Below are 144,179 nucleotides of genomic sequence, written 5' to 3' on the forward strand. Positions count from 1 at the left end.
ACATTAGTTTATTGGAGGCACATTAACTATTAGTGTGTTGTGAAAAATAAGTAATTTCATATTCTGAAATTGCAATTTGATATTTTTATGAGTAATAATGGGATTTCATGTTTAAATTTCAATTTTGACACCATGTAATTAAAATATTTTCATATAATTAATCAAAAGTACCTTTTGTAGAGCACTATATTCTTCATGTGTTGTCAATCTTAGATGTATAAAATGACAAGAATGGAGATTTTATCTTAAGTCTGTACTTCCATTTCTACATCCTATTGATTTATGGAGCTTTGGTTACTGCTTCTTCAGGTTTGTTATTAAAGACAATAATAAACATAAAAATAAAATTGACTGTGCCTGGCAGCAAGTGATAGGCCTTTCAAATATTGAGATACAAGAATGGAATCTAATTTTAGGTTTTATCCTTATAAGCTTTTCTTTAATAGCAAATAAGTACTCTGGTAGCAGTTGCTTCTGACATAGCACCTGCAAGTTTCATTGTACTGAAGCTGAGAATAAAACTATATGCTTCATGTATTAAATTCACCAGAGAAGGGAAACCATTTACATCCCACATACAAAAAGCTAGATTATTTTTTACTGGACTGTTCACATTTCCTTTTCCTTTCACCATGTATTGCCTAGACAAGAAGTGTCTGGTAGTCATTTATGTATACCCAAAGCATTGTGTAAGTACTATATATACCTGGACTTGTGCAAGGCATTTGACACTGTCCCACACAACATCCTTCTCTCTAAACTGGAGAGACATGGCTTTGATGGCCGGACCACTCGGTGGATATAAAATTGGCTGGATGGCCGCACTCAGAGAGTGGTGGTCAGTCAACGGCTCAATGTCCAAGTGGAGACCGGTCATGAGTGGCGTCCCTCAGGGGTCCGTGCTGGGCCCGGCCCTGGTCAACATCTTTGTCGGTGACATGGACAGTGGGATAGAGTGCACCCTCAGCAAGTTCGTTGATGACACCAAGTTGTGTGGTGTCGTCGACACGCTGGAGGGGAGGGATGCCATCCAGAGGGACCTTGCTAGGCTGGAGAGGTGGGCCCGTGCCAACCTCATGAAGTTCAACCAGGCCAAGTGCAAGGTCCTGCACGTGGGTTGTGGCAATCCCAGGCACAAATACAGGCTGGACAGAGAATGTATTGAGAGCAGCCCTGAGGAGAAGGACTTGAGAGTGATGGTAGATGAGAAGCTCAACATGAGCAGGCAATGTGCCCTTGTGGCCCAGAAGGCCAACCGCATCCTGGGCTACATCAAAAGCATGGCCAGCAGGTCGAGGGAGGTGATTCTGCCCCTCTACTCTGCCCTGGTGAGACCCCACCTGGAGTACTGTGTCCAGCTCTGGAGCCCCCAACATAAGAAGGACATGGACCAGTTGGAGAAGGTCCAGAGGAGGGCCATAAGGATTATCAGAGGGCTGGAGCACCTCTCCTATGAGGACAGGCTGAGAGAGTTGGGGCTGTTCAGCCTGGAGAAGAGGAGGCTCTGGGGAGACCTTCTAGCAGTCTTCCAGTACCTCAAGGGGGCCTACAGGAAAGAAGGGGAGAGGCTGTTCAGTAGGGCCTGTTGTGATAGGATGAGGAGTAATGGTTTTAAAACAGAGGGAGGTAGATTTAGATTAGATATTAGGAAGAAATTTTTTACACTGAGGGTTGTAGAACACTGGAACAGGTTGCCCAGAGAGGTGGTGGAGGCCCCATCCCTGGAAACATTCAAGGCCAGGTTGGATGAGGCTCTGAGCAACCTGATCTAGTCAGGGATGTCCCTGCTCCTTGCAGGGGGGTTGGACTAGATGACCTTTGAAGGTCCCTTCCAACCCTAACCATTCTTTGATTCTATATAATATATTTCTTCACTTTTTCAAGTGAAGGCAGGCAGTAATCTTTAAATTTAAAGTAAAAATATTTTCTGAATTGGCCATGGTCTCTTTCACCTTAGCTAGCTTTATGGTCTGAAAATATTAGAGGAAACTTTATGTGTGACTTTTGTCCTGGTTTCAGCTGGGATGGAGCTAATTTTCTTCTCAGTAGCAGCTGTGTTTTGGATTTAGTATGGGAACTGGTATGTGAAGTATGTTGATAATACACTGATGTTGTGTCTTGTTGCTAAAGAGACCAAGGGCACTTTCCAGCTTCTCAGGTTTCACTAATGTGCAGATGCAGGAAGCTGGGAGGAATATAGCCAGTACAGTTGATCCAAACTGGTCAAAGAGACTATTTCATGCCATAAACATCACACTCAGTATTTAAGTGGGGGTTGGCTGGTGTCATAATTTAGCCTCAGTTGGGGCCAGACTACGCCGTCTCTCTCTCACTCCCCCCACCCTCTGAGAGAATAGGGAGAGATAATATAAGAAAAAAGGCTCTAGGTTTGAGATAAGGACAGGGAGAAAATCCTTAATGTTACCGTCACGGGCAAAAAAGACTCGACTTAGGGTAAACTATTCATTTATTGCTAAAAACAAAGCAAGATAATGAGACAGGGAACAAGATAACCTCCCCCCACCCCTCCCTCTTCTCGAGCTTAACATTATCTCTACTATCTTCCCCACACCAAGCAGCACAGAGGGGAAGAGGGAATGGGGGTTTATGGTCAGTTCATCACACGTTGTTTTATACCACTGCTTCATCGTTGGGGGAAGAACTCCTCACATTCCTCCCCTGCTCCAGCATGGGGTCCCTCCCATGGGCTACAGTCCTTCATGAAACTGCTCCGGCATGGGTCATTTCTTCCACGGAGTGCAGTCCCTCCAGAACAGCTGCCCCAGCGGACCCTCCATGGGCCACAGCCTCCTTCAGGCATCCGCCTGCCCCGGTGTGGGGTCCTCCATGGGCTACAGGTGGATCTCTGCTCCTCTGTGGACCTCCATGGGCTGCAGGGGCACAGCCTGCTTCACCATGGTCATCACCACAGGCTGCAGAGGAATTCTGGCCAGGAGCGACATTACTCCTCCCCCTCCTTCTTCACTGACCTTGTCGTCTGCAGCTGTTCCTCTCACCAGAAAAATTCTTCACAACAGGCTGGCAGATGCCTCTCAGGATCTCTTCACAGCATCCATCTCATCTCCTCTCCACTTCTTGCAGTTGGGCTTGGCTGAGTTGGGTCTAGTTGGCTGCCTGGAGGGAAGCCAGAGGGTGAGACCTGCAAGGCCCACAAGGCTCGCGCCTTCCCCTCTCTGCCCCCGCTCAACTTCTTCACATAATCTCTTCTTTCTTTTTTTTTTTTTTGTTTTTTCCCTTCTTAAATATGTTATTGCAGAGGCGTTATCAGGGAACATTCTGCTACCAATTGGCTCAGACTTGGCCAGCAGTGGATCCGCCCTAGGCCCGGCCTAGTCCACTGAACAAAGGGGAGCAACTTCCAGCAGCTTCTTACAGAAGCTACCACCGTAGCCCCCCCTCACTAAATAAAACCAGAACAGCTGGTGAGCTGACTGGCTTTGCTCTTGCTGTTTGAAATCATTCTGGGATCGTTTTCAGGGGTTTTTTTTCCGTGATTACTGCTTGGGACGGGCTGTATCGTTCATCAGGTCGTCGAGTGGTGAGAAATTGTGCATCATTCATTTTGTATTTCTAAATTATTTCTATTGTTATTCCAATTATTATTATTAATAATATTATATAAAAATATATTTTTTTGCTATCCTAGTAAACTGCCTTTATCTCAACCCACGAGTTTTGTTTTTTTCCCAATTCTCTCCCCCACCTCCTGAGAAGGGGGAGAGTAAGTGAGTTGCTGTGTGGTACTTGATTACTTACTGCAATTAAACTATGACACTTTTTAACTAGGGATGAAATTAGCCCATTATGCTTTCAGACACAATTAGACTTTCTTGGATGCAGATAATATCTTACCAGAGGATAAATTTCTTATTTGACCTTCTGTTTCCCATATGCACTGCATGGTAGACTTATGAAGTGGCTTGCATGACTTTCACTGAGAAAGTAGTACAAAGACAGCAACAAACTTGTGTAGAGATAGACGCTTCTGATGCTTCTGAATATTTGGGTTGATTGTCCATATGTGCAGTCACTTATTTGGAGTAGCGATAAAGCATGCTCATTAAGTGGGAGCTCCAGGAGATGATGACTCAGGGGAGGCCAAAATACCTCCTGGGATTTTGATGTCAAGGAAAATAAGATTAATCTATTACTGTGTTTTGTGCTGAGGGAGTGGGAAAGGACTTTAGTCCTGCTGCTTCTGTCACTCTCACTAGATGGCAGAGCTGATAGCTCTGGCTCCTGTTCCTGTCCTTGCATGTACCTGCAAGTCTGAGATTCTGAGATCTCAGGAGTGATGCCTGTGGTGAGAAAAGTTCACCTTTCTGCAAGTTAAACCGTAAGCACTGTCAGACCTTCCTTATTGTGTTCAGCTACTTAATTTATTTGAACTGTTGCTGGGATATATGTGCATTTTTAGAAACTGAGTCAAAACAGACTATGCTTTTCTACATTTAAATTAGGTATACAATCTTAATTTTTTACTAATGCCTTCACTCCTACTACACAGCTTGCTGTTTTATATCCTGTCCTATGTTATATCCTGTCCTGTGTTATATCCTATCCTATGTTATATCCACATATCCTAAGCGGAAGCTGCTGGGAGAAAACAATTTCCATACGCTAACAGTCTGACCTAGCATCTTCCCTATATTTATAGTAACAAACAGGACCTCTTATATTGCAAATGTTATTTAAAATCTGGCTTTGATATGCAGACTAACATGTTTTGATCTAACTGAGCATTCCAAATGCAAAATGTTTCACATTCAGTGTACCACACAGATGTGCCTTTTTCTGCAGTCATAATTAAAGGTTGTTAAAACATTAATTGAATTGTGCCAGTCTATAAATAGTTATGTCATCTGTGACAGGTACTTTATTCAAATGATGAAGAAAATTAAGTCAGCTTACTAGCAACATTTAAAAATATTTTATTGTTAGCTGTTTCAGAATGCTATTTAGAACACAGCATAACAGAAAGATATGAAGCTGCATGCTGCATTTGTAGCACTCTTCCTGCAAGAGTGAGACAAGTCCTCCTTCTGTCTTGTTTTGTGTTTTTATTGAGTCACACTGGAGATGAGGTGACATATCAGAGCCAAAGAAATCAGCTTGAGACATGATTTTCATTTCACTGAGTGACTTTCCACAAAGCACTGTGATGCTGACTACAGTATACAGCAGTTCATATTAGAAGTATATAATATTGCTGGACTGTAAGTAACTTGTGGTTATAGCAATTACAAATAGGTTACGTGAAATTAGGGCATTGTATTATTTATACCTGTGCATTGTCTATTGCAGTGTAAAAGTAGCAGCACAGACATCCCTACAGTAAATGTTTTGTTTCTCAGAGATATTCAAAGAAGAGATTCATTATTAGACATGCAGATTTGCACTGTGGCTTTTTAAAGGTACGCAAATGCTCTGCCATAGCATTTTAATACAACTGAGGTGAATAAGGTTGTACATGTGTAACAGTGGGTACTATTTTTGTCAAGTGCCTTGTTTACTTTTGGAAAGCTAAAATGAATACCTTGGATCCAAAGAGAGGTCTTGTGATTTGATGGAGCACTGTAAAAGATTCTCTGACCTCTGGGTTTCAGTGATTTGATATTTTCACATATTATATTTCTCCCATCTGGCCTCTATGGTGTTAATACATAATCTCCATTCACTACTGCATATTCCTGGAGTCTACTTGCACCAAAGCATGAATCAGGTCAGAGCTCAAAACCTTACCTTGTCATCTCTCTCTGTCCAAAACGGCACTGCAGACCTGTCATTCAAAGAGAAGGTGCATAGTAAAATCTGGGACAGATATCAACAAAGTAACCTGCAAGAATCTGCTTATTGCTGAGCGTTTTTTCCCATTTGCAAGCTCAACTAAGTTAAAGTTGCACCTTCATTCTCATTTACCCATCAGGAAGTATAGAACTTAAAATGATACAGAAACATTTTTTAATTGCTCCAACAAGCATTTGACAACTTTGTGAAGTGGGAACCAAATTCAGGTGACTTTCTATTACCTTGGGATATATGAGAATTGCAATGTCAAAGAGGGGAAAACTTCAGAAGAAGTCTATATAGTAGTCATGAGGATATTTCAGGTAGTCTTACTTATTAGAAAGACAGTCACATCATTTGTGAACTTGGGGAAGACTCATCTATCCTGCTGCTCCAGATGAGTTGCTAGGTTTGTTAAACATGTGGAAAGGAGGAAAATTAGGGCTCATGTGATCTTAACTTGCAATATAAATGAGTCTTGAATACCCTTAAAGCGCTGGTCAAGACTACAAGGGGAATTTTACAGACTTTCAATAGTATAAAGTGAGTTGGCTTCAGAGGAAGGCTGGCATCTAGCAACAACTCCAGCTCCCTGCAGTCACAGCTTGCATTTCCTTTTACAAAGGAAAGAATTGCAGTAACATACTACTTTCCAGACATCAACAGGTAAACCTGAAAGCTGAGTTCAAATCTGCATGCAGGCCAAAAACTCCTCTCCTTGGGGAAATCTGCATTAGATAGCCCCAGATATATATGCAGGATAGAGCCTGAAAAAAAATGTATTGATCAGTGCTGATGCCTAGATACAGGTACCACACAGAGATCTACCACAAAAACGTATTACAGTGAAGTCACATCACCCTAGAAGAGCACAGAACCAGCTTTTATGAGGATTCAGTTTAAATGATGTGGAAATCAAATTCTAAGTTACTATTTTACATTGCCCCACAGTTCACATAGTTGTAAGTAATAAAATGCCTGTCACCCAAAATATTAACTCATTTCTATTACATGCTAAGAAAATTATTTACTTTTCCTCTGGTCACAACAATATTCGTAATGATATAAAGTATAAAAAGTTAATTGCTCTGCTTTTTGAATCTGGTAAAGTTATAGACTGTCAGATAGCTATGCAGCTTGGAAGTTGGTATACACATACATAGTGAATAAACTGATGCTAATTTGGCAATAAGCTGGATTTACTGCCTGTCTTTCTTGAAAATTTATGTATTTCAAGCCATTATTTAAAACTGAGTTGGACTTAGAAGTAAAAATACTTACTGAGTGGGAGTGAATCAGGAACATAGCACTATTTGTCTCTCTGTGATGGGTCATTTATCTAGAGTGAGTCATGGTGCTGTTTTTTCATTTCAAAACTATCGCTAGTAAATGCTACCAAACACTCCAATTCCTCCTACCTTAAAATTTGTTCTTTTTTATATTCTCTGGCACATATTTTCAATCAAGTGAATTAATTTACATTAAGTAATACAATTTACGTATTTTCAAATATATGAATATGATAGAGTCTTGGGTGATACATATTACAGCGTTCTCAGCCAGGACTAACCAAAAGATAAAAAGCAATTCCTGGAGCAAGGTGTTCCTGCCTGCTCATAAATATGGAGAATAGGATATCACCTTCTTCATTATATTTGCTGTAACTCTACCTCCCTCCTTTGCAAATTACTGTTAAACACAAATTTTGACACTGAATTAAACCATCTAGTTCAGTATCCTGCCTTGTAGCTCCACTCAGGTGAGTAAAATATGCAATAAAACCTCTTTGCAGAAGTTACAGTCAAAATAGTCAGCCTCCTTTGGAAAAAAAGTTTTTCCTTGTAGGTGTTTATGAGTGTCCAGATCTGTTTTCTATTAGGATTCTCCCACTTTGTTTGGAGACAAATCATCTGTTTATACAGGACTCCCTGCTGGATCAGTGCTCTGCAGAAGGACTGCATCTCTAAGTTCTCAGAAAGGGTGTTGGGAAGTTAAATGACTCTATTCTTCTACAGAAGTGAAAACTGGAATATAATAGTTATTACCAGTGGTTAATTCATGGACCAATGATATGTAGCAGACTGCTTATGTGGGACATTCTGTACTGGCTAGCACTTTTAGCCTCAAATTAGATGAAATTCAATTTTAATATTTACTCCGAAAGCTGTGATACCAAATACAGATAACTTTAGTAAACATCTCTTGAAACAACATCTATCTGTTCTGTACAGATCTGCTCAGCTGTGTAGAGCTTCTGCTCCTAACAGAGGAAAGTAACATAATCACAGAACGCAGCAATCACTTCTTATTTGGCAATAAACTATTGACTGCAGGTATTTCAGGTCAAACTGAGACACGCAGAAGCTATCAACATATTAACTGTATTTTTCTTTGGTATCTGAAGCATGGGCTGCTACTTATCCTGTCTGCTAAAACTTCCAAATTCAGTGAGATTCCTTGTATTTGGAGAAAGTAAAAAATCTGTTCTTCATCAGTTACTTTTTCTATGGAATTTTTTAGTAATAGTACTTCTAATTTTCATGCAAAACAACAACAACAACAACAAAGATTGTGACTCTATATGTATTCTTAAATCTCTGAACCATAACAATAGTAATAAAAATTTAGTTGATCTTACTTTAATACTTTGATATGACATACCTGTTGCTGATTTGTCAATTGATGGCATATTTAATGCAATAGCTAGACTATGTAACTTATGCAAAACTCTGAACTTGCCTCTAACTATCAGTACTGGGTCAGTAAAATATTTCTATATTGATCTTTCTTCCTAATTTCACGAGTAGCTCTTGGCATAGCTTTATGCTGAACCTCAGCTGTTTTAGAAGACTATGAATTTCCAAATACAAGTTACTCTCAATGGAAACCTGACTAGTACTCATATTTAACTTTCATGGGTTCCAAAATAAGCCAAATCAAACTCTTAAACCTCATACTGTCTAAATCCAGAAAGTTGGCTCTTATGATAACACTTTATGGTACCAAGACCTTGTTGCACCTTTTAGTAGTTGAAAACTACAGCAATCTTATGATATAATATTATAGCTATTAAATAAGCACATTACAGCACAGGAAAACAAAAAGAATTTGTTCAACTCTTCTTATTCAGTAGCATCTGCCTTTTCCCTGGAAGAACGGAGTTTCTGCCCTTGGTACATCTCAGTTTCAGATAAGCTCACCAAATTCTACTGGCAGGTTACATCTTTTGAGTGATTCTTCCCATTAAAAGAGATCTTATAGCTGTTTAATGAATCCTGGCATGAATCACCTAATTTTATATAAGGACATCAGAAATGTAGAATTCACTGTTCAGCTCAGTACCAGATAGGTGGATTTGACTAAAAATAGAAAAATTCAGGCTTTTATGATTTAAGACTAATGAATGGTGAGTATAATATATGCATACAAATGTATTATATTTTCTTATATGTTTTACTGCTGTAATAAATCTAAATATTTATTTTCAACACTCCTAAGTATTACATCTTTAGCAAGATGTCTAATGCACTTGACACTGTCAATATGGCTTGATAAATTGTCTATAGTCTGGTTAAGTAGAAGTCATGTGCTAAGGCACATGGAGAGCAAGGAGGTGGTTGGTGACAGCCAACATGGCTTCACCAAGGGCAGATCGTGCCTGACCAATTTGGTGGCCTTCTATGACGGGGTGACAGCATCAGTGGACAAGGGATGAGCAACGGATATCATCTACCTGGACTTGTGCAAAGCTTTTGACACTGTCCCGCACGACATCCTTCTCTCTAAACTAGAGAGGCATACCTTTGGCGAACAGACCACTCAGTGGATAAGGAGTTGGCTGGATGGCCGCACTCAGAGAGTGGTGGTCAGTCAACGGCTCGATGTCCAAGTGGAGACCGGTCACGAGTGGCGTCCCTCAGGGGTCTGTGTTGGGCCCAGCCCTGTTCAACATCTTTGTCGGTGACATGGACAGTGGGATAGAGTGCACCCTCAGCAAGTTTGCTGATGACACCAAGCTGTGTGGTGCCATCGACACGCTGGAAGGGAGGGATGCCATCCAGAGGGACCTTGACAGGCTGGAGAGGTGGGCCTGTGCCAACCTCATGAAGTTCAACCAGGCCAAGTGCACCTGGGTCGTGGCAATCCCAGGCACAAATACAGGCTGGGCAGAGAATGGATCGAGATCAGCCCTGTGGAGAAGGACTTGGGAGTGATGGTGGATGAGAAGCTCAACATGAGCAGGCAATGTGCCCATGTGGCCTAGAAGGCCAACCACATCCTGGGCTGCATCAAGAGGAGTGTGGCCAGCAGGTCGAGGGAGGTGATTCTCCCCCTCTACTCTGCCCTGGTGAGACCCCACCTGGAGTACTGTGTCCAGCTCTGGAGCCCCCAGCATAAGATGGACATGGACCAGTTGGAGAGGGTCCAGAGGAGGGCCACAAAGATGATCAGAGGGCTGGAACACCTCTCCTATGAGGACAGGCTGAGAGAGTTGGGGCTGTTCAGCCTGGAGAAGAGGAGGCTCCGGGGAGACCTGATAGCGGTCTTCCAGTACCTCAAGGGGGCCTACAAGAAAGATGGGGAGAGGCTGTTCAGTAGGGCCTGTTGTGATAGGACGAGGAGTAATGGTTTTAAAACAGAGGGAGGCAGATTCAGACTGGATATAAGGAAGAAATTTTTTACAATGCGAGTTGTAGAACACTGGAACAGGTTGCCCAGAGAGGTGGTGGATGCCTCGTCCCTGGAAACGTTCAAGGCCAGGCTGGATGAGGCTCTGAGCAACCTGACCTAGTCAGGGATGTCCCTGCTCCATGCAGGGGGGTTGGACTAGATGACCTTTGAAGGTCCCTTCCAACTCTAACCATTCTATGATTCTATGATTCGATGAAATCTCCTGCTTTTCAAAAAGTCATATTTGTTGCATATAAGATGAACAAAAATGTATTTAAAATAAGATAATGAGCATGTAATATGTGAAGGGTTCTTGTTTCATACCGTAGACAAAGTATTTCTTAGCATTCATAATATATGGGACAGTTTTTGTTTTTGTGAAATCACAGCAAGAGAGGAACTGGAGTTGTGAATGAGTTTCTTAAGTTAACTGTAGAAGAATATTTGCATCTTCATACATCTATTAATGCTGTATCTTGTTCTCACCAACAAGGAGGGCCTGGCGGGGAATGTGGAGCTCAAGGGAAGCCTTGGCTACAGTGACCATGAAATGATGGAGTTCAAGATCCTTCAGGTAGAAAGGAGGGCGCACAGCAAGCTCACTACTTTGGACTTCAGGAGAACAGACTTGGACCTGCTGGGCAAAGTACCATGGGATAAAACCCTGGAGGGAAGAGGGGCCCAGGAAAGCTGGTTAATATTCCAGGATCACCTCCTCCAAGCTCAGGAGCGATGCATCCCAATGAAGAGGAAGTTGGGCAAAAATGCCAGGAGGCCTGCATGGATGAACAAGAAGCTCCTGGAAAAACTGAAAAACAAAAAGGAAGCTTACAGAGGGTGGAAACAAGGACAGATAGCCTGGGAGGAATACAGAGGGATTGTCCAAGCAGCCAGGGATCAGGTAAGTCAGGCTAAAGCCCTGACAGAATTAAATCTGTCCAGGGTCATCAAGGGCAACAAGAAAAGCTTCTATAGGTATGCTGGGGATAAAAGGAAGACCAGGGAGAATGTGGGCCCTCGCCAGAAGGAAATAAGAGACCTGGTTACCTGGGACATGGAGAAGGCTGAGGTACTCAAGGACTTTTTTGCCTCAGTCTTCACCGATAAGGGCTCTAGCCACATCACCCAAGTCGCGGAAGGCAAAGGCAGTGACTGGGAGAATGAAGAACTACCCACTGTAGGAGAAGATCAGGTTAGAGACCATCTAAGGAACCTGAAGATGCACAAGCCCACGGGGCTTGATGAGATGCATCCGCAGGTCCTGAGGGAACTGGCAGAGGAAGTTGCCAAGCCACTATCCATCATATTTGAGAAGTTGTGGCAGTCTGGTGAAGTTCCCACTGGCTGGAAAAGGGGAAACATAACCCCCATTTTTAAAAAGGGGAACAAGGAAGACCCAGGGAACTGCAGGCCAGTCAGACTCACCTCTGTGCCTGGCAAGGTCATGGAGTAGATTCTCCTGGAAAGCATGCTAAGGCATATGGAAAATAAGGAGGTGATTGGTGACAGGCAACACGGCTTCACTAAGGGAAGACCGTGCCTGACCAATTTGGTGACCTTCTATGGTGGGGTGACAGCTTCAGTGGACAAGGGATGAGCAACAGACGTCATCTACCTGGACATGTGTAAGGCATTTGACACTGTCCTGAACAACATCCTTCTCTCTAAACTGGAGAGACGTGGATTTAACAGATGGACCACTCAGTGGATAAGGGATTGGCTGGATGGCCGTACTCGGAGAGTGGTGGTCAACGGCTCAATGTCCAGGTGGAGACCAGTGACAAGTGGCCTTCCTCCAGGGTCGGTGTTGGGCCTGGCCCTGTTCAACATCTTTGTCAGCAACATGGACAGTGGGAAAGAGTGCACCCTCAGCAAGTTTGCCAACAACAACAAGCTGAGTAAGTGGTGCAGTCGACATGCTGGAGGGAAGGGATGCCATCCAGAGGGACCTTGACAGACTGGAGAGGTGGGCCTGTGCCAACCTCATGCAGTTCAACCAGGCCAAGTGCAAGGTCCTGCATGCGGGTCGTGGCAATCCCAGGCACAAATACAGGCTGGGCGGGGAATGGATCAAGACCAGCCCTGAGGAGAAGGACTTGAGAGTGATGGTGGATGAGAAGCTCAACATGAACCGGCAATGAACCCTTGTGGTCCAGAAGGCCAACCGCATCCTGGGCTGCATCAAAAGATGCGTGGTGAGCAGGTCGAGGGAGGGGGGCTATGATGGTAGCTTCTGTAAGAAGCTTCTAGAAGTAAGTACTTTACTCTTTGTCCAGTGGACTTTGCTGGGCCTAGGGTGGACCCGCTGCTGGCCAGAGCCGAGTCAATTGGTGACAGAATGTTCCCTGATAGTGATAATGCCTCTGCGATAAGGTATTTAAGAAGGGGAAAAAGAAGAAAGTAAAAAAAAAGGAGATGTGAAGACACTGAGCGAGGGCAGAGACGGGGAGGCACAAGCCTTGTGGGCCTTGTAGCCCTCACCCTCTGACCTCCCTCCAGGTGGCCGTCTGGGCCCGACTCAGCCCAGCCCGACTGCAAGAACATGGAGAGGAGATGTGAAGAGAACCTGAGAGGAGTCTGTCTGCCTCTTGTGAAGAATTTTCTTGTGAGAGGAATGGCTGCAGACACCAAGGTCAGTGAAGAAGGAGGGGGAGGAGCAATGCAGCTCCTGGCCAAGATTCCCCTGCAGCCTGTGGTGACGACCATGGTGGAGCAGGTTGTGCCCCTGCAGCCCATGGAGGCCCACGGAGGAGCAGAGATCCACTTGGAGCCCGTGAAGGACCCCGTACTGGGGGAGGCGGATGCCTGAAGGAGGCTGTGGCCCATGGAGGGCCCGCTGGGGCAGCTGTTCTAGAGGGACTGCACCCTGTGGAAGAGATGACCCACGCCGGAGCAGTTTCACGAAGGACTGTGGCCCGTGGGAGGGACCCCATGCTGGAGTAGAGGAGGAATGTGAGGAGTTCTTCCCCTGACCATGAAGCAGTGGCATAAAACAACGTGTGATGAACTGACCGTAAGCCCCATTCCCTCTTCCCCTCTGTGCTGCTCGGAGGGGGAAGGTAGTAGAGATAATGTTAAGCCCAGGAGTTTTTTTTTCTTATATTATCTCTCCCTATTCTCTTGGAGGGTGGGGGGAATGAGAGAGAAACTGCCCCGATTTGGGCTGAACTACAATATGCGTCCATGTCTGGAGCCTCCAACATAAGAAGGACATGGAGCTGTTGAGTCCAGAGTGAGTTCAGGTCAGAGGGCTGGAGCACCTCTCCTATGAGGACAGACTGAGAGTTGGGGCTGTTCAGCCTGGAGAAGAGAAGGCTCCAGGGAGACTTATAGCAGCCTTCCAGTACCTCAAGGGGGCTTATAAGAAAGATGGGGACAAACTTTTTAGCTGGGCCTGTTGTGATAGGACAGGGGGTAATGGTTTTAAAATAGAAGGAGGTAGATTTAGATTAGATGTAAGGAAGAAATTGAGGATGATGGAACACTGGAACAGGTTGCCCAGAGAGGTGGTAGATGCCTCACCCCTATAAACATTCAAGGTCAAGTTGGACAGGGCTCTGAGCAACCTTATCTAGTTGAAGATGTCCCTGCTCACTGCAGAGGGAGTTGGACTAGATGACCTTTAAAGGTCCCTTCCAACCCAAACTATTCTATGATTCTACATCTATTAATGCTCTTTTGATTAAAACATATTTAGATTTCTCCTCTTGAACTGGTTGTTTTCACTTGCAGTTTCAAAAGGAACATTTCAAGTCAAAAAATCATCAAAATAAAGCTCAAAATTATCTGAAATAGTAAGAAACACTTAGTTTGACATAAGATGGGTCACTTGGATTTTTGTTCATGTTCAAGTACATTTGAAGGGGAAAAAAATCTTGCCTCAAGTTAGAAAAATGAACTGCTTCATTTGGAAAATGTTAATACTTTTCAGATTTCAGAATTTTTGTTCCTTACAGTGCTACTTTTTTCCCAAAACAATTCAAAGAATAATAATGAATTTTCAAAGGATTCTACTGCTGCCAAACTCTCATTTTTAATGAAAACATTGTTTTACCACAGAACAGATTCAGCACAAAGGATTCAAATACCAAATACTCCACAAAATTAAGTTTCACCTGATTTATTCATATAGAGAAGGTAATAAAGGATTAGTAGTGATTATCAACAGATTAACAGCAATAGCATTTAAAGGTAATGCATCTAATCATTACTACATGAAAATAAGTATAGTGCTTAAGAAAGATACATCACCAATTGCCCTATTAATACGTTGCCATCATCCGGATCCACAATCGCTGAGGAGCCCCAGTTGCAGCAAGGATTTGGAGAGCCTGTCCCAGCAATTGGGAGGTCCTATGCAGTGTGTCCACTCATAGTCGCTGCAAGAGGGTCCAGCCTTTTATAGTGCTAAATAAACAACTTGCTTTCATTATTCTAAAATATGGAACCACCTGGTTTCAGTTACCCCATTGGCCCTCTCTCTAGAGCTTGGCCAGAGCTCAAAAGAGGAAACAAGGGAGTTGCTGTGATGTAACACTTCTCTCTTGCATATCTCCTGTTTTTTCATACACAAGGCCAAGGAGTTGTTATCCATTCTTATGATGTACTTTCTCACACTCTGTGTATACTGAAGAAGTTACAATTAAAACAACACAATCCTGCTGAACATAGCAATGCGATATGGGTCATCCATGGCTCAACTCTGGCTCAGGCCCGTTAATCAGGCCTGGTCACTTCATTCAGTCCTTTGACCCACGGAGGACCCGTATCCTGAATAATTCTTATTAATGACTGGTATTACTGTATTAATTATGATCCACTTATTTATACAATTTAAATGTGATATTAAAATCATCTTATGGATTTTAAATGAGGCATACAGGCAGTACTCTCCACCCCTCTATCAATTTTTGCTCATCAATCATAGCTACTATTTGTATTCTCTTTAAAACACGCTTAATCAATTGTGTAAAGTAAGGAATTAAACATGGAATAAAAATCAACCTAACAGTTGTGCAAAGGAGAAAGAAAAGTATGTGTTTAACCCATGGTCCCCCCCCCTCGGATTTTTGAAAGTAAATTCGAGTTCCATTTTGATGTTGCCATGCCCACTGGGAACTGCTATGACTGGTTCTCTGCGGTCCAGAATTCCGTTCCATCATGAACTGTGCTCAAGTTGCCCACCCACCATTTGGGTTGTACCGGTAGGGCTAGCCAAGGCCAGTCTTCAAATCCTCCTGGACTTCCATACTCCCAACAGTTGCTGAGATTGAATGAGTTTCCTATTTCTGCTCCTAAAAGTAAAAACCTGTTTTCCCAACCTATGTTCTGGTTACAATGATAACATAAAATTAGTAATGTCAACAAGAGTTTCATTGTCAATAGGTTCTCTTCTGTTCATGAAAATTAATTGGTGTCCACATCAGTCTTCATATCCATATCAAGTTACATGGGTAATATCCTCTCCTAAATGGACCGTTGCAGTAGACAGGTAAATGCAGTCGTGCAGAATCTGTACGGCAAAATTCTATACCATCTAGCTATTCTCGCATATAACAGTTGCGGGGATATATTCCCACTTTTCTTGTCCAGGTTTCATAATCAAGACAGTGTTATCTTTTCCTGTTACTATGACTTCCATTTGTTCAGGTGGTCTGTGTGGTCTTTGAACCCATACTTTAGCACCACTATTTATATGGGTGGACCCAAATCCTCCATCTCCATGAATGGTGGTGATTGGAGGTGAATCTCCTTTTTTCATAAGTGTTTTCAAAACTGGTAATATCAATAACTCTGCTGCTCTGTCATGGGGTTGAATAACCAAATCCTGTTCACCACTGTTTAGCAGAATTACTTTAATTTTCCCTTGATAATCAGCATCAATCACTCCTCCCATGACATGGACACTCTTCAAGGCTAAGCTTGAATGAGCAGTTATCAAACCAAAGTGTCCTGGGGGAATCTGAATCCCTGTTCCGCTATTGATAATTCTCATCTGTTTTTTATTTATTCTGATCAATTCTAATGCATAGAGATCCAACCCTGCAGCCTCAGGAGTGGCCCTATAAGGAGCCATTGCACCCGGGACAATTTCCCAATAGATCAAGGTCTCATTCACCGTTAAAGATTTAATTTGCAAATTGGGTGTAGTCATGCGCATCAAGGGGGTTTCCATTTCCCCAATGGATCTATTGTTTAAAATATGGAGTGCATCCATGAGGTGGGTTCTCCACCTGGATAAATCCCAGCTTGGGAAATATTCACCCAGTTGTCTGCAACAGAATTATAAAATCATTCCAAAGTGTCCGTATTACTATAAGCATCAACATGAAACACAGTTACTTTAGACCTTTTGTACTATTTCCCAAATATCATTCCACAATTACTTTCCCCAGACCTCCTTAGACTATATTTTACAATCTTGGCCTACCCATGTTGGCAGCCAGGTGGCTAACACATTAGCCACAGACCAAGAATCCGTATATAAATGGCATTCTCCTAGATCTTCTTGCTTTAAGGCTGTATAAACTGCATATAATTCAGCATACTGGCTACTTTTTCCTTCCTCAGTTGTTTCTAAAAATTTTCCTGAATGAGGATGGTAAGCTACCGCTTTCCAAAACCTCTTCCTCCCTATATACTTAGCTGATCCATCCGTAAACCAAGGCTTTTCCCCACCGCACAGGGGATTCCCACTTGACCGTGAAATCAGAGTTTATTTCTTGATTACTCATGGGGACAGTAGCTACTCATTCATGGAGGGTAGCTATTCCACCAACTCCCACCTTGGCTCTATCTTGAATATACCACTTCCACTTTATGATACTAGATTCCTGAGCATGTCCAATTCAATGAGTTTTTGGAGAGCTTTTAACCCACTGCATGATAGGAATTTCAGGACGAAGAGCCACTTCATGACCTACTATAAGTTGTCCTGTTTCTACTAAAGCCCAATAACATGCTAATAACTGTTTCTCAAAAGGTGTATAATTGTTTCCTGCCATTGGTAGTTTTCTTCCCTGTAGCTGGTTCGTAGGATTCCTATGCACAAAGTTCACCCAGCATATGATATTTAAAAGCACAACAGTATTTATTGCTCTGTTATAGCCTTGCATAAGCAGTTACCAGCATAAGCAGTTACAGTTCCTAGCATAAGCAGTTACTAGCGCATTGTTTCCCCTTTATGAGAGTCTTACCACCCCGACTATGCTGGAAACACCACCAAGCAGGAGGAGGATGATCAGCGGGGTCAGAGCAGAGAAGGGAGGTAGGCACAGCACCTTCAGGGCGTCCCCTGTTGTTCATAGAGTGTGCTCTGGGTCCTTTCTCTCTCCCTCTGCTCTGAGCCACCTCTGTTTATACCCTCAGCAGATTCAGTGGAAGAGTACTGACTAGGCGTTGATGCACACGTGGCCAGCGCATGCAGCAAGGCCTGCCAAGTATGTGCCCTGCTGGCTAACAGTGGTTCCTGGATAGCAACAACATCCTGCTCAATAACCCTCCTAGCTCCCCTCTCCAAGGTCACGTTCTCACAGTTGTGTGCAGCTTGTAATTTCCCACAGTGGCCCTACATGGACCATCACTGATATCCCTCACACATTCCCCAAAAACCCAAGGGAACCTTTTTCTTTCCCTGTTTCTGTCAGAGACTCCAATTGGCATATGACCCATTTATGGATACATTCAGCTCTACTTCTCCTTTTTGCATGGGCTAAAGCCCTTTGAATGGCTTCTTTTGCTAATTCTAAGGTAGCTTGCTGTTCATCTCCCCATTCAAATTCATGCTTTTTCCTTGTTACTTTATGTAACAGGGTTAAGATTTGTCCTAAATGCGGAATGTGCTGTCTCCAAAAACCAAACAATCCAATAAATCTTTGTGACTCATTCTTATTACATGGTACTGCAATGTCTAAAATTTTCTGTCGAGCTTTGGGCAATATTTCCCAATGCCCACAGTGCTACTGAATTCCTAAAAAATTTACTGTCTGGGATGGTCCTTGAATTTTGGTAAGATTAACTTCCCATCCTTTGTTTCTCATATGCTGAATTAACAACTCCAATTGATCCAACACCTCTTGTTCAGTTTTTCCTTGAATCATAATATCAATATAGTGTACTATCTGCATGGTGGCTGGTAAAGTCAGCAAATCCAAATGCTCAGCCACCGTCTGGTGAGAAACAGTAGGGCTATGTATCCACCCTTGAGACAGATGAGTAAAGGTGTACTGTCTGCCTTGCCAGGTAAAGGCAAATTGATCCCAGTGCTCCTCGGCAATGGGTACTGTAAAGAAAGCATTAGCAAAATCAATTACTGCATACCAGGTTTCTGGATGCCATTGTATCTTCTCAATTAGAATGACAGTATCTGGCACTGCAGTTGTCAGCGGTGGAGTGCATTTATTTAACTCTCTATAGTCAACAGTCATTTGCCAGGTCCCATCACTTTTCTTTACCAGCCACACTGGATTATTCCAGGCAATAGATGTAGGTTTTGAAACTCCTGTTTCCAACAAATCTTTAATTGTCTGTAATATCTCCTCATGTCCCCCTGGAATTCTATATTGTTTCATAGTCACTAGTTTAGTGGCAGCAGGAATCTGCACAGGAGGCATTTTCACTTTTCCTACCAGGATTGTCCTAATACTGATATGATTTTTCACTCCAAACTGGTACCGACCATCTGGGAGATTCAAAGTCAGTCCCTGCAAAATATCTGTCCCTATTATGTATTAATGAGCAAGGGCAATCATGACTGAGTACAGTTGTTTCTGGAGGTTACCTATTTTCATTTCTATTTGTGTTTGTACAGCTTGAATTTGTTTGCCTCCTAGGCCTGTAATATTTACAGGTCGTCCTTTAAATTTCTTGTGATTTCCATATATTAAAAAGGCCTCTGCTCCCGTGTCAATTAAGACTCTTACTATTTGTGAGGATCGGTTTTTCCAAAATATTTGAAGCTCTACATGGGGTCACCAGTCCTCCACGGGAGCTTGGCTGTTGTTTCATTCTTGTTTATTATGCTGAACTCTTTCCCTAGTCTCTTTCCATGGATACAAGTCAGAGTACGGTTCCCAATCCTCCTTCTCCTGGAGGAATGTGAGGAGTTCTTCCCCTGAGGAGGAAGGAGCGATGTAAAGCGACAAGTGGTGGACTGACCATAACCCCAATTCCCTCTTCCCCCCTGAACCGCTCAGGGTGGGGAAGGAGGTAGAGTGGGAAGAGGGAAGAAGTCATGTTAAGCGCGGGAAGAGGGAGGAGTGGGGGGAAGTTATCTTGTTCTCTGTGTCATTATCCTGCTTTGGTTTTAATAATAAACAAATAGTTTTCCCCAAGTCAAGTCTGTTTTGCCTGTAAAGGTAACTTTAAGGATCTCTCCCTGTCCTTATCTCAAACCTCAAGCCTTTTTTTCTTGTATTATCTCTCCCTATTCCCTCAGAGTGTGGAGGCAATGAGAGAGAGACTGCGTAGGCTGGTCCCGAGTGGGGCTAAACTATGACAAGCACGAAGCTGGTACATCTGGCGTGGCTGATGTATCATGTTCACAGTCTGTGAGTTGAAGATGTTGATCTCAAGGGAATTGTTGGGTTCCAGTTCTGGTTCCATCACTGATGCACTTTGCTCGGTTTCATCAAAGTTCATTCTTCACTGATCTGAGTGATTTTTGCTGCCATGCCTTTGATATGACATATAATAACTACAGAAATGATGATATATGGATCAAATTATTGGCTATTTTCACCTAAAATCAAATCTCCTTGAGGTACACATCAGACTTGCCCATCCTCCTGCATCACCCACCAAGTACATCCAGGTCCTTGAAAAAAGCAATCCCATGGGTGGGTTTGCCTTTACCCAGGGGAGGAATAACCCAGACTGTCTTCCCGAGTATATTCTTTAGATGCAGCACAGGGACTTTATCCCCTTCTACAGTACGTAGAAGTTCAGATTGGGCAGGGCCAGCTAGATTGGTGGATCCTTGAGTGTTGACTAACCAGGTGGCTTTTGCTAAATGTTTATCCCAATGTTTGAAGGTCCCACCATCCATTGCTTTTGGTATAGCTTTCAGCAGTCCATTGTACCATTCAATCTTTCCAGAGGCTGGTGCATGATAGGGGATGTGATATAACCACTCAATGCCATGCTCTTTGGCCCAGGTGTCTATGAGGTTGTTTCAGAAATGAGTCCCATTGTCTGATTCAATTCTTTCTGGAGTACCATGTTGCCAGAGAACTTGCTTCTCAAGGCCAAGGATAATGTTTCGGGCAGTGTCATGGGGTACAGAATATGTCTCTGGCCACTCAGTGGTTGCTCCACCATTGTAAGAACATGGCGCTTGCCTTGGCAAGTTAGTGGGAGTGTGATGTAATCAATCTGCCAGGCCTCTCCATATTTATACTTCAGCCATTGTCCTTCATACCAAAGTGGCTTTAGTAGCTTGATATGCTTGATTGCAGCGCATGTTCCACAGTCATGGATAAGCTGTGCGATAGTGTCCATGGTCAAGTCCACCCCTCGATCACGAGCCCATCTATATGTTGCATCTCTTCCCTGATGGCCTGAGGTATCATGGGCCCACCAACCTAAAAATAGTTCACCCCTGTGTTGCCAGTCTAGGTCCACTTGGGAAACTTTAATCTTAGCAGCTTGATCCACTTGCTGGTTGTTCTGATGTTCTTCCGTGGCCCGACTCTTGGGTACGTGGGCATCTACATAAAGTACTTTTACAACCAGATGCTCTAACTGGGCAGCAATATCTTGCCACAATGCGGCAACCCAGATGGGCTTGCCTCTGTGCTGCCAGTTGCTTCGCTTCCATTGCTTTAACCACCTCCACAGAGCATTTGCCACCATCCATGAGTGTCGTAGGTCAGCCCCAACGGGGACCAGACTACGCAGTCTCTCTCTCACTCCCCCCACTCTCCGAGAGAATAGGAGGAGATTTGACAAACAAAAGAAAACCAGGAAAAAAAAAAAAACCAAACACGCGGGTTGAGATTGAACAAAAAGTAAATTTAACAGTAATGACAGAAGAAAACAAGAGAGTGATGGAACACAAATACAGTATAATAGCTCACAACAAATCTCTACATCCAGTCTCTTCCAACTAGGAGAGCCTCCCTTCAGCACCCTCCTCACTTATATACTGAGCATGATGTCAGATGGGATGGAATAGCCCTTTGGCTAATTTGGGTAAATTAACCCCAGCTGTTAGCTAATTAGTTAACTATCCCAGCCATAGGGGCTACCAGCTTCAGTTCTCCACCCAGCTCAGGTAAATATTAACTCTATCCTGGCCAGAACCAGGACAATGAGTCAGTGTAGAGATAACGTACTGGCCATTTTTCCCTTTCAGCGATGTCTAAAGCCAGCTGGATGGCTTTCACCTCTGCAAACTGACTTGATTCACCTTGACCTTCAACTGCTTCTGCAACTCATCATGCAGGACTCCACACAGCAGCTTTCCACCTCTGATATTTTCCTGCAACACGACAAGACCCATCAGTGAATAGGGAATATCGCTTCTCATTTTCTGGTAGACAAGAGACAGCAGGGACAAGAGTGATGGCAGCCAAACCCCCTCGCACACAAGAGCAACTGCCTGGGAGTGCGAGTGACACAGACCGTGGCAAATAGTGTGAACAAACAGGGCGTGGCATGTCAGAAGGGCGTGGTGTGGCAGTTGTCATGGCAGTTTTTGTGGGCAGGGCACAGTCCCCTCTCTTGGCTCCAGAGGGTACTCAACTGGTGATCACTGCCCTCTCAGGAGAGGACCCAGCTCTCACAGGGTCTGTTTCCACTCACCCAAAAGCTATCACTGGAGATGAGTGTGGCAGCCCAGATGGAGCTCCCACACAAACATAGAGCTTTCCAGGTCTCTGGCTGCAGGGAGTGCCTGAGACTGTCACTGGTACTGGAGGGCAGCAGAGACAACAGCTGTTTTCAGTGTGACCAGGTGGATGATCTGCTCAGCCTGGTGGCAGAGCTGAAAGAGGAAGTGGAAAGGCTAAGGAGTATAAGGGAGTGGGAGATAGATTAGTGGAGCCACACCCTATCATCCCTGAGGCCAAGGCAGCAGATGGAGGCTCCACAAGAAGCAGAGGATCCCCTGTCCTCGTGCCACCAAGCTGAAGAAGGGCACCTAAGAGACAGGTTGGGGGTGAAATCAATAGCCCAGCTCAAGTGCATCTACACCAATGCACACAGCATGGGCATCAAACAGGAGCAGCTGGAAGCCCTTGTGCAGTGGGATAACTATGACTTAGTCACCATCACAGAAACATGGTGGGACGACTCTCATGACAGGAGTGCTGCAATGGATGGCTACAAGCTCTTCAGAAGGGATAGGCAAGGGAGGAGAGGCGGTGGGGTGGCTCTATATGTCAGGGAGTGTTTTGATTGCATGGAGCTCAACGATGGTGATGATAAGGTTGAATGCTTATGGGTAAGGATGAGGGGGAAGGCCAACGAGGCAGATATCCTGCTGGAAGTCTGTTATAGACCACCCAACCAGGATGAAGAGGCAGATGAAGCATTCTACAAGCGGCTGGCAGAAGTCTCACAATCGCTAGTCCTTGTTCTCGTGGGGAACTTCAACTTACCAGACGTCTGCTGGAAATACAAAACAGCAGAGAGAAAACAGTCTAGGAGGTTCCTAGAGTGTGTGGAAGATAACTTCCTGACACAGCTGGTAAGTGAGTCTGCTAGGGGAGGTGCCTCACTTGAGCTGCTGTTTACAAACAGAGAAGGGCTGGTGGGAGCTGTGGTGGTCAGAGGCCATCTTGGGCTTAGCAACCATGAAATTATAGAGTTCTAGATTCTTGGTGAAGTAAGGAGAGGGGTCAGCAAAACTTCTACCATGGACTTCCGGAGGGCAGACTTTGGCCTGTTCAGGACACTGGTTGACAGAGTCCCTTGGGAGGCAGTCCTGAAGGGCAAAGGGGTCCAGGAAGACTGGACATTCTTCAAGAAGGAAATCTTAAAGGCACAGGAGCAGGCTGTTCCCATGTGCCATAAGATGAACTGGCAGGGGAGACAACCAGCCTGGCTGAACAGGGAGCTTTTGATGGGACTCAGGGAAAAAAGGAGAGTCTACCACTCCCAGAAGAAGGGGCAGGCAACTCAAGAAGAGTACAAGGAGCTTGTTAGGTCATGCAGAGAGAAAAAATCAGAAAGGCAAAAGCCCAGCTAGAACTCAATCTGGCCACTGTTGTTAAGGATAATAAGAAATGTTTTTACAAATATATTAACAACACAAAGAGAGTCAAGGAGAATCTACATCCGTTATTGGATGCAGGGAAGGGGGAACATTGTCACCAAGGATGAGGAAAAGGCTGAGGTACTTAATGCCTCCTTTGCCTCAGTCTTTAATAGGCAGACCAGTTATCCCCATTGCTGTTCAGCCCCTGTAGCTGGAAGATGGGGACAGAGAGCTGAATGAATCCCCCACAATCCAGGAGGAAGCAGTTAATGACCTGCTACGCCACCTGGACACTCACAGGTCTACCGGGCCAGATGGGATCCACCCAAGAGGACTGAAGGAGCTGGCGGAGGAGTTTGCCAAGCCACTCTCCATCATCTATCACCAGTCCTGGTTGACAGGGGAGGTCCCAGACGACTGGAGGCTTGCCAATGTGACGCCCATCTACAGGAAGGGCCAGGAGGAGGATCCAGGGAAATACAGGACTGTCAGCCTGACCTCAGTGCCCGGAAAGATCATGGAGTAGTTCATCTTGAGTGTGCTCACCTGGCACATGCAGGACAACCAGGGGATCAGGCCCAGCCAGCTTGGGCTCATGAAGGGCCTGCTTGACCAACTGTGGGGGATGACGAGTATCAGAAGCCATGGGAACAAGAAACAAGGGACTTTCCGAAAAAAGAAAAACAAGACAAAGGACATCTGGTGGTGGTTGGATGATCGGAGGGTATATAAACACAGAAGCTATAACAATAAACCATTTCGCTTGCTGCACATAGTGGAGTCCATGTTTATGATTCCCACAAATGGTGCCTGAACAGGGACTGTGGGAAACGGTGAAGATTAGAAGATTGTAATTCCGGTGGGAAGCCTGGCCAAATGAGAGGAAGACTGCACAGCTAACTAATTATCTCAACTAAGGAAAGTAAGCAGCTGGGAACAATGGGAAGCACAGCTGAAAAGGAACATAAATAAATTTTTACAATTCTAACAAAAGTGTTAGAGGAACAGAACTGTGCTATTAACAGCACTGACCTGAAGAGCTTACTGGTCTGGGTGCCTGCTCACATATCAGATGCTAACACCTTGTCGTAGTTCAGCCCCAATCAGGACCAGACTACACAGTCTCTCTCTCACTCCCCCTCCACTGGGACAGAAGGGAGAACTGGTAAACAAAAGGCAGCAAAAACACCTGGGTTGAGATTGAACAAAAAGTAAATTTAACAGCAATAACAGAAGAAAACAAAACAGTGATGGAATACAAATACAGTATAATGGCTCACAACAAATCTCCACACACAGTTTCTTCCCATATAGCAGGAGACACCCCTCCCCACCCTCCTCACTTATATACTGAGCATGATGTCACATGGGATGGAATAGCCCTTTGGCTAATTTGGGTAAATTAACCCCAGCTGTTAGCTAATTAATTAACTATCCCAGCCATAGGGGCCACCAGCTCCAGTTCTCCACCCAGCTCAAGTGAATATTAATTCTATCCTAGCCAGAACCAGGACATTATCCACCCCTTATTCCATACCATCTACATCATGCCCAGATCCTACACTTTCCGATTAATCATCAACTTGTCCTTTCTTTGATCAACTTGTATGCATACACATAGATGTCACTCCCTTAGTCTGTGGCCCATCCCTCCAAAATGGCTGTTGAGTTTATCCAGTCCATAACTTTGGGCTCCATCTGTCAGAACAATCTCTCAGCACAGGACAGACAACACAGTGTTTCCTCAGGAAGCGTATCTGGTGCGAGTGATTTAGCAAGTTCATAGTCTGCAGAGTGAAGATCTGTTGGTAGGTGCTAGTAGCAAGAGCCAGTTCTGGTTGCATCACTGCTGCAATTTTTCCTGTTTTATTAAAGTTCATTCTTTGTTGGTCTAGGTGATTTTACTATAATACTTTTGACACAACATAAGTCTCTCAGGGCGTGGAGCAGGAGGAAGCAAGGAGGGACATATAATAGCTAGATAATGACATACAGTACTATATAGTAACCAACATCAAGCACTTCAAATTATTGGCTCTTTTCACCTAAAATAAGAGCTCCTTGAGGTACACATCGGACTTCCCCATCCTCCTGCATTACCCACCAAGTACATCCAGGTCCTTGAGCAAAAGCAATCCCATGCATGGGTTTGCCTTTCCCAAGGGAGAAATAACCCAGGCTGTCTTCCCCAGTATATTCCTTACGTGCACCACAGGGACTTGATCCCCTTCTACAGTATGTAGAAGTTCAGATTGGGCAGGGCCAGCTAGATTGGTGGACCCCCAAGTGTTGACTAACCAAGTGGCTTTTGCTAAATGCTTATCCCAATTTTTGAAGGTTCCACCACCCATTGTTTTCAGTGTCGTTTTGAGCAGTCCATTATACCTTTCAATTTTTCCAGAGGCTGGTGCGTGATAGGGGATGTGGTATACCCACTCGATGCCATGCTCTTTGGCCCAGGTGTCTATGAGGTTGTTTTGGAAGTGGGTACCATTTTCTGACTCAATTCTTTCTGGAGAGCCATGTCACCATAAGACTTGTTTCTCAAGGCCCAGGATGGTGTTTCGGGCAGTGGCATGGGGTACAGGATATGTTTCCAGCCATCCAGTGGTTGCTTCCACCATTGTAAGCACATAGCGCTTGCCTTGGGGGGTTTGTGGGAGTGTAATGTAATCAATTTGCCAGGCCTCTACATATTTATACTTCAGCCATCATCCTCCATACCAAAGAGGCTTTAACCGCTTGATTTGCTTAATTGCAGCACATATTTCACATTTATGGATAACCTGTGTAATAGTGTCCATGGTTAAATCCACCCCTCGATCACGAGCCCATTTGTATGTTGCATCTCTTCCTTGATGGCCTGAGGTATCATGGGCCCACCGAGCTAAAAAAAAGTTCACCCTCATGCTGCCAGTCCAGATTCACCTGAGCCACTTCAATTTTAGCAGCTTGATCCACTTGCTGCTTGTTTTGATGGTCTTCAGTGGCCCAATTCTTGGGTACGTGGGCATCTACGTGACGTACTTTTACAACCAGATGCTCTAACCAGGCAGCAATATCTTGCCACAATGTGGCAGCCCAGATGGGTTTGCCTCTGTGCTGCCAGTTGCTCTGTTTCCATTGCTTTAACCACCTCCACAGAGCATTTGCCACCATCCATGAGTCAGTGTACAGATAGAGCACAGGCCATTTTTCCCGTTCAGCAATGCCTAAAGCCAGCTGGATGGCCTTCACCTCCACAAACTGACTCGATTCATCTTGGCCGTCAGTAGCTTCTGCAACTCGTCGTGTAGGACTCCACACAGCAGCTTTCCACTTTCGATGTTTTCCTACAACACGACAGGATCCATCAGTAAATAGAGCATACTGCTTCTCATTTTCTGGGAGGATGTTATATGGTGGGGCCTCTTCAGCACGCGTCACCTCTTCCTCTGGTGACCTTCCAAAATCTTTGCCTTCTGGCCAGTCTGTAATTACTTCTGATATGCCTGGGCAATTGGGGTTTCCTATTCGAGCCTGCTGTGTGAGCAGTGCAACCCACTTGCTCCATGTAGCATCCGTTGCATGGTGCGCAGAAGGGACCCTTCCTTTGAACATCCAGCCCAGCACTGGCAGTCGGGGTGCCAGGAGGAGCTGTGCTTCAGTACCAACTACCTCTGAAGCAACTCAAACTCCTTCATATGCTGCCAGTATTTCTTTTTCAATTGGAGTATAGCAGGCCTCAGATCCTCTATATCCCTGGCTCTAAAACCCAAGGGGTCGACCACGGGTTTCCCCTGGTGCTTTCTGCCAGAGACACCAGGTAGGGCCATTCTCCCCAGCTGCGGTGTAGAGCATATTTCTTACCTCTTGCCCTGTCGAGACTGGCCCAAAAGCCACCGCATGAACAATTTCTTGTTTAATTTGTTCAAAAGCCTGCTGTTGTTCAGGGCCCCATTTAAAATCATTCCTCTTTCAGGTGACTTTATACAGAGGGCTTACAATCATACTATAATTTGGAATATGCATCCTCCAGAAACCCACAACTCCCAGGAAAGCTTGCGTTTCCTTTTTGTCAATCGGTGCAGCCATAGCTGTTATTGTGTTGACCACATGCATTGGAATCTGACGATGCCCATCTTGCCATTTTATCCCCAAAAACTGTATCTCTCTTGCAGGTCCTTTCACCTTACTCCGTTTTATGGCAAACCCAGCTTTCAGGAGGATTTCAATTATTTTCTCCCCTTTTCCAAAAGCTTCTGCTGCTGTGTTGCCCCGTACAACGATGTCATCCATGTACTGCAGGTGTTCTGGAGCTCCACCCTTTTCCAGTGCAGCCTGGATCAGCCCATGGCAAATGGTGGGGCTGTGTTTCCACCCCTGGGGCAGTCGATTCCAAGTGTACTGGACCCCCCTCCAAGTGAAAGCAAACTGTGGCCTGCATTCTGCTGCCAATGGGATTGAGAAAAAAATATTGGCAATATCAATGGTGGCATACTGTTTGGCTGCCTTGGATTCCAGTTCATAGGGAAGTTCTAGCATGTGTGGCACGGCAGCACTCAGTGGTGGTGTTACCTCATTCAGGCCACGATAGTCCACTGTTAACCTCCACTCTCCACTTGATTCTCTCACTGGCCATATGGGACTGTTAAAAGGTGAGCGGGACTTGCTGATCACTCCCTGGCTCTCTAGCCAACGAATCAGCTTATGGATGGGGATCAGGGAGTCTCGGTTGCTGCAATACTGCCACCAGTGCACAGTGGTGGTAGCAATTGGCACCTGTTGTTCTTCAACCTTCAGCAACCCCACAACAGAAGGATCCTCTGACAGACCAGGCAAGTTGGACAACTGCACAATTTCCTCCATCTCCAAAGCACCTACACCAAAAGCCCACCGATACCCTTTTGGGTCCTTGAAATATCCCCTTCTGAGGTAATCTATACCAAGAATGCATGGAGCATCTGGGCCAGTCACTATGGGGTGCTTTTGCCACTCATTCCCTGTCAGGCTCACTTCAGCCTCCAATACAGACAGCTGTTGGGATCCTCCTGTCACTCCAGAAATACAAATGGGTTCTGCCCCATCGTATTTTGATGGCATCAAGGTACATTGTGCACCAGCATCCACTAGAGCTTTATACTCTTGTGGGTCTGACGTGCCAGGCCGGATCCACACAGTCCAATAAACTCTGTTGTCCCTCTCCTCCACCTGGCGGGAGGCAGGGCCTCTCTAATCCTGGCCACAGTATTCATTGTTCATTTCTTTTAAATATGCACGAGAGGTCCCTTCGAGAGGGTCAGAACTAAAGCTATTCCTTCTACTCTGCCTATTGGAGACCGGTGCAGCAATTTTCCAGGGAGAACTTCTATTTGCAATGGTTTTTCCACGCAGCTCACGTACCCGAGCCTCTAGGGCAGAGGTAGGCTTCCCATCCCACTCCCTCATGTCCTCTCCTTGGTCACACAAGGTAAACCACAGGGTACCCCGCCATCTGTACTGTCTCTCTTGAGCAGGGAAACGTTTACTCCTAATAGCTGAAATATTGGCCCTTACCAGTGGGGAATGGGACATATCTGCTTTGAATTGCTGGAACTCCTGGGACAGTTTCTCCACAGCCGAGACACAGGCCCTTAGGGAGGAAGACAGGCTTTCCTCGTACTGCCAGAGTCAGCCAGCCAGTTCATCCACTGTTTCTTCCTCTGCATCTTTCCAGGTCATAACTGCCAATAAGCTGGCATATGATGACGGTGCACTTCGAACAAACTTCCACCACATTTGTTGTGTGCACCTGACTTCATTTGGATCCTTAGGTAACTGATCATTGTCCAGGTCATCATAAATGACCTCCACCACAGCCAGTTCCCTCAGGTACTGGATACCCCTCTCCATGGTGGCCCACTTGCCTGGGTGACACATTACATCCTCCTTGAAAGGATACCTCTCCTTCACACCTGACAGGAGTCACCTCCAGAGGCTGAGGGCTTGTGTCCCTTTTCCAACTGCTTTGTCAATGCTCCCTTCTCTAGAAATGGATCCCAGCTGCCTAGCTTCTCTGCCCTCTAATTCCAAGCTATTGGCCCCATTATCCCAGCACCGCAGCAGCCAGCTGATAATGTGCTCCCCAAGATGACAGCTAAAAATCTTTTCACGTGTCTCGCAGCTCGCTCAGGGATAGAAATTGGGTGCTTACTGTCTTATTTAGGAGTCCTTCCTCTGAGGAAGAGCCTGCCTGCCGAGTTCTTCCTTGGCATGAAGCAAATAAACCTTCCTCTTCTTCCTCCTGCTCCCTCCTAGAAGGGGCTTCTTCATCCCTCACTAAACAAGCCGACTTCCGCTTCCAAGTCTTCTTGTACACAGGGGCAACTGATACTAGCACAGGTTCACCCTCTGATTCAGCTGCAATGCCTGTTGCTGGGGTTTGAGTCCCTACATTGCAGGTCAGTTTGCTCTCCCTCATACCATGCCACATATTACTATCTTGCCTCAGGGTAAATCTCGGGAGGAGATTCCCTAAAAGTGGTTTTGGAATCATACAATGGTTAGAGTTGGAAGGGACCTTCTAAGGTCATTTAGTCCAACCCTCCTGCAAGGAGCGGGGACATCCCTAACTAGATCAGGTTGCTCAGAGCCTCATCCAGCCTGGCCTTGAACGTTTCCAGGGATGGGGCTTCCACCACCTCTCTGGGCAACCTGTGCTAGTGTTCTACAACCCTCAGTGTAAAAAATTTCTTCCTAATATCCAATCTAAATCTACCTCCCTCTGTTTTAAAACCATTACTCCTTGTCCTATCACAACAGGCCCTACTGAACAGCCTCTCCCCTTCTTTCCTGTAGGCCCCCTTGAGGTACTGGAAAACTGCTAGAAGGTCTCCCCAGAGCCTTCTCTTCTCCAGGCTGAACAGCCCCAACTCCCTCAGCCTGTCCTCATAGGAGAGGTGTTCCAGCCCTCTGATCATCTTTGTGGCCCTCCTCTGGACCCTCTCCAACTGGTCCATGTCCTTCTTATGTTGGGGGCTCCAGAGCTGGACACAGTACTCCAGGTGGGGTCTCACCAGGGCAGAGTAGAGGGGCAGAATCACCTCCCTCGACCTGCTGGCCACACTCCTCTTGATGCAGCTCAGGATGCGGTTGGCCTTCTGGACCGCAACGGTGCATTGCCTGCTCATGTTGACCTTCTCATCCACCAGCACTCCCAAGTCCTTCTCCTCAGGGCTGCTCTCAATCCATTCTCCGCCCAGCCTGTATTTGTGCCTGGGATTGCCACAACCCAGGTGCAGCCCTAGACAAGACTTGGCACACATTCAGAATACATAACAACAGCATCATAGTGGCTTGAATATCCCCCAGATCTTCCAAGTTCTCAAAAACTGGTTTAACTACCCTGGAAGTGAAAAAATTTGGGAAGCTGTCCACATAGAAATACCAATTTATCTCTAAGGCCATTTATCTGTAAGGCCATTGATGTCACCATGTCATAGATGGATATGGCGTAGTATAGCAGAAGAATAATTCTCATCATTTTCCCTGAGGTGATAAACACCACCACTGGGAACACATAGTACATATAGGACCGTAGACAATACAACAACATAACCAACCACTGCAACATCATGACCAATAACTAACCACCAATACAATAAGTGTGTATAAACAAATTTGTTTCAAGCAAAAAAAAAAAAAGTCAGATCTGTTGTTATCTCAACCCTTCGAGCCCTATGTTATGCGCCAAAATAAGCGTTGCAGTTCAGCCCCAATCGGGACCAGACTACACAGTCTTGTCTCTCTCTCACTCCCCCCACCCTCTAGTGGGGGAGAAGGGAGACTAGTAAACAAAAAAAAAAACAAAACCAAAAAAAACAAAAAAAAAAACCCACACACACACCCAGAAAAAAACCACATGGGTTGAGATGGAACAAAAAGTAAATTTAACAGCAACAACAAAAAAAACCCCACCAAAATGGAGATGGAAAACAAATACAGTAAAATGATTCACAACAGATCTCCACACCTAGTTTCTTCCAAGTAGCAGGAGGCTCCCTTCATCACCCTCCTCACTTATATACTGAGCATGATGTCAGATGGGATGGAATAGCCCTTGTGGAGACCGGTCATGAGTGGCATCCCTCAGGGGTCTGTGTTGGGCCCAGCCCTGTTCAACATCTTTGTCGGCGACATGGACAGTGGGATAGAGTGCACCCTCAGCAAGTTTGCCGAAGACACCAAGCTGTGTGGTGCCGTCGACACACTGGAGGAAAGGGATGCCATCCAGAGGGACCTTGACAGGCTGGAGAGGTGGGCCCGTGCCAACCTCATGAAGTTCAACCAGGCCAAGTGCAAGGTCCTGCACATGGGTTGTGGCAATCCCAGGCACAAATACAGGCTGGGCGGAGAATGGATTGAGAGCAGCCCTGAGGAGAAGGACTTGGGAGTGCTGGTGGATGAGAAGCTCAACATGAGCTTGCAGTGCGCCCTTGCGGCCCAGAAGGCCAACCACATCCTGGGCTGCATCAAGAGGAGCATGGCCAGGAGGTCGAGGGAGGTGATTCTGCCCCTCTGCTCTGCCCTGGTGAGACCCCACCTGGAGTACTGTGTCCAGTTCTGGAGCCCCCAACATAAGAAGGACGTGGACCAGTTGGAGAAGGTCCAGAGGAGGGCCATGAAGATGATCAGAGGGCTGGAGCACCTCTCCTATGAGGACAGGCTGAGAGAGTTGGGGCTGTTCAGCCTGGAGAAGAGGAGGCTCTGGGGAGACCTTCTAGCAGTCTTCCAGTACCTCAAGGGGGCCTACAAGAAAGATGGGGAGAGGCTGTTCAGTAGGGCCTGTTGTGATAGGATGAGGGGTAATGGTTTTAAAACAGAGGGAGGTAGGTTTAGATTGGATATTAGGAAAAAATTTTTTACAATGAGGTTTGTAGAACATTGGCACAGGTTGCCCAGAGAGGTGGTGGATGCCCCATCCCTGGAAACGTTCAAGGCCAGGCTGGATGAGGCTCTGAGCAACCTGATCTAGTTGGGGATGTCCCTACTCCTTGCAGGAGGGTTGGACTAGATGACCTTAGAAGGTCCCTTCCAACCCTAACCATTCTATGATTCTATGATTCTATGATTCTATGTCCACTAAACCATGACCTAAAGCGCCACATCTACACGATCTTTGAACACCTCCAGGGATGGTGATTCCACCACTTCCCTGGGCAGCCCTGTTCCAGTGCCTGACCACTCCTTCAGTCAAGAAGTGTTTCCTAATATCCAACCTAAACCTCCCCTGCCACAACTTGAGGTCATTTCCTCTCATCCTGTCACTAGTTACTTGGGAGAAGAGACCAACACTCACCTCCCTACAAGCTCCTTTCAGGTATTTGTAGAGAGCAATGAGGTCTCCTCTCAGCCTCCTCTTCTCCAGACTAAACAATCCTAGTTCCCTCAGCCACTCCTCATAAGACTTGTGCTCCAGACCCTTCACCAGCTTCATTGCCCTTCTCTGGCCGCACTCCAGCAGCTCTATGTCCTTCTTGTAGTGAGGGTCCCAAAACTGCACACAGTATTTGAGGTGCAGCCTCACCAGTGCCGAGTACAGGGGCACAATCACTTCCCTACTCCTGCTGGCCACACTGTTCCTGATACAAGCCAGGATGCTGTTGGCCTTCTTGGCCACCTGGGCACACTGCTGGCATGTTCAGCCAGTTGTTTACCAGCATCCCCTAGGTCCCTTTCCCACCAGGCAACTTTCCAGCCACTCTTTCCCAAGCCTGTAGTGTTGAATGGGGTTGTTGTGACCCAAATGCAGGACTCAGCACTTGGCCTTGTTGAAGCTCATACAGTTTACCTCAGCCCATCGGTCCTGATGTTTCTCTGGTAGAGACTTCAGAAAGTGCTTTTGAAGTTTACAAACTAACTCAATAATGAGCAGTTTTCTTAATTTCCAAACTATGTAGAAAGATCACTATGGACTTCTATACTCAGAAGCTACTGCAGGTCATTCTAGCATTAGCTTTTTTTTTTTCCTTTGCCAGAAAGGTAAAAAGGTGGGGTGAGGCAAACACTAACAAAAGACAATGTAAATTGCACACAAATCTCCTTTCCATCCCAAATAAAAATCCTTCTTGTGACTATGTTTTGTCTCATAAAATCCCTGTTTGGGCGACAAATAATATGTTTTTTGAAGCTGGAAAGACTATTTATGGTATGAAACATTCCAAGAAGTCCTCAAGTATGTGATGTAGGCACGAGTTCAGACAGAAGAGCATTGAGGTATCTCAGAGCTTAGCTGCTGTGGAGCAATTAACTAAGTTACGTACTTTGAGAGACTTTCTCTTTGAAATATATCCTTACAATTCCACCACTAAACAATGAAAACTCAGGAAATCATTTTATCATATTCTGAAAGACTGCTTTGAACTTGTAAACTTATGGTATATAATGCCTGTCAACCATCATAAAGTTTTTCTTAACTGTCCACACAATTTCCTAAGTTTGGTAATGATATAAGGCCTCAGAGAGTGCAGCGCACTGTGGAGAATTGGTTAGTCACTTGTGGTTTAGTTTATAATTTTTTTTTACTACAGTCTGGTTTTTTTGCTACTTGACTTTAAATGTGTTGTAGTTTAGCCCCACTCGGGACCAAATTACACAGTCTCTCTCTCACTCCCCCCACCCTCCAAGAGAATAGGGAGAGATAATATAAGGAAAAGGCTTGAGATTTGAGATAAGGACAGGGAGAGATCATTCAAGTTACCATTACGGGCAAAACAGACACGACTTGGGGAAAACTGTTTGTTACTAAAATCAAAGCAAGACAATGAGAAAGAGAACAAGATAACCTCCCCCCACCCCTCCCTCTTCCTGGGCTTAACATTATCTCTACCACCTTCCCCCCTCCTTCAGCAGCACAGGGGGGAATAGTGAATGGGGCTTATGGTCAGTTCATCACACGTTGCTTTACGCTGCTGCTTCCTCATCAGGGGAACAGGGGAAGAATTCCTCACATTCCTCCCCTGCTTCATTGTGGGATCCCTCCCATGGCATACAGTCCTTTGTGAACTGCTCCGGCATGGGTCATTTCTTTTACGGGGTGCAGTCCCTCAGGAATAGCTGCCCCAGCGTGGGCCCTCCATAGGCCACAGCCTCCTTCAGGCATCCGCCTGCCCTGACGTGGGGTCCTCCATGGGCTGCAGGTGGATCTCTGCACCTCCATGGGCTTCCATGGGCTGCAGGGGGACAGCCTGCTTCACCACGGTCTTCACCACAGACTGCAGGGGAATCTTGGCCAGGAGCCGCATTACTCCTCCCCCTCCTTCTTCACTGACCTTGGCATCTGCAGTCATTCCTCTCACAAAAGATTCTTCACAACAGGCAGGCAGATGCCTCTCAGGTTCTCTTCTCCTCTCCTCTCCACTTCTTGCAGCCAGGCTGGGCCAAGTTGGGCCCAGACGGCAGCCTGGTGGGAAGCCAGAGGATGAGGGCTGCAAGGCCCACAAGGCCCGTGCCTCCCCCTCTCTGCCCCCGCTCCAGCTTCTTCACGTCTTCACTTCTTTTTTTCCTGTTTTTCCCTTTCTTAAATATGTTATCGCAGAAACATTATCAGGGGACATTCTGCCACCAATTGGCTCGGCCCTGGCCGGCAGCAGATCCACCCTAGGCCTGGTCGAGTCCACTGGACAAAGGGGACACTACTTCTAGAAGCTTCTTACAGAAGCTGCCACCGTAGCCCCCCCCCCACTAAATAAAACCAGGGCAAAATGGAAGTCTGAAACACAATTTTTCTGGGTTTACTTAGAAGTTGACTGCTATCTTTTACATTAAGCATGTGCAGATGTGCAAGTGTCATGGTTTAGCCCCACTTGGGACAAAACTACAATGAACAATGCACGATTTCTCACCACCCGATGTTCCAATGACCGATACAGCCTGTCCTGAGCAGAGATCGCTGAAACGACACCGAGCAGCAAGCAAAGGAGCGAAAGCAAGCCAGCAAGGTAGAGGGAACGACGCCAGCAAGCAAGAGAAAAGTGGAAGATGGGCACATGCTCCCTGCCCATAAGCAACCCCCACTTATATACTGAGCATGACATTTATGGCATGGAATAAACTCTTTGGCCAGTTTGGGTCAATTATTCTGTCTGTCTTTCTCCCAGCTTCCTGCATATGGACAGTGGCAAGACTTGGAAAGCTGTCCTTGGTCTTATCAGCAACAACTCATATAACTTGTGTGTTTATCAACATTCTTCACATCTGAAATCCAAAACACACTGGCTACTGAGAGGACAAGTGTTCTGGTTTTGTTAGTGAGGGGGGGCCTAAGGTGGTAGCTTCTGTAGGAAACTGCTAGAAGTTGCTCCCCTTTTCTCAGTGGACACGGCCGGGCCTAGGGCGGACCTGCTGCTGGCCAAGGCCGAGCCAATTGGTAGCAGAATGTCCCGTGATAACGCCTCTGCGATAACGTATTTAAGTAGGGGAAAACAGGAAAAAGAGGAGGAGAAGATGTGAAGCAGCTGAGCGGGGGCAGAGAGGGGGAGGCGCGAGCCTCATGGGCCTTGCAGGCCTCACCCTCTGGCCTCCCACCGGGCAGCCGACTGGGCCCAACTCGGCCCGGCCCGGCTGCAAGAAGTGGAGAGGAGATGAGAAGTGAATAAGATGTAAAAAGGATCCTGAGAGACGTCTGCCAGCCTGTTGTGAGGAACGGCTGCAGACGCCAAGGTCAGTGAAGAAGGAGGGGGAGGAGTAATATGGCTCCTGGCCAAGATTCCTCTGCAACTCGTGGTGAAGACCATGGTGGAGCAGGTTGTCCCCCTGCAGCCCATGGAGGTCCACGGAGGGGCAGAGATCCACCTGCAGCCCGTGGAGGACCCCACGCCGGAGCAGGTGGAGGCCTGAAGGAGGCTGTGGCCTGTGGAGGGCCCGCTGGGGCAGCTGTTCTAGAGGGACTGCACCTGTGGAAGAGATGACCCACGCCGGAGCAGTTTCACAAAGGACTGTGGCCCGTGGGAGGGACCCCACGCTGGAGCAGAGGAGGAATGCGAGGAGTTCTTCCCCCGACGATCATACAGCGGCGTAAAACAACGCGTGATGAACTGACCGCGACCCCCATTCCCTTTTCCCCCCCCGTGCCGCTCGGGAGGGGAAGGTAGTAGAGATAATGTTAAGCCCGGGAAGAGGGAGGGGTGGGGGGAGGTTATCTTGTTCCCTGTCTCATTCTCCTGCTAATTTTAGAAATAAATGAATAGTTTTCCCCAAGTCGAGTCTGTTTTGCTCGTGACGGTACCTTTAAGGATTTCTCCCCGTCCTTATCTCAAACCTTGAGCCATTTTCCTTATATCATCTCCCCCTGTTCTCTCGGAGGGTGGGGGGAGCGAGAGAGAGACTGCGTAGTCTGGTCCCGATCGGGGCTGAACTACGACAACAAGTTACTCCATCCCTGCTGAAACCAGGACATAAGGTAAAATCTGGTAGCTTCCAGTTAAGTAACTGACTCTGTTGCAATTTTCTTGGCAAGAAGCAAGAACCTGTCCTTATCTCAAACCTCGAGCCTTTTTTCTTATATCATCTCCCCCTATTCCCTTGGAGGGTGGGGGGAGTGAGAGAGAGACTGCGTAGTCTGGTCCGATCGGGGCTGAACTACGATGATAACTTATAAGGAAAATGGCAGAATTCGGTTCGGTGGAGATCTGGGAAGTAAAAAAGTCTGTATTGTTTTATTCCTTTTTATTTTCAGCAAAGCATAGCTCAGCCAAGCATGGCTCAAAGTACGCAGACTATCAAAACGTCTTCCTTCCTGCTGAAACCAGTAGCTAAAGAAGATTAGCAGACAATTTGAACAGAGTTTCCAAATATCTGCACAGGTGTCCATCTTTAGAGAACTTTATCAACTGACAGATAAATATGTCCCAGGAATTCACAAATAAAAATCAATTTTGAAATAAAAATAAATTGCAAATATAATCCAACTCCGTAATAGTGACTGTAATGAATCATTGAAACACAAGGGAAATAGTTAGTCATCAGCTTTAAATTGGATGTCCTTCTGAAAGATATGCTATAACTCAGCCACAAATTATTGAAGTTGATAGTTTTCAATTACATAGCAAGGAAAAACTGATGACTTACATTATGCAAGCATTCAGAAGAGTCTGATCATAGTCTTTTCCGAATTTGTGTTTTAGGACTGTATTTTCTGACTATATAATCAGGTTGAGATTTGAACCATAGGGAGCTGAACTGCTGAATCAGATTTTACTACCCTTTTAACATCATATTATTATAGTCACACTTACATGCTTAGTTAGATTGCTCAGAGTAGATTTTTCATTCCCAAAAGTTTACACGCTCAACTTTTACATGTTTAGTCTTCTTTTACAAAAGATATCCTTAAAATCTAGTATTAATCTAATAGTACTGCAATAATATATTGTCTTTAAGAAGGGAAAAAAACAATAACTGAAGTATTATAGATTACATTCAATCATACACCTTACAAAGCAACTTGTCTCATTTTATTTGTGTTAAACATCTTTTTTAATGTCAAATGATATACATTTACTTTTATGCTTGCATAAAGCTAGCAATTCATGCAAACTTTGCAATTTTAATCCCTATCTTCCCTTAACATTATTCATAAATGCTGGTTTTATCTTCTACAGTTTTAGGATTTTCTACAAAAAGTTCCCACTGACTGTATCCAACATTTTGTCATATCTGGACTATGTCTTCAAGCTTGTTTGGCTATATAAAATTTTGTTTCCGTCTACTGGCACAAGTTCCTAAGTATAAATCTCTGACAGTTTATATACAGTATTCAGAATAACTTAGTACGTCCTCACATTTAGATCAACTATCAGTCTTTGATATATTAGCTTGATCTCCTAAGAAAATGAGACTTACACAATCACTCTGCTTGCCAGTCCTTCCCAATAGCTTTATAATTCATCGGCCAATTTAATTCAAATTTGTTACAGAAAGGTAGGTCTCCATGATATTATCTCCACTGCAGTTTTGTGAAAATTGGTAATTTGGGTGAAGGAAAGGGACCCTTTGATGTACTGAAGAAGAAATGAAATTGGAGATGCATAGAGAACAAAGAAGAGCTGCAACAGAGAAGCTGGAGATGATGTGGGGAGAGCTACTGTTATTGCAAAGGGAAAATCAGGGAGCAAAAATCAACAAGCTATGGAAAAATTGACAATTTAGTTCATTGCTAAACTCTATGATTTCCAGTACATTCCTTTACTTATTACCACAATATTACTAACGAGAGAAGCCTCTAAGTCATCCTGCCGTGGTTTAGTCCCACTCCGCAGCTAAAATACCACACAGTTGCTCACTTCCCCATCACCGCCCCCCACCGCAGTGGGACAGGGAGGAGAATTAGTAAAGAAATGAAGGTAAAACTCATGGGTTGAGATAAAAACAGCTGAAGAGAACAACAGAGGAAAAGAAAACAGATGGAAAACAAACAAACAAAAGAATAACAGAAAATATTGAGGCACATAATTTACAGTGCGATAGCTCACAGTAGATCCTGATGTTGATGTCCTCCCGAGGAGCAGAACCCTCCCTCACAGAATCACAGAAACTTTAAGGTTGGAAAAGAACTCCAAGATCATCAAGCCCAACTGTCAACCTAAAACCATCATGCCTACTAAACCATGTCCTGAAGTGCCACGTCTACATATTCTTTGAACACCTCCAGGGATGGTGATTCCACCACTTCCCTGGGCAGCCCTGTTCCAGTGCCTGACCACTCCTTCAGTCAAGAAGTGTTTCCTAATATCCAACCTAAACCTCCCCTGCTGCAACTTGAGGCCATTTCCTCTTGTCCTATCACTGGTTATTTGGAAAAAGAGACCAACACTCACCTCCCTACAAGCTCCTTTCAGGTATTTGTAGAGAGCAATGAGGTCTCCCCTCAGCCTCCTCTTCTCTAGAATAAACAATCCCAGTTCCCTCAGCTGCTCCTCATAAGACTTGTGCTCCAGACCCTTCACCAGCTTCATTCCCCTTCTCTGGCCGCACTCCAGCAGCTCTATGTCCTTCTTGTACTGAGGGTCCCAAAACTGCACACAGTATTTGAGGTGCAGCCTCACCAGTGCTGAGTACAGGGGCACAATCACTTCCCTACTCCTGCTAGCCACACTGTTCCTGATACAAGCCAGGATGCTGTTGACCTTCTTGGCCACCTGGGCACACTGCTAGCTCATGTTCAGCCACTCTTTCCCAAACCTGTAGAGTTGCATGGGGTTGTTGTGACCAAAGTGCAGGACCTGGCAATTGGCCTTATGGAATCATAGAATCATAGAATGGTTAGGGTTGGAAGGGACCTTCTAAGGTCATCTAGTCCAACCCCCCTGCAAGGAGCAGGGACATCCCCAACTAGATCAGGTTGCTCAGAGCCTCATCCAGCCTGGCCTTGAACGTTTCCAGGGATGGGGCATCCACCACCTCTCTGGGCAACCTGTGCCAGTGTTCTACAAATCTCATTGTAAAAAATTTTTTCCTAATATCTAATCTAAATCTACCGCCCTCTATTTTGAAACCATTACTCCTCATCCTATCACAACAGGCCCTACTGAAGAGTTTCTCCCCATCTTTCTTGTAGGCCCCCTTGAGTTACTGGAGGACTGCTATAAGGTCTCCCCGGAGCCTCCTCTTCTCCAGGCTGAACAGCCCCAACTCTCTCAGCCTGTCCTCATAGGAGAGGTGGTCCAGCCCTCTGATCATCTTCGTGGCCCTCCTCTGGACCCTCTCCAACTGGTCCACGTCCTTCTTATGCTGGGGGCTCCAGAGCTGGACACAGTACTCCAGGTGGGGTCTCACCAGGGCAGAGTAGAGGGGCAGAATCACCTCCCTCGACCTCCTGGCCACGCTCCTCTTGATGCAGCCCAGGATGTGGTTGGCCTTCTGGGCCGCAAGGGCGCATTGCCGGCTCATGTTGAGCTTCTCATCCACCATCACTCCCAAGTCCTTCCCCTCAGGGCTAATCTCAATCTATTCTCCATCCAGCCTGTATTTGTGCCTGGGATTGCCACGACCCAGGTGCAGGACCTTGCACTTGGCCTGGTTGAACTTCATGAGGTTGGCACGGGCCCACCTCTCCAGCCTGTCAAGGTCCCTCTGGATGGCATCCCTCCCCTCCAGTGTGTCAACAGCCCCACGCAGCTTGGTGTCATCGGCAAACTTGCTGAGGGAGCACTGTGTCCCACTGTCCATGTCGCCGACAAAGATGTTGAACAGGGCTGGGCCCAGCACGGACCCCTGAGGGACGCCACTCATGACCGGTCTCCACTTGGACATTGAGCTGTTGACCACCACTCTCTGAGTGCGGCCATCCAGCCAATTCCTTATCCACCGAGTGGTCCGTTCACCAAACCCATGTCTCTCTGTTCTGGTTTTGTTTAGTGAGGGGGGGCCTAAGGTGGTAGCTTCTGTAGGAAACTGTTAGAAGTCGCTCCCCTTTGTTCAGTGGACTCGGCGTGGCCTAGGGCGGACTTGCTGCTGGCCCAGGCTGAGCCGACTGGTAGCAGAATGTTCTGTGATAATGCCTCTGCGATAACGTATTTAAGAAGGGGAAAACAGAAAAAAAAAAAAAGAGGAGAAGAAGATGTGAAGCAGCTGAGTGGGGGCAGAGAGGGGTAGGCGTGAGCCCTGTGGGCCTTGCAGGCCTCACCCTATGGCCTCCTGATGTGCAGCCAACTGGGCCCAACTCGGCCCGGCCTGGCTGCAAGAAGTGGAGAGGAGATGAGAAGTGAATAAGATGTAAAAAGGATCCTGAGAGGCGTCTGCCAGCCTGTTGTGAGGAATGGCTGCAGATGCCAAGGTCAGTGAAGAAGGAGGGGGAGGAGTAATGCTGCTCCTGGCCAGAATTCCCCTGCAGCCTGTGGTGATGACCATGGTGGAGCAGGTTGTCCCCCTGCAGCCCATGGAGGTCCACGGAGGAGCAGAGATCCACCTGCAGCCCGTGGAGGACCCCACGCCAGAGCAGGTGGAGGCCTGAAGGAGGCTGTGGCCTGTGGAGGGCCTGCTGGGGCAGCTATTCTGGACGGACTGCACCCTGTGGAAGAGATGACCCACGCCGGAGCAGTTTCACGAAGGACTGTGGCCCGTGGGAGGGACCCCACGATGGAGCAGAGGAGGAATGTGAGGAGTTCTTCCCCCGACCATGAAGCAGCGGCGTAAAACAACGCGTGATGAACTGACCGTGACCCCCATTCCCTCTTCCTCCCTGTGCCGCTCGGGGTGGGGGAAGGTAGTAGAGATAATGTTAAGCCCAGGAAGAGGGAGGGGTGGGGGAAGGTTATCTTGTTCTCTGTCTCATTCTCCTGCTAGTTTTAGAAATAAATGAATACTTTTCCCCAAGTCGAGTCTGTTTTGCCCGTAACAGTAACTTTAAGGATTTCTCCCCGTCCTTATCTCACACCTCGAGCCGTTTTCCTTATACCATCTCCCTCTATTCTCTTGGAGGGTGGGGGGAGCGAGTGAGAGAGACTGCGTAGTCTGGTCCCAATCATGTCTGAACTACGACACTCTCCAGTTTAGTGAGAAGGATGTCATGTGGGTGTAAAAGACTGTGTCGAATATTTGTCTCAACATTGTCGAAACATCAAACCATAGGACTAGAGTCTTCCCGTTATCTTGCAAGAACCTGAATGCAGAGCTAATTCTGAGAAATTTAACCCTAGCCCCCAGCATGCTCCCAGAGACCGTGATGGGCATACATATCACCGCCAGGTGAGGGGTGCGGCCAGGAAAACCAACTCTTGGAATACAATGAGTATGCAATGAAACAAACATAAAAGGGGAACAAACATCAAGGAAAAAAACATTGACGGAATCAACATCCACAGAACCAACATCCACGGAACCAACATCGAAATGACCAACATCGGACAGATCATTCCCCCATCAAGTGAACTGGACTGTCGGTACGCCGCAGCTCCGTGGTGGCAGCTATTGCAACTGAAACTCTTTTCCCTCTTTCCTTTCTTTCTCTCTTTTCTCTTGCATTTACAAACTTCTTGTCGGGTTAATAAAGTCACCTGGCTCTTGACTCGTTTTGAATCTTAATTCTGTTCCCAAGAATACGAGCAAAACCACGCTCCAGTGTGTGAGAGGTTGGTCTAGCTGCCCCTAGCCTCCCAAACTTGTCTGAGGTCAGCTAGAACGTAAGGGGGCCTTCCTCTCATCCGAAATCGGAGCATGACAGTGGGACAGTGACAAATGCCTTGCACAAGTCCAGGTAGATGATATCCATTGCTCGTGCCTTGTCCACCGATGCTGTCACCCCGTCATAGAAGGCCACCAAATTGGTCAGGCACGATCTGCCCTTGGTGAAGCCATGTTGGCTGTCACCAACCACCTCCTTGCTCTCCATGTGCCTTAGCATGGTTTCCAGGAGAATCTGCTCCATGACCTTGCCAGGCACAGAGGTGAGGCTGACCGGCCTGTAGTTCCCTGGGTCTTCCTTGTTCCTCTTTTTAAAAATGGGGGTTATGTTCCCCCTCTTCCAGTCATCGGGGACCTCACCAGACCGCCACGACTTCTCAAATATGATGGCCAGTGGCTTGGCAACTTCATCCGCCAGTTCCCTCAGGACCCGCAGATGGATCTCATCAGGTCCCATGGACTTGTGCACCTTCAGGCTCCTCAGATGTTCCCGAACCTGCTCCTCCAGTACAGTGGGCGGTTCTTCATTCTCCCAGTCCCTGTTTGTGCCTTCCACAGCTTGGGTGGCGAGACAAGAGCCCTTACTGGTGAAGACTGAGGCAAATAAGTCATTGAGAACCGCAGCCTTCTCCATGTCCTGGGTAACCAGGACACCGGTTTCCTTCCGGAGGGGGCCTACATTCTCCTTGGACTTTCTTTTGTCCCCTACATACCTATAGAAGCCTTTCTTGTTGTTTTTGACATCCCTGGCCAGATTCAATTCCGTCAGGGCTTTAGCCTTCCTCACCCGATCCCTGGCCACTCACACAGCCTCTTTGTAGTCCTCCCAGGCTACCTGTCTCTGCTTCCAACCTCTATAGGATTCCTTCTTCACTTTCAGTTGGTCCAGGAGCTCCTTGCTCGTCCACACAGGCCTCCTGGCCTTTTTGCCCGACTTGTTCTTCATCGGGATGCACCTCTGCTGAGCTTGGAGGAGGTGCTCCTTGAATGTGGACCAACTTTCCTGGGCCCCTCTTTCCTCCAGGGCTGCCTCCCATGGCACTTTGTTGAAGTTGAACCTCATACAGTTCACCTCGGCCCATCGGTCCAGCCTGTCCAGATTCCTCTGCAGCACCTTCCTACCCTCGAGCAGATCAACACTCCTGCCCAGTTTGGTGTCATCTGCAAACTTACTGAGGGAGCACTCAATCCCCTCATGCAGATCATTGAGAAAGATATTAAACAGAACTGGCCCCAAAACTGAGCCCTGGAGAACACTGATTGTGACCGGCTGCCAACTGGATTTAACTCCATTCACCACAACTCTCTGGGCTCAGCCATCCAGCCAGTTTTTAACCCATCACAGGGTACACTTGTCCAAGCCATGAGATGCTAGCTTCTCTAGGAGAATTCTGTGGGAGACAGAGTGAAAGGCTTTGCTGAAGTCCAGGTAGATAACATCCACAGCCATTCCATCATCCACTAGGTGGGTCACCTGGTTGTAGAAAGAGATCAGGTTGGTCAAGCAGGACCTGCCCTTCATGAGCCGAAGCTGGCTGGGCCTGATCCCCTGGTTGTCCTGCATGTGCTAGGTGAGCACACTCAAGATGAACTACTCCATGATCTTCCCGGGCACTGAGGTCAGGCTGACAGTCCTGTATTTCCCCGAATCCTCCTCCCGGCCCTTCCTGTAGATGGGCGTCACATTGGCAACCCTCCAGTCATCTGGGACCTCCCCTGTCAACCAGGACTGGTGATAGATGATGGAGAGTGGCTTGGCAAGCTCCTCCACCACCTCCCTCAGTCCTCTTGGGTGGATCTCATCCGGCCTCATAGACTTGTGTGTGTCCAGGTGGCATAGGAGGTTGTTAACTGCTTCCTCCTGGATTGTGGGGGTTTCATTCCTTTGTCCCCATCTTCCAGCTCAGGGGGCTGAACACCCTGGGGATAACTGGTCTGCCTATTAAAGACTGAGGCAAAGAAGTCATTAAGTACCTCAACCTTTTCCTCATCCTTGGTGACACTGTTTCCCCCCACCTGGCATGCAATAAAGGATGGAGATTCTCCTTGACTGTCTTTTTGTTCTTAATGTATTTATAAAAACATTTTTTGTCTCTTACAACAGTGGCCAGATTGAGTTCTAGCTGGGCTTTTGCCTTTCTGATTTTCTCTCTGCATGACCTAATGAGTTCCCCATACTCTTCTTGAGTTACCTTCCCCTTCTTCCAGCAGCGTGTCGTAGTTCAGCCCCGATCGGGACCAGACTACGCAGTCTCTCTCTCACTCCCTCCACCCTCCGAGAGAATAGGGAGAGATAATATAAGAAAAAAAGGCTCGAGGTTTGAGATAAGGACAGGGAGAGATCCTTAATGTTACCATTATGGGCAAAAGAGACTGGACTTGGGGAAAACTATTAATTTATTACTAAAAATAGCAGGATAATGACACAGAGAACAAGATAACTTCCCACCACCCCTCCCTCTTCCCAAGCTTAACATTACCTCTACTACCTTCCCCCCACTGAGCGGCACAGGGGGGAAGAGGGAATGGAGGTCACGGTCAGTTCATCATGCGTTGTTTTACGCCACTGCTTCCTCATCGGGGGAACAGGGGAAGAAGTCCTCACATTCCTCCCCTGATCCATTGTGGGGTCCCACCCACGGGCCACAGTCCTTCATGAAACTGCTCCGGCGTGGATCATTTCTTCCATGGGGGTGCAGCCTCCTTCAGGCATCTGCCTGCCCTGACGTGGGGTCCTCCATGGGCTGCAGGTGGATCTCTGCTCCTCCGTGGGCCTCCATGGGCTGCAGGGGGACAACCTGCTTCACCATGGTCATCATCGCAGGCTACAGGGGAATCTTGGCTGGGAGTGGCATTACTCCTCCCCCTCCTTCTTCACTGACCTTGGTGCCTGCAGCTGTTTCTCTCACCAGAAAAATTCTTCACAACAGGCAGGCAGATGCCTCCCAGGATCTCTTCGCATCTCATCTCTTCTCCACTTCTTGCAGCTGGGCTGGGCCAAGTCGGACCCAGACGGCCGCCCAGCGGGAGACCAGAGTGTCTAAATGTTCACTTAGCTTCCAGTTAAGTAACTGACTGTTGCAATTTTCTTGGCAAGAAGCAAAGGGCTGCAAGATATATTCTTCTGCATGTTTTCATGGCACTCTTACTGCTCACATCTATTAGAGCTCAGGGGAATGAACTACACAAAATCCTTCATAGATTCATAATTCCCCAGCTCACTTTTTACAGTAAACTTACTTCAAAATAATCTTTAAATCAAAACTTATTTTATATTATTAATGAAAAAAATGGCTGAAGAAGGAAAACACTTACGAGGTCTGTTGAGTCTGTGTGGCTGCTGGTCTACAGGAATTCACTGCGATCCACAGTGCCCTGTCCTGAAAAGAAGCCTCACAGGGCTCCTCAAATTTAAGGAGCCTTTGACATTTCAGAAATTGGCACTTCCCTTTCACAGCTTTTCCCCCCTTCCCTAACTGTCTATGCCTTTGAAATCTTTTATTTTGTTTTATGCACAATATATTGACACCTTTCAGATGATAAAAGAAATGCACTATACATGACAGAGAATTCCTGCCTTCAGTGGTAAGTTCACCTCAAAATTTAGAAATGAAATAAAAAATTGAGATGTAGAGGAGCAAATCTGCGAGCGACGGAGGAATGTACGACAAAGACTCAATATGAGTAATAAGCGTAGTTCGTTTTATTAGTCCCGGGTGCGCATATTTATATTGCTAAGATAAAATACGCCTACTAGTCATTGCGTGATTGGCTTAAGCTCTAATGGTTACATTTACATATCCCTCCTACTTGCAGTTAGCTAATCTGGAAAGTCCCGTTAACCTGGAAAGTCCCATACTTTTCATGTTTTCACTTTCTCAAAGTTGTTTACGATCTTCTTCAAGGTTGCTTCGTTTACTTTCTCACAGGAAGCTTCATTACTTTCTCACAGGCGGCCTCATTATTTTCTCACAGGTGGCTTCAGTACTTTCTTACAGGCAGCTTCAGTACTTTCTCACAAGCGGCTTCAGTGATGTCCTTGAGGCCTGCTGCTCACAAACATAACAATTCCATTCGGTCTGGATTGTTCACTAAGTGCCCCTGGTACTCCAGGTATCCAACAAATCCCCCTTTTTGTTTTGAACAATCCAGACCCACTTATGCGCTAATAACAAAAAATCAATGGCTGCTAGATTCTGCAAAAATATCATGACGCATACTATCCATGTCTTCTAATAATCCTGATAACATGCTAGAGGTTAAATTCATTTGCTTTTGTGCCCAACAAGCTAATTTATTTAAGTTAGCTAAAGTTTTTGCAGTTGCTGCCCAAGGAACAAATAAAGATAATGCTATCCGCTCAGCTGTACCCAACAGGGTTAAATTGCTGTCACAACGGGGAGTCAATATTTTTAGCAATCTTCTTGCTCGAGTATGATTCCGTAATGTTCTCATAGATGGAGCAAACATTATCAATTTTCAAAAATAACATGGTCCTCCTATGGCCCTTTTTGGTACTCCTGACCTTATTTTACTACAATATCAACTCCCTCTTTTTTTTTTTTTTTTTTTTTTTTTATGAGCCAGATTGTCTGTATTGAGTTGTCAATCATTTTTTGCAAGCATGGTATGTTATGCCTAGTATGATGCCTAGTATCACAATTACAATTTTAACCAAGGACAGCAACCACCCAGTTATGCTACACACAAACTTAGTTAATAAAATTACTGATCACACGTTATACATATTCATGATTACGAAACAAAGCTAAGTTTCACTACCTTCTAGTAATTTTCTACTATAACATTCTTCTACTATTATAGATATAACAACTCCAGTAACTTATCTATAAGAGCAATGACTAGTTTTCTGCAGGCCTCTGTTGAAACAAGCCATAAATTCTGCTAACAATGTTTTGTATCTTAAAGCTTCCCTTCTCATTCCATGGCTTTCTTCCTGAGAGCATGATTGCATTCCTCCCCCAAGGTCGGTGTGCTTTCACTGATACCATACTGGCTCAGCGAAATACCACATCTCCCCCTTCTTTGTTTATGAGAAGAGGCTTGTTTCAACACTTTATCTGTTAAAGTCTGCACACATTTTAAGACACAGAATATAGATCAAAATACATATATAAAAGGAATGAATAAGCATCCTACAGCTATTAGTAACAAGCTTATATCAAGTCACCAAAAGATTTCTGAATATATCAAAAATATCACTTTGTTGCAGTTTTTGTACTCCTTTTTGCAAGTTTTGAATACTTTTGTGAATAGATTCCGAATGATCAGACAGATTCATGCAGCAAAGCCCATCAAAATCCTGACAATCATGATTTTGTGCTAATAATAAAAAAATCTATTGCTGATCTATTCTGTTACTAACCCAACTACGGCAAAGACACCGCTGAGCAAGAGGATGATGATCAGCCGGGTCAGAGCAGAGAAGGGAGGCAGGCGCAGCACCTTCAGGGCGTCCCCTGTTGTAAATAAAGTGTGCTCTGGGTCCGTCCTCTCCCCTTCACTCCGAGCCACCTCTGTTTATCCCCTCGGCAGATTCAGTGAAAGAGTACTGACTAGGTGTTGCTGTATGCGTGGCCAGCGCATGCAACAAGGCCTGACCAGATGTTGCTGCATGCATGGCCAGCACATGCAACAAGGCCTGTCAAATATGTGCTCTGCAGGCTAACAGCGGTTCTGTTTTGTAAAGTAGCATAGTATATAGAATCTACATCAGTTAACAGCGTTAATAGTGCCGATGCAGTTGTATTTATTTGTTTAGCAAGCCAACAGCCCAATTTATTTAGCATAGTTAACGCCTAGGCACTTGCCACACCAGGTGTAAAGACTGAAGCAGCAATAATCTTACTTAGTTTCCAAAACTCTGTATTATCTTGGCAATCAGATTCAATGCTATGTATGCTTTCTTTACGTCTTTTATGCTGTCTGGATTTTGATATGTGCTCGCATGATTACGTCACGCTGTGTCGTTGCAATGTATAGATCTTAAAGCATTTACAATCATTACCCCTCTACAAACATTAGCTCTTGAATAGTTAAAAAAAAATAGACAGAAGTCCATCTTTACTGATCCAAAAAAGTTCCATCTTTTGTAGTTTTAGCACTCAGCACTCGTGGCTGCTGCTGTTTTACACAGAGTTGCCGTCCTACCGGTATCTGGCAGGTCAACCAAACATGTTCTGAAAGGCTTACCCGCAGATGATAAAGACAGGGATCCACTTGTTTACTGCTCCTGTAAAGACATGAGCGTATCCCTTCCCCCATGTTATAAGAGGGAACGGTCCTTCCACTTATACAAAGCTCGACTCAGACAGGAGTATCTGTTAACCATGTCAGGGGCAGGGGGGTGGGGGCGCCTGGCGGCGGCCGTGGCCCCAGGCATATAAGAGAAAAGAAAGAAAAAACCCGAGGTTTAAGACAAGAATAGGGAGGGATCCTTAAAGCCACTGCTACAAGCAAAACAGACCATCACTAAAACCAAAGCAGGATAAGGAAAAAGGGAACAAGACAACCTCCCCCCACCCCTCCCTCTTCCCAGGCTTAACACCATCTCCACCTCCCTCCCCTGCCCCATGAGCGGGACAGGGATGGGGGGCGGGAAGAGGGAATGGGGGTTACAGACAGTTAATCACACGCCGCTTCATTGATATCAACGGTTTAACTGCTGCTGCACCTAGAGCAGCAGCCATGACTGGAGCCTTTTCTTGTTCTAACATTCGCTCGGCAGCTTCCAGCAGTTGCCCTGTACTAGATCCTTTTGGCAGCACACTAAGGGCTCTCTTAGTTTTTTCATTAGCATTATTAAAGGCAAGCATATCTAAGAACATTGCTTTCATGTCATCATCCAGATCAGGGTGAGCCATAATTGCAGTGTGCAACCGATCAATAAATTTCCCATATGGTTCTGTGGGACCTTGCCTTACTGACGTAAAGGCAGGTCCGGACTTTTCATCGTACACCCTAGCAAGCGCTCTATAAGCCAAATCTTGGCCCAGTTGTAACACTTCGGTAGCAAATTGCGCTTGCCAATCAGATCGTGTGTAGGGTCCCGCTCCCATCAGCATTTGAGTTTGCACCCCGAATAATGGATCACCCTGTTGTCGAGGAGTTGCAGTTGCCTTATCACAAGCAGCCTGCCAGTGCTGAAAGAACTGCAGCTGCTGTGACGGTAGCAAAAGCATCTGGACAATCATTCTAATATCATAAGGAGCTGTCCTGGTTTTGGCAGGGATGGAGTTAATTTTTCCTCTCAGTAGCTGGTATGTTTTGGATTTTGTGTGTGAAGAATGTTCATAAACACCCTGATGATACCAGTTGTTGTGAATGAGACCAAGGACACCGTCCTGCTTTCCAAGTCTCGCTAATTTGCAGATGCAGGAAGCTGGGAGAAAGACAGACAGCATAATTGATCCAAACTGGCCAAAGAGAGTATTCCATGCCATAAACGTCATGCTCAGTATATAAGTGGGGGCAGGCGAGGGTGGGTATCTGCCTTCCTGGCATCCATCCTTCCTGCTTGTTTTTGCTGGCATCGTGCCCCCTACCTTGCTGGCTCCCTTTTGCTCCTTTGCTTGCTGCTTGGTTTTGTTTCCGTGATCGCTGCTCGGGACGGGCTCTATCGGTCATTGGGACATCGGGTGGTGAGAAAACACATATTGTTCACTTTGTATATTTTTAATATCCTTATATTCTGTTATTATTGTAGTTTTCCCTTTTATTTTAGTAAATTGTCTTCATCTCGACCCACGAGTTCTCCTTCCTTCCCAATTCTCTCCCCCATCCCCCTGGGGAGGGGGAGAGTGAGTGAGAAACTGTGTGGTGATTTGGGCTAAACCATCACAGGAGTTAACAACTGTGACAAAAAAATATGCTGCAACACAGATTGAGTATATGATGATTTTAGCCCATACTGAGTAACTGCATTTTTAGCTTCCTTCAATATTTTCCAGTCTAATGCTTGCCACACACCTCTCCCAGTATTATCAGTCACAAGTGGAAATGCCATGGGAAAAGGCTGTCCTTCTATCACGGCATCTCGAATCACCCCTTTCCACCACGCTGTTGGATTCGGATCCCCGGCCCCTCCCGCCGGCGTCCCTTGCAAAGGTGCAAAAAGACTGATCTCACCCGATGCTCCATTCGGAACGAATAGGTTGGACGCTGGCAGGTCTCGATGTGGCACAGGCGAAGGAATTGACAAGTTTCCCAGTGACGCTTCGAGGCAAACCTCTAGGGCTTCCAGCCTTTTTAGCGTCTCTTGCAGCTGTGCATCCTTCAAGCCGGATGAATGTTCATCCCCCTCTTCCTCACGCCGTGGTGGCAGGGAAGAAGGTGGTAACGGGGGATAAACCGGAGCTGTTGGCGCCGGCGAAAAGGCTCGTGACTGAGCCTGCACTGGCGCAGTGTGGCGGGGTGCCTGGCGGTGGTACATCTGATGGTGGTGAAAAGCCTTTGGCAGTTTTTCCCTCTGGTGCCCACATATCTATAGTTATAGGGGCTGTGGCTGCATTTCCTGGAGTCCTTGCTGGGGCTCGAACCCCCCCACCCTCAGCACCAGCCGGGGTGGCGGCAGGGCTCGTTAAACCCAAGAACAGCATGCTGGTAGCGGAGGTGGACCCGCCAGCTGGAGTTAAGGCTGCAAAAGCAGATGCGGCAACTGAACGCTCGGCTTTCATGCTTATCAATGTTTCGTTAATTAGCTTCCACATGGTGGAGAGTTTGCTCGCCTCCTTTGATCCTTTACTTTTTTCATCCCACAGCTTTTTTCCTATCTTTTCCCATGTCGGGAGTTCAAAAGGATCATCAACTGTGGGGATTAATTCCCTTTTCTTTGCCCACTGCAGCAAAGCTTCTAGGATGGCCAAGTCATAACTCAGTCCTCTCATAAAGAGCATAATAATTCTAGGGCTACCTCCTTTTCCATTACTGCTGGCAGTTTCACAATTGGCGCTCCCTGATTAAGGCGCCCCTTTTACTCCCTGATTAAGTACTCACAATTGGTGCTCCCTGATTAAGGCACCCCTTTTTTGCAGCTTGTCCTGTAGCCCTGGCAGACGGCGAACCCCTGTTTCAACGGTTCAGGCTCCGGATCGTCGCATCTGAAGGACAAATGCGTAGTCTATCTTGCCCCCCGGTCACTGCTCCCGGTGCTTCTCTGCCTCCGCCGCTCCAATATCAGTGTCTTCTAGTAAGTTCCTGTTCGGGCGCCATTTGCGAGCGATGGAGGAACGTACGACAAAGACTCAATATGAGTAATAAGCGTTGTTCGTTTTATTAGTCCCGGGTGCGCATATTTATATTGCTAAGATAAAATATGCCTACTAGTCATTGCGTGATTGGCTTAAGCTCTAATGGTTACATTTACATATCCCTCCTACTTGCAGTTAGCTAACCTGGAAAGTCCCGTACTTTTCATGTTTTCACTTTCTCAAAGTTGTTTGCGATCTTCTTCAAGGTTGCTTCGTTTACTTTCTCACAGGAAGCTTCATTACTTTCTCACAGGCGGCCTCATTATTTTCTCACAGGTGGCTTCAGTACTTTCTTACAGGTGGCTTTAGCGATGTCCTTGAGGCCTGCTGCTCACACACATAACAATTCCATTCGGTCTGGATTGTTCACTAAGTGTCCCTGATACTCCAGGTATCCAACACAAATCAGGGAGGTGATAAAAAATTCAAGAATGATTTTTCAGAAGACAACAATATGAATAGTTTATCTTCATTTGAGCTTGGGATTTAGAATTTATTTCAAAAATAAGACATCTCATTTGGTGTTGTGACAGATTCTATCCTCATTAATGTACACAGTCAACATCTTTATTATTATTTAATCTCTATAAAGTCACTGTGGAGTCTGATCTCCTCACCATGTACAGGAGGTCTATTGGAGAAATTCCAGTATGAATGGGACTTTTCTAGACACCAGAAGTAATCTCTAAACATAAGCATAAACAGAAGAAATTGAAAGAAGGAGAATACCCTTCAGTGATCCCAGTCAGTGTCCCTGTCCTCCTCTTCTGTCCTTCCCCATCCCCATCACACAGCCCTGTGTAAAATTCATAGAGGAGCTAGCCAGTGAGTCCAAGAAGTATGAATTTTGGCAGTGACATTTGGAATGTCAAGTGCAAAAGTGAAATGGAAGACAGAAATGGTTGCAAAATATATCCCTTCTGTTTTCTTGGAAAGCAATAAGTTTGCAGCCAACACATTTTTCATATTTAACTTTGGTTTTCAGTTGCATATTCTGATCAGGTATGTCTTAAACTGGAAATTAATTAGTCAGTGTTTACAAAATATCTAAACAGAACCAGTGAAGTACATCTGCATACTGATGAGACAGTATCTTAAGTCTTTGTAGTCAGAGACGGGATTTAAAAAAACAATGTCAAGAAATTCCAGATGAGAGTCTGCCAGGCAGTTGGCCTGAGAGAAGAAGAGTCCAGAGGGAATGTTGTAATCTTGCATTTGACAGAGCAAGCACCTGATTCAAAAGCCAGGAGGGAACATTACCACTGTAGCTTTGCAAAAGACAGAACAGCAGTCTGGCAGTGGTGATTATTTTCTGTATCTCTAGGTATGGAACATACGGAAAAGCTACAATTAGGAAAAAAGCTCCTAAATTATATTGATCAGAACAGGAATGTATGAAAGCCTGTGATGATACTGGGGAAAATATCAAATAATATGAAAAGTGTATTGTGTTCATCTTAGGGGATTTTTCAGACTTTGTCAAAGGCATCATGGCTTGCTCTACACCCGCCATTGTTCAAAGAGGGCTGAACTCTGCTTCCTCATTAATGTCAGAATGTGAGTTCCCTACAGAAATCACTGAAAATGCATCAAAACAATTCCTGCTCTCTACTGGCCTAAGTGCAAAGGAAATTTGAGCACAAATATTTCACATAGCAGACAATGTATTGGTTTCTGGTCAGAACACATGTTCAGTCATCTTTAAAGAGCATTAAAGAAATATTAATGTTGTTTTGAATTTTTAAACTAAATATTCTAGGGATTTAGTGCTGAAAACTTGAAATTTAAGCAAGTAGTGTTAGTGCTGCATGCTAATTTGAACTGGCTGGAGAAAAGACAACAGGTAGAAATTTAAATTATATTCACAAAATCAGACCAAAATAGTCTTAGAAAACTGAATCTGGATGAAGTCCATGGATTTCTATGAGCATTACTCTTAAAATCTGTGCATAACTTGTGAAGAATAATATTAGTTCTGTAAAATTCTTTAATTTGTGCTGCCTAATTCTAGAAATGGCATAGTGGTCTATCCAACACAAGCATAGCTCACAAACCTAAGGGAAAGCTTTTTTTCTTTTTTTATGTACATACAAATCATAGATTCACTTAGCAGTGCCATATACATCACTAGGTTTTGGAGTGAGAATTACTGTGGATAAGGGACAAATCTGCCCCTCTACAGGCTCCACTTATCTCTGTAGCTTTTCAAACACTACCCTATCTTCTAAGCTTTGCTCATGTGAGCATAATGAAAAAATCCAGGCATAACACACACTACTGGAAAATCAACATATTTGAAAAGTGGTGCATTCCCTAGAAAATCGTATCCACACACCCATCATTGTTTATACAGAGCCTTTCCCAACAGCTTATCACTCTGGTCAATAATCTGCAACTTCAGCCTATTCCCGGAGCTCTTTGTCACCATCAGGCAGAATCATATGATGCAATTTGAAGCCTTGGAGCTTGATTGCAAATCAGTGTCAGATATTAAGATTTATTTTACTTAATTTTGCTTCTTAGGGCACTACAGTAGGCAAAGAGAATTATTTACATTACCAACTTTAAATATTTATGAAAAATAGATCAAAGTTACAGAAGACTGACTAGATAGACACAAATAAGACTAACAGCACTCTGTATCTAATCCCAGACTCCATTCTGCCACAGCAACTAGTTCATTAAAAAATTTCTGTATCCCTGGTGCACTTTTCATGACAACATAAGTTTTTATTCAAGTGAGTGAGCACAGATGGGAGCATTTGCAGAACTTTTTTTGTTCTGATTACTTTGTTAATAAAAAAAAGATTTTGTTAAATTGATGCCTACTGAAAAGATGGAAATAGAGCTAATGCAAGCCTGGTAGAAGTGCTCACAGACTGGGACTGTCTTATGCTCTGTACTCAAGCAAAACTCCAACTGGCTTTATTACTTTAATCTTTCCTTATGTTCAGCATCTGGCCAGAATGTATTGCATTTCACTGAAAAACAGACAATCTGTTGGGTTTTTTTCTATTTACTTCTCCATCTAACTGACTTGAAATGGAAGAGAAAACACCAAGGCACAGCTAATGCCCAACTATGGATAACGGAATAAGACGTAACATACAGTGAAAAATACAGAGCTGTGGAAGTAAAGAACTCAGCTTTATTGCTACTTCATATACTAGTTCCTTCTATGATCTTAATTTGCTTTATCTCACTTTGGACCCTATTTTGTGTAGCAGAGACAAACTTACCTATGCTTAAAAAGGGCTTTGAGAACTATAATGAAAATCTCTATAGAATTGCTAACTGTTCTGGTTTAATTTAATAAGTTTTGGTGACTCACTATCTATTCAAAAGCTCCGTGTATCTGGCAGAACATCACAGGAGACACTTGCAATAGGGAAAAGTCACCATCTTACAGTGTCTTATCTTTTTTCCACTGAAGTCAGTGGGCATTTTGCCAGTAATTTCAGATGAAGTATGTCTATTCCCATAATCTCCTTTGAAAATTACACCCAGAGGAGAAGACAAGTAAAACTTAAGTGCTCTGAACTGCACTGAATTTTGTGCCAGCATCAATGCTGGAAACTTGCTTTGTTCTTTCACTGCTAAAAAATATAATCCCTTAGGCTTTACATTGCAGTCACTCTCATTTATAAGTGCACTAACATGGTCTTATCACATATTTCTAACAGGACTCGTCGAAGCACAGCACCAAGTAACTTGAGCTGGCTTTGCAAAAGGAACTCACACTCAACACAGACAACCCTGTGCAAAGAAATAAATCCTACTGGATTTTAGCAGGCTCTATAGGCATCTGCATCACAGTAGTTGCCATAAGAAGGAACAGATCCCAAGATATCCTATAATTTTCTGATTTTTCTATTTTCCAAAGCATATTTGCTCCACATTTCCTAGGTAGTGGAAAACTGAACTAATTAATTCTTAATTGATAAATATGCAAGTTTGTCTTGAAAAGCTTGATATTAAAGGGGAACAGAGTGGAATTTAGCCATCAAGGTACCCAGAGGTGGGTGACTGCCACCACCTGGCCCAGTGCCAAGGACACAGAAGGAGCAGCCTGAAGCCAACAGGATAAAAGTAAGTGTTAACTTTTTACTTTTCCCATATCTTTGTACACTGGATAAAGAAAGCAAGCTGATTGCAACATCCAAAAAGAGAAGACAGTCTAAACGTTCCATTTTAAGTCATCATTTTGTGACCGCCAGTTTGAATCCTCAAACTGAAATATGCTCATTTACCTTTGGATAGTATTTCAGCAGCTGTGTATCCAGTTGCAAGCATGAATTTTAAATGAGCAAACTTCCCCCCTCCTCCCTTTGATTTAAAGAAAGAAACTGAGAAAGTGGGTGCACCCTGGGCTGCATCAAGAGGAGCATGGCCAGCAGGTCGAGGGAGGTGATTCTGCCCCTCTACTCTGCCCTGGTGAGACCCCACCTGGAGTACTGTGTCCAGTTCTGGAGCCCCCAGCATAAAGAGGACATGGACCAGTTGGAGAGGGTCCAGAGGAGGGCCACGAAGATGATCAGAGGGCTGGAGCACCTCTCCTATGAGGACAGGCTGAGAGAGTTGGGGCTGTTCAGCCTGGAGAAGAGGAGGCTCCGGGGAGACCTGATAGCGGTCTTCCAGTACCTCAAAGGGGCCTACAAGAAAGATGGGGAGAGGCTGTTCAGTAGGGCCTGTTGTGACAGGACTAGGGGTAATGGTTTTAAAATAGAGGGAGGTAGATGAGGGCAGTGAAACACTGGAACAGGTTGCCCAGAGAGGTGGTGGATGCCCCATCCCCGGAAACATTCAAGGCGAGGTTGGATGAGGCTCTGAGCAACCTGATCTAGTCAGGGATGTCCCTGCTCCTTGCACGGGGGTTGGACTAGGTGACCTTTGAAGGTCCCTTCCAACCCTAACCTTTCTATGATTCTATTATTCTACAAAATTAGGCAGAGATTGTTCGTACGGTAGCCCTTGGGGCGGTCTGAACTAGAGAAGATATTAAAAACATACTCTACACTGCAGCCAGGGAGAATGGCCCTACCTGGAGTCTTTGGCAGAGAACATCAGGGGAGACTCGAGGTTGAACAATTGCTCATGAATCCAAGAGTGAGGTCACAGAAGAACATCAAAACAACCAGCAAGTGGATCGGGCTGCTAAGATTCAAGTTTCCCAAGTGGACCTAGAATGGCAACACAGAGGTGAACTATTTTTAGCTTGGTGGGCCCATGACACCTCAGGCCATCAAGGAAGAGATGCAACATATAGATGGGCTCGTGATCGAGGGGTGGACTTGACCATGGACACTACTGCACAGTTTATCCATGAATGTGAAACATTGACGTAGTTTAGCCCTGATCAGGACCAAACTATGCAGTATCTCTCTCACTCCCCCCACCCTCCGAGAGAATAGGGAGAGATAATATAAGGAAAAAGGCTCGAGGTTTGAGATAAGGACAGGGAGAAATCCTTAAAGTTACCGTCACGGGCAAAACAGACTCGACTTGGGGAAAACTATTCATTTATTACTACAAACAGCAGGAGAATGAGACAGAGAACAAGATAACCTCCCCCCACCCCTCCCTCTTCCGGGGCTTAACATTATCTCTACTACCTTCCCCCACCCCGAGTGGCACAGTGGGGAGGAGGGAATGGGGGTTACAGTCAGTCCATCACGCGTTGTTTTACGCCGCTGCTTCATTGTTGGGGGAAGAACTCCTCACATTCCTCCCCTGCTCCAGCATGGGGTCCCTCCCACGGACTACAGTCTTTTGTGAAACTGCTCTGGCATGGGTCATCTCTTCCATTGGGTGCAATCCCTCTAGAACAGCCGCCCCAGTAGGCCCTCCATGGGCCACAGCCTCCTTCAGGCATCTGCCTGCCCCAACATGGGGTCCTCCACAGGCTGCAGGTGGATCTCTGCTCCTCCATGGACCTCCATGGGCTGCAGGGGGACAACCTGCTCCACCATGGTCATCACCACAGGCTGCAAGGGAATTCTGGCCAGGAGCCGCATTACTCCTCCCCCTCCTTCTTCACTGACCTTGGTGTCTGCAGCCGTTCCTCTCTGCGGGATACAGGGACAGGCGGGTGGGAGGTGCCTGCGAGCACCAGGGGGCGGACCTAGGGATCACGGGATCAGCGGGCGGTCGGGTGTATGATTAGCGCGCGGTATATAAGGCTTTGTGACGCAGCAATAAATTGGCATTCAGAGCTAGACACCATGTGTCCGTCTCTTGTGTCCCTGCGTAGGGAGATGCGCAGACGGACAGGCGCCTAAGCCGTGTTGCCGATCGAGAGGTGACAATTGGTGACCCTGACGTGATAAGGCAGGCCTGCGTTGGTGAGGGAGGCGCGCGGTAAGGCGTCTCTGTTTCAGCTGCTCGATATGACTTCGATGGAGCAAGTGGTGAGTATGCTGAAAGGCATGGGGCAGCAGGTGGAGAGCCCTGTGCATAAGAAGGACCTGGACTCGCTCTTCCGTTGGATGGTGCGGACAGGTATAGCGGCCGCTCCTTCTCACTGTGTGAGTAAGGGGGCCCTCAAACAAACAGCAGAGGAACTATTCCAGAGAGCCTGTGCTGGGAACAAAGAGGCTCTCGGTCTTCTGCCGGCATTAGGCTCCCCGGCATTAGGCTCCCTCCGGGCCATGCTGGAGAAAGCAAAAGACTGCAGGGGTGCGTGGCAGGCGGCATATGCTTTGCTGCGGCCTGAGGCAAGAGAACAGGAACCACCCAGGAATGTCCCTTCCCAACCCTCTAACAAAGGACCAGCAGGGGCCGTGCCCGAAGGGGTTAGTGGGGCCAGGCGCCAGGCACCGCTCCCAAGCACCTGCTCGGTTGCAGGACGACCGAGCAAGGAGGCGGGCAACGGACAAGGGTGGAGGGAGGGACAGGGTGGGGGAACGAATTGTGAGAAGGTTTGCGTCCCAGCTAAAGTCGTGGAGGGAAAAGAAAATGGCGGCGGGGAAGAAGATGGCGGGAGGGGGGGCGGAGAGCCGTTACTGGAGCCGTTTACAGCGCCGCTCGTCTGAGTGTCAGATGTGGGGAAGAGAGGGTGGTGGTGCATACTGGGGTTTGGGAAAAGGGGGATTGGTCCGGATTCCCGAGGCGCCTCCAGAGGGCACCGGCTCTGGAGCCAAGGGGATGAGTCCCCTCTTCAGTGCGCCCCCGCCATACGGGGTACCCATAGCAGGGCGAGAGGGTAAGGCGCTGCTCCTAGAGCGAGCAAGGGAAGAAATACAGGAGAAAGAGGGAAGAGAGAAAAGGCTTGAGGAAAAGGTAGAGGAGTTACAAGAAGAAATGAAGTGCTTGGTGTGCAAAGAGGGGACACCAAATAAGGACAGGAAGAGAGCTGCAGCAGAACGCTGGACAATCACTGCACGGGAGCGCGTGCTTGCTGATTGCACGCTGCAGCCTGAGGAGGGGCCAGCGCGAACGGCATATCCAGTGCTGATCCAACCAGGGGGGAACCGTGCTTGGAATCCACTTGATTACAAGCTTTTAATGCAATTGCAGAAAGCTGTGACAGAAGGGGTATCATGGGACCCTCTGCACAACTGCTGTTGGACACCATCACCATGGGCGGCCCGTTAATATTTGATTGGCGACAATGCGCTCGCACTTGCCTTACTCCTGCTCAAGTCCCCATCTGGGAGCAGATGCTGCGAGAGGAAGGGGAAAAGCTGCTATTGCAGGCGAGAGATGAGCCAGACCATCCCATTTATGGGGCCCACATAGATATGTTGCTAGGCACGGGACCCTGGCTCGCTCCGCAAGATCAAGTTGATTTACCACTTCCTGTGTTAATTGCTGCAGCTGGGCTCGGGCGACAAGCCTTTGAGCGTATGAATCCTGTACTCTCAGGGACACCAAGTTATCTCCATATAAGACAAGGCTCAAATGAGACTTTCGGCCACTTCGCAGACAGAGTGCAAACTGCAATAGCAGGGTCCTCTCTCCCAGCAGCTGCACAGGAAGTGCTAATGCGAGACTGCTTGCGTACAAACTGCTTAGCGGCGTATAAGCAAACTCTTGCAGCGCTCCCGGCTACGGCTAGTGTGGGGGATATCATCCAGCGAGGGTGCGAATTTGGTCGCACACAGGAAACAGCACCGCTAGCTGAGGCCTTGCAAGCTTTTGCAGTGCAGTTGACTGGCTCCAGCGGGGGAGGTACTTGTTTTAATTGTGGAAAAGCAGGTCACCGAGTAAAGGAGTGCCCAAAGAAGAAAGGACGAGGAAACATCATTTGCTGGGTGTGTGGAGGCCCTCATCGAGCACGAGAGTGTCTGCAGAGATTCCGAGGTGATCAGGGAAATGGGGGGGCCGGATGGAACAAGGGGTCGCCCGCCTGGCAAAACGCCTGGACCCCACAAGCAGCCGCATGGACGGGCCCGTGGGCGGGGCCCGAACCCGAGCAAGAATAGAGACAAAGGCAGCCCAGGTGGGGGGTGGCTCCTCTACACTAGTGCCCCTCGCCAATCAAGTTGAGGCCGGGGCACGGGTGGCGGGACATACGGCTCTTGAACAGGGGTATGAAATACCACCACAAAAAAAAACGATGGACAGAGGGTGGCAGTTACATCCCTGCATACAGAGACTCAAGAGAAAAAACCCTTACCCTTGATTGCACTGACATTTGACGTGACTACTCGACCCAAGGTACAGGTTCAGGTTTCTCTGGTAGGTTCACGACACCACAAACCTGCTCAAGTTACGATCACCTTCTTGGTAGACACTGGGGCTGACGTGACTACCATCTCAACTACTGACTGGCCCCGAGATTGGCCTTTGGACACGGGATCAGTAACGGTGGGGGGCGTGGGAGGAAAATCCGGGGGTCATCATAGTACTCTGCCCCTCACCCTGCGGTGGGAGGATGGCGGGATGTCGCGCACCTCCAGCCCATTGCGCCCTTATGTTCTGAGCATTCAGATCACCCTTTTGGGCAGGGACGCCATGGTCGGTGCTGGCACTGTCATACATTTTGGTCTTCCGCAGGGTTTTTAGTGGGGGCCGCTGGGGACATCCCTTGTTGGTGTCTGCAATGGTGATCGGATGACCCTCTATGGATTCCTCAGTGGCCCCTACCCCAAGAAAAATTGACTGCCCTATGGGACCTTGTACAAAGAGAAGTGCAGCAGGGGCATTTAATACCATCAACTAGCCCCTGGAACAGCCCGGTATTCATCATAAAAAAGAAATCTGGTAAGTGGCGACTTCTCCATGACTTGAGAGGGGTCAACGCCACCATGGAGGCAATGGGGGCGTTGCAACCAGGCTTACCTCTTCCATCAATGTTACCCCAAGATTGGCAATGTCTTGTGATTGACCTGAAAGACTGTTTTTTCAGCATTCCTCTACATCCGGAAGACACGAAGCAGTTTGCCATGACCATTCCTGCCGTGAACAACCAGACACCGGCTCAGCGTTTCGAATGGGTGGTGCTGCCACAAGGCATGAAAAATTCCCCAACTATTTGTCAAATGTTTGTACATGCTGCTTTGCATCCGGTGAGAGAGCGTTATCCCGATGTAGTTATCATCCATTATATGGATGACCTCCTCTTCGCAAGTGCCTGTCTGCCTCCGGCCCTGTTGACCACAGTCAGACAGGCTTTGGCCTGTTTTGGCCTTGCAATAGGAAAAGAAAAGACGCAGACAGTGCCACCGTTTAAATATTTGGGTACTGAGCTCTCTCCCCGCATAGTAAAACCACAAAAGCTCTTAGTACCTACAACGACTGTGACCTCCCTCCATCAGCTACAAACACTGGTGGGCGGTATACAGTGGTTGCGGCAGTTTGCTCCCTTAAGTCCACAGGAAATGCCTCAATTGACAGATCTCCTAAAAGGTGACACGGATCTGGCAGCTCCACGAAGACTGGCAGCAAAACACCGACAGTTGTTAGCTGTTTTCTTTGAACGCCTACAACGCAGTGCCTTACGGCGGCGGGATGCAACACGGGGCATCCAAGCGCATCTCCTACTACAGGCGGCGGGAGCTGTCATTGTGCTGCATCAGGGGGAGGTTCAAGCCGCATTGTTTGGCTATGTCACTGCACCTAAAGTTGCTTTGCCTCAGTGGGATACACTAATTGCCTTAGCGCTTCGCTGGGCTAGGGATCGGGTGCTTGCTGTTGCAGGGTTAGAGCCTCAACGAATCACCATAGAGGTAGACCTGATCTCCTTAGACAACATGCTGCGGTACTCCTTGCCTGTGCAAACCGCTCTTGCGGGATATCAGGGCTGCTTCGCTGCCTCACCATGCACACCTTATGCAGACCTGTTCTCCCTGGCGACGGTGATGCCCATACTGCCTGTCTTAGACCAACCGGTGGCAGGCCGCACGGCGTTCACTGACGCTGCAGGGAAAACAGCACGCTATGCTGTTGCCTGGCTCGACCGCGGCAAGTGGAGATCTGTGGTACAAGAAGACCCTTCCTGTTCATTGCAGCAGCTTGAGCTAAAAGCAGTATGCTTAGCTTTGGAGGTTTTTCAGGATGAACCCCTTAACCTTGTTACCGATAGCCAGTACTGTTTTCGTTCTGCTCGTCTCTGTCGTTCCTGCACTGAACCCCAAACACAGACGGCAGTATTGCTATACAATGCCTTGTCGCGCCGGCGACATCCTGTCTTTATTATGCATGTCAACAGCCACACCGAACTCCCAGGTTACATTACAGCAGGGAATGCTCAGGCTGATGCAGCCTGTTATGTGGCCCTTTGTGACTTGCATGCTCAGTTCCACCAGTCGGCCCTTGCTTTACACCGCATGTTTGGCCTCCCCCTGCCTGCTGCCCGGGAAATAGTACAGGCATGCCCAGGATGCCGTACGGCACCGGCATTTGCCCTGGGAGTTAACCCAAGAGGACTACACCCCAATGAGATCTGGCAGATGGATGTCACAGATTACCCAGAATTTGGCCGCTTTCGCCATCTGCATGTAGCAGTAGACACTTGCAGTGGAGTGATATGGGCGTCCACCTTGACAGGGCAAACAGCGCATCTTTGTGTAAAGGCTCTTCGTATGGCCATCGCGGTTCTGGGAGCACCACAAGAACTGAAAACGGATAATGGGCCCGGGTACCGCAGTGCCACCTTTGAGAACTGGTGCACTGCATGGGGAATCCGGCATGTGTTAGGTATTCCCGGAAACAGCACGGGTCAGGCCATTGTTGAGCGGGCACATCAGACCCTGAAGACACGGCTATGGGCTCTTAAAGAGGGGGGAAACCTGACGGGACCTGAACTTTGTCCCCATGCGGTACTGCTATGTGCCCTGTACAGTCTCAATCACCTAGAACGCCGTGCCCAAGACCATCAGTTGACGGAGCGGGCTCCCATGGGCATGGTCTTTGTCTGCAAAGAGGACGGGTCGTGGACCACAGACCCTGTTCCCCTGCTGGTCCAAGGACGAGGATATGCCTGTGTGCAGACCCCTGCGGGGCCACGGTGGTATCCTGCTCGATGGGTTAAGCTGGCACTGGGTGACCGCCACTCATAATGAACAAGGCTGTTTGCTACTAACATATTCCTGTCATTTCAGATGATACCATTCCTGCTCTTATGTGGTGGGGGTCTGGAAGCGGGTTATTGGCAGAGGTACGCCGAGCAACGGCACTCAGACATCTGTATTCTGATGCATGGCCTGGCTGACCCAATAATCACCTGTGCAGTAGGTTTCCGCACGTCCCCTAATGGCACCTGCATCCAAGGCAATACCAGCTACAAGAAATGCACATTGGCTGACATATCCAAAGGAGTCAACCTCTGGAACTGCAAATACAATTTCACAACGGTGGACGTTCAGGTCAATTTCTCAACAAACTGGAATGCCACGGTCCTTTGGGAAAATTAGAACAGCTTCAACGTCACACTTCACAGTGACGTAAACAGTACAGCCAGCAGATGGACCAGGGCAGAAAAACGTGTCATGGGCGGCTGTTATCTGTGCGGTACGTTCGAGCTGCTAATGAACGCTGCTCCCATTTCGGCCGTGGAGCTCCAACCACCTTGGATCACGGAAGGCATGATCCGGAATCGCTCGGTACCATGGCTCTGGATAGGACCACCTGGTCTGTCGAAGTGCCCTATAGACTTTTTACTGACAGACGGCGTGCATAGATGGTCTTTTCCGATGAAAAGCTCTAGCAAGGGCAGTGAGGTGGAAACTTCTTTGCTCGTGCCTAGGTACCAACCCCCACAGAACATCCACCTCCCAGACCCATGGTGGCTATTCTGTGCAAACCGCACTGGCTGGAAGACGATAGCGAAGAACACAACCTACGGCCTCTGTTCTCTTGGGCTGTTACTTTGGCCCGACAAGCGTACGGTGGCCAGAAAAAGGCGAGAGATTACAACACAGACAACAAGCATCGCGGCAGACTGCCAAGAGCGCGTTAACCTGCCGAAGTCCGGCCTCCGTATTTTCCTCTCCATGTTTCTACCTCCTCTCCTTTCGGCCTGGACCGCCAATAACATTGATAGCCTTGCCTGCATTGTGGCAAAGAACGCAAACCGTACGAAAGAAGCTATTGATGTCCTTACGACAGCGTTGCAAATCTTGAAAGATGCACATACACAGGCTATTGATTATGCTCTTACTGCATTGGGCTCTGGTTGTTCTGCATCGCCGCCACCAGCCCTGGCTTCCTACTGCTGTGTTCGCGCTAACGGCACAGTCGAAAATCTCTTAGCTCGTGCTACGGCAATGGGCCAGGAACTGGGCAATACCTCACAAAAAATTAGGTATCTAAATGGATTCTCTTGGAGTTGGACCTGGCTCACAGGACTCATTGGTACTATACTGACGTGGGTTATCATTGGCCTACTCGCTATTTGCCTTTTGCCTATGCTTCTCCGATTCCTGGAAGGTATGATCCGCAGACACGTTGTAGGCATTCATTATATGATGCTTCCGGTAGATGTTGACACAAATAAAGAGCATGAAGAGTCAGAAGCACAAAAAACCGAGATAGCTATCACATACGAGCAGCTCTAATAAAGGCAATTTGCTCCATTAGGGAACTAGCAACAAGAAAGCAGAGATTATGAAACGGTAATGGGGGTACACCGCAGGACATAAAGAGGGGGGAGATGCGGGATACAGGGACAGGCGGGTGGGAGGTGCCTGCGAGCACCAGGGGGCGGACCTAGGGATCACGGGATCAGGGGGCGGTCGGGTGTATGATTAGCGCGCGGTATATAAGGCTTTGTGACGCAGCAATAAATTGGCATTCAGAGCTAGACACCATGTGTCCGTCTCTTGTGTCCCTGCGTAGGGAGGTGCGCAGACGGACGGGCGCCTAAGTCGTGTTGCCGATCGAGAGGCGACACTCTCACAAGAAAAATTCTTCACAACAGGCAGGCAGACGCCTCTCAGGATCTCTTCGCATCTTATGTCCTCTCCACTTCTTGCAGCCGGACCGAGTCGGGCCCAGTCGGCTGCCTGGCGAGAGGCCAGAGGGTGAGGCCTGCAAGGCCCATGAGGCCTGTGCCTCCCCCTCTGCGCCTCTGCCCCCGCTCAGCTTCTTCACATCTTCTCTCCTCTCTTTTTTTTTTCTGTTTTCCCCTTCTTAAATACGTTATCGCAGAGGCATTATCACGGAACATTCTGCTACCAATCGGCTCGGCCTTGGCCAGCAGCGGGTCTGCCCTAGGCCCGGCCGAGTCCACTGAACAAAGGGGAGCAACTTCTAGCAGTTTCCTACAGAAGCTACCACCTTAGCCCCCACCCTCACTAAACAAAACCAGAACAAAAATGCGCTTCAATCAAAGAAGCCAAGCGGTTCAAGCCTCTGTGGTATGGAGGATGATGGCTGAAATATAAATATGGAGAGGCCTGGCAAATTGATTACATCACACACCTACTAACTTGCCAAGGCAAGCGCCATGTGCTTATGAGGGTAGAAGCAACCACTGGGTGGCTACAGACATATTCTGTACCCCATGCCACCACCCGAAACACTGTCCTGGGCCTTGAGAAGCAAGTTCGCTGGTGACATGACACTCCAGAAAGAATTGAATCAGACAATGGGACCCATTTCTAAAACAACCTCATAGACACCTGGGCCAAAGAGCATGGCATTGAGTGGGTATATCACATCCCCTATCATACATCAGCCTCTGGAAAGATTGAGAGGTATAATGGGCTGCTCGAAACTACACTGAGAGCAATGGGTGGTGGAACCTTCAAAAACTGGGACAAACATTTAGCAAAAGCCACCTGGTTAGTCAACACTCAAGGATCCATCAATCGAGCTGGCTCTGCCCAGTCAGAACTTCTACATACTGTAGAAGGGGATCAAGTCCCTGTGGTGCATGTAAGGAATATGTTGGGGAGGACAGTCTGGGTTATTCCTTCCCTGGGCAAAGGCAAACTCATCTGTGGGATTGCTTTTGTTCAAGGACCTGGATGTACTTGGTGGGTAATGTGGGAGAATGGCCAAGTCCATCAATCTCAAGGAGATTTGATTTTGGGTGAAAACAGCCAGTAATTTGAACTTCATGATGTTAATGGCTTTTTAGTACCGTATATCATCACTTCTGTAGTTATTATTTTTTATATCAAAGTTATTGCAGCAAGAATCACCCAGATCAGTGAAGAACGATATTTAATGAAACTGAGTGGTGATGGAACCATAACTGGCGCCCACCATCTTCCTCGAGATCAACATCTTCAACTCGCAGGCCTTGGACATGATACACAAGCCATGCCAGATGTACCAGCTGTGAGCTCCAGATGCAGCATGCAACAATCCCACACTACAGACCATCTCTCCTGCCCTGAAAGAATATTATGACAGATGGAATCCAAAGTCATGGACTAAATGAACTCAACAGACTGAGGGAATATCTGTGTGTATATATCAAAGCATGACATAGACGGTATGCAATAAGGGGTGGATACTGTCCTGGTTTCAGCTAGGATGGAGTTAATTTTCCTCTCAGTAGCTGATGTGTTTTGGATTTCAGATGTGAAGAGTGTTGATAAACACTCTGATGATATGAGTTGTTGTGAATGAGACCAAGGACACTGTCCAGCTTCCCAGATTTCACTGATGTGCAGAAGCTGGGAGGGATATAGCCAGAGTAGTTGACCCAAACTGGCCAAAGAGAATATTCCATGCCATAAACGTCACATTCAGTACTTAAGTGGGGGGATGATCTCACTTTTTTTTTTTCTCTCGCTGTTCAGAATCCTTCCGGGATCGTTTGCAGGTTTTTTTTTCATTCCATGATTGCTGCTTGGGACAGGCTGTATCAGTCATCAGGTCGTTGGGTGGTGAGAAATTGGGCATCATTTGTTGGTTTTGTTTGTTTGGGTTTTTTTGTTTGGTTTTTAAATTATTATTGTTCTTTTTCTGTTAGTATTATTATCATTATTTTATATATGTATATATTATTATCATTTCTTTTGCTGTCCTAGTAAACTGCCTTTATCTCAGCCCAAGAGTTTTCTTTTCTCCCTGATTATCTCCTCAGTCCCCTGGGGAGGGGGAGGGTGATTGAGCAGCTGTGTAGTACTTGATTGCTGACTGTGGCTAAATCATGACAGGGCTGCAAGGCCCACAACATTCGTGCCTTCCCTTCTCTGTCCTCTGCTTCTGCTTCTTCACTTCTTCTTCATTTTTTTAAAAATTTTTTTCCCCTTCTTAAATACATTATCACAGAGGCATTATCACTGAACATTCTGTCATCAATTGGCTCGGACCTGGCCAGCAGCAGATCTGCCCTAGACCTGTCCGGGTACACTGGACAAAGGGGAAACTTCTAGCAGCTTCTTGCAGAAGCTGCCACCGTAGCCCTGAAATGACCAGGTCTGATTAACAGGCCTGAGCCAGAGCTGAACCATGGATGATACATATTGCATTGCTATGTTCAGCAGGATTGTGTTGAGAGAAGGAGTTAAAGAAAGTTTAGTAGGTATGGCATTGATTAATTATTGCTGTGCATCCTAAGGAATCAAGTTGATAAATAGTGCTTAATGTTTTGCCAACCACTTGCTTAACGATTTGCTAACCATTGTGCAAACTATCTGAAGCAGAAAGTCTTGCAGTTCTTCATGAAAGACAGTTCCTGGTAAGGACTAGAGGGTCGCTTCAAGAACCAGCTAAAACTGACCCTGCAGCTTGAATGAAAGCCAAGGGATAACTGAGTTTGCGCAAGAACAGAAGGTTACTAGCGGTGATGAAGAGGAGTCACCTGCCTTCATCCCCATGACCCCCGACGACCACCACCAGGAGGCACTGTGCAAGCCCAGATGGGAGGAGTTTATGAAAATGACCCCTTGGGACTAATTTTAATACGAAGCGGGGATAGGTCATGCATACGTATAGGCGTATTGCAAAACTTCATGTATATGTAACACTTGGTTGTATAAATTCAAAGTGAGTTGCCGCGTCAGGCGTGCACGGTTTTGGTGGGACTACCCCCCTGTGCTGCCCAGCGCTGAATAAACATACCTACTTAACAATCTTACAGATTGTGGAGTCCGTTTTCTGCATGTCAGTGCAGCATAGTCCCTGTTGGGTGGGTACTCAGGTTGGTTTGGGGTGCCAAAGGGGACTCGCTGACTGATAGAGCGGCCGCTAGCGATCTTGGAGGTAGATCGAGTGAGTCCGAGGTAGCCTCTGCATCCCAGTGTCAGGAGCCAGGACGGACCTGCTGATGACCGGTATATGAGAAGCAGGAGAAGGGTAAGCAGGCCTCTTGCAATTTTGAAAGATACTTGCAGCTGTTGGAAGGTTGTCAACTGGAGCGATAATTGTATGATTTGAATGTCTGGAAATTTTATGTTAAGGATTTTTGTGTGTGTGTGATCTTCTATGTTGCGCGGTAAAAATTCTATGTTGTGTGTGGGACCTTCTATGGTGTAAATGCCTGTGTTGTGAAAGTGTGAGTGAGTCCCAAGAATCTGAGCAAAGCTGCGACTGTTTGTGTGGCGTGAGGTTGGTCCAGCTGCCCCTAGCCGCCCAGATTCTTCTGAGGTGGGCTAGAAAGCAAGGGGACTTTCCTCTTTACGAAGTTTCTTGTATGATTGTGTGACCACTATGAGTGTGTGGACGGCCACGAGAGTGTGAACACTGTGAGTACCTTTGTATGTCGGCACAAAGAGAATCATTCCTTCGGTGATTTGGACTTGAACCCTGGGAATATTTAAACGACGGAGGGCATTGGATACGAAGGGAAAATGAACAGTTTTATTTACAAGGAGCATATGTAACTCCCGCAGGTTGGCAAGTAGCCTTAGACTGGGAACAACCTGCTCTAAACATCTCTCAGAATCCCAGGGTCAGTGGACAAATAGGGGTAATTCCCTGCTTTGTGTGTGGACTTGTTACTAGACTATATAATGATTGACACCCGGCTTGGGTTTTGTTGAAGTGTAAATCCTGTGAAAGAAGGTAGTATTGTACATCTAGCAGACGGAAACCCGAGTGCCTGTGTGAGGGATTTCAGTGATGGTCAGTGTAGGGCCACTGTGGGAGATTACAAACTGCACACAGCTGTGAGAACACGACCTTGGAGAGGGGAGCTAGGAGGGTTGTTATTGAGCAGTATGTTGCTGCTATCCGGGAACCACTGTTAGCCAGCAGGGCACATACTTGGCAGGCCTTGCTGCATGCGCTGGCCACGCATGCATCAACACCTGGTCAGTACTCTTCCACTGAATCTGCTGAGGGTATAAACAGAGGCGGCTCAGAGTGGAGGGAGAGAGAAAGGACCTAGAGCACACTCTACGAACAACAGGGGACGCCCTGAGGGTGCTGCGCCTACCTCCCTTCTCTGCTCTGACCCCACTGATCATCCTGCTCAGCGGTGTCTCTGGCTTAGTTGGGTTGGTAAGACTCTCACAAAGGGAAAACAATACGCTGGTAACTGCTTATGCTAGGAACTGTAACTGCTTATGTTGGTAACTGCTTATGCAAGGCTATAATAGAGAAATAAATACTGTTGTGCTTTTGAATATCATATGTTGGGTGAACTTTGTGCATAGGAATCCTACGAACCAGCTACATAAATTGGCGACGAGGATGGGATTCCTGTAGCACAAACGACCCAAGGAGTGGGAAGTAAGGAGTGAGTGGACGGGGATTGGTCAGTGGGGTGCATGCTGTGCCAAGAGTGCGTTGTCCCAGGAGTAAGGAGTCAGTGGACGGGGCTTGGTCAGTGGGGTGCATGCTGTCCAAGAGTGTGCTGTCCCATGTGGGTGGGGGCCAAGGAGCCCTCAGTCTTTGGAGCTTTAACTCATCGTGATAGAGGTGGCGTGTTTGTATGTGTGTCCTTTGTGTCAAGGGTGTCATATTTTTGTTACTGTTTGGTGTTGTTGATGTGGACGTAAGCTTATTCCAGCTGATTTATATTTGTACTATAGCTTAGTGTTTTTGTGTATGCGGTGTCGCAGGTCGACCCCATCAGAACAAGTGATACATCCAGGTTGGTATTGTTGCCATGCAAGGCGCAGCGTTAAGTTATAAGATGTTTAAGTGGAAACGGATAGGCAGTGCAAACAGACGAATTAACGGATTATAGTCCGGAGGAAATTCAAAGTTTCCTAGACAGGTATAGGCAATCTGTGTGTGTGTGTATAAGCATGAAGTAAATGGTATGGAATAAGGGATGGATACTGTCTTGATTTCAGCAGGGATGGAGTTAATTTTCCTCTCAGTAGCTTTGGTTTTTGTATATGAAGAATGTTGATAAAAACACTCTGATGATCAGGGTTGTTGTTAATGAGACCAAGGACACTGTCTGGCTTTCCAAGCCTCGTTAACGTGCAGGTTCAGGAAGCTGGGCCAAAGACAGAGAGAGTATTGGTTATTTGGACATCGGGTGTGAGAAATTGTACATTTTTCATTTTGTATATATTAATGTTCTTATATTTTGTTATTATTGTAGGTTTCCTCTTAGTAAGCTGCAGCATAAAGTGACATGTGATTAACTGACTGTAACTCCCATTCCCTCTTCCGACCCCCCAACCCTGTCCTGCTCGGGGCGGGGGTGGGAAAGGAGGTAGAGATGGTATTAAGCCCGGGAAGAGGGAGGGGTGGGAGGAAGTTATCTTGTTCTCTTTCTCATTATCCTGCTTTGGTTTTAGTAATAAATGAATAAGTTTCCCCAGGTCAAGTCTGTTTTGCCCATCACAGTAGGTTTAAGGATCTCTCCTTATTCTTGTCTCAAACCTCAGGCCTTTTTTCTTATGTGCCCGGTGAGTGGTGGTGCTTATGCAAGGCTATAATAGAGCAATAATTACTGTTGTGCTTTTAAATATCATATGTTGGGTGATCTTTGTGCATAGGAATCCTACGAACCGGCTACAGTGCCCTAAGTGCTATTCCCAAATTCCACACTTTTATGATTGGAAAAGATCCCACCAAGAATCTGAAATAGTGAAGTTGGTGTGTGGAAAGAAAAATTTAATCCCAGAAATTTGGGACGTGTGGGAGGAAAACTGGGAGAAAATTACAGGGGTTCTCAAGAAGCGATTTGCATGGAAGCTTACCAAAAGAACAACAACAAGTAGAATTTTTGGTAGATCCAGGGGCAACATACTCGGTTTTGAATCGAGCCTTGATGCCCCTGGGAAATGATTATGTCATGGTAAAAGGAGCGACTGGCCAAAGTGAAAAGGCATATTTTTGTAAGCCTCTAGAATATAAATTGGGAAAACAATGGGGCATCCACAAATATTTATATATGCACAACTCCCTGAAAGCACTTTTGGGGAAAGATTAGTATGAGAAATCAACACTGTCATCTTTTGGCCTAATGCCAATTTACGTGCTTCTTGGATATGTAGCACCAGTGCTGCTATCGCCCTTAGGCAGCTAGGCCAACCTTTACTTACTTCATCAAGTTGTTTGGAGAAGTACGCCACTCCCTTCTATACGGCCCCAAGTTTTGGGCTAGGATTCCCAGGGCTATTCCCTGCTTCTCGTGAGAGAACAGCCAGAATGGCTTAGTAGTATCTGGTAACCCCAAGGCAGGGGCATCCATTAGCTTCCTTTTCAGTTGCTGGAATGCTTTTTCTGCCTCTCCTCATTCCAGGTGAGGTCTTTTGGATTAGATTTCAACAGTTCATAGAGTGGCCTTACCAAGAGTCCATAGTTATATATCCATAGGCGACACCATCCCGTCATTCCTAAGAACGTGTGGAGTTCTCTAGCTGTCTGTGGTCGAGGAGTCTGACAGATGGCCTCCTTTCTTGCTGTTCCTAGGGTCCTTTGGCCAGCAGTTATCTTGTATCCGAGGTAAGTCACCTGCCGCTGAGCCACTTGTGCTTTCTGTGGAGAGACTCGATAGCCATTAAGTCCAAGGAAATTTAGCAGACTGACTGTCCATATTATACATAGTTCTTTCGTCTCAGTGGCTATCAATAGATCATCTACATACTGTAATATTACTCCATTTCCATGTGGTTGCTCCCACTGTTCCAAGTCTCTGGCTAATTGGTTTCTGAAAAGAGTGGGGCTATTCTTAAACCCCTGTGGTAACACAGTCCATGTTAATTGTGTCCTTCTTCCAGAATCGGGGTTTTCCCATTCAAATGCAAACAGCAACTGGCTCTCTGGGCTGAAGGGTAGGCAAAAGAAGGCATCTTTCAGGTCCAATACGGTAAACCAGGCCAATTCAAGTGCCAATTTAGTTAATAATGTGTATGGGTTTGCTACGACAGGATGCAGATCTTCAACAATTCTATTAATAGCTCTGAGATCTTGTACTATTCGGTAACTACCATCCGACTTTTTGACTGGTAGAATGGGAGTGTTATATTCGGACTCACACTCTGTTAAAAGCCCATGTTTGATAAACCGGCTGATTATTGGTTGGATTCCTTCCCTATCCTCTGTCCTGAGGGAATGTTGCCTGATTCTTACAGGCCACGCCCCTGGTTTGAGTCTGACTACTACTGGGGAGGCATTTTTCTCTTTTCCTGGTATTTCTGCGGCCCATACCCCCGGATATACTTGGTTCTGGACTTCCTCAGGTATTCCTGAGCTAACAGGAATATCCATATCTATGAGGGCCAGACTCAAAAGTTCAATTAGCTGGTCATCTCCCACTCGGAGTTCCACTTTTCCTGTTTCAAATTTTATTTCCGCCTTTAGTTGTTCCAATAGGTCTCGCCCTAATAGGGGTTTTGGCGAGTTAGGCATATATAAGAATTTGTGTATTCCCAATTTAAATTTAAGAGGTTTCAAAAAGTACGCCTTCTCACTTTGGCCAGTAGCTCCCCTTACCATTACAAAGTCATCATCCATAGGTGTTAAAGCTTGGTTTAAAACTGAAAATGTTGCCCCAGTATCAACTAGAAATTCTATGTTCTGTTATTGTTTCCCTAGCTTCAATATAACCAGTGGATCTGCTAGGGTAGATTCCCCAGGTCCCTGTCAATCTTCTTTGATGTGGGCCTGTATCCTTCCTTTCCCTTTTCTCTTTGGACATTCACTTTTCCAATGTCCCCTTTGTTTACACCACGCACACTGGTCCTTTTCCAAAGGTCTCCCGGGTCCCACACCTCTAGATCCCTTACTCTCTTGTACTGCCACTACCAGCGTCCGTTTATCCTTCCTCCAATCCTCCTCTTCTCTATTGCTAAACACTCTCCAGGCTTCATCTAATAGATTCTCCAAATTTCTGCTCTCTGTCGGTCTTAATTTCTGCAACTTCCTCTGAATATCACTTGCTGACTGTGCTATAAATAGAGGCTCCTACTGGTGGTTTATAATGCTCTGGCAGGTCTTCCATCCTTCGACCCCTTATTTTCCCCAACTTTGTACATCTCTGCCATATGCTGAATGCTGAGCAACACCTCTTCATCTGTCCTTTCCCCTCTTTATTATTTTCCTTTTCCAAAGCCATCACCATTGGGTCCTGTGGGGGTGCTAATCCACAGTCCGTTTGATATTTGGGATGATTTCGGAGGGTGAAAAACATGTCCACATACGAAACCTCATCCCATTTCCCTTCTCTCCTCAAAAACAACATCAGTTACAACAAGGTATTACAATTCAATTCTCTGTTAAAGGGCCATTTCTCCTTATCATCCACCTCTCCAAGGTTCCCATGGATGTCATCCCTCCCCTCCAGCATGTCAACAGCACCACACAGCTCGGTGTCATCAGCAAACTTGCTGAGGGTGCACTCTATCCCACTGTCCAAGTCACCAACAAAGATGTTGAATAGGGCCTGTCCCAATACCATCCCCTGAGGAATGCCACTTGTCACTGTTCTCCACCTGGATGTTGAGCTGTTGACCTCTGCTCTCTGAGTGCGGCCATCCAGTGAATTCCTTATCCACCAAGTGGTATATCAGATCCATGCCTCTCCAGTTTAGAGAGAAGGATGTTGTGCAAGGCATTTAACACTGTCTCGCACAAGTCCAGGTAGATTATGTCAGCTGGTTGTCCCTTGTCCGCCGATGCTGTAACCCCATCATAGAAGGCCAACAAATTGGTCAGGCACGATCTGCCCTTGGTGAAGCCATGTTGGCTGTCACCAACCACCTCCTTGCTCTCCATGTGCCTTAGCATGGTTTCCAGGAGAATCTGCTCCATGACCCAGCCAGGCACAGAGGTGAGGCTGATCGACCTGTAGTTGCCCGGGTCGTCCTTGTTTCCCTTTTTAAAAATGGGGGCTATGTTACTCTTCCAGTCACCAGGAACTTCACCAGAATGCAAGAACTTCTCAAATATGATGGCCAGCGGCTTGGCAACTTCCTCTGCCAGTTCCCTCAGGACCCGCGGATGCATCTCATCAGGTCCCATGGACTTTGTGTACCTTTAGGTTCCTTAGATGTTCCCGAACCTGCTCTTCGGCTACACTGGATGGTTCCTTGTTCTCCCAGTCCCTGCTTTTGCCTTTTGCAACTTGAATGACATGACTGGATGAGCCCTTATCGGTGAAGAGTGAGGCAAAGTCATTGAGCACCTCGGCCTTCTCCATGTCCCAGGTAACCAGGTCACCAGTTCCTTCTGAGAGGGCCTACATTCTTCCTGGACCTCCTTTTGTCCCTCATGTATCTATAGAAGCTGTTCTTGTTGGTCTTGACATCTCTTGTCATATTCAGTTCTGTCAGGGCTTTAGTCTCCCTTGCCTGATCCCTGGCTGCTTATGCAGCCTCCCAGGCTACCTGTCCTTGCTTCCACCCTCTGTAGGCTTCCTTCTTTATTTTCACTTGATCCAGGAGCTCCTTGTTCATCCATGCAGACCTCCTGGCATTTTTGCCCAACTTGCTCTTCTTCAGGATGCATCGCTCCTGAGCTTGGAGGAGGTAATAACTGAATATCCTCTAACTTTCCTGGGCCCCTCTTCCCTCCAGGGCCACCTCCCATGGTACTCTGCCAAGCAGATCCCTGAAGAGGCCAAAGTCTGCCCTCCTGAAGTTCAGGACAGATGGCTTGCTGTGCAGCCTCCTCACTGCCCTAAGTATCTTCAGCTCCACCATCTCATGGTTACTGCAGCCAAGGCTGCCCTTGAGTTTCATATTCCCCACCAGCCCCTCCCTGTTGGTGAGAAAAAGGTCCAGCATGGCACTCGTACTCATTGGTATAGATTACCTCAGGAGTGAGTATTTCAAAGACCCAAAAGGGCACCGGTGGGCTTTTGGTATAGCCACTGTGAAGACAGAGGAAATTATACAGCTGTCTACCTTGCCCAGTCTCTCAAAGGACCCTTCCGTTGTGGGGAAGCCAAGGGTCAAAGAACAACAGGTACCAATCGCTACCACCATGGTGCACCGGTGGCAGTATTGCACCAACTGAGACTCCCTAATCCCTATCCATAAGCTGATTGCTCAACTGGAGAGCCAGGGAGTGATCAGCAAGACTTGCTCACGCTTTAACAGTCCCATATGGCCAGTGAGAAAATCAAGTGGAGAGTGGAGATTAACAGTGGATTATCATGGCCTGAATGAAGGTACGCCACCACTGAGTGCTGCTGCATTGGACATGCTGGAACTTCAGTATGAACTGGAGTCAAAGGCAGCCAAGTGGTATGCCATCACTGATATCATTAATGCGTTCTTCTCCATCCCTTTGGCAGCAGAATGCAGGCCACAGTTTGCTTTCACTTGGAGGGGCATCCAGTACACCTGGAATCGATTGCCCCAGGGGTGGAAACACAGCCCCACCATTTGCCATGGGCTGAGCCAGTCTGTAGTGGAAAAGGGTGGAGCTCTGGAACACCTGCAGTACATTGATGACATAATTGTATGGGGCACTAGAGCAACAGAAGTTTTTTAAAAATGGGAGAAAATAATTAAAATCCTCTGGAAAGTTGAGTTTGCCATAAATGTAACACAAGCTTTCCTGGGCATTGTGGGTTTCTGGAGAATGCATATTCCAAATTACAGTATGGTTGTAAGCCCTCTCTGTGAAGTGACCCGAAAGAAGAACGATTTTAAATGGAGGCCTGAGCAATAACAAGCCTTTGAACAAATTAAACAGGAGATTGTTCATGCAGTAGCCCTTGGGGTAGTCTGGACAGGACAAGAGGTAAAAAATATGCTCTGCAGCGCAGCCGGGGAGAACGGCCCTACCTGGAGTCTTTGGCAGAGAACACCAGGGGAAACTTGAGGTCAACCCCTTGGGTTTTGGAGCTAAGGATATAGAGGGTCTGAGGCCCACTATACTCCAACTGAAAAAGAGATACTAGCAGCATATGAAGGAGATTGAGCTGCTTTGGAAGTGATTGGTACTGAAGCACAGCTTCTCCTGGCACCCTAACTGCCAGTGCTGGGCTGTTCAAAGGGAACAGTTCAAAGTGCTAGCCAGTTCAAAGGGAAAATCCCCTCTACGCATCATGCAACTGATGCTACGTGGAGTAAACGGGTCGCATTGATCCCACAGCAGACTCGAACAGGAAACCCCAATCGCCCAGGAAACTTAGAAGTAATCACAGATTGGTCAGAAGGCAAAGATTTTGGAATGCCACCAGAGGAATAGGTGATGCCTGCTGAAGAGTCCCTGCCACACAGTAATCTACCAGAAAATGAGAGGCCATATGCCCTGTTCACTGATGGATCCTGTTATATTGTAGGAAAACATGGAAGGTGGAAAGCTGCTGTGTGGAGTCCTACAAGACGAGTAGCAGAAGCCACTGAAGGCCAAGGTGAATCAAGTCAGTTTGCGGAGGTGAAAGCCATTCAGCTTGACTTGGGGAAAACTATTTGTTACAAAAACGATAGCAAGATAATGAGAAAGAGAAAAAGACAACTTCTCCCCACCCCTCCCTCTTCCCAGGCTTAACATTGTCTCTACCACCTTCCCTGCCCCGAGCAGCACAGGGGGGAAGAGGGAATGGGGGTTATAATCACTTCATAGCTTATTGTGTTATGCTGCTCCTTCCTCCTCAGGGGAAGAACTCCTCACCTTGTTCCCCTGCTCCATTGTGGGATCCCTCCCATGACATACAGTCTTTCGTGAACTGCTCTGGTGTGGGTTGTTTTTCCATGGTTTGCAGTCCCTCAGGAACAGCTGCCCCAGCACAGGCCCTCCATGGGCCACAGCCTCCTTCAGGCATCCACCTCCCCCAGTGTGGGGTCCTCCACGGGCTGCAGGTGGATCTCTGCTCCTCCATGGACTCCATGGGCTGCAGGGGGACAACCTGCTCCACCATGGTCATCACCACAGGCTGCAGGGGAATCTTGGCCAGGAGCCACATTACTCCTCCCCCTCCTTCTTCACTGACCTTGGCATCTGCAGCTGTTTCTCACAACAGGTAGGCAGATGCCTCTCAGGATCTCTTCACATCATCCATCTCATCTCCTCTCCACTTCTTGCAGCCGGGCTGGGCCGAGTCGGGCCCAGTCGGCCTCCTGGCGAGAGGCCAGAGGGTGAGGCCTGCAAGGCCCATGAGGCCTGCGCCTCCCCCTCTGCACCTCTGCCCCCGCTCAGCTTCTTCACATCTTCTCTTCTCTCTTTTTTTCCTGTTTTCCCCTTCTTAAATACGTTATCGCAGAGGCGTTATCACGGAACATTCTGCTACCAATTGGCTCAGCCTTGGCCAGCAGCAGGTCCGCCCTAGGCCCGGCCGAGTCCACTGAACAAAGGGGAGCGACTTCTAGCAGTTTCCTACAGAAGCTACCACCGTAGCGCCCTCCTTCACTAAATAAGAACAGAACAACCGTGAAGACAGGCGAGACACTGTCTGGATCTGGGACCATAGGGACGCCTTGGATCCATCGTGGTAGCTATAATCCTCTTTCCTCTCTTCACTTTTCTTTCCTTTCCACTCCCTTTTATCTATCGCATGCCACTTTACGGGCAAAATAATAAAGTTTGTACTGTTTGATTGAGACTAACCTCTTTGGTATGTTCACCTTCATTTTACACTTTGAGATTGCAGTAGAAGAACCATCACGAGTCCTGAGTGGATCATGACAGTGGGTGACCTGGTTACCCGGGACATGGAGAAGGCTGAGGTGCTTAATGACTTTTTTGCCTCAGTGTTTACTGGTAAGGGTTCTAGTCACGTCACCCAAGTTGCAGAAGGCAAAAGCAGGGACTCACGGAATGAGGAATTTCCCACTGTAGCAAAAGAGCAGGTTCAGGAACATCTAAGGAACCTGAAGGTGCACAAGTCCATGGGACCCGATGAGATGCATCCACGGGTCCTGAGGGAACTGGCAGATGAAGCTGCCAAGCTGCTAGCCATCGTATTTGAGAAGTTGTGGCAGTCGGGTGAGGTTCCCGATGACTGGAAGAGGGGAAACCTAACCCCCATTTTTAAAAAGGGGAACAAAGAAGACCCGGGTAACGACAGGCCGGTCAGCCTCACCTCTGTGCCTGGCAAGGTCATGGAGCAGATCCTTCTGGAAACCATGCTAAGGCACATGGAGATCAAGGAGGTGGTTGGTGACAGCCAACAAGGCTTCACCAAGGGCAAATAGTGCCTGCCAAATTTGGTGGCTTTCTATAATGTGGTTACAGCATCGGTGGACAAGGGACGAGCAACTGACGTCATCTACCTGGACTTGTGCAAGGCATTTGACACTGTCCTGCACAACGTCCTTCTCCCTAAACTAGAGAGGCATGGGTTTGATGGACGGATCACTCGGTGGATAAGGAATTTGCTGGATGGCCCCACTCAGAGAGTGGTGGTCAATGGCTCAATGTCCAAGTGGAGACCGGTCACGAGTGGCGTCCTTCAGGGGTCAGTGTTGGGACCGGCCCTGTTCAACATCTTTTTCAGTGACATGGACAGTGGGAGAGAGTGCACCCTCAGCAAGTTCGTCGATGACACCAAGCTGTATGGTGCCGTCGACAAGCTGGAAGGGAGGGATGCCATCCAGAGGGACCTTGACAGGCTGGAGAGGTGGGCCCATGCAAACCTCATGAAGTTCAACCAGGCCAAGTGCAAAGTCCTGCATGTGGGTCGCAGCAATCCCAGGCACAAATACAGGCTGGATGGAGAATGGATCGAGAGCAGCCCTGAGGAGAAGGACTTGGGAGTGATGGTGGACAAGAAGCTCAACATGAGCTGGCAATGCACGCTTGCAGCCCAGAAAGCCACCTGCATCTTGGACTGCATCAAGAGGAGCGTGGCCAGCAGGTTGAGGGAGGGGATTCTCCCCCTCTACTCTGCTCTGATGAGACCCCACCTGGAGTACTGCATTCAGCTCTGGAGCCCCCAACATAAGAAGGATGTGAACCTGTTGGAGAAGGTCCAGAGGAGGGCCACAAAGATGATCAGAGGGCTGGAGCACCTCTCCTATGAGGCCAGGCTGAGAGAGTTGGGGCTGTTCAGCCTGGAGAAGAGGAGGCTCCGGGGAGACCTTCTAGCAGCCTTCCAGTGCCTCAAGGGGGCCTACAGGAAAGATGGGGGAGAGGCTGTTCAGTAGGGTCTGTTGTGACAGGACTAGGGGTAATGGTTTTAAAATAGAGGGAGGCAGATTTAGCTTAGATATTAGGAAAAAATTTTTTTACACTGTGGGTGATAGAACGCTGAAACAGGTTGCCCAGAGAGGTGGTGGATGCCCCATCCCTGGAAACATTCAAGGCCAGGTTGGATGGGGCTCTGAGAAACCTGATCTAGTTGGGGATGTCCCTGCTCCTTGCAGAGAGGTTGGACTAGATGACCTTTAAAGGTCCCTTCCAACCCTAACAATTCTATGATTCTATGAACAGGATTCAAATTCCTTCTTACTGCATAAGGGTTTAGCAGTGGCTGAGAAGGTATTGGTTTTTTTTGTCGCAGGAAACACCTGTACAGTTATATTCTCTGTGGGTTTTTTGGTAGGATATTAATACACTTCCAAAAGTAGGTTGTTAGGGATAGTTATTCACTGAACTATATCTGGCACCTACCAAGTTTCATCTGACTAATTTTTCTCACATTTTTTTTTCTCCTGGAATGCTGCTTGCTGAAAAAGGAAGGAATTATCCACGTTGTCAGAAATATTAGTGTACTGTCTACAGCAAGGCCCCAAAATTGAAATCTAATATAATCCCAAGAGGAGAAGGCAAGTATTTTTCTTTCTGAACAGTGATCCAGTCAGAGCCACACCATTCCAGTTTTAGGAAGTCATATAACTGATTTTCCAGCATTTCTCTGGAAGGATATTTTTATTTTCACTCAGATATACCAGAGTGTTTTGATTTTTTCCACGTTGAACTGATCTGTTCACCTTTCTTTCTCCCAGACAGAAAATATATTTTTGAATAATCAAGCCCCCAAAACAATACTTTAAATGCAATGAGGACAAATACATCTTAAGTGCCCTCATGGAAATTGTGTTTCCATAAACAAAACTAATTCCATCCGAGGAATGCATGAAGAGCATATAGCTGCAAGCACAGTAATATTCTTTAAATAGCACTGGAAAATGTAACTGCAATGTGTTATATGATTTCAAGTCACAAACTGTTCTTCAAAGTATGCAGCTTTTAACATGAGGAGACCACTATACACTCACAAAACAGTGAGTACTTGTGAGCATGAATGCATTTCTAAGAAGAACAGAATCAAAGTCAACAGCAGGATGTTTTTTTCAAAATTAATTCTTTAACATTTTCCTCACATCCCTCATGAACAATGTCCTTGTTAATCAGATCCTAGTTTGCCGTAATAAGTTGTTAAAGAATGTCCAAAAGATGGCAGCACCGACATGTTTTCATTAAAAGTCTATGCACTTGCATTATGAGTCCATCCTCAGAAATACAACAGGTTTTGCAAGTGTTAAAACTTTGGAAAAACAATTCCTGATGTCTAACGGCTGTTAAAAAAATATTGTCTGAGAAGATGATCAGTAATTACAATTGGTTAATTAATTTTGGTTCATAATAAGTTAAAAAGCCAGGCCGATACTATTTTATTAATCCTGTGGACATTAATGCAAAAAAAAAAAAGTGTATGAACACAAGACTGTATATGCAGCAATGCTACAAAAGAGAGAAAGGAAGAAAGAAATAGCCTTTATACATCTTTCACACAAGCGTAATGTGTTAATTCTTTTAAATCTTGTTATAATGGCACACAACACACACACACACACAGAAATTGCTGTATCAGGTCAGTATGATATCTTTTTTAACAACTACTTTCAAAGGAAGATGGATAGATTAAAGTAGTAAGCGTGTCTAGTGCAGTACTTGACCACATATCATTACATGGAAGTTAACATGCCAAGTTACATGACAGCTCATATCTCTGTATTTTTATCGCATCTATTGCCATGGAATGTAAATCAATGAGACAAATGTATACATGTTAATTAATTATGCAAAGCTCTTGACATCAATCATATCTCATCATAATGAGTTGCAGAACTTTAGCACATCCTGTGATGGAAACAGATTTATGTATGATGTCTTTAATGGTTCTAAGTCTTTTTTTTTTTTTGCACTGTTTTAAAGTGTACAGTATTGTGCACATCTTTGTACCTTTTGTTATTCTGGACACTAGCTGTGTCTCTTCTTCCTGAACTAAAGACTACTAAAATATCTGTCTTTACTCATTTTGAAGCCTTTTCCATAGTTCTAACCAATTTTGCAGCTTTTCTCAAGCCCCTTGTATACTTTTTACTAATCCTAATGGACACATGCCTTAATTCCAAAGCTTTATGATCACTTAAGGAATATTGGTGACCAAGGGCAAATAGAATGTCCTCCAGTTATCTTTTAACAGATAGTGGCCATGAACCAAAGCCTGGTAAGTATCTGAACTGAAGAGAGGTTAAAGGATAAATTGGCTTAGTTATGAATGCAGAGGATTACCTTTCATTAAAATTCAAAAGGAAATAAATAAACAAAAAATGTAAGCCCCAGTATATCATGTAGTTCCTAGAAGAATAAATATTAATGATACTACTACATTTTAGTTTAATGGAATAGAGCAATGTGAGATCAAAGTTAAGAAGTTCTCACAACAAAATTATATACAAATCACTTCGAGATTATATAGAACCGTTCTATTTGCTTATTTTCCAAGTAAAAAAAAAGACAACTTTACATCGATAAATGCCTGAATGCATGTAAACAAGCAATTTAGGGAAAATACTGGGTAAAACAGTACTTACTTTCTAAGTTCTTAATGGGGTTTGAACATTTTCATTGAAGATATAATAGGATAAAGGCACCACAACTCTTTTGCAGGGTAAGAAACAAGAAGTGCAATTTCTGTACCCACCAAATATGCCAATTTCCAACAACTCTTTTTTATTAAAACTTTGTGCATCTTCTGCTATCCAGAGCAAATCTAAATTCTTTATAACCACCATTCACTTGTAGTATCTTTCTTCTTTTCACAGATATTTCACATTATACAAAATGCCTGTCTAAAAAGTCAGTTACCTATGTACAGTGTAAAGTTTTCTTATGTAGTGCCATCTCCTAAGAACAAAATCTAATCTAGCCTAATCACCTGGTCTGTCCTCCCACTTCAACAGCCTTTTCTAGCAGAGTCCTGAAAATCTCCGAAGATAGAAATTCCACAGCTTCCCTGAGCAGCCTGTCCTAGTGCTGCACTGCTTTCTAGTGAAGAACTATCAAATATAACAGATTTATTATGTTGTGTCATCTCCCAAGAACAAAATCTAATTTTAAGTATGCTATATTATTTCTCAATACTTTTAACCTCCTTATCAGTTTTAGTGCAAAAAAAACCAGGTGAATGCACTTGTTGCAGTGGAAGTGGATGGTAACAGGTAGCCACAATACAAACAAAACCCCATAGTTGTTAGTAAAATATACTATAATCCTTATTGCTACTTTCCCATATTTAATTTCTATATTATAATTTAAGCATTTCTATGATTGAAGGAAGGTCTTTCCACTTGACCTTTTCATACAACTTCCAAAAGACGAAAACTGAGTATTGGAGAACTGAGAGGTATCTCTGAACAAAGTTCCTACTAACTCATTGGGGTTTTTTAATTACTAAGTGTTGTGGTTTTATTTAGTGAGGGGGGGCCTAAGGTGGTAGCTTCTGTAGGAAACTGCTAGAAGTCACTCCCTTTTGTTCAGTGGACTCGGCTGGGCCTAGGGCGGACCCGCTGCTGGCCAAGGCCGAGCCGATTGGTAGCAGAATGTTCTGTGATAACGCCTCTGCGATAACGTATTTAAGTAGGGGAAAACAGGAAAAAAAAGAAGAGAAGATAGAAGATGTGAAGAAGCTGAGCGGGGGCAGAGGCGCAGAGGGGGAGGCGCAGGCCTCATGGGCCTTGCAGGCCTCACCCTCTGGCCTCTCGCCAGGCGGCCGACTGGGCCCGACTCGGCCCAGCCCGGCTGCAAGAAGTGGAGAGGAGATGAGCTGGATGATGTGAAGAGATTCTGAGAGGCGTCTGCCAGCCTGTTGTGAAGAATTTTTCTTGTGAGAGGAACAGCTGCAGATGCCAAGGTCAGTGAAGAAGGAGGGGGAGGAGTAATGTGGCTCCTGGCCAAGATTCCCCTGCAGCCTGTGGTGACGACCATGGTGGAGCAGGTTGTGCCCCTGCAGCCCATGGAGGCCCACGGAGGAGCAGAGATCCACTTGGAGCCCGTGAAGGACCCCACATCGGGGGAGGTGGATGCCTGAAGGAGGCTGTAGCCCATGGAGGGCCCGCTGGGACAGCCGTTCTGGAGAGACTGCACTCCATGGAAGAGATGACCCATGCCGGAGCAGTTTCAGGAAGGACTGTGGTGTATGGGTGGGACCCCACAACAGAGCAGGGGAGGAATGCGAGGAGTTCTTCCCCCGACCATGAAGCAGCGGCGTAAAACAACGTGTGATGAACTGACTGCAACCCCCATTCCCTCTTCCCCCCTGTGCCGCTCGGGAGGGGAAGGTAGTAGAGATAATGTTAAGCTTGGGAAGAGGGAGGGGTGGGGGGAGGTTATCTTGTTCCCTGTCTCATTCTTCTGCTGTTTGTAGTAATAAATGAATAGTTTTCCCCAAGTCAAGTCTGTTTTGCCCATAACGGTAACTTTAAGGATTTTCCCCCTGTCCTTATCTCAAACCTCAAGCCTTTTTCCTTACATTATCTCCCCCTATTCTCTCGGTGAGTGGGGGGAGTGAGAGAAACTGCGTAGTCTGGTCCCAATCGGGCCTGAACTATGACACTAAGGAAGGCTACCATCTGATTCCCTATAGATGAAACCTTTTAACATCTTCTATTAAAAAAAAGACTGCAGAAATCATGTCTACTTATGACTTGTTGAAAATTTTTGTTCTTAGTGGAAGAGAAATCATAACATTTAATGTAAATACTGGTTGGTGTAGCAAATAACATTTTGCTGCCATTTGAGTATTTCTGTGTTCCAAAACCCTAGGATTTTATGCATTCTCAATAAAGATTTTCTTTTCTAGCATTCTTTTCTTCTAATCAAGACAGGCATCTGGATACAGAATATGGCTAGCTGTTTCAGTTTAAAAAAACCCCAAACACATGTAATATAATTTATCATCTTTGATATCTGAGATAGATCTTCTCTTGCATAGAATAGAAACAATTCAGGTGTGACAGTCTTTTTTTTATCCAGCCCAGATCATGTCACTGTTCCACCACGTTCACATTTTCCTTGGATCACAGAAATACTGACAATAGATGCATTGCTAGCCAAACCCACTGCCACTCTGATGTCCTTTTAGAATGATATGGAACCCAATTTTGTGCGAGCATGAAAAAGATTTAATATTAAAACTATCACAAATGCATTTTTTGTGTAACAGAAACACCCAATTAAGAGACTTCACCTTATTTCCTATTATCTGAAAAACTTCTTGGTGTGATATTTATCATAGAATCACAGAATCATAGAATAGTTTGGGTTGGAAGGGACCTTCAAAGGTCATCTAGTCCAACCCCCCTGAAAGGAGCAGGGACATCCCCGACTAGATCAGGTTGCTCAGAGACTCATCCAGCCTGGCCTTGAACGTTTCCAGGGATGGGGCATCAACCACCTCTCTGGGCAAGCTGGTCCAGTGTTCTATCACCCACAGTGTAAAAATTTTTTTCCTAATATCTAATCAAAATCTACCTCTCCCTATTTTTAAAACCATCACACCTCGTGCTATCGCAACAGGCCCTACTGAAGAGTTTCTCCCCCATCTTTCCTGTAGGCCCCCTTGAGGCACTGGAAGGCTGCTATAAGGTCTCCCCGGAGCCTCCTCTTCTCCACGCTGAACAACCCCAACTCTCTCAGCCTGTCCTCATAGGAGAGGTGCTCCAGCCCTCTGATCATCTTCATGGCCCTCCTCTGGACCCTCTCCAACTGGTCCATGTCCTTCTTATGCTGGGGGCTCCAGAACTGGACACAGTACTCCAGGTGGGGTCTCACAACCTTGTTCCCTGGTAACGCCTCTGTGATAACATATTTAAGATGGGAAAAATAATAATTAAAAAAAAAAAGAGTGAAGCTGTGAAGAAGCTGAAGCAGAGAGCAGAGAGGGGCAGGCATGAACCTTGTGGGCCTAGCGGCCCTCACCCTCTGGCCTCCTGCCGGGTGGCCATCTGGGCCTGACTCGGTGTCGTAGTTCAGCCCCGATTGGACCAGACTACGCAGTCTCTCTCTCACTCCCCCCACCCTCCAAGAGAATAGGGGGAGATAATATAAGGAAAAACGGCTCGAGGTTTGAGATAAGGACAGGGAGAAATCCTTAAAGTTACCGTCACGGGCAAAACAGACTCGACTTGGGGAAAACTATTCATTTATTACTACAAACAGCAGGATAATGAGACAGAGAACAAGATAACCTTCCCCCACCCCTCCCTCTTCCCAGGCTTAACATTATCTCTACTACCTTCCCCTCCCGAGCGGCACAGGGGGGAAGAGGGAATGGGGGTTGCAGTCAGTTCATCACACGTTGTTTTACGCCGCTGCTTCATGGTCGGGGGAAGAACTCCTCACATTCCTCCCCTGCTCCGTTGTGGGGTCCCACCCATACGCCACAGTCCTTCGTGAAACTGCTCCGGCATGGGTCATCTCTTCCATGGAGTGCAGCCTCTCCAGAACGGCTGTCCCAGCGGGCCCTCCACGGGCCACAGCCTCCTTCAGCCATCCACCTCCCCCGATGTGGGGTCCTCCACGGGTTCCAAGTGGATCTCTGCTCCTCCATGGACCTCCATGGGCTGCAGGGGGACAACCCGCTCCACCATGGTCGTCACCACAGGCTGCAGGGGAATCTTGGCCAGGAGCAGCATTACTCCTCCCCCTCCTTCTTAAACTGACCTTGGTGTCTGCAGCTGTTCCTCACAACAGGCTGGTAGATGCGTCTCAGGATCCTTTTTACATCTTATTCACTTCTCATCTCCTCTCCACTTCTTGCAGCCGGGCCGGGCCGAGTTGGGCCCAGTCGGCTGCCTGGCGAGAGGCCAGAGGGTGAGGCCGGCAAGGCCCATGAGGCCTGCGCCTCCCCCTCTGCACCTCTGCCCCTGCTCAGCTTCTTCACATCTTCTCTTCTCCCTTTTTTTTTTCCTGTTTTCCCCTTCTTAAATACGTTATTGCAGAGGAGTTATCACGGAACATTCTGCTACCAGTCGACTCAGCCTTGGCCTGCAGCAGGTCCGCCCTAGGCCCGGCCGAGTCCACTGAACAAAGGGGAGTGACTTCTAGCAGTTTCCTACAGAAGCTACCACCTTAGGCCCCCCCCTCACTAAATAAAACCACAACACTCGGCCCAGCCCGGCTGCAAGAAGTGGAGAGAGGAGATGTGAAGAGAACCTGAGAGGCATCTGCCAGCCTGTTGTGAAGAATTTTTCTTGTGAGAGGAATGGCTGCAGATGCCAAGGTCAGTGAAGAAGGAGGGGGAAGAGTAATGCTGCTCCTGGCCAGAATTCCCCTGCAGCCTGTGGTGAAGACCATGGTGAAGCAGGTTGCCTCCCTGCAGTCCATGGAGGTCCACGGAGGAGCAGAGATCCACCTGCAGCCCATTGGAGGACCCCACACTGGGGCAGGTGAATGCCTGAAGGAGGCTGTGGCCCATGGAGGGCCTGCGCTGGGGCAGCCGGTTCGTGAGGGACTGCACCTTGTGGAAAAACGACCCGTGACAGAGCAGTTCATGAGGGACTGTAGTCCGTGGGAGGGACTCCACACTGGAGCAGGGGAAGAATGTGAGGAGTTCTTCCCCCGAGGAGGAAGGAGTGGCAGAAAGTGACATGATTAACTTACCATAGCCTCCATTCCCTATTCCTGCCCTGTGCTGCTTGAGGGTGAGTTGAAGGAGGTAGAGATAATTGAAAATTAATTTAAGCCAGAGAAGAGAGAGGAGCAGGGGAAAGTTGTTTTTTTCTCTTTCTCATTATCTTGCTTTTGGTTTTAATAATAAATAAATAGTTTTCCCTAAGTCGAGTCTGTTTTGCCCATAAATGTAACTTCAAGGATCTCTCCCTGTCCTTATCTCAAACCTCAAGCCTTTTTGTTATATTATCTCCCCCTTTCCCTTGGAGAGTGGGAGGAGTGAGTGAGAGACTGTGTAGCTTGCTCCCGATCAGGGCTAAACTACGACACTGCCCTGAATCTTGAACTCCACCATCTCATGGTCACTGCAGCCAAGGCTGCCCTTGAGCTCCACATTTATATCCCTTCCTCCTTTTTTTTTTTTTAACATAGTGGAGTATCAGTAGTAATTGGTAATCTGGAGTTTAAATGACCACCTGGTTCTGTTTGTCCATTATGTTGCTGTCTCATGCAACCATGTTTTCATTTGAGCTATTATATGTATCAAGCTCCATCTTTCAGAAGTTATATTTCTTGCTTTTCCGGGACTTCCGTCCTTTGATGTATAGAAAGTTTCTGCCAATTTTAAGCCTAAATTTATTCCTGGATAGCTAATACCAATTTGTTTGTACACTTGAATTATCTTAAGTGTTTTTTCATTGTTGTTTTTTACTTCCTATCCCCTAATAGGAGGACTATACCCTTATCAACTTGCATTTTGCCAATTGAAAAATCAAGTTTTTCTAGTTTTCTGCAAACATTCCTATAGCAATATCTTCAGAGTGAAAATGCCTTTCTCCTCAAACACTGAGTAAATACCAATTTTCTTCTTTCTATTTTTGAGTTCCTTCAGTAACAGTTTACTGAAACAAGACCTAATACATTGCACTTATCAAATTTAGAGGGGGAAATCTCAGTAAATGAAGGCTTTGTTCAGAAATACAAAATATCTGTTTAAAGTATCCAGAAAAGAGCAAAAACATCCTTAAATTTAATAACATGAAGTGTGTGATGTTTTTTCCCCACTTATATTAGGAATAACTTATTCATTTTTAGCCATCAAATGAAAAGTAATGTACACATACTAATCTCACAACAGAAGATAAACATTTCTTCCTCTGCTTTTTCTTCCTTTAATTTACTTAGCTTCTTTATTCTTGGTGTTAGCTTGAAAAATTCTTTTTAGACATCTGGGAAAATTTAAATGAATCATTTGTATTGTCAGCATTGAAAAGAGACTTTTTAATCTTTTCTGTGCTGCAACTTAGAAGAAAAGACAATAATGCTTCCAAAGCTGAGGAGAGAGAAAGTTGCTGATCCCAAGAGCAACACACTCTTGGCCTTCAGATGAACTCCTGAAAATGCAGCTCAGAAGTTCCTGGAATTGATTATTGTAAGAAATAGACAACAAACACCATCTCAGGTTCATTATTCATGATACTCCTGGAGTGACCTGCAGATATGACTTGCTTTGTTGTTGTCAATTATAGAAGCACTGAGAAAATACAGAGTTCAATATGCATCTCAGTAGCTTCAGTCTCCTGAAAGATCAAACCTGTAAGGGTACTCAGTGTGTTCCATGTTCATAGTTAGACTGTGCAATTTTTTCTAGCTATAATTCCTTGTTGCAGTTCTTAGCTATATTATGATTCTTCTCTATGATTTATCACTGAAAGAAAAAGACAAAATCCTTCCATTTTAGAGGAGTGTAATAATACTATATTGCTCAGATTTTATTTTTCTTTTTGTTTTAGTTACACATCTTGGGTACCTATGGCTAACACTTTTGTTTGTCTATCAATGTAGACCATTGACAAGAGTTCAGAATATAACAAAACAAGTACCTGACTAACCTGCAGAAAATACTCAGGAAAAGCTCCTGGAAATTACACAAGCTGACACTACTGTCGTAGTTCAGCCCCGATCGGACCAGACTACGCAGTCTCTCTCTCACTCCCCCCACCTTCCGAGAAAACAGGGAGAGAAAATATAAGAAAAATGGCTCGAGGTTTGAGATAAGGACAGGGAGAAATCCTTAAAGTTACCGTTACAGGCAAAACAGACTCGACTTGGGGAAAACTATTCATTTATTACTACAAATAGCAGGATAATGAGACAGAGAACAAGATAACCTCCATCCACCCCTCCCTCTTCCCAAGCTTAACATTATCTCTACTACCTTCCCCCCCCCCCGAACGGCACAGGGGGGAAGAGGAAATGGGGGTTGCAGTCAGTTCATCATACGTTGTTTCACGCCGCTGCTTCATAGTCGGGGGAAGAACTCCTCACATTCCTCCCCTGCTCCATCGTGGGGTCCCTCCCACGGGCCACAGTCCTTTGTGAAACTGCTCTGGCGTGGGTCATTTCTTCCACGGGGTGCAGTCCCTCCAGAACAGCTGCCCCAGCGTGGGGTCCTCCACAGGCTGCAGGTGGATCTCTGCTCCTCCGTGGACCTCCATGGGCTGCAGGGGGACAGCCTGCCTCACCATGGTCTTCACTACGGGCTGCAGGGGAATCTTGGCCAGGAGCCGCATTACTCCTCCCCCTCCTTCTTCACTGACCTTGGCATCTGCAGCTGTTCCTCTCACAAGAAATTCTTCACAATTCAGCTCAGGCAGACACCTCTCAGGTTCTCTTCACATCTCCTCTCTTCACTTCTTGCGGCCTGGCTGGGCTGAGTCAGGCCCAGATGACTACCCAGCAGGAGGCCAGAGGGTGAGGGCCGTGAGGCCCACAAGGCTCGTGTCTCCCCCTCTCTCCCCCACACTTCTGCTTCTTCACTAGTTCTTTTTTTTTTTAATTTTTCCCCTTCTTAAATACGTTATCGCAGAGGCGTTATCAGGAAACATTCTGCCACCAATTGACTCAGCCCTGACCAGCGACAGGTCTGCCCTAGACCCTCTTGAGTTCACTGGACAAAGGGGAAACTTCTATCAGCTTCTTGCAGAAACTGCCACCATAGCCTCCCCCCTACTAAACTGAACCAACGCACTCAGTTAAAAATAAGCAGCGCTAAGGAGACTGGAGTGAACAGGGTGGCAGAAGCTGTTAAATTAGTACTTATGAAAGAAATGTTCCTTATACTATGCACAGGTATCAGCTAATTAAGGAGACCAGTCTTTCTTGTTAAATTATCTAAGTTCATCTCAGAAATCATGGTATATGACATGAAAAAATAGAGATTGGACCAAAGTTAGTAAGAAAAAGATGCAAGGACTCTTGCTCTCCTGGTTTCAGCAGGGATGGAGTTAATTTTCCTCTCAGTAGCCAGTGTGTTTTGGATTTCATATGTGAAGAATGTTGATAAAAACACTCTGATGATATGAGTTGTTGTTAATGAGACCAAGGACACTGTCTGGCTTTCCAAGTCTCGCTAATGTGCAGATGCAGGAAGCTGGGAGAAAGACAGACAGAATAATTGACCCAAACTGGCCAGAGAGAGTATTCCATGCCATAAACATCATCCTCAGTATATAAGTGGGGGTTGCCCATGGCAGGGACATCCTATTCTTATGTCTCGCTTGCTGGCATCGTTCCCTCTACCTTGGTGGCTCACTCTCCCCACTTTGCTTGCTGCTCAGTTTTCTTTTCCATGATCGCTGCTCAGGACGGGCTGTGTCAGTCATTGGGACATCAACTGGTGAGAAATCGTACGTTGTTCATTTTGTATATATTAATATTCTTATATTCTGTTATTTATTGTAGTTTTCCTCTGCTATTTTAGTAAACTGTCTTCATCTCAACCCACGAGTTTTCCTTTCTTCCCAATTTCTCTCCTTCATCCCGCTGGGGACGGTGAGTGAGAAACTGTGTGCTGACGAGGGCTAAACCACCACACTTGCCATCCTCTACTGAGAGACCAACACGGAAATTTACAGATTTTTTAATCTTTTTTTTCTGTGGCTTCCATGAGTATTTCGGTATTTAACATTCTCTAGCACAGCATCTACAGCACAAGTGGAGTTGCCCAATAATTATGGTACTGGTCTGGGACATACAAGTTTGAAGGATGGAGTTATATCTAGGTATCCAACCTTCAGGCCAAATGCAGTAACCACTAAAATACTATAAAACTTTTTGCACTACCTCAGTGCTCTAACACACTGTGAGAAACATAGGCAATGGATGTCATTCTTAACAAAGCTTAGGTGTTGCTTTTCTTCATCTTTTGACTCCAATGAGACTTAGACTGTAGCTGTATGCCAAGCTGCCCACATGGAAGCAGTTCTGTGCCTAAGCAAAAAAACAAAACCACAGGCATGAAGAGCATCTTCAAAAAGCTGTAAATGTAGGCACTTTGAGGTTTAAGCTAGGGTAGGGTAGGACTGTACACCTAAAATCTGCTCATTTCAAAATTATCAGTCTTTCTTGACCTTGTACCCTACTGCGGTGCAAGATATAATTTGGATTCCCCAGAATCCAATTAAAAATTTTTGACATACTTAACATTTCTCCCAGTAGCAAATGGCAAATTTTGCTACCAACTTCAACATGATCATTTGCTCACTTTCCACAAGAGGGTTTTTTTTTCTTTGTTTGTTTTTTAATTTTTCAATGGGACTTTTATTAGAATGAATGGAGATTTCATTATTCTTGTCAATTGTCAGTCTTTGAATTTCTGTTTCGGTACATGTTGACATTAATCACCACATACTGTATTAACACAGTAAACAATCTTGCTGGATAGTCATCTAGTGTTAAGAAGTGGCACTTTATATCTATGCCAAAGATGAAGTGGCCATAACTGTAAAAGAACAAAATCAAAGCAGAAAGGATGGACTTTGAAAAATTGATAGTTTTTGTTTGCTTTTGTTTGTTTTCAGCTTGCTCACAGTGATCTTGCCAAAAGAATGTGTAATTGTGTTTCACGGTCATTAGAAGATCAATTTTAGAAGATTATTTTGAAAGAGTAATCTCTTTTAGCTTCCCATTGCCCATTCATTTCCCTCTCTGGACTTGAATGCAATTTCATATATGCACTTACTGATAAGCGTATGTAAGTAGAAAATTTATGCAAAACATATCTATTTAAAGAATAAAAGAATAGAAAATTTCATTTGAATTTCCAAATTTGATCTAACCATTCCAACATTAAGCATATTTAAGTCCAAATCTTTCTACACAAAGACTTGCAAACTGAAGTTTGCCATATCCTTGTGCAAAGGCTTCAAAACATGACTAATCACAGCTGAACTAAGAATAAGAGTAAAAAACTAGCTCAACTTGTATGGTTGAGCACCAATAAACTTGAAATAGAAAAGAAGATTTTTTTACAAATGGTCCATTTAATATTTTGGAGCACTAATGTTGCAATAAGGGCACGGACTCCGTGGATGGTGTACCGGAGACCTTTATTGTCCGTCAGCATCAGTCTTCTATATCTTTACTCAGTTACACGCGGAATGCACGCGCTTAATCATCTAATTCAATTGGTAGCAATATATTGTTCACACGCCTTAAACTTCATTTGGATTGGCTATAGATTTTTAGTTGTCTTTACTATTTTTGCCTTTGGTATTTCCTTATCTTGTTCTAATTGCTGGTTTTTGTTATTGAGCAAGTGGTGTTCAAGGACATAGCTCAAATTCTTCAATATCAGACAGCTGTGTTGCACTCTCTGTTCCCACATTTCCCCCTTTTTGCTTTTCTACTATCAATATCCGATGTAGTATTTTCTGTATCATTTTTGTAGGCAGGTGAATCAAACACAAAATATTAATGATTATGCTTACTAAGATACCAAATATCTCAATTCCGATTTCAGCCAAAGATAGCAACCACCCAGTTATGCCACACAGAAGCTTAGTCAAGATAATTACTGACCACATGTTATACATAATAATGATTACTTAAGCAAAACTAAGTTTCACTACCTTTTAGTAATTTTCTACTACAGCATTCTTCTACCATGTCGTAGTTCAGCCCCGATCGGACCAGACTACGCAGTCTCTCTCTCACTCCCCCCACACTCCGAGAGAACAGGGAGAGAAAATATAAGGAAAAACGGCTCAAGGTTTGAGATAAGGACGGGGAGAAATCCTTAAAGTTACCGTCACGGGCAAAACAGACTCGACTTGGGGAAAACTATTCATTTATTACTACAAACAGCAGGATAATGAGACAGTGTTGCAATAAGGACACGGACTCCGTGGATGGCGTACCGGAGACCTTTATTGTCCGTCCGCCTAAGTTTTTTATATCTTTTCTCAGTTACACGCGGAATGCACGCGCTTAATCATCTAATTCAATTGGTAGCAATATATTGTTCACGCACCTTAAACTTCATTTGGATTGGTTATAGATTTTTAGTTGTCTTTACTATTTTTGCCTTTGGTATTTCCTTATCTTGTTCTAATTGCTGTTTTTTGTTACTGAGCAAGTGGTGTTCAAGGACATAGCCCAAATTCTTCAATATCAGACAGCTGTGCTGCACTCTCTGTTCCCACACGCTAATATTGGCAAATAAATTTATTTTTAAAAAATCTAATTTTAAAACAACAGCAGTGGCAGGCCAGTGACATTCCCACTGACTGGAAGAGGGGGAACATAACCCCCATTTTTAAAAAGGGGAATAAGGAAGACCTGGGCAACTACAGGCTGGTCAGCCTCACCTCTGTGCCTGGCAAGGTCATGGAGCAGATCCTTCTGGAAACCATGCTAAGGCACATGGAATACAAGGAGGTGGTTGGTGACAGCCAACATGGCTTCACCAAGGGCAGATCGTGCCTGACCAATTTGGTGGCCTTCTACAATGGGCTTACAGAATTTGTGGACAAGGGATGAGCAACTGATGTCATCTACCTGGACTTGTGCAAGGCATTTGACACTGTCCTGCATTACATCTTTCTCTCTAAACTGGAGAGGCATGGGTTTGATGGAGGGACCACTCTGTGGATAGGGAACTGGCTGGATGATCCCACTCAAAGAGTAATGGTCAATGGATCAATGTCCAAGTGGAGACCAGTGACGAGTGGCGTTCCTCAGGGGTCAGTATTGGGACAGACCCTGTTTACCATCTTTGTCGGTGACATGGACAGTGGGAGAGAGTGCACCCTCAGCAAGTTCGCTGATGACATCAAGCTGTGTGGTGCCGTCGACACGCTGGAGGAAAGGGATGCCATCCAGAGGGACCTTGACAGGCTGGAGAGGTGGGCCCGTGCCAACCTCATGCAGTTCAACCAGGCCAAGGGCAAGGTCCTTCCTATGGGTCGTGGCAATCCCAGGCACAAATATAGGCTGGGCAGAGAATGGATCGAGACCAGCCCTGAGGAGAAGGACTTGGGAGTGCTGGTGGACGAGAAGCTCAACATGAGCCGGCAATGCGCCCTCGCGGCCCAGAAAGCCAACCACATCCTGGGCTGCATCAAGAGGAGCGTGGCCAGCAGGTCAAGGGACGTGATTCTCCCCCTCTACTCTGCTCTTGCGAGATCCCACCTGGAGTACTGTGTCCAGTTCTGGAGCCCCCAGCATAAGAAGGACATGGACCAGTTGGAGAAGGTCCAGAGGAGGGCCACAAAGATGATCAGAGGGCTGGAGCACCTCTCCTATGAGGACAGGCTGAGAGGGTTGGGGCTGTTCAGCCTGGAGAAGAGGAGGCTCTGGGGAGACCTTCTAGTGGTCTTCCAGTACCTAAAGGGGGCCTACAAGAAAGCTGGAGAGGGACTTTTGACAAGGGCATGTAGTGATAGGACAAGGCGTAATGGCTTTAAACTGAAAGAGGGTAGATTTAGATTAGAGATAAGGAAGAAATTCTTCACTACGAGGATGGTGAGGCACTGAAAACAGGTTGCCCAGAGAAGTTGTGGATGCCCCATCCCTAGGAGTGTTTCAGGCCAGGTTGGATGGGGCTCTGAGCAACCTGGTCTAGTGGAAGGTGTCCCTTCTCAGGGCAGGGAGGTTGGAACTAGATGATCTTTAAGGTCCCTTCCAAGTCAAACCATTCTATGATTCTATAATGATTCGTTTTGGAAGGAAAATCATCCTCTGCATAGAAGTGAAAGCAAAAATAGGCCAGCATCTCAATCATTACTGAACTGTCTGAACTAACAGAAGATTAACTTTTTTCCTTTAGTCTCTTCTGTTTCCTCTTTTTATATTTTTTTTCTTTTATTCTACTTTTCCCTTTTCCTTTGTTTTTTTTGTGGTTTTTTTTTTTTTTGTTGGTTGTTGGTTTTTTTTTTCACTTTGGCCCATCCTCTTCAGCTGCACTTGATTAGGAAGATCTAATAAAAAAAAACAAAACAAAAAACCCAGCTTGATAAGTAATTAAGGAAAATGCCACAATAATAATGTTTATTTTTATTTCAGTATTTATATAGTGTTACAAATCATATTTAGTGTAGAATTCATATAGTAGCATCCACTGGAAAGCTTATGATTTCTCAGTCTGTATGCTCAACTGAATTATGACATTTCTAACTAGAGTATTATGCCAGAAAATCACTGTTTATAATACAGATTAATTAACAACGGAATAGGCAAATTGTGTGTTTTACAACCCTCAGTAAGAAAAAGATGAAGAGTACAGACCTCCAGAAAAATGAAAGTACAACAGTAAGATAGAGTTTCCAGCTTTTAAATTATTACATCATCAATAACAATGCTACAGTAATGCCTTAATGTATCTCTCATACAAAAATCTAAGAGAAACAGGTATGACAAATTTGGATGCTCTTACAGCTGGCAATATTTGTCTCTAACTAGCAGTGATGAGGGAAGTGATTGCAAACATACAAGAATTAAGATGTCCATAATAGATAAATCCCAATTATTGTACTTGAAGGCAGTTTTGTACTATTGTTTACATGATTAACTATTAATTACTTGCATGTCAAGACTACAGCCAGCAGACTGACTCTTCTGTACTGTATTCATAAGTTAGATCTACACTATATAAATAAGGGGAAAAAATGCCAATATAACCAGTGTTTGTGGTGGATTGACCTTGGCTGGATGTCAGATGTCCATCAAGCTACTCTATCACTCCCCCTCCTCAAGCAGACAAGGGAGAGAAAATATAACAAAAGACTCATGGGTCGAGATAAGTATAGGGACATCACTCAGCAATTATGGTCACAGGCAAAACAGACTTGACTTGGGGAAAAACTCTTCAGTAGGGTCTGTTGTGACAGGGCTAGCGGTAATGGTTTCAAAATAGAGGGAGGTAGATTCAGATTAGATATTAGGAAAAAATTTTTTACAATGAGTGTGGTAGAACACTGGAACAGGTTGCCCAGAGAGGTGGTTAATGCCCCATCCCTGGAAAAATTCAAGGCCAGGTTGGATGAGTCTCTGAGCAACCTGATCTAGGTGGGGATGTCCCTGCTCCTTGCAGGAGGGTTGGACTCGATGACCTTTGAAGGTCCCATCCAACCCTAACTATTCTATGATTCTATGAAATTAATTTAATTTATAGCCAGTTAACAATTGTGTATGATAATGAGAAATAAGAACAAATCTAAAAACACCTTCCACCCACCCCTTACTTCCTCCCAGGCTCAACTTCACTCTCAGTTTCTCTACCTCCTCCCCGCAAGTGGCACAGGGGGATGAGGAATGGGGGTTGCAGTCAGTTCATCACACGTTGTCTCTGCCACTCCTTCCTCCTCATGCTCTTCCCCAGCTCTACCGTGGGGTCCCTCCCACGGGAGTCAGCCCTTCATTAACTTCTCCAACATGGGTCCTTTCCACAAGCTGCAGGTCTTCATGAACTGCTCCAGTGTGTATCCTCCATGGAGTCACAGGTCCTACCAGAAAACCTGCTCCAGTGTGAGCTCCTCTCCATGGGGTCACAGGTCTTGCCAGGGTTAACAGCTTCATCTGGGGCACATCCATCTGCTCCGGCATGGGGTCCTCCACAGGATGCAGGTGGATCTCTGCTCCTCCGTGGACCTCCATGGGCTACAGAGGGGACAACCTGCCTCACCATGGTCGTCACCACAGGCTGCAGGGGAATCTCTGCTCCAGCGCCTGGAGCACCTCCCCCTACTCCTTCTGTGACCTTGGTGTCTGCAGAGTTGTTTCTCACATCCTCACTCCTCTTTCGTAGCTGCTGATGTGCAGCAGTTTTTCCCCTTCTTAAATATGTTATCACAGAGGTGCTACCACAGCCACCGATTGGCTCATCTTTGGACAGGGTTGGGTCTGTCTTCAAGCTGGCTCAATCTGACATGGGAGCAGCTTCTGGCATCTTCTCATAGAAGACACCCCTGCAGCCCCCCTCAATTCTACCAAAACCTTACCATGCAAACCCAATACAGTGCTAAATTCTGTTTCTTTATTTCTGGAAAACATCTTAACCATACTCAAGAGGCTTTAACTGCTTGGCTTGCTTAATTGCAGCATGTGTTTCACATTCATGGATAACCTGTACAATAGTGTCCACGGTCAAGTCCACCCCTCGATCACGAGCCCATTTGTATGTTGCATCTCTTCCTTGATGGCCTGAAGTGTCATGGGCCCACCAAGCTAAAAATAGTTCACCCCTGTGTTGCCAGTCTAGGTCCACTTGGGAAACTTGAATCTTAGCAGCCTGATCCACCCACTGCTTGTTTTGAGGTCCTTCCGTGGCTTGACTCTTGGGTAAATGGGCATCTACGTGATGTACTTTTACAACCAGCTTCTATAGCTGGGCAGCAATATGTTGCCACAATGTGGCAGCCCAGCTGGGCTTGCCTCTGCACTGCCAGTTGCTCTGCTTTCATTGCTTTAACCACTCCCATAGGGCATTTGCCACCATCCATGAATCAGCATAGAGATAGAGTTGTTCTGGTTTTGTTGGGGGGGGGGCTAAGGTGGTAGCTTCTGTAGGAAACTGCTAGAAGTTGCTCCCCTTTGCTCAGTGGACTCGGCCAGGCCTAGGGCGGACCACTGCTGGCCAATGCCGAGCCAATTGGTAGCAGAATGCTCTGTGATAACACCTCTGCGATAATGTATTTAAGAAGGGGAAAAAAGAAAAAAAAAGAAGAAGAGATGTAAAGAAGCTGAGCGGGGGCAGAGCGGGGGAGGTGTGAGCCTTGTGGGCCTTGCAGGCCTCAACCTCTGGCCTCCCTCCGGGTGGCTGACTGGGCCCACTTCAGCCCCGCCTGGCTGCAAGAAGTGGAGAGGAGATGAGATGTGAATGAGATGTGACGAGAACCTGAGAGGCATCTGCCAGCCTGTTGTGAAGAATTTTTCTTGTGAGAGAAACAGCTGCAGACACCAAGGTCAGTGAAGAAGGAGGGGGAGGAGTAATGTGGCTCCTGGCCAAGATTCCCCTGCAGCCTGTGGTGATGACCCTGGTGGAGCAGGTTGTCCCCCTGCAGCCCATGGAGGTCCACGGAGGAGCAGAGATCCATCTGCAGCCTGTGGAGGACACCACACTGGGGCAGGCGGATGCCTGAAGGAGGCTGTGGCCAATGGAGGGCCCGCTGGGGCAGCTGTTCTGGAGGGACTGCACCCTGTGGAAGAAATGACCCACGCCGGAGCAGTTTCACAAAGGACTGTGGCCCGTGGGAGGGACCCCACAATGGAGCAGAGGAGGAATGTGAGGAGTTCTTCCCCCGACCATGAAGCAGCGGCGTAAAACAATGTGTAATGAACTGACCATAATCCCTATTCCCTCTTCCCCTCTGTGCCACTCGGGGGCGGAAGGTGGTAGAGATAATGTTAAGCCCAGGAAGAGGGAGGGGTTGGGGTAGGTTATCTTGTTCTCTGTCTCATTATCCTGCTTTGGTTTTAATAATAAACAAGTAGTTTTCCCCAAGTCGAGTCTGTTTTGCCCATAACAGTAACTTTAAGGATTTCTCCCTGTCCTTATCTCAAACCTTGAGTCGTTTTTCTTATATTATCTCTCCGTATTCTCTCGGAGGGTGGGGGGAGTAAGAGAGAGACTGCGTAGTCTGGTCCCTATAGGGGCTGAACTATGACAACTGGTCCATACAGGTGAGGAGTAGGACCTATCCTCTTTGAATTGCTGGAACTTCCAAGACAGTTTCTCCACAGCCGAGACAAGGGAGGAAGAGAGAGTTTCTTCATATTGCCAGAGCTGACTAGCCAATTCATCCACTGTTGGTCCCTCTCCATCTTTCCAATTCAGTACTGCCGATGAATTGGCATATGATGATAGTATGCTCCGTAGAAACTTCTGCCACGTGAGCTGTGTACGCTGGACTTCATCTGGATCTTTGAATGACTCCTCACGGTCTAGGTCACTATAAATGACTTCCAGCACGGCTATTTCTCTTAGGTACTGGATACCTCTCTCTATGGTGGTCCACTTGCCTGGGTGATAGGTAACATCTTCCTTGAAGGGATATCTTTCCTTCATACTTGACAGGAGTCGCCTCCAGAGGCTGAGAGCTTGTGCACCTCTTCCAATCACTTTGTCAATGCCTGCTTCCCTAGAAAGAGATCCCAGTTGTTTAGCTTCCTTACCTTCTAATTCCGGGCTACTGGCCCCATTATCCCAGCATCGAAGCATCCAGGTGACAAGGTGCTCGCCCGGACGCCAGCCGAAATATTTTTGTATATCTCGCAACTCATTCAGGGATAGGGATTGGGTGGTTTCAGTCTCATTTACGAGTTCTTCTTCTTCCTCCTCTGCTCGTGATGGTCCTGGTCTTTCCTCATCCCTTATTAAACGAGCTGACTTTCACTTCCAAGATTTCTTCTTCTGTACAGGAGCAACCGATACCGACACGGGTTGGTTCTCTGATTCGGCTGCAGTGCCAGTAGCTGGGGTTGGAGTAGCTGTGGTGTCTGTTGCAGGAGCTGGAGTAGCTGCAGTATCTGACGGTTGATTTTCCCTTCCTTCTTCCTGAGGGTGCTGCATAACGCTGAGCAGTGTTTGGTAGATACTAGCCAGTGCCCAACACAGAGCAATAAGCTGTGCCTCTTTGGAATAGCCATGGCATTTTCCTTTCAAATATTCTGTCACTTCATCAGGATTCTGCAGTTGTTTGGGAGTGAGGTTCCAGACCACTGGAGGTGAGAAGTTCTCTAGGTACCTGCCCATATTCTCCCACATGCCATGCCACTCCTGCCCCTCCAACCTCCAGGCAGATCTCTGGGTGATATTTTTAAATAGTTGTTTAGTCCTAAACAACATCTGAAATTCATTCAGGAGACAGAGCAATAGGAGTATGCTGGCTTGCACATCCCTAGGATACTCAAAATTCTTGAGAGCTGATGTGACTAGCTTGATGGAAAAAGGGAAGATAAAAGAGTAGGGGAAAGTATCCTCCCCTGACTTCCCCACAGATTGGTTCTCCAGGGAGAAAAAGAAAAGTGTGCAATTATTAATAATTCTTGCAAAATGGCGCCCAAAGTATGGAGTTGCCAGCAATGCCGAAAACAAGGACCAGACTGATTTCATGGCCAGTGATGTCATCATAAGTCAGTAGTGCCCAGTACAGCAAAATGAGAATTCTGATTTCTGAGAACTGATAAACAGCACCTCAGGAAATATGTGCTGCAACTGAGGATTTACATATCACAACCATGCGAACACGTAGTACAACACTGTGACCAGGGACCGTTAAATAAAAATAATGAGCACTTTTAACAACTTTAACACACTGGTCAGATCTGTTGTTACCTCAACCCTTAGTGACCCACGTTGAGTGCCAAAAAGACTGTAATGGTTTAGCCCGAGTCACCATACAGTTTCTCGCTCACCCTCCCCCTCCCCAGCGGGCATGGGGGAGAGAATCGGGAAGACAGGAAAATTCGTGGGTTGAGATGAAGACAGTTTACTAGAATAGCAAAGGAAAACTACAATAATAACAGAATATAAGGATATTAAAATATACAAAATGAACGATGTATGTTTTCTCACCACCCGATGTCCCAATGACCGATACAGCCTGTCCTGAGCAGCAATCATGGAAAGGAAACCGAGCAGCGAGCAAGGGAGCGAAAGGAAGCCAGCAAGGTAGAAAAAGCGATGCCAGTGAGCGAGTGATGAGATATGAGGTGAGGTGAGGTGAGGTGAGGTGAGGTGAGGTGAGGTGGCCCTCACCGCGGGCAACTCCCACTTATATACTGAGCATGACATTTATGGCATGGAATACTCTCTTTGGCCAGTTTGGGTCAATTATTCTGTCTGTCTTTCTCCCAGCTTCCTGCATCTGCACATTAGCGAGACCTGGAAAGCTGGACAGTGTCCTTGGTCTCATTAGCAAAAACTCATATCATCAGAGTGTTTTATCAACATTCTTCACTTACAAAATCCAAAACACACCAGCTACTGAGAGGAAAATTACCTCCATCCCTGCCGAAACCAGGACAGCTTTCAATAAAACCAAAGCTTTCACCTGCTTAGTGTCATGCCTCATCCCTGAGGGATCTGCACCTGCTTTTCACGTGTAACACTGCTGTATTTAGGGAAAAATCTTAATTCATGTAAAATAACTGGAAACTCAATAACAGATTGCAATACTACAGTACTGCACAAATCCATATGAAGATTTTCTGGACCATGAGAAGACAGAATAGGACTACTTTCAAAGCACGGTGGAAGCGATATGTAATATATTAATACCATGGTAGTATCACAGTTCTAAACACTGTGATATTGAGACACCACTAATTTTAAGCAGTGATGCTACTATAGTATCAGTAATATTTGTTTTGTTCTCTGCTCAGGTACCAATCCCTTCTGCAAACTTAATGTTTGTGTTACATGCATGACTCAGCAGCAGGGAGATGGAAGGCCCAGACAGGCTATTCAACTTCAGTCATGAGCTAAAGGTGCTTGCCCCATCTGAAACAAAGCAATCAGGCAGAACAGAACACAGCTGTTGTGCATGTGTAACTTCACTCAGGATCTGAGTCTTCTGGTTAAGAGATGAGCCATGCCAGTATCAATAGCAATGAACACATATACATTCAGAGACCTTTGCTAAATGAGATACAGTATGCATAAACAATGTACATTTCTGCATCTGTTTGCTACATATCAACACCTACTCTTCACTCTTTCCCTTTCTGTTTTTCCTTGTGAAGTTCATGCTAGTAAGGTTAGACATTTATCGTAATATCAGAACAGCTAGATTTAAGAACTCTTAATTCAAAACGGCATATTCCAAAATACTGAAGCAACACATTAAAGCAATTACTGTACATGAGTAACACTGCATTTCTAATAGAACATTTGCTTTCTCACAACCTAACACAGTAGGAAGAACAACTGATAGAGAATAACTAAAAATTAATGCATAAGTGTCGTAGTTCAGCCCTGATCAGGACCAGACTACGCAGTCTCTCTCTCGCTCCCCCCACCCTCCGAGAGAATAGGAGGAGATGATATAAGGAAAAACGGCTCAAGGTTTGAGATAAGGATGGGGAGAAATCCTTAAAGTTACCGTCACGGGCAAAACAGACTGGACTTGGGGAAAACTATTCATTTATTTCTAAAATTAGCAGGAGAAGGAGACAGGGAACAAGATAACCTCCCCCCACCCCTCCCTCTTCCCATGCTTAACATTATCTCTACTACCTTCCCCTCCCGAGCGGCACGGGGCGGGGGGAAAGGGAATGGGGGTCGCGGTCAGTTCATCACACGTTGTTTTATGCCGCTGTATCATCGTCGGGGGAAGAACTCCTCGCATTCCTCCTCTGCTCCAGCGTGGGGTCCCTCCCACGGGCCACAGTCCTTCGTGAAACTGCTCCGGCGTGGGTCATCTCTTCCACGGGGTGCAGTCCCTCTAGAACAGCTGTCCCAGCGGGCCCTCCAAGGGCCACAGCCTCCTTCAGGCCTCCACCTGCTCCGGCGTGGGGTCCTCCACGAGCTGCAGGTGGATCTCTGCCCCTCCGCGGACCTCCATGGGCTGCAGGGGGACAACCCGCTCCACCATGGTCTTCACCACGAGTTGCAGAGGAATCTTGGCCAGGAGCCATATTACTCCTCCCCCTCCTTCTTCACTGACCTTGGCGTCTGCAGCCGTTCCTCACAACAGGCTGGCAGACGCCTCTCAGGATCCTTTTTACATCTTATTCACTTCTCATCTCCTCTCCACTTCTTGCAGCCGGGCCGGGCCGAGTTGGGCCCAGTCGGCTGCCCGGCGGGAGGCCAGAGGGTGAGGCCTGCAAGGCCCATGAGGCTCGCGCCTCCCCCTCTCTGCCCCCCGCTCAGCTGCGTCACATCTTCTCCTCCTCTTTTTCCTGTTTTCCCCTACTTAAATACGTTATCACAGAGGCGTTATCACGGGACATTCTGCTACCAATTGGCTCGGCCTTGGCCAGCAGCGGGTCCGCCCTAGGCCCGGCCGAGTCCACTGAACAAAGGGGAGCGACTTCTAGCAGTTTCCTACAGAAGCTACCACCTTAGGCCCCCCCTCACTAACAAAACCAGAACAATAAGACATACAGATATGTACCTTGAAGAGAGCTCTATAGACTGAATCTCCTCCTGATCCAGTACCAGTGGGATCACCTCCCTGCATTATAAAGCCAGGCACTATTCTGTGAAATATTTTATTATTGTAATACTCTAAAATATATATATATATATATATATTTGTGGTGGTTTAGCCCGGATCACCACACAGTTTCTTACTCACTCTCCCCCTACCCAGTGGGACGGGGGAGAGAAATTGGGAAGAAAGGAAAACTCGTGGGTTGAGATAAAAACAGTTTACTAAAAATACTAAAAACTACAAAACTAACAGGATATAAGGATATTAATATCTACAAAATATACAAAATGAACAATGTACAATTTCTCACCACCCAATGTCCGAATGACCGACGCAGCCCGTCCCGAGCAGCGATCACAGGAACAACACCGAGCAGCAAGCAAAGGGGGGACAGCAAGCTAGCAAGGTAGAGGGAACGATGCCAGCAAGCAAGAGAGAAGAAAAGGATGCCAAGGGTGCCGGAACGGATACCCAACAAGAATGCCAGAAAAGGAAATACCCCCTCCCAGGGGCAACCCCCACTTATATACTGAGCATGACGTTTATGGCATGGAATACTCTCTTTGGCCAGTTTGGATCAATTATTCTGTCTGTCTTTTGCCCAGCTTCCTGCATCTGCACATTAACGAGACTGTAACGAGACTTGGAAAGCCAGTGTCCTTGGTCTCATTAGCAACAACTCATATCATCAGAATGTTTTTATCAACATTCTTCACACACGAAATCCAAAACACACAGGCTACTGAGAAGAAAATTAACTCCATCCCTGCTGAAACCAGGACAATATTTAAATAGTCTCAAAAACCAGACTTCCATATAGATTTTGCAGAGTTATCTGGAGTTCCAGAAAACAAGTACTGTAACTGAATTCTGCCATTTCCACCAAGTTCCTTCCTCTTCCACTGTCTTGTTCAGTGTGGCTGTGTCATCTACAAAGTATTGCTGATTACATTTATGAAAAAAATTATAGTGTCATATGTTCTGCTGCAAAAGGCACTGCACATCACTGACAAGATGATATTGACGAGTTATTTTCTTTTCAGCTTATCACTGGAATGATGCTACCAATATACATCAGTTTAAAAGGAGAGCTAAAAGTAATATGCTCTATCCCAGCCAACATCTCACATATATAGTTATCTATATCCATACACCAAATGGTTAGCATTTTCACTCACCAGCATGGAACACGAGTGTCATCCCTTTCACCATCTATGCTGTACTCAAACGGATGATTTTCACAGAATGAAATACTTAATACATTTTGCTCTCTAAGTTATCTTCTGTAATTTATAGACACACACACACACACACACACACACACACACACACACATATCAGATAAGGGTTATGAGATCCTAAGGAGAAAAAAAAAGGAATAAAATTTTATCTTCACTTGACATATATTTCCTTTTTTTTAATAAAAAAAAAACTGCAGCATGTTGCAAGACAAAGCAAATGCTGCGAATGTTGCAGCTATATTCTAGGGTACTCACAAAAGAAATACTGTCCTGGTTTTGGCAGGGATGGAGTTAATTTTCCTCTCAGTAGCCAGTGTGTTTTGGATTTCATGTGTGAAGAATGTTGATAAACACCCTGATGATATGAGTTGTTGCTAATGAGACCAAGGACACTGTCCTGCTTTCCAAGTCTCGCTAATGTGCAGATGCAGGAAGCTGGGAGAAAGACAGACAGAATAATTGACCCAAACTGGCCAGAGAGAGTATTCCATGCCATAAACGTCATGCTCAGTATATAAGTGGGGGTTGGACAGGGCGAGTATCTGCCTTCCTGGCATCCATCTTTCTCCCTCGTTTTGCTGGCATTGTTACCTCTATCTTGCTGGCTCCCTTTTGCTCCTTTGCTTGCTGCTCGGTTTTGTTTCCTTGATCGCTGCTCGGGACGGGCTCTATCGGTCATTGGGACATCGGGTGGTGAGAAAACATATATTGTTCACTTTGTATATTTGAATATCCTTATATTCTGTTATTATTGTAGTTTTCCCTTGTTATTTTAGTAAATTGTCTTCATCTCAACCCACGAGTTCTCCTTCCTTCCCAATTCTCTCCCCCATCCCACTGGGGAGGGGGAGGGTGAGCGAGAAACTGTGTGGTAATTCGGGCTAAACCATCACAAATACTCAAATTTATCATACAAAACATAGGATCGTACACAGCAGTCAGACAAATTCAGAAAGGAAATAAACCCCTATTCTTTAACACTGAGAATAACTGAAGGTAACTCTCAAGACTTACCAAGGGCTAAGAAGTTGATTTACCATTGCAAAAAATCTACACGTTAGATATAAGGACATGGAACAGGCTTGATGTGTGCTGGAGGCACAAATTCCAGACTGCTATTTTTCCTGAACAGAAAAGGGCTAAAATAACTCTTAATTGCCCTATAAATGCATAAATGGGATAATAGCAGCAGCTAGAAAACACATAGAAGTACTAGGTCCTTCACAAATTCTTGGTACAATTTTCCCAATAGGGAACTTCTCATTCCGATACCCACTGCTTCAGTGAAGAACATTACAAAACTTCAGTCAACAAAAAACTAAGTGAAACATTAGAAGCATGAGGGGCTCCTGGATGTAGTTGTTGCTTGTGATCAGGAAAGGAACGTGCCAGCAGGTGACCACTTGAGACCGGCACTCAGCTACGCTTCATCTCTAACTCTTTCTAACCACCCCAAACCTTCCACCATCTTGGGCACTTCTATGCAGCCCAGCGAGGTGGGGGGGTGCCCAAGACAGGAGGAAGGGATGAGTCCCTAGTGATAGTCTCCATGGGAGTCACTGAGGAGGAAATTAGTTTCAGAAAGACCTGGAGGCTTCTCCAGACACCTGCGGTCCCTCCCCATGGCTCCCACCCGGTACTAAGGTCCCCTGTCCACGCTGTGAGTGGCACGGTCCGAGAGAGCGCCAGGCAAGGCCTTCTGGTGGGGAGAGGCGCCACTGAAGCCCTAGGTTGTGTTGGGCTGGTGAGGATAGTGGTTGGAGGTACCATGGCTTTGCTGGGTGAGGGACTTCTGGCTGAGTCTGCAGAGAGAGGAGGGGCAATAGCTGGCTGATCCCAGAGTCAGCATGTTGGGAAGGAGAAATAAGCAGCAGGCTGATGGAAAATTACATGGGGAGGACGTGTGACCCCGTGTCACAGTGGGAAGTGTGAGGAGGGGATGGACAGCGCGAGTGGTGCATCTCCCTAATGCCATAGGGGCTGCAGGTAGAGAAAAGTTGGTCTGGTCTGCACAATTGTTTTTCTAAACCAGCCGTGGTTGGGATACTGAGAGGTCAGGGGTAGGTGAGGGGGTATCAGGCCAGCTGCTGGTGAGTGCAACCATGCAGTTGCTTTCTTCTAGGCCTCTCCTCAATATTTTGGATGAGTGACGATCAAGTGCTATGTTCCTATCATCTGTTAGTATAAGCCACCTTCTTTAAAGTTTGATCCAAAGAGTGGTTATTATCAGACTTGCTTTTCTCCTCGTGTTTTGTTCTGGATTAACATTTGCGTCCCAATAGATTATTGCCGTTGAAAACGATGGTGAGACAGTACAGGCAGAAACACTTGAAGTATTTACAAGGTATTTAGAACTATGTCAGCCAAACACGTAGCTGTCGCTTCATAATTTTTTATTGATCCTCAGACATGAGGAGTGTTTCCTTGGAGAACAGCTGAACAAGTCCGAACTTTGGTAAGAGGCTGTCGTAGTTCAGCCCTAATCGGGACCAGACTATGCAGTCTCTCTCTCACTCCCCCCACCCTCCGAGAGAATACGGAGAGATAATATAAGAAAAAAAAAGGCTCGAGGCGTGAGATAAGGACAGGGAGAAATCCTTAAAGTTACTGTTATGGGCAAAACAGACTCGACTTGGGGAAAACTATTCATCTATTACTAAAACCAAAGCAGGAAAATGAGACAGAGAACAAGATAACCTACCCCCACCCCTCCCTCTTCCCAGGTGTAACATTATCTCTACCACCTTTTCCCCCACCAAGCGGCACAAGGGGGAAGAGGGAATGGGGGTCGCGGTCAGTTCATTACACATTGTTTTATGCTGCTGCTTCCTCCTCGGGGGAAGAACTCCTCACATTCCTCCTCTGCTCTATTGTGGGGTCCCTCCCACAGGCCACAGTCCTTCGTGAAACTGCTCCAGCATTGTCAGGGACTGAAAGAGTTAATGTCTCAAACATTGTTGTGGCTGTGGCCCCCCGGGTGCAGTCTGCATAGGGGAGGTGGAGGCCGCCTGGGGGATGTGCAGCTCCCCAGGCCCCTGTTAACAACTTACCAAATATGGCCAGGGGTCATACAGCGTTCATCTGAGGAGGGGGCTTCCAACCACTCCTCACATTTAGCACCCGCTTCCAACCTGTGCAGAGGACTCAGAAATTTCTGGAACCAGACGCTTCAAGGGGCAGAACCGGAGGCGGGGATCAGACTATAAAAGACACTGCCTGAGGGAGCCGGGTGGCGAGCCCCCACAAGGGAAGACCATCACGGCTGCCCACCACCAGAAGCCACGCCCCACCGGAGGATCTGCACGCCCGCCTGTCATCGTCGTCGCTGGATCCAAGGGTGGTGATATCTCTTTCCCTCTTTTCCTCTTTCTCTTTTCTGTTTTCCTTTTCCTTCTTAGAAATATCCCGATAAGAGCCCCGGCTGATACAGGGAATTAATGGTCTGCTAAATATTGCTTGATTTAGGAGACTAACTGTCTGCATATTGCTTGATTTGGGAGACTAAATGTCTGCTAGAGAATGCCTAACAATCCTGTTTGCCTTGAAACTCACCTAAGCTTATCAGGGACTGGTATGTGTCAAGAAACTGGTATTTGTCAAGGACTAATATGTCTAGCAAAGGACGGAATGTTAGTTCCACCACAAATTCGGTCAGAAGTCGGGAAACTGCTGAAATCCCCAAGCGAAAGGAGAGCATGGGTGAATGACTAAAGTTCATCTAGAGGAAGATAAGACCCCTGAAGAAGTAAACAACCACCAGAGACAGATCTGAAACGCTAAAGCAAGTGTTTTTTTTAATAACCCCGCCTCAATTATGCATATGTATTGTGCAATCCTATGAATATGTATACCTGCACCATATAAATTTTTGGTAAAATGTGCTGTCGGTGCGCGTGCTTTTGGAGGAGTGATCCCCCACGCACCCGGCGCCAAATAAACATGCCTGCTTTATAACTCTCTCTGAGTTGTAGAGTTTGATCAGCGCATCAATTTGGCAACCCAGATGGGACCCTCTCTGCTCGACCGCAGGACCGGCTGAGAGAGGGACGTCTTTGGCGCGCCCCGAGCCTTCCTCGGAAGAACTCCCTCCCTCGTCCGATCACTGCGGGAGTAGACAAGGACCATCAGCAGACCAGGGATGTCAGAGAGAGGATACCTGTAAGTCGTGAGGAGATGTCCTACGCGAGGGAAAGGAGCTGTTGCTCACCCCTGGGTAGTCCGGACTGGGGTGGGGGGGGGGGATTTTGCGGGAATCCCTGAGGGCAATACGTGGGTCCCTGTGGTCCCATGTGGTCCTGTGGGCTCCTGTGTGGGAGCCCTGTGTGGGATAGCTATCGTCCATCCGTTGTAACCCATGGGAATTGGAATTTATATCATTATGGCTATAATTGATTTATGACAGTTGTTACAAGCTGTATACTTAAGAAGTTTTGTGTGTCCGGTACTGCGGGTTGTGGGATTAGTGTTTTATTGTGACGTATGGAAATAGACTCTATAACTCGGAAGTTATAAAGTAGGTATGTTTATTGCACGCAGATGCATAGGGGATCGCTCCACCACAAACGTGCATGCCCGAGGTTGCAAATTGTCCCATTTTTATACAATAAAACAATGAATATTTAATTGACGCTTATACATATTCATTATCTAAATCCGCCTACTCTCACCTCGTATGTTAATTAGCTATCAGTCCCTCGCGCTTGCGCAAATCCTCCCAAAAATTGTGGGCAGGGGTCTTCGGTGGTCTTTTGAGAAGAAGGCCATAGGTCTTCTTCATGGTGTACTTTTCACCTTTGCCTGGAATTTCATGATCCTGCAATCTGGCAGTATTCTTATCAGTTTGAGCTGTTTCATGTCCTTGTTAACCATCTGTTTTCCTCGAGCAAGGAGATTTATGTGACAAATGCCCTCCTGTTTTCGAACTGCTTGCTCCTCTTAATCACTCCCTCGAGATTATGTGAGACTGTTTCTCACTCCTCACAAATAAGTCCTTTGTCGGGAAAAGAAAACAGACTTCCTTCTCCAATTATTGTTTCTTTAAGCTATAAGGTTATGTGACTATGTTTTGTAACCATATTTTTAAGCGCATACATATATAGTTGTGATTAACTTATTGTCCTTATTTCTATGCAGTCCTCTCCCCCATATCAACTGTATTGTTAATGTTTTATGTTGCTGTCTGAAGTAAGCTGGGTGAGTGTTTGAGTGAGTGAGACGCAGTCTGACTGCGGAGCGAGTGTGGAGTCCTGATCCGTGGTTCCGTGTTCTCCTCAAGTAGAGCAGCGAGAGCGGGAGGAAGCATATGAGGGACTTTGAGACCGTGTTAGTCGAACTGATTGTTAACCCTTTATTGTCCTGTACATGTGCATAAGGATGTTTCATGCAATCCAATATATGTTTTTGAATGCTTTGGTTGTAAACAGAACATTGAGGTACGGTTTGGGGATGATTTTTGTGTGGTGAATGTCAAGGGAACTGGCCTGACTGGGATAGAATCAGGCGTTCAGACGAGCTTGGTGGAAACTTAAAATGGTGTAAGGAATCAGTAAGAATGTCACTGGTGTAGAGCAGAGTAGTGTCGGGTTTATTTGGTGTGGAGCACGGACGAGTGCCATCAGTGTTGCTTGATTGTTCACGCTAAGTGTTTGAAGTGTCATAAGTACATTATTTTTTTTAACAGGAAACAGGAATCTCAGTAATTGTCTCGACAGGAATTTCGGTAATTTTCTTGAATTGAGGTGCGTTCGCTGTGCGGCGAGTACGCCCTTGTATCTTTGGCCTTGGATAAGGTATTGGATAAGGACACTGTCTGACTTTCCAAGTCTTGCTAATTTGCAGATGCAGGAAGCTGGGAGAAAGACAGACAGAATAATTGACCCAAACTGGCCAAAGAGAGTATTCCATGCCATAAACGTCATGCTGAGTATATAAGTGGGGGCAGGCGAGGGCGAGTATCTGCCTTCCTGGCATCCGTCTTTCTCCCTCGTTTGCTGGCATCGTTCCCTCTACCTTCCTGGCTCCCTTTTGCTCCTTTGCTTGCCACTCAGTTTTGTTTCCATGACCGCTGCTCCGGACGGGCTGTACCGGTCATTGGGACATCGGGTGGTGAGAAAACACATATTGTTCACTTTGTATATTTTTAATATCCTTATATTCTGTTATTATTGTAGTTTTCCCTTTTTATTTTAGTAAATTGTCTTCATATCAACCCCCTTCCTTCCCAATTCTCTCCCCCATCCCGCAGGGGAGGGGGAGGGTGAGCGAGAAACTGTGTGGTAATTCAGGCTAAACCATCACACCGGGGCAACTTTTTGGGTTTTAAACCAAGCTTTAACACCTATGGATGATGACTTTGTAATGGTAAGGGGAGCTACTGGCCAAAGTGAGAAGGCGTACTTTTTGAAACCTCTTAAATTTAAATTGGGAATACACAAATTCTTATATATGCCTAACTCGCCAAAACCCCTATTAGGGCGAGACCTATTGGTACAGCTAAAAGCGGAAATAAAATTTGAAACAGGAAAAGTGGAACTCCGAGTGGGAGATGACCAGCTAATTGAACTTTTGAGTCTGGCCCTCATAGATATGGATATTCCTGTTAGCTCAGGAATACCTGAGGAAGTCCAGAACCAAGTATATCCGGGGGTATGGGCCGCAGAAATACCAGGAAAAGAGAAAAATGCCTCCCCAGTAGTAGTCAGACTCAAACCAGGGGCGTGGCCTGTAAGAATCAGGCAACATTCCCTCAGGACAGAGGATAGGGAAGGAATCCAACCAATAATCAGCCGGTTTATCAAACATGGGCTTTTAACAGAGTGTGAGTCCGAATATAACACTCCCATTCTACCAGTCAAAAAGTCGGATGGTAGTTACTGAATAGTACAAGATCTCAGAGCTATTAATAGAATTGTTGAAGATCTGCATCCTGTCGTAGCAAACCCATACACATTATTAACTAAATTGGCACTTGAATTGGCCTGGTTTACCGTATTGGACCTGAAAGATGCCTTCTTTTGCCTACCCTTCAGCCCAGAGAGCCAGTTGCTGTTTGCATTTGAATGGGAAAACCCCGATTCTGGAAGAAGGACACAATTAACATGGACTGTGTTACCACAGGGGTTTAAGAATAGCCCCACTCTTTTCAGAAACCAATTAGCCAGAGACTTGGAACAGTGGGAGCAACCACATGGAAATGGAGTAATATTACAGTATGTAGATGATCTATTGATAGCCACTGAGACGAAAGAACTATGTATAATATGGACAGTCAGTCTGCTAAATTTCCTTGGACTTAATGGCTATCGAGTCTCTCCACAGAAAGCACAAGTGGCTCAGCGGCAGGTGACTTACCTCGGATACAAGATAACTGCTGGCCAAAGGACCCTAGGAACAGCAAGAAAGGAGGCCATCTGTCAGACTCCTCGACCACAGACAGCTAGAGAACTCCACACGTTCTTAGGAATGACGGGATGGTGTCGCCTATGGATATATAACTATGGACTCTTGGTAAGGCCACTCTATGAACTGTTGAAATCTAATCCAAAAGACCTCACCTGGAATGAGGAGAGGCAGAAAAAGCATTCCAGCAACTGAAAAGGAAGCTAATGGATGCCCCTGCCTTGGGGTTACCAGATACTACTAAGCCATTCTGGCTGTTCTCTCACGAGAAGCAGGGAATAGCCCTGGGAATCCTAGCCCAAAACTTGGGGCCGTATAGAAGGGAGTGGCGTACTTCTCCAAACAACTTGATGAAGTAAGTAAAGGTTGGCCTAGCTGCCTAAGGGCGACAGCAGCATTGGTGTTAAACATCCAAGAAGCACGTAAATTGGCATTAGGCCAAAAGATGACAGTGTTGATATCTCATACTGTATCCACAGTATTAGAGATAAAAGGGGGGCACTGGCTCTCACCACAAAGGTTCCTTAAATACCAGGCCGTTCTGGTGGAACAGGGTGATGTGGAAATAGTGGTTACTAACATTGTCAACCCAGCAGCTTTCCTCAGCGGAACCACGGGAGAACCACTATCGCATGACTGCCTGGAAACGATTGAAGCAGTCTATTCCAGCCGACCGGCCCTGAAAGAGGAGCCACTGGAAGATGCTGAAGACTCCTGGTACACAGATGGAAGCAGCTTTGTTCAACAAGGCATCCGCAAAGCAGGGTATGCGGTAACCGCTATGGATCAGGTAATAGAATCTGCAGCCCTTGCCCCAAATACCTCGGCACAAAAGGCAGAAATAGTAGCTTTAACCTGAGTGTTGGAACTAGCTAAAGACAGGAAGATTAATGTCTGGATGGACTCCAAATACACTTTTGGGGTAGTCCATGCCCATGGGGTGATATGGAAAGAAAGGGGACTCCTATCCACCCAAGGGAAACATATAAAACATGCTGAAGAAATTCTTAGGCTCCTGGAAGCAGTGTAGCTACCCGAAAAAGTGGCTATCATGCATTGCAAGGCTCATCAGAAAGGAAGTACCGCTCAAGAATTGGACAATGCTATGGCAGATCGGGAAGCCAAAAGAGCGGCTGAGAGGGTAAATTAGAGGTGCAGTCTTTGGTCCCAGACGGTAAAATACAAATTGATTGTGAACCCAAGTATTCCAAAGAGGATCGAAAATCAGTTGAAGATTTAGGTGGAGAAATAGAGAAGGGTAGGTGGGCAAAGACTCCACGAGGCAGAATAATAATTCCATTTGCATTATTGTGGGCCGTAGTTATGGCAGAACACAGAAAATCCCATTGGGGAGCTGAAGCATTGTATAAATACTTGAGTCAGCGTATAGCTGCCCGGAACCTCTACGCTACTGTTAAACAAGTGACACAGCAGTGTGAAATATGTTTGCAGAATAATCCTAAGAAAAGGCCTAAAGCCCAACTCGGACAAATAGGGAAAGGAAACTATCCGGGGCAGCAATGGGAAATTGATTTCTCAGAACTCCCAAGAAAAGGGGGGTGCCAATATCTGTTGGTCCTAACGGACACCTTTTCAGGCTGGGCAGAAGCATTCCCTTGCCGAACCAATAAAGCTACAGAGGTAACTAAAGCATTACTAGAAGAAATTGTACTGAGATTCGGGATTCCTGCAACAATCTCCTCAGATAGAGGACCACATTTTATTGTAAAAATTGTTATAATGAATTAATTGTAGATGCATTAGACGTAGTTCAAACTAATGTTTCTAAAGCACTCAGTTGTATCCAGCTCCAATTATGGATACAATCAAGCAGCTACAATCATCAGGGAAGGAGAGGACGGAATCCCGCCAAGAGAAATCTGAAAGGTAATTTGGGATAATGCAGCTGCATTTGAAAGGAAATTCCAATTTTACTATTATCAAACCATCTGAATGTTTCCGAAAATGCTTATTCAAAAACAAAGATGAAAAAACGCTTGGAATTTCAGTTTAAACACAGTACTCAATCCAGAAGACAAGATCAGTTTGTTTTTTTAATAGCAAAGCATTATTTTATAGTGCGTGAGGGATTTTCCTCTCAGTAGCTTTGGATTTTGTATGTGAAGAATGCTGATAAAATCACTCTGATTATACCAGTTATTGTGAATGAGACCAAGGACACTGTCCGGCTTTCCAATTCTTGCTAATGTGCAGATGCAAGAAGCTGGGCAAAAGACAGACAGAATAAATGACCCGAACTGGCCAAAGAGAGTATTCCATGCCATAAACGTCTTGCTCAATATGTAAATGGGGGTTGCCCATGGTGGGTGTTGGTGTGTAGATGTTGGAGTGTAGTCCAGTTGTTAGAGCACCCATTCTGGCATCCATCTTTTCATCTCTCTCGCTTGCTGGCATCATTCCCTCTACTTTGCTGGCTCACTTTTGCTCCTTTGCTTGTTGCTCGGTGTCATTTCCGTGATCGCTGCTCGGGATGGGCTGCGTCAGTCATTTGGACATCGAGTGGTGAGAGGTTGCATGTTGTTCATTTTGTATATATTAATGTCCTTATATTTTGTTATTATTGTAGTTTTCTTTTTAATAAACTGCGGCGTAAAGTGATGTGTGATGAACTGACCGTAACCCCCATTCCCTCTTCCTGCATCTCCACCCTGTTCTGCTCGGGGAGGGGGGAAGGAAGTAGAGATAATGTTAACCTCCCCCCACCCCTCCCTCTTCCCGGGCTTATCTTGTTCTCTGTCTCATTATCCTGTTTTGTTTCTGGTAGTGAATGAATAGTTTTCCCCAAGTCGAGTCTGTTTTGCCCATAACGGTAACTTTAAGGATCTGTCCCTGCTCTTATCTCAAACCTCAAGATTTTTTTTCCTTATATGCCCGGGGAGCGTCCGCAGAATTGGCTAGTAGATATGCTAATGCTTATACTACTATCCGCTGTCTGGATACGATTAAAACATGCTGTGGAACACCAATCGAAATACAATCAGACAACGGTTCTCATTTTAGAAATCATACAGTAGCAAACTGTGCTGACGCGGAAGTCACGGACACTGCTGACGACCAATATGATCAAGCAAATGCCAATTTATTGTTGATACATCCCGGTTAATATAGCCCTTCTAATTCCGTATCATGGGCAAGCTCTCTACTAATTGGTTAACTATATCACGCACGCGCTCCTAGCTAAAATATGATTCGTTAAGTCTCTTTGTTCACGCGCACGGCTCTCTCCACCTGCACCCTGTGTCACGTTCAGCCCCCAGTCACGTATGCCAGCTGTTTTCCTTCTTCTCAAGGTTGCTTCGTTTACTTTCTCACAGGAAGCTTCATTACTTTCTCACAGGCGGCCTCATTATTTTCTCACAGGTGGCTTCAGTACTTTCTCACAAGCAGCTTCAGTGATGTCCTTGAGGCCTGCTGCTCACAAACATAACAATTCCATTCGGTCTGGATTGTTCACTAAGTGCCCCTGGTACTCCAGGTATCCAACAAATCCCCCTTTTTGTTTGGAACAATCCAGACCCACTTTCATCATACGTTCCATAGCTTTCACAAAGCATTTTAAAATATACCCCAAAATCATCAGTGTCAACAGCAAACCCGTCAATAATACCAACCCATAAACTATCAAATCTTTTAGCCATCCTGTGACCCCCAAGGATTTCAACCAGTCTGTTAACCTGCTTTCCACTTGTATTGCATGCATGTTGCATCATAACTCTGCCAACTGATAGCGTATCGACTTAGAGTGATCAGAAACATTCATGCAACACATACCTTCAAAATCCTCACATCCATGTCCATGCGCTAATAACAAAAAATCAATGGCTGCTAGATTCTGCAAAAATATCATGACGCATGCTATCCATGTCTTCTAATAATCCTGATAACATGCTAGAGGTTAAATTCATTTGCTTTTGTGCCCAACAAGCCAATTTATTTAAGTTAGCTAAAGTTTTTGCAGTTGCTGCCCACGGAACAAATAAAGATAATCCTATCCGCTCAGCTGTACCCAACATGGTTAAACTGCCGTCACAATGGGGAGTCAATACTTTTAGCGATCTTCTTGCTCGAGTATGATACCGTAATGTTCTCATAGATGGAGCAAACACTATCAATTTTCCAAAATAACATGGTCCTCCTATGGCCCTTTTTGGTACTCCTGACCTTATTTTACTACAATATCAACTAGGTTCATGGTTGTTTGGGGTTTTTTTTTTTGTTTTTGTTTGTTTTGTTTGTTTGTTTTTGTTTTTTTTGTTTTTTTTGTTTTTTTTTTTTTGGAGCCAGATTGTCTGTATTGAGTTGTTAATCATTTTTTGCAAGCATGGTATGTTAATGATTATGCCTAGTATGATGCCTGGTATCACAATTCCGATTTTAACCAAGGACAGCAACCACCCAGTTCTGCCACACACAAGCTTAGTTAATAAAATTACTGGTCACACATTATACATATTCATGATTACGAAGCAAAGCTAAGTTTCACTACCTTCTAGTAATTTTCTACTATAACATTTTTCTACTATTATAGATATAACAACTCCAATAACTTTCTTATCTACAAGAGCAATGACTAGTTTTCTGCAGGCCTCTGTTGAAACAAGCCATAAATTCTGCTAACAACGTTTTGTATCTTAAAGCTTCCCTTCTCATTCCATGGCTTTCTTCCTGAGAGCATGATTGCATTCCTCCCCCAAGGTCGGTGTGCTTTCACTGATACCATACTGACTCAGTGAAATACCACATCTCCCCCTTCTTTGTTTATGAGAAGAGGCTTGTTTCAACACTTTATCTATTAAAGTCTGCACACATTTTAAGACACAGAATATAGATCAAAATACATATATAAAAGGAATGAATAAGCATCCTACAGCTATTAGTAACAAGCTTATATCAAGTCACCAAAAGATTTCTGAATATATCAAAACCATCACTTTGTTGCTGTTTTTGTACTCCTTTGTGCAAGTTTTGAATACTTTTGTGAATAGATTCCAAATGATCAGACAGATTCATGCAGCAAAGCCTATCAAAATCCTGACAATCATGATTTTGTGCTAATAATAAAAAAAAAAAATCTATTGCTGATCTACTCTGTTACTAACCCAACTATGCGAAAGACACCGCTGAGCAAGAGGATGATGATCAGCCGGGTCAGAGCAGAGAAGGGAGGCAGGCGCAGCACCTTCAGGGCATCCCCTGTTGTAAATAAAGTGTGCTCTGGGTCCGTCCTCTCCCCTCCGCTCCGAGCCACCTCTGTTTATAGCCTCAGCAGATTCAGTGAAAGAGTACTGACTAGGTGTTGCTGCATGCGTGGCCAGCACATACAACAAGGCCTGTCAAAATATGTGCTCTGCAGGCTAACAGCGGTTCTGTTTTGTAAAGTAGCATAGTATATAGAATCTACATCAGTTAACAGCATTGATAGTGCCAATGAAGTTATATTTATTTGCTTAGCAAGCCAACAGTCCAATTTATTTAGCATAGTTAATGCCTAGGCACTTGCCACACCAGGTGTAAAGACTGAAGCAGCAATAATCTTACTTAGTTTCCAAAACTCTATATTATCTTGGCAATCAGATTCAAAGCTATGTGTACTTCGTTTAGGTCTTTTATACTGTCTGGATTTTGATATGTGCTCGCATGATTACGTCAAGCTGTGTCGTTGCAATGTATAGATCTTAAAGCATTTACAATCATTACCCCTCTAGAAACATTAGTTCTTGAATAGTTAAAAAATAGACAGAAGTCCATCTTTACTGATCCCCAAAAGTTCCATCTTTTGTAGTTTTAGCACTCAGCACTCGTGGCTGCTGCTGTTTTACACAGAGTTGCCGTCCTACCGGTATCTGGCAGGTCAACCAAACATGTTCTGAAATACCTGCAGATGATACAGACAGGGATCCACTTGTTTACTGCTCCTGTAAAGACATAAGCGTATCCCTTCCCCCATGTTATAAGAGGGAACGGTCCTTCCACTTATACAAAGCTCGACTCAGACAGGAGTATCTGTTAACCATGTCAGGGGCAGGGGGGTGGGGGCGCCTGGCGGCGGCTGTGGCCCCGGGCATATAGGAGGAAAGAAAACTAAAACCCGAGGTTTAAGACAAGAATAGGGAGGGATCCTTAAAGCCACCGCTACAAGCAAAACAGACCATCACTAAAACCAAAGTAGGATAATGAAAAAAGGAACAAGACAACCTCCCCCCACCCCTCCCTCTTCCCGGGCTTAACACCATCTCCACCTCCCTCCCCTGCCCCCTGAGCGGGACAGGGATGGGGGGCGGGAAGAGGGAATGGGGGTTACAGACAGTTAATCACGCACCGCTTTATTGATATCAACGGTTTAACTGCTGCACCTACAGCAGCAACCATGACTGGAGCCTTTTCTTGTTCTAACATTCGCTCGGCAGCTTCCAGCAGTTGCCCTGTACTAGATCCTTTTGGCAGCACACTAAGGGCTCTCTTAGTTTTTTCATTAGCATTATTAAAGGCAAGCATATCTAAAAACTTTGCTTTCATGTCATCATCCAGATCAGGGTGAGCCATAATTGCGGTGTGCAACCGATCAATAAATTTCCCATATGGTTCTGTGGGACCTTGCCTTACTGACGTAAAGGCAGGTCCGGACTTTTCATCGTACACCCTAGCAAGCGCTCTATAAGCCAAATCTTGGCCCAGTTGTAACACTTCAGGAGCAAATTGCGCTTGCCAATCAGATCGTGTGTAGGGTCCCGCTCCCATCAGCATTTGAGTTTGCACCCCAAATAATGGATCACCCTGTTGTCGAGGAGTTGCAGTTGCCTTATCACAAGCAGTCTGCCAGTGCTGAAAAAACTGCAGCTGCTGTGACGGTAGCAAAAGCATCTGGACAATCATTCTAATATCATAAGGAGTTAACAACTGTGACAAAAAAATTATGCTGCAACACAGATTGAGTATATGATGATTTTAGCCCATACTGAGTAACTGCACTTTTAGCTTCCTTCAATATTTTCCAGTCTAATGCCTGCCACACACCTCTCCCAGTATCATTGGTCACAACTGGAAATGCCATGGGAAAAGGCTCTCCTTCTATCAAAGCATCTCGAATCACCTCTTTCCACTGCACTATCGGATTCAAATCCCCAGCCCCTCCCGCCGGCGTCCCTTGCAAAGGTGCAAAAAAACTGATCTCACCCGATGCTCCGTTCGGAACGAATAGGTTGGATGCTGGCAGGTCTCGATGTGGCACAGGCGAAGGAGTTGACAAGTTTCCCAGCGACGCTTCGAGGCAAACCTCTAGGGCTTCCAGCCTTTTTAGCGTCTCTTGCAGCTGTGCATCCTTCAAGACGGATGAGTGTTCATCCCCCTCTTCTTCACGCCGTGGTGGCAGGGAAGAAGGTGGTAACGGGGGATAAACTGGAGCTGCTGGCGCCAGTGAAAAGGCTCGTGACTCTGAGCCTGCACTGGCACAGCGTGGCGGGGTGCCTGGCGGTGGTACATCTGATGGTGGTGAAAAGCCTTTGGCAGTTTTTCCCTCTGGTGCCCACATATCTATAGTTATAGGGGCTGTGGCTGCATTTCCTGGAGTCCTTGCTGGGGCTCGAACCCCCCCACCCTCAGCACGGGCCGGGGCGGCGGCAGGGCTCGTTAAACCCGAGAACGGCATGCTAGTAGCGGAGGTGGACCCGTCGGCTGGAGTTAAGGCCGCAAAAGCAGATGTGGGAACTGAACGTTCGGCTTTCATGCTTATCAATGTTTCGTTAATTAGCTTCCACATGGTGGAGAGTTTGCTCGCCTCCTTTGATCCCTTACTTATTTCATCCCACAGCTCTTTTCCTATCTTTTCCCATGTCGGGAGTTCAAAAGCAGCATCAACTGTGGAGATTAATTCCCTTTTCTTGCCCACTGCAGCAAAGCTTCTAGGACGGCCGAGTCATAAATCAGTCCTCTCATAGAGAGCATATGTTGGAGGAGCTTAACCACTGCTGACTCCTCTTTGGTCAGTGTGGACCCCATCTCCTCCCCGGCCGCTCGCCTGGCCAAGACGAGATTCCCTCCGTACCTTTTGTACCTTTTTGCGCTATAGCGACTTCCCGAGTGCCGGGGCAGCACTCGACTTCGAACAGCTTCCGCCCCCTCATTTTTTCTTTCCTTCTTCGGTTCCGTCGGGATGTCCAACACCGATCTGAGGGTCCCTGTACCCTCTCTCCGAGGGACCCTGTTCGGGCGCCACCTGCTGACGCAGAAGTCACGGACACTGCTGACGACCAATATGATCAAGCAAATGCCGATTTATTGTTGATACATCCCGGTTAATATAGCCCTTCTAAATCCGTATCATGCGCAAGCTCTCTACTAATTGGTTAACTATATCATGCACATGCTCCGAGCTAAAATATGATTCATTAAGTCTCTATGTTCACGCGCACAGCTCTCTCCACCTGCACCCTGCTTCATGTTCAGCCCCCAGTCACGTATGCCAGCTGTTTTCCTTCTTCTCAAGGTTGCTTCCTTTACTTTCTCACAGGAAGCTTCATTACTTTCTCACAGGCGGCCTCATTATTTTCTCACAGGTGGCTTCAGTACTTTCTTACAGGCAGCTTCAGTACTTTCTCACAAGAGGCTTCAGTGATGTCCTTGAGGCCTGCTGCTCACAAACATAACAATTCCATTCGGTCTGGATTGTTCACTAAGTGCCCCTGGTACTCCAGGTATCCAACAAAACTGGGCTGCAGAAAGTGAGAGGCAGTGGGTGTGGCACCCACGGGGTGCAGGATTGGTGGGACGCCTTAATGGCTTATTGAAACAGCACCTGCGTAGATTAGGAGGTTGTTGTGGTTTTGTTTAGTGAGGGGGGGCCTAACGTGGTACCTTCTGTAGGAAACTGCTAGAAGTCGCTCCCCTTTGTTCAGTGGACTCGGCCGGGCCTAGGGCGGACCTGCTGCTGGCCAAGGCTGAGCCGATTGGTAGCAGAATGTTCCGTGATAACGCCTCTGCGATAACGTATTTAAGAAGGAGAAAACAGAAGAAAAAAAAGAGAAGAGAAGATGTGAAGAAGCTGAGCGGGGGCAGAGGCGCAGAGGGGGAGGCGCAGGCCTCATGGGCCTTGCAGGCCTCACCCTCTGGCCTCTTGCCAGGCGGCTGACTGGGCCCGACTCAGCCCGGCCCGGCTGCAAGAAGTGGAGAGGAGATGAGCTGGATGATGTGAAGAGATTCTGAGAGGCGTCTGCCAGCCTGTTGTGGAGAACTTGTCTTGTGAGAGAAACGGCTGCAGATGCCAAGGTCAGTGAAGAAGGAGGGGGAGGAGTAATGCGGCTCCTGGCCAAGATTCCCCTGCAGCCTGTGGTGACGACCATGGTGGAGCAGGTTGTCCCCCTGCAGCCCATGGAGGTCCATGGAGGAGCAGAGATCCACTTGGAGCCCGTGAAGGACCCCACATCGGGGGAGGTGGATGCCTGAAGGCGGCTGTGGCCTGTGGAGGGCCCGCCGGGACAGCCGTTCTGGAGAGACTGCACTCCGTGGAAGAGATGACCCACGCTGGAGCAGTTTCAGGAAGGACTGTGGCGTATGGGTGGGACCCCACAACAGAGCAGGGGAGGAATGCGAGGAGTTCTTCCCCCGACGATGAAGCAGCGGCGTAAAACAACGTGTGATGAACTGACCGCAACCCCCATTCCCTCTTCCCCCCTGTGCCGCTCGGGGGAGGGGAAAGGTAGTAGAGATAATGTTAAGCTTGGGAAGAGGGAAAAATTACCAAGCCAGGCCAATAGAAGTACCACTCACTCTGATGCAATACGAGAGTGGCACTCAATTTACACTAACCATCATAGAATCATAGAATCATAGAATGGTTAGAGTTGGAAGGGACCTTTAAAGGTCATCTAGTCCAACCCCCCTGCAAGGAGCAGGGACATCCCCAACTAGATCAGGTTGCTCAGAGCCTCATCCAGCCTGGCCTTGAACGTTTCCAGGGATGGGGCCTCCACCACCTTTCTGGGCAACCTGTTCCAGTGTTCTATAACTCGCATCGTAAAAAATTTTTTCCTAATTTCTAATCTAAATCTACCCCCCCTCTATTTTAAAACCATTACCTCTCGTCCTATCGCAACAGGCCCTACTAAACAGCCTTTCCCCATCTTTCTTGTAGGCCCCCTTGAGGTACTGGAAGACCGCTATCAGGTCTCCCCAGAGCCTCCTCTTCTCCAGGCTGAACAGCCCCAACTCTCTCAGCCTGTCCTCATAAGAGAGGTGCTCCAGCCCTTTTATCATCTTTGTGGCCCTCCTCTGGACCTTCTCCAACTGGTCCATGTCCTTCTTGTGTTGGGGGCTCCAGAACTGGACACAGTACTCCAGGTGGGGTCTCACCAGGGCAGAGTAGAGGGGGAGAATCACCTCCCTTGACCTGCTGGCCACGCTTCTCTTGATGCAGCCCAGGATGCGGTTGGCCTTCTGGGCCGCAAGGGCGCATTGCCTGCTCATGTTAAGCTTCTCATCCACCAGCACTCCCAAGTCCTTCTCCTCAGGGCTGCTCTCAATCCATTCTCATCGAGCGGGGATTCTTATCTCTTTATTCTGATCCCTGCAGGTCTTTTGGCATCTGAGTATTTTTGGATGATGCCCCCACTCCACATTGAACCCAACCCTGTATTGCAAATGTTTGCGGGTGCATGTGTTTGGTGTCACCCCCCTGGGCAGCCAGGACCAGTTGCAGCTGAAGTGGTGGCTGCTCATGATTTCACAGGCCGTCACCATCACCCTTACTGGTGAATCGAACTGGTTGCGTGTACCTGCACAGCAATTATGATGCAAAGAATGAAAAAAAACCCAAACAAAAGGGGGGGGGGCATGTTAACCTTGTTTTTGTCTGTTTTTTTGTTTTGACAGGTTTATGCACACACATTTCCCCTGAGAGTAAAACGTATGGGTGACATTGGCGAATGTGACCGGACAAGGTACCCTTTGTCTCAGCACAGCCACTCCCCGGAACCCATTTACGATGTGCTTGGTAGGAGCACCCCTCACCGCAAGTGAGTTCACCAATACAATTACACAGTTGCCTAAACTCGTAAAAACACCAAGGTTGCCCAAACTCTTAAAACAGTGGGACAGCTGGCTGCTGTGTCTGGGTAAATCACCTGCATTACTCCCACAAGAACTTTGAATCCTGGGAACATTGGATGCAGACAATTGTACCTATTTCAAGTATACTAGTAAAACCAGTGACATGATTCCCTGGTGGGTAAATGCTACAGTGCCTTGGTATCACAACCATACCCGATGGTGCAATTGTACAGGAACGAACATCACCAACAGCTTTAATACACACATGACTCTACCACATGGACTCTTTTTGATATGTGGAGACCGTGCATGGCCAGGATTGCCCAAAGCCATAAAGGGTGGGCCTTGTACCCTAGGGCGACTGATGTTATTCACATTCAACATTACGTTAGCCGTATGGTTGCGACAGAAACAGTCCCATCACCGACCCACCCATGACATCCATGCATTTCCTCCCAACTGTCAGGATGATGTGAACACCTGGGACCCAGCAACAATCATTGCTACATCTTTTTTAGCTCCAGGTGTTGCCAGTGCACAAGCCCTGATGACACTAAATCGCCTCGGATGTTGGTTAGCAAAATTTAGTAACCCTACTAGTATAGCTCTTTCTGATTGGTTACTTGATGTTGATAGTATACGCCATGCTACGCTTCAAAATTGTGCTGCTATTGACTTTTTACTCCTAGCTCATGGACGTGGATGTGAGGACTTGGATGGTTTGTGTTGCATGAACTTAAGTGACCACTCGAAGTCCATCCATGCACAATTGCAAGAGATATGCCGATTGAACCAGCAATTAGTGGAAACACCTGGATGGAATCTGTTTGCTGGATGGACATGGGGGTGGGGTTGGTTAAAACAATTATTGTTGATCTTGTATGGAGGAGGCATTTGTTTGCTGTATACCATGTCTAGTTAGTATCATTCGGACTATTGCTGATACAGCTTTACACCGCTTGAGGGTAAGGGTTGTGGAATAGCACCATGTCCCAGCTACGGACCATGCAGTGGCATATGTGAGGGATTTCAGATGATGGTCCCTGTAGGGCCACTGTGGGAAATTACAAGCTGCACACAGCTGTGAGAATGCGACCTTGGAGAGGGGAGCTAGGAGGGTTGTTATTGAGCAGGATGTTGTTGCAATCCGGGAACCGCTGTTAGCCAGCAGGGCACGTACTTGGCAGGCCTTGTTGCATGCGCTGGCCACGCGTGCATCAACGCCTAGTCAGTACTCTTCCACTGAATCTGCTGAGGGTATAAACAGAGGCGGCTCAGAGCGGAGAAGAAGAGAAGGGACTCAGAGCACACTCTACGAACAACAGGGGACGCCCTGAAGGTGCTGCGCCTACCTCCCTTCTCTGCTCTGACCCCACTGATAATCATTCTCCTGCTCGGCAGTGTCTCCGGCGTAGTCAAGTTGGTAAGACTCATAAAGGGAGAACAATACGCTGCTAACTGCTTATGCTAGGAACTGTAACTGCTTATGCTGGTAACTGCTTATGCAAGGCTATGACAGAGCAATAAATACTGTTGTGTTGTTAAAATATCATATGTTGGGTGAATTTTGTGCATAGGAATCCTACGAACCGGCTACATATGGAAATTATAAATAATTAGTTAAAATAGTAGCCCTGCTCACCCTCCCAATACTAGCATATGCACATTTATACATACATATTGTTTTTTTATATATATGAAACAAATCTATATTTAAATCTATATAAATAGACCTGAATAAAACTGTTTATTGTTTTCTAATATGCATTTAAGTCACTAAGCTTGTGTGACCTTGCCAACTAATATACAATAATATGTTTCTCATTTGTGAAAAGATGTTCAGTAAGCTAAGAGGGAATGATTCACTGGATTGCACATACTTACCATTAATATTCTTAACACATCTCAGAGGTTAGGGTGAGAATTGACAATCTCTCTAAATAGGATCAGAGAAGGAGAAAGAAGTAGGATAGCCTTGATATATTGTTGATTCCACTGCTGATGTTGTTGATGGACAAAGCACAGCATTCATTATTATTGATCATAGTGTCACTGTCTCACCTGAAAACACTGTAAGATTCAATGAGTGTATATTGCATACTTAAGTGCTTCATAACTGAGAAAAACAAAAAAGTAGAGATAGTCATCTTTTTCTACAGCTTTCTCATGTTGAATCACATGAGATTCATTCCTGTGTTCCATGTAAAATACATACATGAAACAACTGGAAGAACTTCTGAGATATGTGAAGGCCTAAATGTTAACAAGGGACAGAAGACACTTTGGTAGCAACGCGTCCATCCAGGCACATTTACTTAGACATAAATGATGTTTAATAGCACAAGCATGAAGAGGTTCGTTCTTTGAGAAGAACAATCGTAATTGTTCTGGTTTTATTGGGGGGGGGTGGGCATGCTATGGTGGCACCTTCTGTAAGAAGCTTCTAGAAGTTGTTACCCTTTGACCAGTGGACTCGTCCGGGCCTAGGGCGGACCCGCTGCTGGCCAGGGCCAAGCAAATTGGTAGCAGAATGTTCCCTGATAACGCCTCTGAGATAACGTATTTCAGAAGGGGAAAAATAGAAAAAAAAAAAAAAAGAAGAAAAAGAAGATATGAAAAAGCTGAAGCAGTGGCAGAGAAGGGGAGGCGCGAGCCTTGTGAGCCTTGCAGACCTCACCCTCTGGCCTCCCACCGGGCAGCTGACTGGGCCCAACTCGGTCCGGCCCGGCTGCAAGAAGTGGAGAGGAGATGAGATGTGAATAAGATGTAAAAAGGATCCTGAGAGGCGTCTGCCAGCCTGTTGTGAGGAACGGCTGCAGACGCCAAGGTCAGTGAAGAAGGAGGGGGAGGAGTAATGCTGCTCCTGGCCAAGATTCCCCTGCAGCCTGTGGTGAAGACCATGGTGAAGCAGGCTGTCCCCCTGCAGCCCATGGAGGCCCACGGAGGGGCAGAGATCCACCTGCAGCCCGTGGAGGACCCCACGCTGGGGCAGGCAGATGCCTGAAGGAGGCTGTGGCCTGTGGAGGGCCTGCGCTGGAACATTCTGTTCCTGAGGGACTGCACCCCGTGGAAGAAATGACCCATGCCAGAGCAGTTCATCAACGACTGTAGCCTGTGGGAGGTTATCTTGTTCTCTTTCTCATTATCCTGCTTTGTTTTTAATTATAAACAAATAGTTTTCCCCAGGTCGAGTCTGCTTTGCCCATAACGGTAACTTTAAGGATTTCTCCCTGTCCTTATCTCAAACCTGGAGCCTTTTTTTTTTTTCTTATATTATCTTTCCCCTATTCTCTCGGAGGGTGGGGAGAGTGAGAGAGAGACTGCGTAGTCTGGTCTCGAGTGGGGCTAAGCGACGACAACATATTAGGTTATCTGGCAATAAACAGAGTAAGCTCTTATATAAATTATTACACCAACAGTTTTCTGCATAGATTTAGTTATAAACATAACACATTTCTTCCAGTACTGCCAGTCTGTATAAAGTTTGGCTAACGGTATGTACGTACAGCTATCATGATTTAACAGTGTATTTACAAGGGCAATCAGGTACATACATGAGTACAAACACAGACACAGATATCCAATCTGCAAATGTGTATCTACGGTGAATTTTTCCTGCTGTCTTTAAAACAAGGACTTAAATAGTAAGGTTTTCCCATTTCCTAAGCCAGTTAAATATCATCCTGAGTAGCGCAGAAGTTGTAAGTTTAGGTTTGTGTTGTACCAGATATAGTTGGTGTTTGCCAAGAGATCAAATGGGACTACAAAGGATCTAGGTGTAATTAAACATTACTTATTTTATAATTCAAGGATCTGCATAAATCAAATCGTTTAACTAAATTTGGGCAACATCACACCTTTAGTTCAGCTGATACAAATTTTAGATCAGGCCCAAGTACATTTTAGTAATTATAAAAATGAGGTTATTTACAGCTACTTCCACCCCTGTAAGACTCCTTATTTCCCTAGCCTAGGCTCATATCTCTTTTAAAGTATCACTTATTTTATGCATCGCCTGTGGGTATAGCATGTCATTTCTATTTAAAGTCTACAGACAGAGCATTTTTATTTCTCATTTTGGAATAGCTGTCCCTGGGCCATTCTCTTTCTCTATCCCCAGATAAAATGTCTGACTTTCAGAGGTGAGAAGCAGAATTGGGATTCTCTCTGAATAGGCTTGGTGGAGAGTGCGAGTGCCGGGCTAACCTTTGCTCTTGTTTTGCCCCAGATTCTCGGCTTTACACATGAATGGATACTCTTCTATTGAAGTCTCTCTTTTGGGGGATGAAACAAATTGACTGCAAAAGAATACCAGGGAATTATCTTTGTGCGCTGTCTCTGCAAAGTTTTTTTTCTGAGACTCCATGGAAAAAAGAAATTCAGAAACTTGAAATGCCTGATGAAAAACTTTCAGAATAGGCAGGGCATCCCAGCATTCCTCACGCACTGCTCTACAATAAAACTACACACAAATCTCTTACCAACTACATGCTTTCTTGCCAAAGATGGAGTGTAAAATATGTTACTATAATTCTTATGAAGTCCAATTGTAGTTTTGAAGATAAAAAGTTTTGCACTTATTTGTTTAATCGCTGCTTTCTAACTAAGAAGTACAGAGGCTAGGTGCTTTTTAAAATTAGTTTTAGTTCGATAACTTGGGGAGTTTAACAAAATATGATGTGCAGAAGAGGATTTTTTTCATCTTGAGAACAGAACTCTGTGTGACAAAATGCCTGCACTGTGTAGAGTATGATTATATATTACTGTCGTGTTTTAGCCCCACTCGGGACCAAACTACCCAGTCTCTCACTCCCCCCACCCTCTGAGAGAATATGGAGAGATAATGTAACAAAAAGGCTTGAGGTTTGAGATAAGGACAGGGAGAGATCCTTAAAGTTACCATTATGGGCAAAACAGACTCGACTTGGGGAAAACTATTGGTTTATTATTAAAATCAAAGCAAGATAATGAGAAAGAGAACAAGATAACTTCCCCCTACCCTCCCTCTTCCCGGGCTTAACATTATCTTTACCTCCTTCCCCCCTCCACGAGCGGCACAGGGGAGGAATATGGAATGGGGGTTACAGTCAGTTCATCACATGTCACTTTACACCACTCCCTCCTCCTCGGGGGAAGAATTCCTCACATTCCTCCCCTACTCCAGTGTGGGGTCCCACCCATGGGCCACAGTCCTTCATGAAACTTCTCCAGCATGGGTAATTTCTTCCATGGGGTGCAGTCCCTCCAGAATGGCTGCCCCAGCGCAGGCCCTCCATGGGCCACAGCCTCCTTCAGGCATCCACCTGCCCCAGTGTGGTGTCCTCCACGGGCTGCAGGTGGATCTCTGCTCCTCCGTGGACCTCCATGGGCTGCAGGGGGACAGCCTGCCTCACCATGGTCATCACCACAGGCTGCAGGGGAATCTCTGCCAGGAATAACGTTACTCCACCCCCTCCTTCTTCACTGACCTTGGCGTCTGCAGCCGTTCCTCTCACAATAAATACTTCACAACAGGCAGGCAGATGCCTCTCAGGATCTCTTCACATCTCATCTCCTCTCCACTTCCTGCAGCCGGGCTGGGCCGAGTTGGGCCCAGACGGCTGCCCAGTGGGAGGCCAGAGAGTGAGGGCCACAAGGCCCACAAGGCTCGCACCTCCCCCTCTCTGCCACTGCTTCAGCTTCTTCATATCTTATTTTTCTTTCCTGTTTTTCCCCTTCTTAAATACATTATCTCAGAGGCGTCATCAGGGAACATTCTGCTACCAATTTGCTTGGCCCTGGCCAGCAGCGGGTCCGCCCTAGGCCCGGACGAGTCCACTGGTCAAAGGGTAACAACTTCTAGAAGCTTCTTACAGAAGGTGCCACCATAGACCCCCTCACTAAATAAAACCAGAACATCTGTGGATAAAATTGTGTAGATTTATAGATGTCTGGAATCATGGATGTAATGAGCTAAAAATAAATGTCCAACATTTTCTTCAAAGCATGTAGATTCTTTTAGCTGTTACTCCATTTGCTTTGAGTACTTTTATTTTGTCTGACAAATCTCTTGGTATACTATTAATTACAAAGTTTACAAAAATAATACATCGAAGTTTTTACCATTAATTGAGTTTCAGGCATGGTGGGAATACAGAGAATGTTTTAAAAAAAAAAAAAGAAAAAATAAAAGAAAAACAGAAGTTAGGAGAAATTAGTCTTTCAGGATCTCAGAAGGTTGCTGCTAGAATCAGCTTGAATCCTTATCAGAGTTTTCAGAGATTACCATATGGAGGATGAGGCCTCTTTTGATCTTGGCTCATCATGTAAGTACAAACACTTGAACAAGTTGCTTTTCCCTCCTCCTTTACCCTCAAACATCTATGAACAGCCACACACCATCATATTCATATCTCTGGATAGTTTTACGGTTATTTCATGTTAGAACGCAAAATTGATAGCATATACTGTACAAGCCTGCTGAATCAGATTAATATTAAACTTCCTGAAAGTTTTTGATAAAAATTGAATCTTATCTTTTTTCATTATAACTTGCCTACTGATGCAAATAATCACTTAATGGCTATAGCAGGAACAGAAGTACGCTAAATTCAGTTCATATTTCAGTTCACAGATTGTGCCCAGAGTATAGGCCTGTAACTAAGAAATGTAATCTTTTGACTCCTTAGAAACAAAAACTTGTTTGTGATTTTAAAGCACAGCTGATTTTTCAGTAAAATGTGAAAAAGACATTTTTTATGCTGGAAAACTTATGTTGTGATCTCTGATCTTTTATTGGAAGTCCTTTATTTTAGTTTTACCTTTAGAATATAACAGTATCCTTTTACCAAATAATAACCAAAGATAAGGGCAAGACTGAACATATTTCGAGAATATTTAGTGGAATATCAGAAGAAGTAAAGAAGGAAGCCCATAGAAGGTGGAAGCAGGGACAGGTAGCCTGGGAGGATTACAGAGAGGCTGTGTCAGTGGCCAGGGATCAGGTGAGGCAAGCTAAAGCCCTGACAGAATTGAATCTGGCTAGGGATGTCAAGGGCAACAAAAAAGGCTTCTATAGGTATGTAGGGGACAAAAGGAGGTCCAGGGAGAATGTAGGCCCCCTCTGGAAGGAAACGGGTGTCCTGGTTACCCAGGACATGGAGAAGGCTGAGGTACTCAATGACTTTTTTGCCTCAGTCTTCACCGATAAGGGCTCTTGTCTCACCACCCAAGCTGTGGAAGGCGCAAGCAGGGACTGGGAGAATGAAGAACCACCCACTGTACTGGAGGAGCAGGTTCGGGATCATCTGAGGAACCTGAAGGTGCACAAATCCATGGGACCTGATGAGATCCATCCACGGGTCCTGAGGGAACTGGCGGATGAAGTTGCCAAGCTGCTGGCCATTGTATTTGAGAAGTTGTGGCGGTCTGGTGAGGGCCCCGATGACTGGAAGAGAGTGAACATAACCCCCATTTTTAAAAAGAGGAACAAGGAGAACCCGGGCAACTATAGGCCGGTCAGCCTCACCTCTGTGCCTGGCAAGGTCATGGAGCAGATTCTCCTGGAAACCATGCTAAGGCACATGGAGAGCAAGGAGGTGGTTGGTGACAGCCAACATGGCTTCACCAAGGGCAGATCGTGCCTGACCAATTTGGTGGCCTTCTATGACGTAGTGACAGCATCGAGCATCGGTGGATAAGGGAGGAGGAACGGATATCATTTACCTGGACTTGTGCAAGGCATTTGACACTGTCCCGCATGACATCCTTCTCCCTAAACTGGAGAGACTTGGGTTTCATGGACAGACCACTCGGTGGATAAGGAGTTGGCTGGATGGCCGCACTCAGAGAGTGGTGGTCAACGGCTCAATGTCCAAGTGGAGACCGGTCACGAGTGGCGTCCCTCAGGGGTCCGTGCTGGGCCCGGCCCTGTTCAACATCCTTGTCAGCGACACAGACAGTGGGATAGAGTGCACCCTCAGCAAGTTTGCCGACGACACCAAGCTGTGTGGTGCCATCGACACGCTGGAGGGGAGGGATGCCATCCAGAGGGACCTGGACAGGCTGGAGAGGTGAGCCCGTGCAAACCTCATGAAGTTCAACCAGGCCAAGTGCAAGGTCCTGCACCTGGGTCGCGGCAATCCCAGGCACAAATACAGGCTGGGCAGAGAATGGATCGAGACCAGCCCTGAGGAGAAGGACTTGGGAGTGATGGTGGATGAGAAGCTCAACATGAGCAGGCAATGCACCCTTGCAGCCCAGAAGACCAACCACATCCTGAGCTGCATCAAGAGGAGCATGGCCAGCAGGTCAAGGGAGGTGATTCTCCCCCTCTACTCTGCCCTGGTGAGACCCCACCTGGAGTACTGCATCCATCTCTGGAGCCCCCAACATAAGAAGGACGTGGACCAGTTGGAGAGGGTCCAGAGGAGGGCCACGAAGATGATCAGAGGGCTGGAGCACCTCTCCTATGAGGACAGGCTGAGAGAGTTGGGGCTGTTCAGCCTGGAGAAGAGGAGGCTCCGGGGAGACGTGATAGCGGTCTTCCAGTACCTCAAGGGGACCTACAAGAAAGATGGGGAGATGGCTGTTCAGTAGGGCCTGTTGTGATAGGGCCAGGGGTAATGGTTTCAAAATAGAGGGAGGTAGATTTAGATTGGATATCAGGAAAAATTTTTTTACACTGAGGGTAGTAGAACATTGGAACAGGTTGCCCAGAGAGGTGGTGGATTCCCCATCCCTGGAAACATTCAAGGCCAGGTTGGATGAGGCTCTGAGAAACCTGATCTAGTCAGGGATGTCCCTGCTCCTTGCAGGGGGTTTGGACTAGATGACCTTTGAAGGTCCCTTCCAACCCTAACCATTCTATGATTCTAAGATTCATAGGATTAAGTCCTGTCAAAGGGTTATATAAATTTCAACCATCATGGTATTTGCTCTCGCTCCCAGGCTTTGTATAAGTGGCACGGGGACTCCGAGAGGTTCATTTGACAAATAGCTGCAATCATTACTAGGGAAACAGAAACTGGGTTTTTTTGGGACTTCTTTTTATTCCTTTTCTTTCATGGGATATCACTGCTCTCACAGCAGAGTGCGAAATGCAGTATATGAATACTCCTGAGCTGCCTCAGTGTGAAATCCAACAGCATAGTGGACTCCAGTGGATGCCTATGAATGCCAGTGGACTCCAGTGGAAACTAGTGGGAAGTGCTTTTAAGTTAAGCCCCTTACAATTTGTATTGAAGAAGCTGAAGAGTGCTCTTAACATAAAAACAGCTGCTGGGTCATACCAAAAGATTCGTCTGGCCCTGGATCTTGTCTCCAAGAGTGGCTACAAGGGGATAACTAGGGATAACTTGTCAAAGAACAGGGCAAGTATATATTACAGTTCCCCTTTCTACTCTCCAGTGTCTAACCAGTTCCACATTAGGGATATATATGAAGGTCAGAGCCCTTACTGCCACACAAATCGTCTTCACACAAAATCAGCCAATCCTAAATAAGCTGTAAAAGGGAAATGCTGGACTTTTTAAGGGGGCCTTAAAAAACCCCTCAAGCAGAACACTGTCTTTCCTAAACAAGGAGTTGTTAGTGCTGTGATAATCCTGTAAGAAAAATGAACAATGAAGTTAATTGTGAGACAAGAAGAAAGAAATGTATTTACTAAGCATATTCACATAATACGTTTACTGCATTGTCCTGGTTCTGGCTAGGATAGAGTTAATATTCACCTGAGCTGGGAGGAGAACTGGAGCTGGTGGCCCCTTTGGCTGGGGCACACAGCTGGGATAGCTAATTAATTAGCTAACAGCTGGGGTTAATTTACCCAAATTAGCCAAAGGGCTGTTCCATCCCATGTGACATCATGCTCAGTATATAAGTGAGGAGGGTGGTCAGGGGAGCCTCCTGCTATATGGGAAGAAACTGTGTGTGGAGATTTGTTGTGAGCCATTATACTGTATTTGTATTCCATCCATGTTTTGTTTTCTTCTGTTACTGCTGTTAAATTTACTTTTTGTTCAATCTCAACCCACGTGTTTTTTCGGTTTTTTTTTTTGTTTGTTTGTTTATCAATTCTCCCTTCTGTCCCACTGTGGAGGGTGGAGGGGGAGTGAGAGAGAGACTGTGTAGTCTGGTCCTGATCAGGGCTCAACTATGACAGTTATTTACAATAAGTCCTTGCATTTTTGGGTGTTCTGGTTTTGTTTAGTGAGGGGGGGGCCTAAGGTGGTAGCTTCTGTAGGAAACTGCTAGAAGTCACTCCCCTTTGTTCAGTGGACTTGGCCAGGCCTAGGGCGGACCTGCTGCTGGCCAAGGATGAGCCAAGTGGTAGCAGAATGTTCCCTGGTAATGCCTCTGCGATAACATATTTCAGAAGGGGAAAAGAGGGAAGGAAAAAAAAAAAAAAAAAAAAAAAAGGAGGAGATGTGAAGTAGCTGAGAAGGGGAGGTGCGAGCCTTGTGGGCCTTGCAGGCCTCACCCTTTGGCATCCTGATGTGCAGCCAACTGGGCGTGACTCAGCCCGGCCCGACTGCAAGAAGTGGAGAGGAGATGAGATGTGAATAAGATGTAAAAAGGATCCTGAGAGGCGTCTGCCTGCCTGTTGTGAGGAACGGCTGCAGATGCCAAGGTCAGTGAAGAAGGAGGAGGAGGAGTAATGCTGCTCCTGGCCAAGATTCCCCTGCAGCCTGTGGTGACGACCATGGTGGAGCAGGTTGTCCCCCTGCAGCCCATGGAGGTCCATGGAGGAGCAGAGATCCACCTGCAGCCCGTGGAGGACCCCACACTGGGGCAGGTGGAGGCCTAAAGGAGGCTGTGGCCCATGGAGGGCCCGCTGGGACAGCTGTTCTGGAGGGACTGCACCCTGTGGAAGAAATGACCCCCGCTGGAGCAGTTTCACAAAGGACTGTGGCCCGTGGGAGGGACCTCACAATGGAGCAGGGGAGGAATGCGGGGAGTTCTTCCCCCGACGACGAAGTAGCGGCGTAAAAAAACGCGTGATGAACTGACTGTGACCGCCATTCCCTCTTCCCCACTGTGCCGCTTGGTGGGGGGGAAGGTAGTAGAGATAATGTTAAGCCTGGGAAGAGGGAGGGGTGAGGGAGAGGTTATCTTGTTCCCTGTCTCATTCTCCTGCTGGTTTTAGTAATAAATGAATAGTTTTCCCCAAGTCGAGTCTGTTTTGCCCATGACAGTAACTTTAAGGATCTCTCCCTGTCCTTATCTCAAACCTCGAGCTGTGTTTTCCTTATATTATCTCCCCCTATTTTCTCGGAGGGTGGGGGGAGTGAGAGAGAGACTGCGTAGTCTGGTTCTGATCACGGCTGAACTATGATATTGGGGAATACCCAAAAGTTACAAGGGGAGAGGTGAGCATTATAATTTTTTTTCCAATTGTTCTTTGAACCATTGGCTTAACAGCTTTTATTAAAGATAGTTCTGTTATAAATGAGTTGAGTCCCAAAACAGGATTCCAATTATAGTTTCCCATTTATTGAGTAAAAATAAGCAAACAGCGCTGGATGCGCCGGGAGTATTCTGCCTTAGGGAGTAAAAGTAAATCATTAAGGCAAATTTTTTTTTCTGTTTCCACTTCCTTCAAATAGGCACTTTAAAAGGCTCTCCCTTTGCCCCCACCACTGAAATACTAAAAATAAAAATAAAATTTCTTCCCCATGGGGATCAATCAATAATTCTATCAAGGGCTCTGCTGATGCCGAAGTCCCCAGAAGACACAGCCCCCGACACCCCCACTCTTCCCTAAACACCCTCTCATCTCGCTCCCGCCCACCACCAGCTGCTCCTCATCCGCCAGATCCCAACACTGGGAAGCAGACAAGGAACCAGCGGTGGGATCAGCCCCGAGCTCAGCTCCTCCTTTCTCTCTCCTTCCACCCAACGCTTCTCCCTCGCCAGAGCGGGAGCCGAGCAGCCGGCCAGCTGAGCCGCACAGGCGCTGCCGGACCACAACCGCTCGCTCCCACCTCGCGTCCCAGCTCCCAGCGACAGGGACCTAGCGACAAAGCCAAATGTTTACAACACATTTTGTCATTCCTGGCACTCCCGGACCAAGGGAGACAGGCACATTTGTTGCACGGCCCCCTGAAGCAATTTGGGCAGATCTGAGGCCCAGAGCCGATCCCTTTACTGCACGACGGGTCATTTCTACACCTTTTTTGGACCACGCGTTCCCTGCCGCAGCTTTACACCCCGCACCCAACAGCAGCTCAGATAAAGAGTTCAAAGCACAAAGCAAGGCCCCTCGGTTCTTATCAGGAACTGTCTTGTGAGGAATGCAAGCCTTTCCCCCCCCCCCGGATAGTTTTTACAATAGCTAGTTAGTAAAGCATAAAGCATAACGCATCATATGTATTAGTATGAAATGCCATATCTATTAAAGTTTCTTTAACCCCTTCTCTCATGGTTGTTCCTGGGGTGTTTGTTCTACTTCTTTTTCCTTTTTCTCTCCAGACGGAGTCTTATCCTCTGAACTTTCTTTTACTGCTGCTACAAAAATTCTTGTTCTAGTTTTCTGTTTTTCCTCGTCTCTCAAATCCAGTTTTTCAAAAGAACAGGCTAAAAGACATACGGTTTTAGAGGTTCCTTTGGCCATTTTAATTTATCTTTTTCTTTTACAGGGCCCCTTTTATCCCAATTTCTAATTATTAGTATTCCCAATGAACTTTTTACCGGTATATCTGATAATTTGCTCCCTTTTTCTCCTGGTCCTTGGTCTTCGATTTTGTCTGACCCATCTAGGAATTTTGCTGTGGCAATTCCTACAGCCCTTGGTTACCGGTAAGAGAGTCTTGCAGGGGGTTTAGGACCTATCACCCACCCACGACTCCTATAGGAATCGCTTCGGTCCTTCACCGGCCAAGTGCCTCGCGGGAGATTGGAACCGCAGTTAGAAGACCTCCGCACTCGCTTCGGAACCAGGTTCCGTCTCAATCACACTCTTACACACCCAGGCAACCAATTTCCACCCAACCAAACTGTATACACTTCGTTCAGATCCAACCGAACGGTTTACTCACGACGCCGTCGTCTTCGTTTGGATCTTCGCGCGCAGAATTATGGGCAAAATAAACTGCTGCAGCCGGCAAGGGAGCTCATAAAAATCAAATTCTTTGCTTGCTTCTATTCGGGTTCAGGATGGTGTCAGTCCCGACCCGACCTGACCAGGAGCCACCAATCAAAGAAAAAAAAAACGGTGGGGCGCCCCTCCTAGATCAAGTCAGAATTCAGGAACTAAGACCCTCCCGGACGAGCCCCCAATTTGTGATAAATTATTTTAGTCCCAAACAGAATTCCAAATACAGTTTCCAATTTATTGAATAGAAACAAGCAAACAGCGCTGGGTGCACCGGGAGTCTCTGCTCCACCAAGACGCACACCTGACGTGCGGAAATAGACTCTATAACTCGGAAGTTATAAAGTAGGTATGTTTAATGCGCGCAGATGCACGGGGGATCGCTCCACCACAAACGTGCATGCCCGAGGTAGCAACTCACCCTAAATTTATACAAGCAAGTGTTACATATTCATAAAGTTTCACAATACGCCTATACATATGCATGACCTATCCCCGCCTACTCTCGCTTCATATGTTAATTAGCTTATCAGTCCCTTGCGCTTGCGCAAGTCCTTCCAAAAATTGTGGGCAGGGGTCTTCAGTGGTCTTCTGGGAGGAAGGCCGTAGGTCTTCCTCGCAGTGTACTTTTCACCTTTTGCCCGGATTGTGATGATCCTGCAAGCTTGCACTGTTCTTATCGGCTTGGGTTGATTCATGTCCTTGTTAAGCATCTGTTTACATGACGAGTGCCATCCTGTTTTCCTTTAGCAAGGAGATTTACGTGACGAGTGTCATCCTGCTTTGGAAATCCTTGTTTCTTTTAATCATTCGCTCGAGATAGTGTGAGACTGTTTCTTACTCTCCCACACATCAGTCATAAGCCCCCCTATCAGGAGAAGGGAAACAAACTTCCTCCCACTAGCTGTTTCTTTAAGCCCCATGGTCAGCGCCTATGTGTCTGTATTTTATTCTTTAACTATATGGTTGGGTTAACTCATTCCTCCCCTTATCTCACACCCCTTTGTTCATGGTTGCAGTAATTATAACCTCTCCCGGTCCCCCCATCGTGCCTGTCTCATTTTTGGGAGCTCACAATCTACATTCCATTGGTTACTCACACCGTTTGTGACAGGTGCTGACTGGCTAAGAGCGTGTCTCCGGCCGCTATACAGGTGTTAATTAGCTAAAAGTACAGAAGCGGCTGGTCCCATATTTGGGGTTGTTTAGGTGCCTGTGGCCATCAGCCCCCAGCCCAGTTTTCCCGCCTTTTGCTCGCTCCACTGTTCAGTGTCCTTATGACCTTGCAGCAGGTAAAACCTCTAATTATGTCAAACTACTAAGGCAGGAGTGAATCCTGCCAAACACATTTTTAATAACTTAAATAAACCTCCCAAATATGTTTATAACTTTAAACAAAACTTATAGAACTATGTACATATCTTCCTGTTTCCCCTAAGCCTGTGGCTATAGAAGAACAAACAGGATAATTAAAGATTCCATATACAGAGAGGGTCACATTTCACCATGCAACCCTAGGATTGCTTCACATTAACACGAATCAGGTGAACATATCTCACAGTTCCATTTATAAACTGTTGCAAGACACTGTGGTAGAAAGAATGCCAGAAAACCATCTAAATGAGACAAAGTTGTAATCTGTGTCCAAAGCAGCATGCACTGTATGCTCTAGAGTCTTTAATAAATCTTTTCCAGCTATACAATCCAGGAAAATGGAAAGGAAAGTCCAATTCTTTCCATTCAAAATAAATCTCTGCTCATTTCACGATCCAATTTTACAGTCGCTGACAGTAATGTATGTGTTCATGCTTTTACATAAAGTGTACCAAGAAATGGGGAACCACCAAGCAAGTAGCTGGGTTTTGCAGAGCCCGTATATCTTTGCTTTGCTTGATTTAGAGCAGGGAGTTGAACTCATGTGAGGGATCTAACCAGACAGTGATAAGCTGGGGTTTTTTTCAGCTTGATGAGTACTTAATCAGTTAGACACAGTGGAGCAGCTCCAGCCATGGAGAGGCCAGTCTTCCACATCAGAATAGTCTCCAGCCTAGCCATCAGACAGCAATGTGAACATTCCTAAGTCTGATTCAGACAGAAGACAGGTCTTCCAAATCCCATGACGATACCATGAGCATGAGGCAATTGGCTATGATGTGTCTGTCTGTTCAAAAAGTTATTTGTGTTTCTGATGCAGAATGGTGAAAAACCTCTCTTCAAAATCTGCCCTTTCAAAAGGATAGACTCTCCCCGTTCTCCATACCACTGTATTTGCAGAAAAGGTTGAGCAGAACCTGTCACAATATCTATCCATGGAGACAGATGCTGCAGCATCTGGCTGCATCTGCTGCAGAGCTTGCTCAGTGACTGTGGTTTATTCATGTGGCTTATTCATCTTATAAATGAATTTGCTGCAGAAGCAGGAACTTTGGAATAGCAATTAAAAAAAAACCTCATCCATACTCAACATTACAAACACCTGTTTTAATTAGACATAGCCAGAAATACACACCAAAGCAGCAATTACCCATGCGCGCATGTGATGAAGAGGAGGAAACCGAGGAACTCGCTCCCTGTGTGTCATATGGCAGTGAGCAGCGCTGCACCGCCTAGGACACTCTCCCGCACTCCTTCCCCGCTCGCCGACGCAGGATGGCGCTCTCGGTACGAGCAAACCGGGGGGAGGCAGGTTGACCACGTATTTTGAGAACAAAGCGTTTCTCTTTCAGAATGCCTATATTCCTAAGGAGCATTGCTTTTATAGCTCCAGTTTTCAACACGCTGATATATTCTGCTACTCCTCGGACCACTGTAACATTCATTTGCCCAAAGACTCTAAAAGGATCTCACAAATGAGTATTGTATTTAGTGGGAAGTTTCAGTATGACTGATAACAAATGCAACTACCTTTTTAAGGGGTTGTGCTTATTTTGTCATAACTACTGTTAATTTTCACATACTTACACGTAGAAATCCAATTCCACTATAGCAGTGCTTCATATTAGAAAATGTGTGCAGCATTTATTTGAAAAGGTGAATGCCAGCCACAGGTCTGACTTCTCCATCTCACATGGCATGCAGCCAGCACTAAGTGACCGTTACTATGAGGACTGTTGACTCTGCAGGCTAATCCTGTGTCGTAGCTCAGCCCCGATCGGGACCAGGCAAGGTAGACAACTGTATAATTTCCTCCATCTCTAAAGCACCTACACCAAAAGCCTACCTCTGCCCTAGAGGCACGGGTACGTGAGTTGCGTGGAAAAACCATTGCAAATAGAAGTTCTCCCTGGAAAATTGCTGCACCAGTCTCCAATAGGCAGAGTAGAAGGAATAGCTTTAGTTCTGACCCTCTTGAAGGGACCTCTCATGCATATTTAAAAGAAATGACCAATGAATACTGGGGCCAGGATTAGAGAGGCCCTGCCTCCAGCCAGGTGGAGGAGAGGGATAACAGAGTTGATTGGACTGTGTGGATCCGATGGCCTGGCACATCAGACCCACAAGAATACAAAGCTCTAGTGGATACTGGTGCACAATGTACCTTGATGCCATCAAGATATAATGGGGCAGAACCCATTTGTATTTCTGGAGTGACAGGAGGATCCCAACAGCTGTCTGTATTGGAGGCTGAAGTGAGCCTGACAGGGAATGAGTAGCAAAAGCACCCCATAGTGACTGGCCCAGATGCTCCATGCCTTCTTGGTATAGATTACCTCAGAAGGGGATATTTCAAGGACCCAAAAGGGTACTGGTGGGCTTTTGGTGTAGGTGCTTTAGAGATGGAGGAAATTATACAGTTGTCCACCTTGCCTGGTCTGTCAGAGGATCCTTCTGTTGTGGGGTTGCTGAAGGTTGAAGAACAACAGGTGCCAACTACTACCACAACTGTGCACTGGCAGCAGTATCGCAGCAACCGAGACTCCCTGATCCCCATCCATAAGCTGATTCATCGGCTGGAGAGCCAGGGAGTGATCAGCAAGTCCCACTCACCTTTTAACAGTCCCATATGGCCAGTGAGAAAATCAAGTGGAGAGTGGAGGTTAACAGTGGACTATCATGGCCTGAACGAGGTAACACCACCACTGAGTGCTGCTGTGCCAGACATGTTAGAACTTCAGTATGAACTGGAATCCAAGGCAGCCAAGTGGTATGCCACCATTGATATTGCCAACGTGTTTTTCTCAATCCCATTGGCAGCAGAATGCAGGCTGCAGTTTGCATTCACTTGGAGGGGGGTCCAGTACACTTGGAATCGACTGCCCCAGGGGTGGAAACACAGCCCCACCATCTGCCATGGGCTGATCCAGGCTGCACTGGAAAAGGGTGAAGCTCCAGAACACCTGCAATACATGGATGACATGATTGTACGGGGCAACACAGCAGCAGAAGCTTTTGGAAAAGGGGAGAAAATAATTGAAATCCTCCTGAAAGCTGGGCTTGCCATAAAACGAAGTAAGGTGAGAGGACCTGCAAGAGAGACACAGTTTTGGGGGATAAAATGGCAAGATGGGCGTTGTCAGATTCCAATAGATATAGTCAACAAAATAACAGCTATGGCTGCACTGACTGACAAAAAGGAAACGCAAGCTTTCCTGGGCGTTGTGGGTTTCTGGAGGATGCATATTCCAAATTATAGTATGATTGTAAGCCCTCTGTATAAAGTCACCCGGAAGAAGAATGATTTTAAATGGGGCCCTGAACAACAGCAGGCTTTTGAACAAATTAAACAAGAAATTGTTCATGCGGTGGCTCTTGGGCCAGTCCGGACAGGGCAAGAGGTAAGAAATGTGCTCTACACCGCAGCTGGGGAGAATGGCCCTACCTGGAGTCTCCGGCAGAAAGCACCAGGGGAAACCCGTGGTCGACCCCTTGGGTTTTGGAGCTGGGGATATAAAGGATCTGAGGCCTGCTATACTCCAACCGAAAAAGAAATCCTGTCGGCATACGAAGGAGTTCGAGCTGCTTCAGAAACGACTGGTACTGAAGCACAGCTCCTTTTGGCACCCCGACTGCCAGTGCTGGGCTGGATGTTCAAAGGAAGGGTCCCCTCTGCGCATCGTGCAACAGATGCTACATGGAGCAAGTGGGTTGCACTGCTCACACAACAGGCCCGAACAGGAAACCCCAATCGCCCAGGCATATTAGAAATAATTACAGACTGGCCAGAAGGCAAAGATTTTGGAAAGCCACCAGAGGAAGAGGTAACGCATGCTGAAGAGGCCCCACGTTGGGCGCCAAAATAACTGTCGTAGTTCAGCCCCAATCGGGACCAGACTACGCAGTCTCTCTCTCACTCCCCCCCCCCAAACTCCGAGAGAACAGGGGGAGATTTGGTAAACAAAAGAAAACCAGGAAAAAAACCAAACACGTGGGTTGAGATTGAACAAAAAGTAAATTTAACAGTAATGACAGAAGAAAACAAAACAGTGATGGACTACAAATACAGTATAATGCCTTACAACAAATCTCCACACCCGGTTTCTTCCAAGTAGCAGGAAGACTCCCTTCAGCACCCTCCTCACTGATATACTGAGCATGATGTCAGATGGGATGGAATAGCCCTTTGGCTAATTTGGGTAAATTAACCCCAGCTGTTAGCTAATTAGTTAACTATCCCAGCCATAGGGGCTACCAGCTTCAGTTCTCCACCCAGCTCAGGTGAATATTAACTCTATCCTAGCCAGAACCAGGACATCCTGTTCTTTCAGTCCTCAGAGAAGTCCCAGAGTAGCTGTACTCTTTGACCTTTCACTGTGAATCATTTCACAGTTCAGCCAACTATTACAGATTTACCAGAAGAATTACACCTATTACCTCCAGCTCAGGAGGAAAACATGCACACACACCACTCGGGAAATACTGTTAGCAGAAGCTTGAAACGTAGAATCAGGAAGGATTTTTTTTTCTTTTTTTTTTTTTGCTATAGGAAATTAGGTTGGCGGTTACAAGAGCAAGTCTCAGATTCCACCCTCTCCCTCCCCCAGCAGCTTCTATCCCCACATCGCCGTTAGCTTCACTGAACACAAACGATCCCGCAGATCGCCGAACTACCCTCTATCATTTGCACCTTTCTCCGGCTTCCGACCCGTACGCCAGATCAGGCTGGCGATCCTGCGACACAACGACCGCATCCGGATCACCCCACTCCTCCCTTCTTCCGCCCCGCCCAGTGCCACCAGGGTCCTCGCCGCAAATGAAAGTGAAAGCGCTACGTGTAGCATCGCGCAGCGTGTGCGAGCAGAACTGGGTCCACGTGGGAGCCCTGTTTGGTCGGCCGGGCCCCGGCCTCGCTGCGCTGCAGACTCGGTGTCGGCCACGCTGCGTTGGTTACTCAGCTACTGCTCACTGCGCGGTCTTCAGAAATCGTCTCCTCGGCGCCGGCCGCTCGCCTCCCCTCAGGTGGAAATAATAGGGTTTTATTATTTTTCTTTTAATAAAGCCCACCAGCAGCGCCTGCCCAGCGCCAACCAACTGCACACCGGAGCTGCAGCAGATGTAGCATGGGCACTCTTGAACTGAGAGAAGGAGTTAAAGAAATTTTAGTAGATATGGCATTGATTAATTATTGCTGTGCATCCTAAGGAATCAAGTTGATAAATAGTGCTTAATGTTTTGCTAACTACTTGCTTAATAATTTGCTAACCATTGTGCAAACTATTTGAAGCAGAAAGGCTTGCAATTCTTCACGAAAGACAGTTCCCGGTAAGGACTAGGGGGGTCGCTTCAAGAACCAGCTAAAACCGACCCTGCAGCTTGAATGAAAGCCAAGGGATAACTGAGTTTGCGCAAGAACAAAAGGTTACTAGCGGTGACGAAGAGGAGTCACCTGCCTTCATCCCCACGACCCCCGACGACCACCACCAGGAGGCACTGCGCAAGCCCAGATGGGAGGAGTTTATGAAAATGACCCCTTGGGACTAATTTTAATACGAAGCGGGGATAGGTCATGCATATGTATAGGCGTATTGCAAAACTTCATGTATATGTAACACTTGGTTGTATAAATTTAAAGTGAGCTACCGTGTCAGGCGCGCACGGTTTTGGCGGGACTACCCCCCTGTGCTGCCCAGCGCCGAATAAACATACCTACTTTACAATCTTACAGATTGTGGAGTCCGTTTTCCGTACGTCAGAACCTCCTTGCGGTGAGACTGAGCTCCTCGCTGAACGACACTACTCCCGCGGCACCGAGCGGGAGTCGTGCCGAAAACACTACCCCCACCCCCTCCACCGCGAGGTGTATGCAACCTCCCCTCCGCTGTTTTTCGTTACCCTGACCGTACCCCCGCCCCCCCA

The 144,179-nt window shown here is 46.2% G+C and overlaps 1 long non-coding RNA gene across 1 annotated transcript; it reads left to right on the plus strand.

Annotated features, from left to right (window-relative positions):
* Positions 1-41,710: 41,710 nt before the first annotated feature.
* LOC147596813 (uncharacterized) lies at positions 41,711-115,564 on the plus strand. The gene is made up of 2 exons (XR_015261332.1): positions 41,711-41,897; positions 115,452-115,564. It is a non-coding gene; the product is annotated as an uncharacterized LOC147596813 (long non-coding RNA).
* Positions 115,565-144,179: the final 28,615 nt, after the last annotated feature.

The sequence above is a fragment of the Chlamydotis macqueenii genome, chromosome W, assembly GCF_036417535.1.
Source record: "Chlamydotis macqueenii isolate bChlMac1 chromosome W, bChlMac1.mat, whole genome shotgun sequence".
Taxonomy (NCBI): Eukaryota; Metazoa; Chordata; class Aves; order Otidiformes; family Otididae; genus Chlamydotis; species Chlamydotis macqueenii.